This window comes from Cetorhinus maximus, chromosome 1, assembly GCF_964194155.1.
Source record: "Cetorhinus maximus chromosome 1, sCetMax3.hap1.1, whole genome shotgun sequence".
In the NCBI taxonomy this organism is placed as follows: Eukaryota; Metazoa; Chordata; class Chondrichthyes; order Lamniformes; family Cetorhinidae; genus Cetorhinus; species Cetorhinus maximus.
Window position 1 is genome coordinate 36840614 of NC_135879.1, and position 144179 is coordinate 36984792.

Here is a 144179-nt window from a genome sequence, read left to right on the forward strand (position 1 = left end):
ATCATCTGCTATTTGAACCTTTTGCTGTCGTGAGTAATTTGCTTGGATACACTTTGTGAATGCACTTCCTAATCTTGAGAAATGTAATTAGGCACCTTGAAATCTCTTCTTTTCCAAGAAAACAAGTCCAAGCTCATTAACCTTTCCTGATAACTCACATTTCTGATACTTGGAATTATCTGTTATTCATTGATTGCCATTGTGCCCTCTCAAGGGTGGTCATATCCTTTGTTAATTTTGTTTCACATTATATATCCTCTCAGAAATGTGTCTAATTTAAGTTTGTGTATATAAAAAATATAATCTTGGTCTCATCCAAGAGGCGAAACATGGTTCCTTTGAAGTGTTAAATGAAAGCCTAGACATGATGTCATGCTTTTTACAACAGAGACAACCATCTGGGTCTGTGAGGAAACAGTAGCATTCCACAGTAGTTGACAAGTAAACAAAGCTGGAAATTATTGCATGGCCTAAGGTGTTAGCCGACACTGTGCTACCAATAAGCCTTTCTCTTTCATGTTTTCTTAATTTACAGATAAGATGGACAGAACAGAGCCATAAAAGCTGCTGCTGCAGTGGCTAGAAGATAGATGGGTTTAGAAGGAAACTTTAATTCCTTCAGCTATTATAACAGGATTGAAGTTACATTGCCTGGAGTAAAAGGAAAGCTTTTGTGTCTCATAATAATACTTGATAATCAGATATGTCTTTATCTTTTATTCACTGTTACTTATTAACATACACAAAGCAATAAACAACTGTAGTCTGTACACTCGGTCATTTCTAACAAAGTGTTCTAATTTCTGCACACTCAATCCCTGGAGGGTTAGAATGAAAGGGTAATTGTTATAAACTTGAGTATAATGTAGATACCTTTTTGGTTTCAATAGTCTGAATGCATTAATTTTATGTGAGATGACTCACACTGCTATATCTATGCGGACTACACCCCAAATCCAGGGAAGTTATCTGAACTGTGTATTTGTACCTTTTGCATGTGTGCTTCTTCAATCTGTCCAAAGGTAAACCAGGAAAATACTTGGGGTGGAATTTTACGTCCCATGGGCAGGCGCGTGCCCGACCTGATTGGGTATAAAATAGCGCGCGATGATGTTGGGTGAGCGTCCCGACGTCATTGCGTACTCGCGCGATATTTCGGTCGATGGGTGTGAGTCGGTGCCACAGACGTGCCCACCATTGATTAATAGGCCACTTAAGGTCATTAAAAAGCCAATTAACAGCGATTTTTCATTGCTCGTGTGATTTTGCGCATGTCGCACAGGCAAAACAGGCAGGCGGCCAGCCAACATTTTCAAAAACCTCATCCATGGGCATAAAAGGGATGAGCAGCATTGCCAGTGTCAGTAGTGGGTAGTTTGGTACATAGTTTGTTGCTGGTGATTATTGGTACTTGGCAGCTTCATCTCTGTTCGGGGCTTCATTCTAAGCATTTCCAGGCTTTGTTTTAGGACTCCTTGGTGTCTCCAAGGCCCCCGGAGGATTCCGACCATTTGGACCCTTCCAGGTATCAGACAGCCTTCCGTTACCCTGGTAATGGGGATTGTGGTCTCCGCTGGTGGCATCTCCTCTGAGAAGGAAGGGAGGGACAGAAGGGAGAGGATACCAGCTTTTCCTATGGAGCTTCCACGGGAATGACTAGTAGGAGGACAGGCACAGGCAGAAGGGGCGCAGGGCCAGCAGGAAGTCCAAGGCGGAAGAGGCTGCAGAAGGTACCACTATCCTGCCACCAGGGTTTACAGGCAGCAATGCAGCTACCTCATTATGCCTGAGGTGCAATGCTGAAGGAAGCTCTGCCTCTCAAGGGAGGCAATGACCTCCATTTGTCAGATGATTGGGCCTGAGATCGCTCCAACTGTGTGGGTGGACACCCATGCCAGTGGCTCGGAAGGTCACAGTGGCCCTCAACTTCTATGCCTCTGGCTCTCTCCAGGGCTCAGTGGGGAAATCTGTGTGGAGTGTCGCAATCAGCTGTCCATGGTTGCGTCAAGCTGGTGACAGAAGCTTTGTTCAGGTGGGTACTGACCTTTGTTCTTTACTGTTTGGACAAGGCCAGGCAGGCTGAGTGAGCCAGAGGCTTCACAGCGATTGCTGGATTCCCCCGTGTCTAGGGTGCAATCAACTGCACACATGTGGCCATCAAGGTGCCAGTGGGTCAGCCGGGTCCCTTTGTCAACAGGAAGGGATTCCACACCATGAATATGCAAATAGTGTGTGACCAAAGGATGCAGACTCTGCAAGGCTGTGCATCCTGAGACACTCCCAGGTGCCGAGGGCCTTCAGCGCTTCAGCCCGACTGGATGGATGGCTGCTGGGTGACAAGGGCTATCCGTTGAAGAGGTAGCTCATGACACCTCTCTGTCAGCCAAGAATAGAGGCAGAGAAGCGTTACAATAAGCGTCATGCCTCCACAAGGGCGGTGATAGAGAGGACCATCGGTCTTCTCAAGATGTGCTTCCAATGCCTGGACTATTCAAGGGGAGAACTACAATACCCCCCAGAGCTGTGTCACTGATAATGGTTGCATGCTGCACTCTCTACAATCTGGCACTGGCAAGGGGGCACCCACTGGAGGAAGAGGATCTTGAGGTAATTGTACAGGCCACAGGTGATGAATCCAGTAGAGACAGAAGAGGAGCATGGTGAGCAGAACGCTGAGTGTGTTGAGCCAGACCTCCGTATCCTTCAGGGAGGCAGGGACACCATGGACGCCTTGATCCAACGCTCCTTCAGCTAGGCTGCCAAAGATCAGCTTCCACCACATGCCAGGGCTGCTGCCTCCATCCCAGATGCCTGAAAGGATCCTTTTATTTGAACCCAAAGAACACTCAGTGCCTGTGCAATAAAGTTCAGAGCCACTTACATCCAGCATTACATACTGGCGTACCCTGCACCAATAAAATAAAAAGGTGAAGCATACTCAGGCCATGACGGCAAAAACAAAATTGATCTCATTTTGACAACTCCAAACAATTTACATAACCTTCCCTGTTCTTCACTCCCAGACCAGTATAGATAAAGCAAACATAAATGAACATAAAATCACCCATGAGCCGTCCCTCTTGTGCTCATGGTGCCTTTAAATTACGTCTCCGAGTCCTATGTCTTGGTGCCCGCCGCCCCCCTCACTGGCAGTGGCAGTGGAGACAGCCTGCTCACTCTGCTGCCTTGTTGGCCTTGATGACCTTGGCAGTCATCCTCTGGCCAGTGGAGCCAGTGCTGGCCCCGCCTGGGATAGTGCTACAGGTGGCATCTTCCCAGTCATCACAGCCTCATCAGATGTGATGGTCACTGGCAGAAGGCAGCTGCTGCAGTCATCCAGAGCATCCATCACCCTCAGAGAAGCCCGCAGAGATGACAAGCAGCTCGTGTGCCAACGTGAGGTCGCTCTGGACCTCCCTGCTCACCATTGATGGACGGGCACCTAGCTGGGATGCTGGGTACCTCATCCATCTCCCACACCGGCACTGGCCACCTGAAGTCAGTGCCTGTGTGAGGGCTTGCAGGTCCGAGCGCAACCCCAAGAACCCCTGATTCTGTTCCTGGAGCTGCCTCTCCATGAGAGTCTCCACTCTCTCAATGGAGGAGGCAGTGCACTCGGCCATGAGGGTCAATGCAGTGCTCATGCTCTGCATGGACTCCTCCATGATGGAGACCATGGCATGCATACCCTCATGGATCTCCACCAGATCCTCCCGCACATCTTGCTGGACATCCAGCATCTGCCGCCTAATGGTCAACACCAGAGGCTCATCATCTGCCTTCGACTCAGCATCATCCTTGTCCCCAGGAGTCCTCTAACTGCCGGTATCCTGGACACTCTCTGCGTTTGCCTGCACCTCAAACGAGTGTGAAGTGATCTCACCAATGTGCCCAAGATACTAGCCACTGATCTAATGCACACTGAGGTGCTGGTATCTGCGCTGGGGACTGCTTCAGAGAGTGGGTGTGATGCAGGTGCAAGTGAAGCTCGGTGGTCCTCCGGGGTCAGGGGTGGCCCTTTGGGGTCCAGAGAGCAAGTGCTGGCAAATCTAAAAGGGAGAACAAGGATATGTCATTAGTTAAAGTCATCACACTGCATCACGGTGTCATCGTCTTTCAACGATCAATGGGAACTCCGGGTTCGAGGCTCCCATCAATGAAGAGACTATACTAGAATGGTGGTACGATCTGAAACTCTGACCTCTGTGCACTGCACTCTTACCTTCGTCTGGCAGTCCTGCCTCTCCACACTCAGTTGCACATGGAGCGTAACAGCCCTTGAGCTCGAGGGTATCCCAGTTGAACCTGCTGAGTATCAGGAGGCTGGGATGCCCTCCACCTGCCCGTGCCCTCTCTGCTTGGTTATGGGATGTCTTCTCCTGAAAGGACAGAGGAGCATTGATTGGTCCACTCTCTACCTGCAGCACCATTGCAGCCTGGCCAACCCCAGCTAAGGAACACCTTGCAGGGCACTTCCGAGTTCGTGGCCCTTGAGTCGCAAGGCACTCTGCCCAAGCCACCAGGGTTCAACCGCTTGGCCAGTTCCGGCATCGTTGACAGTTGGCACTCAGACTCTAACACCCCTGAGGTCCACGGGGGGGTGGCCACACCTTAACACTTCTGCACACTGACCCATGACAACATGGTACCTACCCTTCCTGAGTGCAGCAGGTCAATGAAGCGCTCTGGGCACTGCACCCATGTGCGCCGCACCACACCACGGCTGCTGACCAGCGCTGCCACCTCCTCCCATGTCTTCTTGGTGAGGTGCAGTGACCACCTCCTCCCATCTCTGGGGATAAGGGTATCCCTCCTGGCAGCCACCTCCTCCAGGAGGGCAGCGAAGCACTTGTCGAAAAAACAGGGTGGGACCGAGTGCCCACCCAGCTTGCCCTCCCGCCTGCCATGTCCAGCTGCACTCGACTCCGCAACTTTGATATTGACCACGCAGGGGAGACGTTCTTCCGACGCAACCTTCCAGGGGCTGCCTGGGCCATTTTTAAACCGGCCCCTGGGTCGCCATTGGACCCGGTGGCCAACAGGCCCCCAACCCACTCAGCCCTTCCCGACCAGTGACAAGCCACGTTTCACACTGGGCGGGCCTTATTTGGCCCACCAGCATGAAATCACAGTCAGGGGCTGATTGCAGCCGGTGGACCGTTTCCTGGCCGCCCACCACGCCAGCCCAATGACCTCAAAATCCCGCACTTGGTAAAATAAGGCCAGCTTTAAGCCATTGTGCAGGATTTTACAGATGGCGGAATTTCCCACCCTGCCTATTGAAGAGTCGGCGGGGAACACTTCACCTCTGATCATAGCAGCCCCAAAGCCATTTAACGCTGCAAGGAGTGTTAATCGGCTAAAGACGTGGCTTCCGCCCCTTACTTTGGCCTCGAGTGGGATTAGGCTTCACCAGCCCCATGTAAAATTCCAATAGGTCAAGAGTGGGTGGGAGGGTGGCAGGGTCTACAGATGCCGCCTTTCTTTCCTGCAGGTGATTGAGAACCAGTGTCACTGAAGACCGTGTATGTCTAGGAAACTGGCTGGTCACATCTGCCAGCTACTGCAGGATTCGGTGCCATGGGGACACGGAGGGCATCCACTGCCAGTGGCCATGAAAGTGATAGTAGCACTCAACCTCTACACATATGGCTCCTTTCAGGGCTCCAGGGTTGGTCTTTGTTGGATATCACAAGCCTCCATCCACAAAGGCATCCATGAGGTCATGAATGCCATCTTTGCGAGGGCACACAGCTTTGTGCATTTTGCCCGGGACCAGGACAGCCAGGATGCAAGAGCGATTGGATTTGCCCAGATCTCAGGTTTCCTACAGGTGCAGAGTGCCATCAACTGCCCTCACATGGCGCTCAGATCTCCATCGCAGCAAGCGGTCAACTATGTCAGCCGCAAGGGCTTCTACTCGCTGAATGTTCAGCTGATGTGCAACCACCACAAACACACCCTGCAGGTCTGCACACAGTTTCCACAGAGTGTCCACGACTCCTACATTCTCAGTTGGTCACAGATTCCTGACACCTTCCAGGGTCCACAGGTGCTGCAGGGATGGCTCCTTGGGGACAAGGGCTACCCATAAAGGACGCGGCTGATGACACCCATGCGGCAGCCCCAGGCTGCAGCAGAGCGACAGTATAATGAGGCTCATACAGCAGCTCGCAACTTGTTGGAGCAGACCATCAGGAGGCTGGAAATGAGGTTCTGGTGCCTGGACCAGTCTGGTGAAGCCCTGCAATATAGTCCGCAGGGGGTGCCACGCATCGTCGTTGCCTGCTGCACCCTTTACAACCTGGTTCTGCAATGGGGAGTGGGGCTGGCTGAGGAGAAGATGGAGGAGCAGGAGGTCTCCTCAGATGAGGAGGACGCTGTCGGGAATGAGGGTGAGGAGGTCCTCAAAGGTAACGATGATGGGGATGAGGCTCTTGCACTGGCCAGAAGAGATAGACACACTCAGGAGGCCCTCATAGCTGTAGATTTGTGGAGGATGATGACGACATGCAAAGCCACCATAGATCCTCACATTGTATCTGTCAATGCTTGACACCATCCTGGCTCATGGCAGCGCACATACCCTCTGTGATAATGTTCCTGTCATGGAGACGCAGTGGAGGACCTAATAGTCGCTCGATTGCAGGGGGATGATGACGACATGCAGTGAGGACACTCTATAGATCTTCACAATGCCTCTGAGAATGTCTGACTCCTCTCTGGCTGAGGGCAGCTCGTTTACACACCATGATCAGGATAATATCATGGAGAGGAGGCCATGAAACTTTAAAAGTATCTGATCATTTGTCAGCCTTCAGCACCTGAGCCTTTCTGGAGCACAGCGTCACTGATCACAGATGTTGAAGAGATGGGGGCCAGCTCCACCTTTAAGGTGCTGAGATCACACAGAGAGAATTTCAGAACTCTGCAACACTTACCCATGACATTCTGGCTGCAATGACAAGCACCATTGAGATGCAGGCATCAGCAATATGTCCAGGGAGTGTGAGGCCAGACCATCGCTTTGGTCTGAAGGCTGCACAAAGCATAGGGAAGAGGCCCTGGACTGAGACACCTGCCTTTATCTTGTGCAGGAACCAAGGTTTCACATCTGAGTGGCGTGAACACTGCTCATCAGGACAAGGAGCCACAGGCAGGGAGACATTGTTGAGAGTTTATTTACAATAGTGAACATTATGTACAAGTGATTAACACCCATGCCCTGGCTGTGCAATTGCATCTTCTTAACATTCATAACCCTGCCACTACGCGTTGGTGCTCCCCGGACATCCACAGCTGAGGTGGAGGCAGCCTCCTGAGTGCTCCTGTCTGTGATGACCTTGGAGGGCTGGACATCCTCTGGAGGGCTGACACCTGAAGGGCCCCGGCCTGCTTTGGGGTCCTGCTGTGTGGCAGTGGACCCTCCTCGGCCTGTGGAGCTGGAGCCGCTTGGGGTCACAGGAAGAGGGGATTCGGATGGGCCAGACTCTCCCGGAGTCGCCTGGATGGATGGCCCCGGGGGTGTGCACCTGCTGACCCTCCATCCTATAGATGCCCAAGAGCTCCTGGCAGGCTCCTTAAGGAGGAGGGATAGCTAGAGGAAGATCGGGCTGCACCACACCCCTGGCGCGTGCATACTTTTGGAGGCCAACTATGGCATCGGTGATGGAGTTGAGACACCGCAGCAGTTCAGGAGTGAAGTCCTGGACCAAGGTCTCCATGGCAGCCGCCATCCTATCAGTGTTGACTTCGGTGCATTGCAATGCCGGCGCTATCACCTCAGCCTGAAGATGGACGGACTCCTCCATCGTGCCTTGCAATCTGAGCAGTGCAGCAGATATCCCTTCCTGATGTTCCCGAGCTTGCCTTTGCAGCTCCAGCAACTGTGACATGACTGAGTCCAGAGGCTTATCATCTGACTTGGGCTCAGCAAATTTCTGGCCTCTAGCAGTCCTCCGAGTGCTGGACACCTGGCAAGTCCCTGCCGCTGCCTGCTGTGGATCAGAAAGTGCGATGTGCTCTCCAGGTTGTGATCCTGAGGCTACTCTAAAGCTAGGTCCCACCGAGGTGTGTGTTGGTGGAAGGTGTGGGTGAGCGCTGAGATGTGTCTTCAGGGAGGGTTTCAGTGGATTCCTCTTCTTAGCTTCCCTTGGGGCTTGATTGGAGGCACTGGGTAGTGGACTGTCTTGGCAGTTTCCCAGATGTGTAAGCGGAAGTAAGGGGAGATAATTAGTGCATGGCAGTAGCCTGTGAAACAGGAGACATCACTCACAGAATGGTTGTCTGATGGATGTTGCACTGCTGGATCCTCACTTGGTAGAGCAGCGCCGACCTCACCATCAGCACAGGAATGGTCTAGGTCATTGCCGGCCAGCTGGATGGCTCTGTTTGCAAAGCCTGTGAGGACCTTGATTTCAGGCATTCCTCCACCAGTGTGTGACTCCTCCCTCTTTTCTGCCAGCTTGTCCTGCATGACTAGAGATGGAGAGAGTGTAAGCAGGATGCCTGCCAAGCCAAATGATAGGTATGCCCGGCATGTGTGGGTGCTGAGTGGTCTCATACACGGGATGGGGACAATGAAGGTGTTTGTGAGAGATTGAATGGTGATGTCCCTTTAACTGGCAATGAGTGAGATCCCTGTGGATGTGTGATGGATTTTGAGTGTGTGAGTTGAGAGTGATGAGAGAAGTAACTTACCCGGGCGGAAGGGAGGAGATCATTCATCCTTTTGCGGCACTGGGTGGCTGTCCTCTTTTGCAGGGTGTTGACGCCGACCACCACTGCCACCACCTCCCAAGCCAGTTTGGTGATGTTGCTGCCCATCCTGCGGACAGAGTGAGGGTACAGGACATCACGGTGAGCCTTCACTCTGTCCAAAAGGCACTCAGGGGCACGTCATTGAATCTGGGGCTGCAACCTTCTTGCCTTTCAAGGCCATGTCTTCTGTGCAGCAGTCGTGGGCTGGAAGCACTGAGATGTGTGCGCGTGGCTGCACTTTACATATGGTGCCCAGCGTGATGAAGTGGCAAGGTGACGGCGTGGTGAGCGAATGAGAGCCCGCCTGCCATGGAAATGGTGTGTTTCCTGGAAATGCATAATTAATGCGGCGGTTTTGGGACAATACGGCATGAAAAGTTGCCATTGTGCCCAGTGGGTAATACATCGTTTTACCCGCCCGCTACCTCACTTAGTGCAGCCCCCTATTTGACATTCATAGATTGTCTTGCTTGTCTGTTTAAAATTTCCTAACATTTCATTACCACTATTAGCTCTAAGAAATAGAACCCCTGCTTTTTGGCCTTCAGTCCAGAGCAAAACTTCCTCTCCCCAGTCTGCTGTCTGTTGTTTCTTCAGCCAGCCTGTCCCAGTTTGCAGTTTCTCTCTTTTTACTTCCCTCTGGTCACAGACAGTGATCACAGGACTTTCCAACATAATAGATGTGACATGTTTTTCAAAACCTGGACAAGCTAAGAAAAGAAATGGCTATTGTTAATCTTTAAGGAAAAAAAATTTGCATTCCTCACATTAATCATCACTTTTTAAACCTTGTGAAGATATACTTTGCCTTAAAAATCCAACATGGAAAAATGGTCTACCAGTCCTGGCACGTAGCAATGCCCATAGATAAAAGAAGGATTTATACATAATTATTTCAACAAGGTGTATAGTGGATGGAGGACACATATTGTCCATTTTATTTTCTTACATCCACAACTTCACACTAGTCTGCATTAAGTTTAATGTGGTGCTTCTCTGGCCATGCAGCTGTTTTAGGCAATTAATTATGTAATTTCTGAACAGCCTCTTTTCAATTTGAGTACCCTCCTAGTCTGGTAGCAGCTGAAAATTTGACTAATTTGTATTCAGTTTCTAAATTCAAATCAATGATGTAACTTCCAAACTAATTACTTTATGTTTACCCACATTGAATTGCATCTGCCACATACTGGCCTAGTTTCCGAAAAGATCTGAGTGCTCTGAATCTGGTTATATTATTCCTCATCATTTGTCCTGCTCCCTATTTTTGTATCACCTTCAAACTTTGGCATTTTATTTACTATATTCTTCTCAAGTTAATAATATAAATTTAAAAAGCAATGAGTAATCCCTTTCCAGTCTGCAAAATTCACATTTATATGGTAATTACTGTTTCCTGTTTCTAAGCCAAATGCTATTTATATCCACTGCCACATTTTTCCTATTCTTTGTTTATTAGTCTCTCATTGCTATTTTGAAATTGTCCAATTCCTTCTCTACCATTACTGAAAATCTGACTTCCACAACTTTGTCTCTTCACCTAAGTACATGTAGACATGAGGAAACAAAGTTTCAATATAACCTGTTGAACCTTTGATTAAGGTCCTAATTTTCATGTATTCTATAATGTAAGGGTTGTTTGATTGCCTACTAGTTAAGACATTGGTTCTGCAGCCAGTGAACAACAGTTCCGAGCCCCAAGGTAGCTTTAACTATCAATTATCTCAGGACGAATCCTGCCAATTCTTGGCAGGCTTATGTTATAAAATGACTTGGAATGGATGAATGTTTCATTCAAGGATTAGGGCAAGCTGAATATTGAATTACGACAAGTAGTAGGCTGTCTATAATAAGGGTAAACTTGGCTATTCATAACTAAGCTACATAGCATAACATTCCATAATTTTGAATGTTGTGTTATCTTCTTCAAACAATGTAACAAATATTTTGTAAAGGTCACACAATCATAAAGCTAAATATGGATGAAGGAGGTCTATACCATGATCATATTGGCTAATGATACAAACTGGGTTTGGGAGCATTGGAGAGGATTGATGTGTAAAATTGCACAATTCAATATCAGAGCAGTAGCCAAGGTGAAATAGTTTTATGTAGTGTGGACGGTTCAAGGATGATGCAGCTCCAAAATATGCATTATTCTTCTTATAGTTGTTTGATAGTACAGAGCTTGAGTATTGCTTCAAAAAAGAGAAAGCTTTTGTCGAAGCTTTTCGTCTTCCACTCATCAGGACAATTTGCAAGAATACCAAATGATAAGGAGCAGTAATTTATATTGTGTATTGCTGAAAAAAGAGACATGTCAAAGCTTTTCAACTTGCACTCATCAGGACACTTCACAAGAATATCAATACTAGGGGAAAGTAACACTTTATACTGTATGAGAAGAATGTGCCGATTGGTTGGCAAGTGGACTCTGATTGGTACAGACATTGCCATGGAGAATGCACCAGTGATGGAGACTGACAATTAACTGCCAAGCATTGTTTGAAATTTAAACCAGGCAGCTTGACCCTGATTGGTCAAGGCATTGCCCTGAGGAATGAGTCAGCGAATGGCTGTGACTTATTTTGTTTACCTGAAACAGGAGCAATGTGTGTATATGCTCTTTCTGCCTGCAAAGCACAGGGCCCTGTGTATTAATATATTTAGCTTCCATTACATGCAAATACACCACACTGCGAGCCTGACTGACAATCTTAAATTGGTTGTCAGCGTAATTCTTAGCACTCTGAGGATTATTTAGCAAATGTTGTCCAATCACGGAATCACATCTAATGTTCGACACTGTGTCTTGAGTTTTGCAAGCATGGGCTGGTTAGGTATGGTCTGTACCTTGCCTGTTGTGAACATCACAAGGGGCATGCTGTTTGATACGATCCGCCAGTCTTTGGGGCATTTTACATGGCAATGCCTCTACCAATCAGAGTCCACTTGCCAACCAATCAGCACCCTCTTCTCAAACAGTATAACTTTTTGTTCCCTTTATATTCAGCATTCTTGCAAATTGTCCTGATGAGTGCAAGACGAAAAGCTTTGACAAAAAAAAAAGGCTTTTTTCAGCAGTACTCATTACTACTCTTTTAACTTGGTTAGTTCTGTGCCACTTGCTTATTCTTCACTGGTAGCATTTTGGTGCTTGCTGCTTTCTCATTAATAATTCTACTATTTAGCAATAATTCATTGGTTGTTTTGTTGCGTATCTCCTCTAGTTACAATCATTCTAATTTGCTGTGAATTCAAGATCACATTTAGGCATAGATGAGGAATGTCATTTTGTGTAATTTAGCCCTTCCATCCAGAATAAAAGGTCAACATTTTACTATCATGTCTACTATGTCAACATTCAAATTCAAATGGGTAGTCAGTTAGGTGAAGGGAGATGGAAAGAGGGTGGGTAAATGAGATTAGAACAATTTGCTCAGCTGGAGGTGAAACATGGGTTGCCTAAGCTGAATGGCTTGTTTACATGTTGTAATTTCCATTTATTATCTGCCTCTTAAATGAGTCTAAGATTGTTATTTTATTATTTTCAACCAAAAATAAACTCCCAGACTGTCTGACTCTGGGTCTGCTATGTAACAAAGGAAGCAATCGAGAGTGAATATCCACAATGAAGTGCTAAAGACCACTATCTACCTTCAATTGCATGTCAATGGCTTTTAGCTGTGTAACTGAAACTTCTTCTTCTGTAATCAAAGACCATAATTTGCCTTCTATTGTGTATCAATGGCCATACATCATGTGATCAAAATGTGACCTCTGATTTTGAAATCCTTTTATCCAAAAACTGAGAGAGAGACTGGTCAGTCTGCAGAACATCAGTAACAACATCGCAGCTGCAAAAAAAGGCTGTCATCTTGCCTTCTCAAGACCTGTGAGGCTTAAAATTTTTTAAAAGCCTCCTCCAACCAGTTTTGAACAGCTCCAAGTTTGCTTGTAAGAAATTGGACCTCTGGTTACAACTGCCATCAGGGCCTGTCTACACGACCTGCAGAACAGTCTTTACTTTGAAGGAAGCCTGTCTTTAAACTGGGTTTGACCGCAGCCATCTGAACTCACCTGAATTTCAATTCCAGAGTGGGAAAAGCTCCCTCTTTTACTGGGTACTCAGATATGTGAACTGCTAACTATTCTGTTTGGTTTCAATATTAGTAGAAGTGCACTACTGTATTTACTTGTATCTTTCTTGGGCATGTGTTGTGTGATGGGTATAACAATGGACCTCTCCTGGGTGTGTGAATAAATAATACTCCATGGTTAAACCCATGAAAGGCTGCTGCTGGTGACTTTTAAACTGATCGCACACTAACAGGGGTTTGGTAACGTACATCAGCCTAATCAAAATTAAACTACACTGATTATGGACAGAAGGAAAAGGAACTTGGAGGTTTTGGTCCATCTCTCTCCCCCATCCATAACACCATTTAAATAGGCCTGTTGGAAACCTGAGACAGCATCAACAAATCTTCGAACCCTGCTAGGTGGGGTCACAGAGAATACAGCGATGGTCAGCTACTTGTGAAAGAAGCTGCTAGTTTGTTGAAGAATTACTAGTAACTTGAAATCAGTTTGTCTCAGTGGTAACATATTTGCCTCTGAGACAGGCATGGGTTTAAGCCACATTGTGGAACCTGGGCACACAATCTAGGTTGATAGTTCAGTGCAGTTCATTATTAAAGCTGTCATCCTACAGGTGAGATCAAGGTGGAAAATTTGGTTCTTGTGGATCCTCTTCAAGCAGCTTTTCAAAGACTATGTTTATTACGAAAAAGCACATAGTGCCACAGACCATTACCCACATGACCCACGTGGGCTTCCATATTGATATAATTGACAAACACCAAGTGGGGTACGCACCTAACAGTCAGCAATTTACCCCTGGGGAATTGACACAAGTTTGCATAGCATCGCTTGGAGGGGCATTACATGAGCCAATTTTTCCTCTCAGATGCCTGCTTGTTCAGGCGGATGTAAAATGATATGGAACTCTTTGAAGCGGAGCAGGCAAGTTATCCAGTTTTACACTCATCCATCATCATCAAAACGGATTATCTAGTTATTTATCCCACTATTGTTTGTGGGATCTTGCTGTGTCAAAATTGGTTGCCACATTGTCTATATAGTAACAGTGCTCTTCAAACGTAATTCATTGGATGTGAAACAACTTGTGATGTCCTTAGGCAGTGACAGGTATCACATAAATTGAAGTTCTTCCTTTATAAGTCAGCTGATTTCGCTGTGGCAGATATTGCTTTTCTGGAACTTTCCAAGCCATGGCCCCAACATGAAGTTCTCCTGTGGGTCTCATTTACAAATTTACTGTACTGAACACTAGGACCTTGCCAGTGTCCAGTACATTCGGGGCACAGGAGATGACAGTCACAGGAATTCAGTGGACAACACCATCTCCTCAGTCGCATTTATTTTCATAAAGCAGGCTCCATCCAGTCCTAGCCACAGTGGGAATTCCCTCCATAACAATCTCTGGGGTGGAGGCCCTGCGTTTCCAGGTTCCACCTCATTTCACACTCATACTTGTGCTTTCATGCCCTTATATATCGACATTCTGTCCCAGACCTCATGAAAACTACAGGATAAGATTTTTAACTAGAAATAATGACACGTAAACTTTTTTTCTAAGCATTAGCTTTTTTATGTTAAATGCTTGGTTGAATCATTTTTAAGTTACAAGGCTATCGTGCTGACTGTAGTTGTTTCTTTAATTCCTTTGTTTCTGCGTGTTTCTGCCATTTGGTTTTGTGAGATTCTTCATAATGGTTTCGTGTATGACTAGTGTATACTTTGGTTTGTGATCAGAGATGTAATGTAGTAGAAGGATGTGCTTCAAAGTGCTGAATAGTCTTTTCTCATCCATGACCGATGTCAAGTCATTGTAAGCTTAAAAAGGGTTTCTGTTTGTTTAATTTTCCTTTGCAATGTTGCTAAGTCCTTGCTCTGTTCTAGCGTTTTGCATTGTAGGCTGACATTTTTGCTTCTCTAGTTGATGTTGCCTGACATGATTCTTCTCTAATTTGTGATATTTGTTCTGGATTTTCTACCGAAAATCTCTAAACTTCCATTCACTTCGAAATCACATGTCATATTAAATCTTCAGCCATTATATTTGCTGATGTACTTTGTGTAGGCAAGGTCACTTTTTAAGTTTAGAGTTTAGTTAGTCCTTAGGTTTTAGAGGGAATAATATTGCGGAGGACATATGAAGCTGATGCTCTAATTTCAATCCTACTGGTTAATACCTGAGGCTCACACTGATTATATTACCTGCTGACAAGAAAATGAGGCTAGAAAATGTTGTTGATGATCGTAACAGATAAACATTGTTTGTGTTCCTATGAATTACCTCTGCCTGCTATTTTAACACAAATATCAACTCATTACTTTAAATGAGTTAATGTATCTGTTTAAATAACATATGGAGGAATGACAATAAAAAGTAAAAAAAAAACACATTTTGTATTGAGACTTTTCCCAATTCGCTTTTGAGCCTCCTGCTAAGAAGTGCCCCAAAGTTGTTTGTTCTCTAGTTTTACTGCTCTTCTCATTGGAAAATATCTTGACTCCACTTGGCACATTTCTCTGCTAATTTAAGAACACAAGAATGTAAGAAATAGGAATAGAGGTAAGTCATTCTGCTCTTGGAGCCTGCTCTGCCATTCAATAAGATCATGGCTGATCTTCTTCTTCAATTCCTCCCACACCATTTCCATATCCCTTGATTCCCTTAACAAAGAACAAAGGAGAAAAGTACAGCACAGGAACAGGCCCTACGGCCCTCCAAGCCTGCGCCGATCACATTGCCTGTCCAATTTTGGTATCCAAAAACCTGTCGACCTCTATCTTGAATATAATCAATGACTGAGCATCCACAGATCTCTGGAGCAGAGAATTACAAATTTCACCATAATTTTAGTCAAAAAATTGCTTTTCACCTCAGTCCTAAATGACCGACCATGAATTCTAAGACTGTGGTCTCCAGCTCCAGACTCCCCAAACTGGGGAAGCGCCCTCCCACACCTACTCTGTCAAGCTGCTTAGGAATTGTATGTGAGATTTTACAAAGCACCACAGTCCCTGCACTGCCCACCCCCCCCAACCCCGGCTAAAAAGTCAGGGGAGCACACCCATAATCCCGATGGCTGCCTCACAGCAATTTAACACTGGGAGCAGTGTTAATTGCATTTAAGGCGAGACTTCGACTCCCATCTTGGGAGGAAGTCCCACCTTAGCCAGCTGTCGGCTAATTGGATTGGCAGCAGCTCTGCAGTCTCAGCAGTGCTAGCCAGGAGTGATGGCCACTGCTGGGATTACAGGACATCCTGCCATGTGGAGGAGTCCAGGTAATTCCGGGATCAGAGGTCGGGTGGATGGTGGGGCGCTCGGTTCAAGAGGATGTCAGGAAGGTTAAAGGAGGGGATGACCTTGAGGGGAGGGTGATTCTGATGGGCCCAGGGGACCCACAAAGGAGGTTAGCCCCCGCATCCCGCCTTGTCCAACACTATCCCGTGCAACTAAAGCTGCTGGGCTTCCTGCATGCTGTGGAGCTCATCCCGTCCTTGATAAGATGCTGGCAGGGGTGGGATGAGGCCCTTAAGTGGCCATTAATTGGCCACAAGGGCCACAGTAGGATTAAGGGGCTGACACCTTCCCTACCCCCACCCCCCATAAAATTTCAGAGAGGTTGGTGGCAGACGGGTAACTGGCGAGAATGCCATCCGCTGGATTTTACATGGCCCCCCAGCCTTCAAATCTGCCAATGGGGGAGCATAAAATCCAGCCCATATTTCAATGAGAGCACCTCTCATTCTTATAAACTCTGGTGAATATAATTGCAGTAAGAATTATTTGCTTTTATACTCCAATTTCTTCATAATAAAGGCTAATATATAATTTACTTTCCTAATTGCATGCTGTAATAAACTTCAGGAACCATCTGCGTGACTAATAGTAAAAATACACTACTTTCTAAAATTCTGTGGTCAAGCACAGTGATGTGCCAATGGACTATGACACTGTGCTGCTCTTAAAAGTTATTTATTAAAATGCTTATGTCATGGTTGTTATATTGCTGTCCACAGATGAGAAGTGCTCTTTCAACACCTCTTGTGTCAGTGAAGCTACTGGTTAAAAGGATAGGGTAAAATGTTGTTCATCTATCCATGGATGTGTCCTTTTTTATGAAGGGTCAGGCCAACCCATGAGAACATAGGAACAGGTGTAGACCATTTAGCTCCTCAAACCTGTCCTGATGCATAGGAGGTGTCAGCTGTGGCTCAGTTCATAGCACCCTCGCCTTTGAATCAGAGGGTTGTGGGTTCATGTCCCACTCCTGGAAACCAAGAACTGTGATTGTACTCGAAAGAGTTGCAATCTGTGACTGTTGATAACTCGAAAGAGTTTCAATGGGGTCATGGTTGATTTGTAGCCTAACCTCTTTGCCACATATCATTTGATTAACAAAAACCTATCAATCTTAGACTTAAAATTAGCAATTGATCTAGCATCAATTGCAAAGAAAATTCCCAAGCTTCTACCATCCTTTGTGTAGAGAAGTGTTTCCTTCATTCATTCCTGGAAGGTCTGGGTGTAATTTTTAGAATACACCCCCTATTCCTAGACTCCCCAACCAGCAGAAATAGTTTCTCTCTATCTATCTTATCAGTTCCCCTTATGTCCTAGAACCAACAAGGGGCAATTAAAGGAGAATGGCTAAGAGCGATGTGGGCCCCTGAAAAACTGATAATGGTAATATTATCAATGAAAATAAGGAAATGGCAGATATGTTGAATTACTTTGTGTCAATATTTATAATAATAATATTATACAAATTAACATACGAACATATGAATTAGGTGCAGGAGTTGGCAATTCAGCCCCTCAACCCTGCTCTGCCATTCAATAAGATCACAACTGATCTGATTGTGGCCTCAACTCCACATTCTGCCTATCCCCAATAACCTTTGACTCCCTTGTTAGCCAAGAATCTATCTACCTCTGCCTTAAAAATATTCATTGACCCTGCCTCCACCACTTTCGGGGGAAGAGAGTTCCAAAGATCCATGACCCTCAGCGAAAACATTTCTTCTTATCTTCACTTTAAGTGCGAGACCCCTTATTTTTAAATTGTGTTCCCTTGTTCACATCTCTCCCACAAGGAGAAACATCTTTCCAGCATCCACCCTGTCAACTCTTTCAAGTACATTCACAGTTCTTGGTTTTCCGGGAGTGGGACATGAACCCACAACCTTCTGATTCAAAGGCGAGGGTGCTATGAACTGAGCCACAGCTGACACCTCATCCACCCTGTCAAGTCCCCTGAGGATCTTATATGTTTCAATAAGATCACCTCTCAATATTCTAAATTCCAATGGATACAGACCCAGCCTGTCCAAACTTTCCTTATACGATAATCCCACCCCCCATCCCAGGTATCAGTCGAGTGAACATTCTCTGAACTGCTTCTAACACATTTATATCCTTTCTTTAAACTGTATACAGTGCTGTAGATATGGTCTCACCAACAACCTGTACAAATGTAGCAAAACATCCCTACTTTTATATTCCATTCCCCTTGCAATAAACAATGACATTCCATTTGCCTTCCTAATCACTTGCCGTACCTGCATACTAACTTTTTCTGGTTCATGTACTAGAACACCCAGATCCCTCTGTACCTACACTCTGAAATCTCTCTCCATTTAAATATATTGCTTTTCTATTCTTACTGCCAAAGCGGACATGTTCATATTTTGCCACATTATTCTCCATCTGCCAAATTTTTACAAATTCACTTAACCTATCTATGTCCCTTTGCAGATTCCTTATGTCTCCTCCCCAGCTTTTTATCATCAGCAAATTTAGAACCATTCATTTGGTCCCTTCATCCAAGTCATTGATAGTAATTGCAAATAGTTGAGGCCCCAGCACTGAATCCCTGTGGCACTCCACTAGTCACATCTTGCCAACCCAAGAAAGATCCATTTATCCCTACTCTCTGCTTTCTGTTAGCTAACCAATCCTCTATACATGCTAATATGTACCCCCTCCACCATGAGTTTTTATTTTGCATAGTAACCTTTGATGTGGCACTGTTTTGCTTGTTACTTCCTCAAAGAAATCCAATAAATTAGTCAAACGATTTCCCTTTCACAAAACCATGTTGACTCAGCTTTATTGAATTGAGATTTTCTAAGTGCCCCGCTATAACCTCCTTAATAAGTGATTCCAGCAATTTTCCTGTTTCAGATGTTAGAAACTATAGAAACCAGGCCTATAGCTTCCTGCTTTCTGTATCCTTCCTTTCTTGAGTCGAGCAGTCACATTCACCATTTTCCAATCTGATGGTGCCATTCCATAATCTAGGGAATTCTGGAAAATTATAGCCAATGCATCTACCATCTCAGCAGCCATTTCCTTTAAGACCCTAAGATGAAGTCCATCAGAACCTGGGGACTTGTCAACTTTTAATTATAATTTTCCTAGTGCCCTTTCACTGGTGATTGTAATTGTTTTAAATTCCTCCCTCTCTTTCACCTTCTAATTCACAATTATTTCTGGGATGTTACTTGTATCCTCTTTAGTGAAGACAGACACAAAATATCTGTTCAATGCATCCTTATTTTCCATTATTAATTTCCCATTCTCACTCTGTAGAGGACCAAATACTCGCTTTACTTGCACTCCTTTTTATATATCTGTTAGAAACTCTTAATACGGGCAGAAAATTATGCTTGGTGTGTGGACGTGCGCCTGACATGCCCAGCGTGAAATAAAGCGCGTTGACATCGGCCGAGCGTGCTGGCATCAATGCACACTCTCATAATAGTTAGGTCAGCGGGCACGCGCCAGAGCCGGAAGCCGACAATTAAAAGGCCTATTCAGGCCATTAATAAACAATTGTCCTGAATTTTTCACGGCCCGTTCATCCTAACGGTTGATGGGCAGGCGAAAAGGCCAAGTGGCGGGATGAGGTTTCCTAAAGCAAATAAAAATAAAATAAAAATTTAGCACTTGAATTAAAAACATGAGGGGACATGTTTTGCGACATTTTTATTTTCATTTTTTTTTTTAAACAGCACTTCATCTCCCTAAGGTAGCTCTGTGCCTCAAGGAGATTGAAGTGCTCTTTTGTGCGCATGCACAAAGTTTGAGCTAGGCCCATTCGCCCTCCTCCCCCTCGCCCACACAGGCAGCGCTGCCACTCGCGTTCCATGCTGGGCGGGCCTTAATTGCCCCACCTGCATAAAACCGCAGTGTGATGCCGATTGCAGGCTGCAGTTGGCTTCCCAACTGCCCCAGCCCACCCCCACCGAGCACCCCTGCCAAGGGCAAAATTCTACCCTATCTGTTTTATATATCTTTTAGTTATTCTTTGCTGTTCTTTATATTCTGTTCAATCTTCTGACCTGCTACTCATCTTTGCAGAATTATGCACTTTTTCTTTCAAATTGTTATTATCTTTAACTTCTTAAGTTAGCCACGAATAGTGTATATCCTTCCCCTAGAGTCTTTCTTTCTCACTGGAATTAACTTTTTTCTGAGTAGTCTGAAATATCTCACTAAATGCCTGCCACTTCATCTCTACTGACCTATCCCTCAACCTAAATTCGCAGTTCAATTTAGCAAGCTCTGTCTTCATGCCCTCATAATTGCCTTTAAGTTTAAAACACTTGGCTTAGATCCACTCCTCTCTCCCTCAAATTGAATGTGAAATGCAATCATATGATGATCTCTGCTACCTAGGGGCATCTTCACTATGAGTCATAATTAATTCTGTCTCATTGTACATTACCAGATCTAGTATAGCCTCCTCGTTCGTTGTTGCTAAAACCTACTGCTCTAAGAAACTGTCCCAAAAACATTCTATGAACTCATCATCCAGGCTAACTTTGCCAATCTGATTTGTCCAATCTATATTTAGATTAAAATCACTCATGATTATCACTGTACTTCTCTCACAAGCCCCCATTATTTCTTCCTGTATACCCTGTCCTACAATGTGGTTACTGTTAGGGGCCTATAAACCACTCCTACAAGTGACTTTCTGCCTTTACTATTTTTCATTCCTACCCAAACTGATTCTATATCTTGATCTCCAGAACTAATGTCATCTCTCTCTATTGTACCAATATCATCCTTAATTAACAGAGCTACTCCTCCACCTTTTTCTAGCTTCCTGTCCTTCCTAAATTTCATGTACCCTTGAATATTCAAGTCCCAGTCTTTGTCATCCTGCAGCCATCTGTAACACAAATCAGGCCAAGAAGGTGTGTTAGGTTCCAACCTTGGTAACTTTCGCTTACCCCTAACTAGGACACCTACATCAAAGGGGTTGGGGCTGAGGAGGGACTACCAAAACAAGGAGTTTATGTGTCATTGGCCTACAGGATGCAAAGTCAGTGTCTGGTACATGGAGGGAAAAAATACATAACAGATTCTATTTTAGCATAAGTGGTCCCCGCCAGGGATAGAAGAAGTAGTTTGTTCTGGGGCAAATTAAGATCTGGATCCTTCAATTTAAGGCAGACAATTTTTAAAGGGATTAGCTGTTGTGTTTTATGCCTTGGAGATATGCAGAGATGATACACTCCAGGTTGTATGTCTGGCAACAGGAATTTTATTCAATGCTTTAAAATGCCTACTTTCATGCTTCCAGAAGCTTGCTTCTGTTTAGTTTCTCTTTCTCATGCACCACACCCAGATTTAACTCATCATGCACAATGAATAGAGAACAGATGCCAGAGACAAAAATTAAACATTGAGCAATTGAACATAACACAGCCCGATTTTGTTTCTGGGAGAAAACGCCATATGGCCATTTAAACTATGCAGTCTTTTCTGGTGAACAAAACTTTACTGAACCCCCCTCAGTAACCAAATGCTCACTTATCAAAGCTCCAGCCCCTCTATCGACACTAACTTTGATGCAATCAGCTGTGTCACCCGGCTAGGAGAGTGGAAAAGAAAGGAGGGAATATCCCTGAAGGTACTGTCTGAGCTGCTGCATCAAAACCCTGTAAATTAAAGAATCAGAGTCAGAAATCTCTATTAGCATCAACCAACTAAACAAAACATTAACTGTAATTGCAAATGTGTAATCAGATCCCAGCCAATCATGTGTGGATAATTACAACTTCATTTCTTATCCGGTGGAGAGTGTATGGCCAGCACCTTCAATAAATTGCTGTCCTAAGCTGTCTGGCAGAGTTAAGCAGAAAGAAGATGGATCTGACAAGAAGAGCATTGTTGATTCACCTGATGCAAATAATTAAAGGCTTAAGTAAGCACCCAAGGCAAATACTAAAATGTGGATCTTGGAGCTATCGGTTGTTCAAGAGCTCCTAATTCTGATTACGGCTAGTTTCAATTGTTTTTCTTACAATATGCACATGCATTTAGAATAATTTTATGTACAAATAAAATTAGCCATAACTCTAACTTATTTTTTTTTAAAAAAGGACCTGCTGAATATTCAAAATCAAAATAATGTATATTAACTCTGATCCACATTACATTGAATTCACAATGTACATGTCTGTGTATGAAGGTTTTTAAATGTCAGGCTAATTAGTATTCAGCTGCATAAAGCAAAGAGCTAACATTTAGACAGTGTCTTATCACATGATCCCAAATTAATTGTTGTTAATTACAGCAGCTAATTTGCACTTATAAAGGTCCCAGAAACATAAAGTGCAACAATTGACTAGCTAATCTGTTCTTACTGCTACTGGTCGAGAGATTAATGTTAACCAGGAAAACTCTCTGCTCTTTTACATACACCTGAACCAACATCTCATCTGGAAAGTACAACAATGCAGCACTGCATCAGTACTAAGCTGTCAGCCTAATTAAGCATTCAAGTTCTGGAGTTGAAATTGATCCCATAACCTTCTGATGTGGTATTTTGTTTTTAGACCCCTGTGAAGTGTCTGGGTTCTCCTCCTGTGACTTATCTTCTCTGGCCTTGGAGATTGACCACGAGTTTCAAGCGGATTTAAGTTTTTTTTTTACCTGATCATGTGATGGTTTTGTTGACACTCCTACATTAGCTGCATTTGTACTTCCCTTGTGGCTTTCACAAATGTGGTTCGCCATAGTGGGTATTGACTTCCCCTTTTCTGTTACTTTGGGTGTGGATTTCTCCCAAATATATCCCATTCCTTTGGGACATTAGTGGCCATAGGTGACTGGCCAGCTTCTGCCACACTATTATGTGGTATTTCAACTGGGTGAGGCATCTCTCTCACAGTCTGGCTGCTGATTTGGGAAGTTTCTCTGTTCCTATTTAAATTCTGATAGAAGTTGTCTGCTAACAAGACCTCTAGTTCAGCCCCTTCATTCTTTTTAAATTCTACGGGCCTTCCCTTGGCCTCTTTAAACTCTACTGGCCTAGATTTGGCTTCTTTAGCTTTTAGGGATTCCATCCTGACCTGCTTTACCTCATTAGGCTTTCTTCTGGCCTCTGGAAAGTCGCCTTGTTTTTGTTCTATTCCCCTAATCCTTATTGAATCTATTATGTGCTGTAGGATGTTAGAAACTTCCTCAGCCCTATACAGCTGAGCAGAATTTTTCTGATTCCCCAGCCTCCAAGGACTGTTTTTGACCATCTGGGCATAGTTCCTGGTACCACCACTAAGTCCTTCCCCAACAATAGGTTCACTTCCTGTATGGGTAAACTCGGAACAACACCACCCATCACTACACCAGTGAGCCAGTTACTCTGCAGGTGAATTTTTACTAGGGGAACATTAAAACATGCACCAGTAAGCCCTTTTACTAGTGCTGTGGTGTTTGTCATGTCTCTGGGAAGCATCTCAGCAGCCTTTGCTTTAAGCAATGTTTGAAAACACCCTAAATCTCTAAAAATAGTTATTTCTCATCTTGGAGCTTGTGATACAAAAGGAGCCATTTTCCCTTTGTGTTAGAAACCTTGGTAGGTATTCTGTCATACCTTTGCCCCATTTGAGTCTGAGCTTGATACTTTCAAGGCTATATATAGACACAGCCCTGACCGTAGTTCACCTTGTTGGTTTCTTGGCGAACCAACAGTTTTATTTGATATGTCCTGGCTTTCTACACTGGAAGCAAGCAGGGCGAGTTCTTGCTCGTTTACTTTCCAAGTTCGTACTTTTTAAAATTGGCAATTGATTTCTCCTGTCTTCCCTACTCTCCTTTCCTCTAGAGTCTATTTCTGTTTCATCTACCTCCTCCCTATCTCTCCCTTGCTGCTAAGAGTTATTAGGTCCAAATTTGTTTTAGTTTAGAGGTTTATGGGTTAATTCATAGTCATCAGCCATGATGGCTGCACCTCTGGCTTTTGAAACCCTTTTTTCCTCTAAGTGAGTTTTGAAACTATGGGAGACAGTTTTTGAACACCTCTTGCAGTACTATTTATCTTAACCCATCAGAGGTGTGTTAATTTTTAGGGCCCAGCTCACCGGTGAACTGTCAGCTATTTATTTCTCTCAAATTCCAGGAAAGTATGTGTGGGCTTTTCTTGGGAGTTCAGGAACTGTTGATGGTATGCTTCCAGTATGAGTTAATCCGCACTGTGGATAGCAGCCTTTGTCTGATCATAACTGGCAGAAATCTCAGCAGACAGATTGGAATAAACCTCATGGGCTTTTCCTACAAGCTGACCTTGTATTAGGAGTGTCCAGAACTCTGCTGGCCATTGTAATTGAGCTGCCAGTTTCTCAAAGGCTGTGACACTATCTTCTTCAAATTTGATGGACGAATTACTTTAGAAAATTGAAGCTTGTCTCTGAGCTAAGTGTATTTAAAATACTACTAGGTAGAGTCAAGTTCTCCCTAGCTGCCTCAATCTGCCTCAACTCCCTATTTTTCTGTGCCTGTGATTCTCTTTCAAGATTTTTCTAGCTGGAAAGCATGTTCCTTCTCTCTTGAAATTTCATTCTCTCTCTTTCATTCTGGGCACCCCTTTCCTCCCTTTCCTTCCTTGCCTGAATCTCCAATTCTAACTTCCACTCTTCCAGGCAAATTTTGGCTAAGGTAACCTGGCCAGTTTCAGGTTCTGTATCTCCTACCTGTTCTGAATCTGGGTTGAGGCCAAGATGCTCAGCCAGCGTTTTTAGTACCTCAGGCTTCCATGCTTTATTATGTATATTAAGTTCTACCTGCTTAGCTAGGGCTTTTAGCTGTTCTATGTTTAGGGGCACTAATTTTGGCCAAGTTAAGTCCTCCTCTTGCACAAATGCTTTTCTGGCGAAAGCAGCCATCTATTCACAAAGCTTACTGCTGTATTCCCTTTTATTGTTTCACAATTTTGGTTATGTCAAACATCCCTTCTACTTCCAATTTTCTTTTTAAAGTCAGATTTGGTTTGTTTGCAATGGATTTATTCAGGTTGCAGCCCCCAATTGTGTCATGGACAGGATCTATGTTTCCTTTTAGTGCCTGTGATGAGTATGTATGTTTGTATGTAAGAGGTGTGTGTTTTCTTACCCTTTGTGCGAGTGTTCCAATTAAATGATTCCAGCAGCAGGTTTTATGTGAGTTTAAAAATAAAGATTATTTATTATCACACACTTGCTCCAAATCTGACGCAATGTTTCACTCACTTGTCTCCCACACACTCTCACCCACATAAAGATTAGATACAGATGAAAGTAATATGCTGTTATCGCTTATAAATATTTCAGTCTCTTTTGTGACAGGCTTGTAAGTTTCTTAAATGCAGTTGATAGTTTATAGCTGAAGTGAAGGTCTTATAAAGCGACAGATTCTTAGCAGGCTGTGAGGTTTCTTGTAGTTGTATTTCTAGGAGGTTGGTTCCCAGGTGAACTTTAACTGCAACATTGGGGAATCCTTCTCTCTGGTGGGGTTTCCCACTTTTAAGGTTTACCTTGGCTGCTTGAGTGGCTCACGGCTGGTTCGATGGCTTTTGGTAGAACTGTCTGTCTGCAAGTAGCTTCTTGCCGGTTTTAAAACCAAGCAACAAAAATGGTTCCCTCGTAATGTGACCTCCGCAAATTCAAAATCATTTTTTCCAAACAATGATGTGTATGTTGATTCTAATCATCCTGTATTGTCATTTGGCACCTTGAGACTCACCCAGTTTAGTTTTGATGAGGGAAATCATCACAATACAATGGAAGAGTGATAAGATCCATTCAGATCTGTCGTTGATGTTCCCTTATGCTCAGGGTGAAATAGTGTTGGGTTGGCTGGAATTCCACAATCCTTTATTCGTTGATCCATCCTTAAACAAAAGGATTTGTGAATTCCCTGGATGGCTGGGAATGTCCATATTTCATTAGGTATTCGCTTGAGAGTCAGGACTGTCTGAAGTTCAAAATGCCAAAGGTGACACGATTTGGAACAGCCATTTTAATAGTCTGTTTGTGTTTAATTTTAAAAGTATTGACTGAAAGTTCATAATGAATTGGAACATGCAAAGTTAATTGGTCAATATTTAAATCAAGAGTTTAGAAAAGCTTCACAAAAGAACTAAATGGAGCTCAAAGGCACTCATAAAATGGAGATATTTCTGTCTCTTTAGAATGAGGTAACATTAAGAAGACAAGGTTGACAAACTCTTGGATTACCAATATAGGAAGCTGCTGCCATAATCCTATCCCTTAAGCTCACTAAAAAGACATTAACTGCAAGTGCACAGAAATTTCTGAAGCTTCCCATAATTGCTTGAAATCACATTGGTTTGAATTTTTAAAATTCATTCATGGGGTGTAGGTGTCGCTGGCTAGGCCAGCATTTATTGGCCATCCCTAATTGCCCTTGTTCAGAGGGCAATTAAGAGTCAACCACATTGTTGTGGGTCTGGAGTCACATATAGGGCAGACCAGGAAAGATTTCCTTACCTAAAGGACATTAGTGAACTGGATGGGTTTTTATGACAATCGGCAATGGTTTTGAGGTCATCATCAGACTTTTAATTCCAGATTTTTATTGAATTCAAGTTTCACCACCTGCCAGAGTATTATCCTGGGTCTCTGGAATACTAGTCCAGTGACAATACCACTATGCCACTGCCCCTCAAAGAGGAAAAATCCATTTTAAAATTCATATGGCCATTGCAATGAATAGGAGACCTCGCTGCCTCAAATCATAAAAGTCTTTGGTCCTAAAATCCTCATATGGACTGTGCTGCTATAAATGTGAGGGAATGGGAAACTTGGGCCACTCCTCACCCTGTTAGTGGATCCAGTAGCAGAGTGGGTCATTTCTGTTAAATTTCCCAGCAGGAGCCCACTCCACAAAAGTTGATGGGCATACCTTGTGCACCCAGTGGGGGGTGTGTGGAGGAGCAAAACTGGATACATACATGAGGAGCTGCTGGCGAGCCTGCCCCTCAGGGATTTCAGCTCTCTAGGTCAATAAAGCCTGTTGTAAGAGGGTTGATGTTAAAAAATTGTCAGTTCCGCCATTTTCAACTTAAAGGCCTCTAAAAGAAAGGAAGAAGGCCAGCTGACGCATTTGTTCCTGGCTTGCTATGGATAATATATTAGATTACTGAGAGAAGTGACTTCAACTTTTCTTGCATTGTATTCAGCCATTCTTCCCTCAAAAATCAAGCTGATACACCAAAAGTCATTCAAATACAGTTGAGATGCTTTGAACCTAAATTGCACTGCACTGCTGAATGTCAAAGACTTGCATTTATATTGTGCCTTTCATGACCATTGGACATCTCAAAGCACTTCACAGCTAATGGAATACTTTTGAAGTGCAGTCACTGTTGTAATATAGGAATCAAACAGCCAATTTTTTCCCACAATCAATAATGTAACAATGACTAGATAATCTGTTTTTGTGATATCGATTGAGGGATAAATATCAGCCGGGACACTGGGTATAATTGCCCTACTCTTTGAAATAGTGCCATGGGATCTTTTCTGTCCACTTGAGAGGGCATCTGGGGCCTTGGCTTAACAGTTCATCCAAAAGGATCTCAGACTGCGCAGCATTCCCTCAGCACTGCACTGGAGCCTTGAATTTTATGCTGAAGTCCTGGAGTGAGACTTAAACCCACAACTTCCGCCTCAGAGTGCTATCAACTCAGCCGCAGCTGAAACCTTTCATGTCATGTCATTATTGTATTGATAATCACTATTCCCATTATAATGGCACCAGTACTAATAACAATTATAGAAATCAATGGGTGTCTGATGTGCCTTCAAAAAAAATCAGGCAACAGCAAAGACGGGCACAGGCTCCAGCCGGAAATTGGCACAGAACCTATTGCTCCTAAGAGAGCTTTTCTTAAGTTTCACACTGAACTATCTGCACTGGCTGGGTTTAGACTGAAAACTTTACACTGGAGTTGACACATGCTATGTTTACAGCTGAATAAAATGGGTCAAATAAATGGTGCTTAAGTAAGCTAAAGAAAATATTAACCTCGGTTTGTTTTCATTTAAGTATGAAAGCACAATCTCAGGGCACTACAAACACAAATCCTGCACCATTGTGCAATCAATTACCTTCAGCTATTTAATCTACAAAACTTCTTTGTTAATGGCATACTTGGAATTAATAATGATGTAACCTTACTTCAGGTAAAGCTTGTTATCATGGCTAGTATATTTGACATGCTAGGACATTTCAGGTTCTCTGTGTGACAGTACCTGGACTGAATGAAAACATTGTTGGTACTGGCAAGAAGGCATAAATATCAACCAGCTGTCACAGTGTAAATGGCTAGTCTGTTTCACTTTAATGAATTAAAGCCCATTGAATTCCATCCAGAACAGCATGTTTAGCCTTGCAGAAGAAAAAAAGCACTGATGTTATTTATTGTCAGCTTGGGGGTGATTTATTTCATAAAGTGTTGATAATAACAAATTAGCCTCTGCTCATTTCTGACCTGCAATAGGTGGCAAGCTGGGAGCATGCTCCAGATGTTGGAGGCTTAAGCCCCAGCTAAAATTGGACATTGGTCCTCAGTAACGTGTTGCTGTTGAGCTGTGGACTGTTACCAGAGACATCCCTACTGAGATAGGCTTAGTGTCATCCCACACATTCAACTACCTTGTGTATCCTGAAATAACTTGAATGTAACCTCTGGGGCCTCAATATTGTTAATAAGCAGTTTATTCAGTGAAAATCTCTATTCGATGTCTTCACCAATGGGACATTGGATGGCCGGGTAAGGGGTAGACTGAAAGGCTGTGATATTAACGGGGATGCAGGCGATTACAGGCAATGAAGCTGACAAGGCTGAGGACATGGAGGCCCTGCCAATACTAGCAGCATTTTAATTTAAACCACATTTAAACAACAGAGATCAGTCTGACACATGGTCAGGTCGACAGCCTGGCTGAAGAGCAGGAATGAAAATCTTGCAGCTGGAGGCCATAGCCTGAGGAATTGTACTTGACAGTTAGTGAAGACTCTGACGGAAACCAAGGTTGGGGGAGGAGAAGGAGGGTGTGGTGTGGTCGGGGGGCGCACTATCAGTACAGGGGAGGAGTGGACATTAGAACTGAAGGAGAAGGGAGGCACTGGTCCCAATCAATGCACGGTTGGGTAGGAGGGTGGTCTTGCCATTACTGGGGGCGGGGGCAAGAGGGCATGGCCCAGCACCAAGAACCACAGCTGTCGGTCCTGGTAGCTTTGGCTGACAGGAGAACTAACGCTATCCCTTAACTCTCCCCCCTCCGGCTCCCCCCTCAACCCCACCCCCACTTGGCCTTCCCCAACTTCAACTTGAAATTGGAAATCAGGTCCCCACTTCCTTCCTGTGGTGCCCCACTCACCTGCTCAAAGAGTAGATTAGGATGGGGACATGGCTAAAATGAAGTAGGATCGGAAGGGGGAAATGTCACTCATTATTTTAACTTCTCCACCGGCCCAGTGCTCGTCAGGCAGGTGTCGTTAAAATTGGTCTCCGGTTACTGTTTTAGACATTTCTGAAATAATCTGATGTTTTGTTTTGCATTTGTGATTGTGCTGTTGGTGAATACACTTGGGTATCCCTTGCATGCTATCTTGAATAATATATAAACAATCTAGAGGTGATACAACTGAGATTTTTAAAACAATTAGGGAATTAGATTCTATCCCATCATATAGGTTACTTAGTATAAACAGGAATGATAGGGTTTGAAGGCATATTTATAAAAACTTTAAGTAAAGGGTTAGGTTAATTATTTGCAAATATTTGTTTCCACATTGTCCCCTGCAGTAGATTATGAAAGCATGCGATGAATATGGATTCCATAGCTCAAAAGGGTGGTGGATCAGCTTTTGTTCTCACTATATATAGATAACTTGGACTTGGGTAGAGGGAATACAATCTCAAAATTTGCTGATTAAACAAAAATAGATTTGGCTAACAATGAAGAAGACTATAAGCGACAGGAAAACATAGACAAAAACAAAGAATGGGCAAGTATTGCATTTAAAGGAAAGGTGTTGAGGTGTGCCAATAACTGAATAGACTTTAGGGTTTCAAACATGTATTTCTCTGTAAGTGTGGGTATAGGTGGCTGAAACCATAAAAAGGCTGATAGCATGTTGAGCTTTATAAACAGGATAGACTAGGAGAGTAAAGCAAGTACGCAAAATTTGTACAAACATTGTTTAAGCCATAGTCAAAAAGTTCTGTGTGCAGCTATGGTAGTGTAATGAACTAGTAATGAAGAGGCCATGACCCCCTCTGAGAATTTTAAATTCAGTCTTAAAAAAAAATTCGAAATAAAAAGCTGGTATCAGTAAAATGGATCATGGAGTTTTAAAAAACACAATTAGTTTGTTCTTTCTGATGAGGCATTAAACTGAGGCCCTACCTGCCCTCTCAAGCAAACATAAAAGATTCCATGGCACTATTTTGAAGAACAGGGGAGTTATCCTGTTGTCCTGGCTAATATTTATTCCTCAAACAACATTTCTATTGCAGATGGATGCCAAAGATTGGCCAGAGAGAAAAAGTTGAGGGAAGAGGCTGAACAAGCAAAAATCTGAAGAGATGCCTTTACCAGATACAGGATGAGTCTAGGCTAGCAATGAAGCCCTCATGGGTTCCGTATTTTAGCCTTTTGTGTTCTCCAGTATAGTCTGCATCCAACAATATTAAATACACATGGAAAGAAAACTAAGATGATATTAATCTGGCATGGTGTTCAGTGCAGAATGTTTATGCTGATAACTATCAATTGTTGACAAGCTGCAAAACTTATCAGCCCTCCCACGTGAACTTAAACAAGTCATGTGTAAAATCTTAATTAAAGTAGTGTATTGCTGAAAAAATACATTTCGTTGAAGCTTTTCATCTTGCACTCATCAGGACAATCGCAGAAATACCAATGTCTGGGGAAGCAACAACTTAATACTGTGTGAAGGTGTTGCTTCCCCTGATATTGGTATTCTTGCAATTATCTGATGAGTGCAAGACAAAAAGCTTCAACAAAATGTCTTTTTTCCGCGACATTCAAGTTCTGTACTACCAAACAACTATATAAATGAATGTAATTCACTTGTATTCATTATCAAAGCTGTTAATACAGTATACTGTAAGAGATTGGATGATTATCTCTGACAGCCTGGATTTATGGGAAGGAGAGCTTGTCAAATCATTGTTCAGATGCTTATCCATGAAATAATAGTCATTGGACAAGGAAAATTCACTGAATATGATCTATTTCAAAGTTGTTAATACCATTGCCGCACTGTAGGATGGCATGGATTTGGCAGCAAATTTCTGATGTTGATTGTATATTGGCTAAACTGGAGAAAACAAAGGCTGGTTGGGAATGGATCTGCATTGACATGGCAAGGAGTCAGTGGGCTGCCACAGGGATCAATGTGGAGCCATTGCCATTTACATTAAATGTAAATCATTTGGACCCTTTGCAATTCTCTACTCCAAAGGGTTGTGGATACACCATCATTGAATATATTTGAGGCTGAGATCGACAGATTTTTGGTGTCTTAGGGAATCAAGTGACATGGGGCATGGGTGGGAAAGTTAAATTGAAGCTCAAGATCAGCCGTGATCATATTAAATAGCTTAGCAGGCTCAAGCCTCATTATGTAATCTTGACTGACAGCCCAGACATCCATCAGACTACTAAAACACCTGAGCCCCAGAAAAACATTGCATGATTAACTTGATTGGCCCTCTGATCACTGCTGTTAGTTTCATATTTTTTTTTAGCTACACAAGGTTAAGCATTTCAAGTGCTTGCAGTTTCAGCTATTGAAATTTTAAAGATTCTTGATGATTGACACTTTTATTGGCCATAATAAAATGAATTTTTGAACATAGTGGAATGAATGTTTTTTTAAAAAGATTTTTTATACATCCTATTATCACTACCATGCGGAATTGTCCCAGATTTGTACTAACTGCAGTAGCGGGTGGTTAAAACGACGTTTTACACATTGGCCATAATGGTGGGTTTTGATGCCATATCATCCCAAACCCACCACATTATTTACGCATTTCTGGGAAGCAAGCCGTTTCCATGGCAGGCGGGCTCTCATTCGCCCACCTGCCACCACCTCACCGCTTCACCACATCAGGCTCCATATTTAAAATCGAGCCAGCCCCACTCCCCGTTGCAGTGCCAGGTTGTAAAGGGCACAACAGACAATGACGGTGCATGATACCCTCTGTGGACTATATTGCCGGGTTCCACCAGACCGGTCCAGGCTCATTTTCAGCTCCACCAAGTTGCAAGTTGCAGCACGAGTCTCATTATACCCTCATTCTGCTGCAGTCTGAGGCCGCTGTACAGATGTCATCAGTCACGTCCTCTGTGGGTAGCCCTTGTCCCCAAAGAGCCATCCCTGCAGCTTCTGTGGAGCCTGGAATACATCAGGGATCTGTGATTCACTGAGAATGTAGGAGTCGTGCACACTCCCTGGATGCATTTGTGGTGTTTGCACACCAGCTGTACATTCAGTGAATGGAATCTCTTGCAGCTGATGTAGTTGACCATGTGTTCTGACAGAGACCTGAGTGCCAGTGCAGTCAATTGCACCCTGCAGCTGTGGGAAACCCGAGGTCCAGAATCACAGAATTTTAACGGCAATGATTGGGGCCATTTGGCCCATCGTGTCTGCACCGGCTCTCCAAATGAGCATGATGACTTAGTGCCATTGCCCTGCCTTTCCCCCATATCCTTGCACATTGTTTCTATTCAAATTATCATATAATGCCCTCTTGAATGCCTCAATTGAATACCTCCACCACACTTCCAGGCAGTGTATTCCAGACCCAAATCACTTGTTTAGTGAAAAAGCTTTTCCTCATGTCACATTTGCTTCTTTTGCAAATCACTTTAAACCTGTGCCCTCTCATTCTTGATCCTTTTATGAGTGGGAACAGCTTCTCCCTATCTACTCTATCCAGCCCCCTCATGATTTTGAACATCTGTATCAAATCTCCTCTTAGCCACCTTCTCTCCAAGGAGAACAGTTCCAACCTCTCCAATCTATCCTCATAGCTGAAGTTTCTCATCCCTGGGGCCATTTTTGTAAACCTCTTCTGCACTCTCTCCAATATGTTCACATCCTTCCTATAATGTGGCGCCCAAAACTGTACACAATATTCCAGCTGAGGTCTAACGCGTGTCTTATATAAATTCAGCATAACCTCCCTGCTCTTGTACTCTATGCACCTATTAATAAAGCCCAGGATACTATATGCTTTATTAACTGCTCTCTCCACCTGTCCTGCCACCTTCAATGACCTATGTGCATATACACCCAAGTCTTTCTGTTCCTGCACCCCCTTCAGAATTTCACCTATTATTTTATATTGTCTGTCCATGTTCTTCCTGCCAAACATCACTTCATACTTCTCCGCATTGAACTTCATCTGCCACCTATCTACCCACTCCACCAACTTGTCTATGTCCTCTTGAAGTTCCATACTGTCCTCCTCACAGTTCACAACTCTCCCAAGCTTTGTATCATCGCAAACTTTGAAACTGTCCCCTGCACACCAAGATCTAGATCATTAATGTATATCAGGAAAAGCAACGGTCCCAATACCAACCCCTGGGCAAATCCAATCACTCTTGCATTGTGGCTGCCGTGATCCCGGGTGAAATACACAATGTTGTGTGCTCTCGTGAAGATGGAATCAGTGATCTCATGGATGTATTTGTGGGAGGAGGCTTGTGATATCCCACAGAGGTCACCAGTGAAGTCCTGCAAGGAGTCACTGGGAAAGAAATTGAGCGCTGTGGTCTCTTTAACGGCCACTGGCAGTGGATGCCCTCCATGTCCCCGTGGCACCAAATCCTGCAGTAGCTGGCAGATGTGACTGACCAGTTCCCTAGACATGCGCAGTCTTTGGCAACTATGGTTCTCGGTCATCTGCAGGAATGAAAGGTGGCGTCTATAGACCCTGAGTGTCGCTAGGCGCCTCCCAGCAACAGCTTGTTGTGGCTCTTCGGCAGCATGTGCGGGAAGCCCAACAGCCCATTCTTCCTGAGGGTGCTGCTTCTCCCTCTGCGCAGCCAGGAGCCTCAGTTGCTCTCTCCCCCGTCATCTTCGCTCTCTGTACGCCACAAGGCATACAGCTAGTTCACCAGGCTCCATGATCCTGATGTACTCCTGCAGAATGAAAGAGAGAGACATGTAGGTTATCATGGGTGTACTACGAGCCTGCCCTGGTTAAATGTGAAGGCCCCTTAACGCATCCCGGAGAGTGCTGGCCACCACTTGGATAGTCAGAGATTAATGCGCTGCATGGCTGCCCGAAACCTCATTCACCTCCGCCCCACTCCACCTGACTGATTGGCGGTAGCTTTGCCCATTGGACTGCATGCTGCGCTCTCAGCTCAGGCACAGGCATTCCCCTAACCTGCACTGCAAGACTGCACTGTTAGCTTGACCCATCGGGGAGACTGATCCAAACTGGGATGCTTACATTGAAATGGGCTGTGAGCACCACTACGACTGCTCCATGGCCAGCTTTAGCAAGGAGATTGTACAACGTGTACAGACATCATCTGTTCTGTAGTCCACTAAAATGTTCATTACTTTGCAGTCTGTGCTTGAAGGGTGAAAAGCTCTGGGACACTTGGTGGCACTTTCATGTCTCTATGTTGCTTGAATGGGCAGAAAAGCTAGAAACCCGACTCCAATCATATCAATGGCTGTGCCTGAACTGTCTCAGTTGCAGAGGAATGGTCACTTTATATCAGGAGTCCCTAATGCGAGGCCGCTTCCCTCGCCCACCTTAACAACCACCCCAAATGCTGGTGGGCTACATTCAAACACAGGACAGCCCTAGCCCCCCACCCAAGTCACCTCAGCTGCAGGGCTGCCCTTGACCCCTTCCCCCAAGTCACCTCAACTACAAGCTGCCCTTGAGCCCCCCCCAACGTTCCTCAAGCTTGAAGCCCAACAGGTGACCCTGGCAAGCGCTGCACAACTCACCTCCGAGTTCCCCTCAAAGTGCAGCCCGCCAAGTGCACGCCTTTTATATGCTGTTGTGAAACACGTCGGTGTGATTTCCCACCGATATGGGCGGACGATCCAGCAGGGGTGACGATTCCGGTGGGCAGGCCTAATAATGATATGCAGATGTATTACAATGAGGTTCCCAACATACGATGGTGGGAAACGTGACCCGCCGTCGGTGGGCTGAGAGGGCGACTGCAAACTGGTTTCATGCCGTCATGAAACCAATCGCACCATATTGTCCGCTCACGCCACCAAACACGCCCGACACCGGCGGGCACAGAAAATCCCGGCCATAGAGTTCATTGGTTCTATACAGCACATAATGTGGGTCAATGGGCATGGAAATGCCACAGCTTGGCATAATGGGTATGTGAGGTCATGGGGGGTGGATGGAGGAGCATAGCTTGGCATAGGAGGCGTGAGGGGTCAGGGGGGTTTGTGGGGGGGTATGAGGTGACATGGATGGGGCATGGGATGTGTGGGGGCCAGATGAGAGAGTCTGAGGGTGAGGGATAAGAGGGCCTTACTATTTTCATTATAACTGGGACTAAGTCCCATAGCACCACGGCGGGTCATTTAAAAGCCCACCCCTGTGGCTGCCTCCAACTTCTTTCCTGGGTCAGCTGGCCCAAGTGCAGCCTGCAACAGCCCCCCAGCAATGAAGGCCCCATCTTTGCGGGCACTTTCTCCTGAGGTGGGCGCACGAAGCCGGGCCTTCTCCACTCCCGCCACCCGCCTCGAAGGTGAAAATCCAGGTCTCAGTTTTCTTTTATTCAAGGTTTAGCTTTGTCACTGTAGCTGCAGTCACAGGTTATCTGCCTTTATCTCAGCTGATAGATAGGCAGGGAGGGGTAGATTTTGGGTACGTGGTTTGGGGGCACCAAGGTAAAGCTGAAATATTGGAATTGGGGCAAATTAATATAAGTGTCGTGGAACTTCATAATGTTCAAACTCAATTCTGAACCTGGCCTAGTCCTGGGGATGGAATATCAGTGAAAAATGTAAGTTTTTTCTAAACCATGTGATTTTTACTTCCTTTGTGGGAGAATGATTCAGAAATTATCAGCATACATTCTCTGTATTTTCTTCAGTTATGCTATTGTAACCATTAGCACTGAAGACTGGATTTCCCTTCACATACCAATGTCACCCATACAATTTTACAAAGGTAGCCACCTAAAGCATATTGCAGTGAAAATTCCTCTCTAAAGGCACATAACAATTAATACATTTTTTAAAAGCTTAACCAGCATACCTTTATGGGCCTGCAGCCCTGGGTTCAACAATTAAAGCAGTACAAAAGTTGTATAAAAGCATTCTCTTGACAGCTGTCAGTTTTTGCCCAGACATGTTACACTAGCAAAAACCTATACAGGAGAGCAATCTGTTGATACGAAGATGTGCACTTAGATCTGCATTTTTGTGCAGAAAATACCTTGATCTGGCTGAACCCTTCCCTCACCCTGATCCATTTTGCTAAGAGAAATAGTGTTTTGAATGCATAGTACCACAGACATATCTCCCTGATGAAACCTGAGCAGTCATTTTGCGAATTCAGGCTTCCAATGCAAAACTCCACCTGCTGATTGCCTGTGTGAAATGCAGATAGTTGGCATGTAAGAAGCACAATCATCGCTACATGCATCCTGAATGATGCAGCTAGTGAGCTTGATGGGATAGCACTGGGTAGGTTACAGTGTACCAGTGAGAAGGAGTAGGCAATGATGCCAGACAAGAAGGATCCTGCTGCTTAGTTGGTCACCTAATTCCTCTACTTTGGGAAATACAGTTGTGCGGTGTTTGATTGTGTGCGTCTGTTGACTGCTTACTGTCTACAATTAGTTAAGCCTGGGTGTGGTCACTTAGAGAGAAAGAGAGACTAAACTGAAGCAGGCTGCTGTAAGCACGAGAGCAGACATTTTAAAGCATTGTGGATAAAGCTCCTGCACATATATAGCTTGAAGTGTATCACCTCTACATAGCTTCAAGGTATAAAGCACAATAACTGGCAACGAGGATAATGGAGAGAAGTTTAAATTTACCAGCTCTTGCACCTTTCCATTTTTTGCTGGGAGATCAGCCCATGGAGTGGGTTCGATGGCTTTCAGTGTTCAAAACCTACTTGCTTGCTATGAGGATGGACAGACGTAGCAGCGGTGCCCAAGAAGGCAATACTCGTGCATTGTCTCAGAGCTGAAGGCCAGTGAGCATTCAAGCAGCTCAGAAACGGCTACATTTGATAAGGCTTTAAGTGCTCTCGAAAAATATTTCAGGCCAAAGAAACGTTTGATGGTCAAATGATTTATATTCCACCAGAGATGTCAGGGAAATGGTGAGTTCATAAAGCAATATGTGGCAGCATCAGGACCAATTAATCAAAAAGACTTCAATTCCATCAATTAGGGAACACTTCCTCATGAAGAATGATGATTTAACCTTGAACAAAGCCATGACCTTGGCAGTCCAAATCGAATCTTCCATGTTAGATTCAACAAGGCTATACAGTAAAGCATCCTTAAGACTCAGGGTCGCAGACACAGCCTGCCGACCAGCTCAAACGCAAGGGTTACCAACAAAGAGAACTCAGGGGGCTCATCAACAAATGCCCCATTATGTTCAGATACCCTCAGATATGTGCCCAAACTGTGGAAATGCTCACCAATTCACATCGCCATGTTCAGCTCGAGGGATAAAGTGTAACCCATGCTTAAAGTGGATTTCGCAAAGGTATGCAGGTCAAAGAAGAAGAGGACTTCATCGCTTTGATACACGGAGGAATCTACTACTGAACGTGATATATATTCATGGATTGTAAAGTACCAGGTCAATTTAAGCAATGTTAAATTGAGATTATATGCATCTTAGTGTTGCTTTTCATTGATGTTGGTATGAAAGTATCTATATTGAGCAACAAACTGTACCACTAGTAATTTTCACATCTTTCTCTCACTCCTGCAAAGGACACTTCAAGCTTATGACAACTCATTATTCCAGTTTTGGGAATGATCACAGTTCCAGTATACGACAAAAACGTTACCCTAGACAGGTTCATGTTCTATGCAACCAAAGGCAGAAGCCTTATGGCGGTGAGCCATTTCGATCAGCTTGGCTTTAAATTTGAAGACCCCACTGGAGAACATATCAACATGATTGATAGTACAGACTATGTACAGTGGTATCCTTCCTTATTTACTGGATTTGGGAAGATTAAGGGATACTGTCATGCTCCTTGCATCAACATGTCAATTCCGCCAGTTTCACAAAATTTGAGACAATTGCCATTTATAATGTGTGCCGAAGTGTCACAGGAACTGAAATCACTAGAGGCAGACAGTATCATTGAGCAAATCAAATAATCACCGTGGATATTGAATCTAGTCATTACACAATGCAAAATTGGTGAACCTAGACAAGCGTCAACCTTAAGGCAGCCAACAAAGCAATCGTTCCAGAGAAGTAAAAACAGAAATTGCTGGAAAATCTCAGTAGATCTGGCAGCAACTGTGGAGAGAGAAACAGAGTTAAGGTTTCGAGTCCGTATGACATTTCTGCACTCTTACAGCTTTTGTTAATCACGAAGGTGTGTTTCAGTACCACAGAATGCTCCATGAGCCAAGTTCAGCACCTAGCACATTCCAGAAGATTGTTTTGTCAGTCTTGTCAGATATTGAGTGGTCACTTAACCCACTTGAGGATGTTGTTGTCCATGGAAGAGACAAAGCAGAACATGGTCAGCAATTATCAACAGTTTTTACTCGACTCACACAACACAATTTGACACTCAACAAGGGCAAATGCACATCTCGCAGGATCCAAAGCTGACTTTCCAGGGTACAGAGTAATAATAGCTGGAGTGACACACGACAATGTCAAAGCCGCTTCCAACCCTGCCTAATGTGAAAGAGTTGGCATCATTCCTCGGTACTACCAACTTTCATCACAAACCCATTCCTATGTAAGCAGAAATCGCAAAGTGACAAGGTAAAGCAAAAGCGTACTTCCACCAGCGAACAGGTGTGAGGGAACCACGAATTGAAGTTGGAAATTGGGTTTGCATAAAACGGCCAAATCATGACCACTGACTTGCATCGTCTCTATCAGGACCAAAGCAATTCAAGCAGTTGCTTGACATCTGTTGGATGACAACACAAAGTAGAACATGAGGCACTCGATAATGAGCAGACCAGGATATTTCGAGGACAGTGATTATGTGGATATGTTTCCTTTACCAGTGAGTAATTGTGAAGTTGAACATCTGCCTCATTGAGCTGATCATGCAGAACCACAACCTCAAATTTGTAGATTTCAGTGTCATCATCAGAGATCTTATATCTCAAAAACTAATTCTGTACTTGGAGGAAATGGACACTCTGAACTCTAAGAAATGACTTGATGTTTATTGTTTAGGATGATTTAATTTAAGATAAGGTCTTTAGTTTTACAAGGGGGAAAAGATGTATTGTTCAATTGTTCGATGTTTGAGTATGTGTGTTTGTGTGACTGCTCACTCATAGAGAAAGAGAGGCAGGCTGCTGTAAGCATGACAGCAGACATTTTAAAACATAATGAATGATGCTCCTGTGCACATATAGCCTGGAGTGTGTCATCTCTGCATATCTCTGAGCCATTAAAACACAACAGTTAACCATTCCAGGGACAGCAGAAATGCAGCCTGTGCTGTCTGACACATTGGCCATTTTAAATACATTTGTGGGCAGCGCATTGACTGATGCTGCAGTTGCTCCCTATTTTCATATGTGAGGAGGCAGAGGCAGAGAAGTTGAAGGAGTAGGTGTGTTAATTGTCAATGGCTGAGTTTTCTCTCTGGTGTAAGTATCCTTGCATGATAACTAAAATTGTCTCACTACTGACCTGGAGCTTACAAATATAAGTCAAGAAAATTAGCAGTAGATTCAGTAAAGGTGATAATCCAAGGACAGCCCTAATTATCAGCCTGTGCCATGTGAAAACAAAAAGTAGTGCAAGCTTTCTAACTTAAGCTACAGATATACCCAACATTTATTTTCTTGTATTGGTGGAGGGAAATATAAGTATATGAAACTCTGATTGTTTGAAAGCCAAACATGAGGCACAAAATTTATGATGCATTTCCTGAGGTGGGGGTGTGGGTGCAAAGGGTTGCTTAAATTCTGCATTTCAATTGATGTATTTTAATTACTTTTAAGGACTTTTATAGTCAAAAGGCAAAGTCACATTTGGATTCTTCTCAAGAAGTACCCATGATGTCTTCATCCTGGCTCTGGTAAATCCAAAACTATATACAGATCAGGCTGCAATGATGCTGCACAGTCAGGGTGCTCCATGATAACTGCCGCAAGAGGCACCTAATGCCATATTTAATTTAATGCATTCTTTGATTTATTAGGTAATGGCTCACTGGATTAAGTAGTATAATTGTAATTAGCCTCTCATTGAAAGCAGAAGCCCCTCTCTGGGGCAATGGAGAGTGACACAGACCTGAACTTTCAGCTCAGAGGGCAGGCTAGATCGGCGGGCTCGGGAGCGGCCAGGAAACAGACCGCTGACCGGGATCGGCCCCCGATCGCTATTTCATGCTGAAAATCTCAGCGCTGCTGGGGCAGAGGCAGTAGGAGGGCAGGCAGTGACATTTCTGTGGGCGCGGGCGAGCGATGAGAGAAAGCTCCCTGGAGGCAAAGAGCTGCCTCAGGGAGCTGCAGACCCGAAAACCATGAAATAAAGTTTTGAAAATCAGGAAAAAATGCCCAAGCATCACAATCAGGCAACTGAACAAATAGATGAGAAAAATGCTGAATACAGATTTTTATTTTTATTTTATTTAATAACGGAAACCTCATCCTGACCTGGGATGAGATTTGATGAAAAATGCAAAGTCCGCCTGGCTGATTCGCCCGTCTGCCAACCATAAGGATGGACTGACCACGAAAAATTGGAGACAATTTAAACGGATTTAAATATCTTCAGACTAACACTTCAGCTTCTGTGTTGCAGTCATGAGTCTGGGCTAATAATAATGCTCATTGGGTGTGGGTTGGATTTTGACAGTGAAGTGTTACCAGTAATTACGAGATTGGTTACTGGACTGAACTGCGGGTAAATCAATAAACATCAGGAAATGACACGAGGCTGGGTGTGACCAGCTTTCTGCTAAAACCTCAATGAAGTGGTAGAGGGAATCTTCCAACTGCTAATTTCAGAACAGTACATCCCCAGAAATTTGCCCAGCTGAAATAAGTAGTCTGCAGTGTCTATCAGGTGTACAATTAGTTATGAACTAGCTAGTGCCATTATCATTATTACAGGGTTATAGCACAAAACCTCAAACAATGTCTTCCCATTTCTTGGCATTGAGCCTAAGCAAACAACCTGAAACAGCACTGGTTATGAAATCCTCAGCAGTCAAGGGCCAGACCTGAGATTTATTTTGGCAACTTAGTTAAGTCAAACAAATGTTTGGAAATTAACACAGAAAGTAGTGTGGCTTCACTAACTGTAGTAGAGCCAGCCTGACGATACATTTGTATTAAAGCTCAGCTTTCTATGAAAATACCCATGCATCAACTGAAAGGAAGACAGAGAAGCAATTTTAAGACTGTAGTTTTTGGCAACAACTTATGTTTTAAGCAGGCACAATCTGGCTGAATGTTTGTTTTGAAAATAAACATGATGTAGAGTTTCATAAGAATTCATTCCAAAGTAATGGATTTTTTCCGAGGTTTAAGGAGCTGAGCATTTCTAATCCATGTTTGCACACCTGTCGATTGACATGAGTGTTTTTATGCATTGGCATTCATTTCTGAACTTTTGAAGAGACAGTATCTCCTTTTGTTAGTCTATATTGGCTTAATTCCAAAGCTAGACGCTATCATAACTTCACAACAAACCTTTTAACACACTCCGATTTAAAGAAAATCCAGGGAGGCTACTGTCAGTTGGCCAGTTATTAATCCTGATCCCTGGAAGATTGAATATAGACAACTGCAGGATAGATCTCAGCCACAACTCAGGACTGGTCTTAACTGTAAGACTTCCTCTTATTAAAAAAAACGTACCACGTAACAATTTGAAATCTAACACTTTCCCTGCTGAGTGCTTTTAAGATTAAAAAGGCAAGGCAAGATGAAGAGATCAAAAGAAAAACCTTTGCTGGAAATCTGAAATAAAAAGCAGGAGCTTCTGGGAATACAGAGCAGATGCATCAGCATCTGAGATTGGTCTTGAGTGAGCTCCTTCATCAGAGATGAAGACTGCAATGAATGCACACTTGAAAGCTAACCTTAGAACTGTGCATCCTGAGGTAGCTATTCTCAGCTAGACAAATGGTAGGAGCACCATAATTGATTCAGTTAACCTGGGTTATGAAAGGAGAGGCTTCCTGCCCTTGATGTTACTCTTGCTGGAAATGAGCAGAAATGGATATCAAAGGCTGCATCAGGCTTGGTTGGGTGATGATATTCATTGATTTGACTTTCCACAAGACCTCACCCAAATTTCCTAATTAATTTCAGCGGAAGATCCATAGAATCACTGAAAAAAAAACACTGTTTTCACCATTTCTTCAGGTTTCTCATGGATCTTCTGCAAAAGTTACAGTGGGCAATTGGGAGAACCATGGCAAAACTTCAACCCCTTAAGTTCGCATGTAAAGAATGGCCAATCTGTTGCTGTATTGAAAATTCAGAGACTATGAAACTGTAGCCCAAGACGTCAACATCCTTCAAAGAACATGGAGTGAAGTCTGAAAGAAAGAGAAGAAAAGGTCTAAATTTAGCATCCAAAAGAAATGATCGAACTATTGTTGCCATAGGTTCCTCTCACATTGGTATTTAGTTTACAGCCTCTCTATATTACTTCAGAAGTGCCCTATGATTGTGAAATATGTAATGTGATTAGATAGAAGATGATATTATAAGGGTAAATTTCTTTAGGGCTCCTCCTGCTCCACTCAACTTCTGCTAAAGTTATGGCACTGGAGTGGGAGTAAATGCAACTCCATGGCAGAAGTACATTCACCAAGCCCACACTCTCAGCAGATGGCTGTGCTCAAAGAGGGTTTGGGTTACAGAATCAGCACTACATGTGGGAGCCTGAGTGCAGTTCCCTATGAGGAGCATAAAATCAGTGAACTTACTCTATAATACAATGACATGTTACAGGGCATTGTGAGTGATTTACTGACTTTAATTGTTTCTCATCCCCATTTCTGGCGTTAATGTTGGCCGGAATTCCCCACTCCTGTTGGCAACGGGTGACATGGTGAATGGGGTGGGGGGTGTGGGGGGGAGGTGGAGAATTCCATGGAAGGAGCAGAAATCAGTTTCACACTAGTGTGCGATCACAGTGGGATCATCCGATGGTGTCTGCCATGGGGGATCGTGAATCCGGCTGGATGCCAGCATGAACCAAATATTGGGATGCACAGTAAGGCCCGACCGGAATCGTCCCCCCATGCCTGATTTACTGAGATACCAGCGGGAAAACACGTCGGCCCAGAATGCAGAAGTTGGGACTTACCTTTAGGGCCTTGCTCAGATCGTGGACATCCGAGAAGGTGAAGATGCTGGAGCCCTGCAGTTACTGGACCCTGGAGGAATATGTGCATCACATGCTGGGCAGATCCTCATACACATAGCTCCGCCGCGAAGCAGCTCATGGAAGATGGGAGGTCTCCATGGAGCAGCCTCAACTTCACTGAGGCTTCAGAACTTCACGCACTTCGCCATGGGCTCACACCATCTCCCATGGTCTCCTTTGGTGCTTTGGACCTGCATTAGAGCTTCATAGGCTTCACCATGGGCTGCCATGAATGATGGGGGAAGAGGTGTGGGGAAAGGAAGGTTTAGGTCTGAGTGGGAGAGGAAGGTGTATCAGTGGGGGGGTGAGGTTGGAAGGTGGGGGATAACAAAGGTGTCGGGGGGTGGAGGGAGGTTGTGGGAGGAGACAAAGGTGTCAGGGTGGAGTGAATTTGGGGTGGGGCAAAGGAGGTGCCGGCGGGCGTAGTGTTTTGGGGGAGGAGGGGCGAAGGTGTCAGGAGTGGTGAAATTGGGGGTGAAGGAGGGTGTCGGGGGGGGTGGGGTAGGGGGGGAAGGGGGCTGGGTGGGGTAGAGTGTGGGGGGAGGAGGGAGTATGAGAGAGGAGGGTGGAAAGGGGGAGAATGGTGCAAGTGGGCAGGTAGGTGTAAGGTGGGGAGGAAGGTACCAGGAAGGGAGTTCAGAGGGGAAAAGGTCTTGAGGGGAGGAGGGAATTTGGAGGGGGAAGGTATACAGGGGGGAGGAGGGGGTAAGAGTGGAGGAAGGAGTAATGGTGGAGGAAGAAGTAAGGGGGAGGACATTGATGTCCAGGTGCACTTACAAGGGTAAGGCTTCTAGTGTCAATGACCGCCTCCTGGGAAATGAACTTAGAGTGGGTGCGGTAGGGTGGAACAGTGGGTGTGTGATGGGGCAGAGGGAGCTGCTAGGTGTGGGGGTGGTGAGGGCGCGTCGGTACCGGTAGAAGTGGAGGCGTGGGCGGTTGGTGACGGCACGGAGGCAAATACAGGTACTGGGGGTGGGAAGGAGCAGGTCGGGGGGTTAATGTGGATAGGGGTGGGATTCTCAGGCAGGTAGAGAATGTGTCCGTTCACCCATACATCTTGGAACGAAAAGGGGTCGGGCTGTAGGGTAACGGTGGGCAGGTGGAAAGTGATGCCAGGCGGATGGACTGTAATGGGGAAAAGTACATGGGTGATTGGGGGAGGGGGAAGGACAGGGGAACTAATCAAAAACTTAATGACTACCATGCTGTACAAATCGGAAGTGAGCGGAGCCTCATGTTGGATGGGAACAGCTCCTGCATGGCAGTGCGATCAGTGGGTGGGCAGTGATGCAGGTCAGCTCAGACAGACAACTGAAAGAGAACCCCAGCAAGCAGCATTGAAAATGGGGCACTGGGGCATTGAGATGAGTGTGATGGAGGAAGGCTCCGCGTGTGTGGGAGAGGCTTGCACGAGGCTCTGAAAGGCCCTGCCAGATGCACACTTCTCCTTCCAGAATCATTCATGGTCTGCCTGCGTGCAGCTGAACTGCTGGTGGGGTGTGGGTGGTTGTGAGTGGGATGCAGGGGGATGACTCACAAAGCCCGTAAATAAAGCTGAAATACAACATAGCACATTATTCAGTGAAAGTTTATTCAGATTATAATCTGATAAAATGTGTTCACCCGTGCATCCACTTGTGATCAGAAATTATTAACTTTTCTAGGCCTAACACTTCTTCTAGGTGCTGCCCTGACATCTGCAGCAAGGGTGGAGACAGCCTGTGCAATGGTTGGCTCCTGTTGCCTCTGATGACTTTGATGGGCAACACCTGGAGAGCCAAAGCCTTGAGGACCCGCAACTTGCTTTGGCTGTCCTCCTGTGGGCCAGCTGCTCCCTCTGCGGTCACAGAGGATGAGGTTGACGGAATCACAGGAAAAGGGGACTCGGAGGGAGTGGACAGCCTCTGAGATTCCTGAGTGGATGACCCAGGGGTGTCCAGCTGTCGCTCCCCTCCCTTCGGGCACCCGAGGGCCCCAGCCTGACTCCTTAAGGGGAAGGATCACCTGGAGGGACATCGAGGTGCCCCATTTCCCTCTCGCGTTGCCATTGCAGGAACTCACCCATGGCTCCAGCGATGAATTGTAGGTCTGCGCACATCTCCGCTTCCTGACGGACCAGGGTCTCTATGGCATCTGCCATCCTTCCCATTGAGACCTCCATATGTGCACATGTGAGCACCACTTTATCAGAGACCATTCCTCTGAGCCGTGTGCCACTCTGTTGAGGGCTTCCAACAGCTCTGCATGATATTGCTCCGCCTTCTGCTCTCCACGATGAGTTGGAAGGCCGAATCCAGAGACTTGTCATCTGACCCAGACCTCACAGATCCCTTTTCCCCAGCAGTCGTCTGAGTGTCGGGCAGCTCAGCTGAACCTGCGTCCTCCTGCTGCGGACACATGTCTGTGTGGTGACCACCAGATTGTAAACTCGATCGTGCCCTAGATCTAGGTCTAACGGAGGTGTGTGCCTCTGCGCTGGTGGAGGGTGTGGGTAAGTGCTGTGACGGGTCTACCAGGCTGCTTATTTCCAGCTCTTCAATGGAGGAGGTGTCCTCTTGGCTGGGGATGAGGACCTGGATGGATCTGAGAAACTGGCTGGCTGAGGGCGTCGGTCACTTGGCAGAGCTCCTTGTGAACCAAAGTAGAGATAATTAGTGCATGGCAGCAGAGTCAAAAGCAGGAGCGAGAGAGGGATGATGCAGGATCCTCACATGAATGTTTGCTACCGACTTCACCGTCACCGCAGGCACAGTCCACGTCCTCACCAGTCAGCACAATGGCACACTCCTCAAAGCGAGCCACTCCACCCCTGGTCTGGGATCTCTCCTTGCTGTTGTGAGCCAGGCTCTCCTGCATGAAAACAGATGAAGTGAGTGTGAGCAGGATGCATGGCACTGCATGGAATGTTTGTATGGTCAGCGGAGCCATAGATGGGATGAGAACATGAGCTCCAGAGGATATGAGCCTGATGGAGATGTGAGGGTGTGTGTGAGAGTTAGTGGTGCTGTCCCTTTAGGCGTGAGATCCCTGTGGGTGTGTGATGGGTTTGTGAGTGCGTGAGCTGAGAGTGATGGGAAGAATGACTCACCCTGGCAGAACCGATGAGAGCATTCATCCTCTTCCTGCACTGGATGGCTGACTTCCTCTGTGCTCCGCTGGTGCTGATCGCCGCTGCCACCGCCTCCCAGGCTGGATTGTTGACTCCTGCGACCAGAGTGGGGTTGAGGAGCTCACGGCAGGCTTCCGCTGTGTCCGGCAGACAACCCAGAGAGGCATCACTAAACTTGAGGGCTGCAGTCACATTTACTTTCAGGGCCATAGGTCACCTGGAGCAGTCCTGGTCTGTAGACATGAAGTAGGCTGCGCTCTGGTGCGCTTTAAATATGGCGCCTGGAGCACTGAAGTCACAGCATGGCGGGCAAATCTGAGCACGGCCACCAATGATCCGGTGTGTTTTCTGTGAATGCATTATTAATGAGGCGGGCCACGGTGGAAGGGGGCAATACGGCATTAAAATCCACCATTGCAGCCGGCAGGTAAAACATCATTTTTCACGCCTTCTACTGTGCTTAGTGCAAATCTGAGACAATTCCGCCCATTGTGTTGTATAGTATTCAATGCGTTAACCCATTCAAGTGAAGTTTCCAATTTCGGGAAAAAAAGGATCCATTTAAGCATCAGGAGCCAGAGGGCTTTCATTCAGACACATTAACCAGTACACTACTATCATCGAGGGCGATTCCAATCCTTTTGTTTTTTAAAATGCGCACCATTATTTCTGGGAGAGATGGCCCACTCAGATCAAACTTGTCCTATGCACCACAGATCGTGTTTCAAAATCAGTTTCCAATAACTTCACTTACAGCATCGTGAAATAACCGCTCCCGTTGTCTGACAAATAGGTTAGGCAACATTGGTTGACTTTAGTTTTCTATGCTAGTTTATAAAGTTGTGACCAGTTCAAGAACTTTTACATTGGTAAATTTAAGGAAACTGCTTCCTGAGTCATTAAAGTTTCAAATGACAAATTCCGTCACCCCTTCCCCAGCGTTGCAGGTTGAAACCAAATTCATTTCATCTGAGATCAGATTTTATACTCTGTTCAGCAGTCTAAAACCATCACCATTTAGCTATCTCATATTTCCATTGTGAAACAAGATTAATCTCCCCTCAGGTAGTAAACCATCCAGAGTTTAGATCTTAACTGTCATTTGGGCCATCATTCAAGTGGCTCCAGTCTGAATATAGTCAGATATTTACTACCAAGGGCCGTATTTTCTTCTGTGCATTAAATATTATGAAAGAGTATGTAAAAGGTGTGCAAAACTGGTGGCAAGCAGTCACGGGCTATTTATCCTTTTCATGTCAGTCGCCTGAGAAATGTTCTCAATTTAAAGTGGGCCAGTGAAAATTACTGAAAAGAAAATAACAGCATCTTGCCAGCTAACAACAATAACTTGCATTAACTTGTGTCTTTAGTGCAGTAAAATGTCCCAAGGTGCTTCACGGAAGTGTGATCAGAAAAACATAGCTGACACCAAGCCAAAGAAGAAGGCGTTAGGAAAGGTGAGCTGGAGCTTGGTTTTAAACATAGGTTTGAAGGAGCATTTTAAAGAAGGAGAGAGAAATGGAGGCTGGGTAGGGAGATGTTTTGGGAAGGAATTCTAAAGCTTAGAGCTTAGACAACTGAGGTAGCATTGCTACCGTGCTAAATAGGATAGATTCAGAACAGATCTAGCAGTTCAAAGCTGGGCATCCATGAGGCGTTGTGGACCAAGCAGCAGAATTGTATTCCATAACAATTTGTCACCTCATGGCCAGGCATATCCCTCACTCTACCATGATGATCAAACCCAACCTCGTTCAATGTAGAGTGTCAAAGAGCCTGCCAGGAGCAGCACCAGGCATATTTAAAAATTTGTGGTTGAATTTCAGCAATCGTTCACACTTGTTTGTCCAGTTTCTGGTGTATTGTGCTGCCTGGTGGAAACCCCTGTCTTTTGTGTTGCATCAGAAGTTCTGGCTTAATTTAGGAATATTTAGGTCGATTGCTCACCAGGGCACAGAGCCATGATGTAGCACACTCAAACTTTCCAAGTGCTTAATGTTGGTCTCATGGCAGTAATCAGTGCACCACTGTATCTTAGGAAATGCACTAATGTGGGTAGCTGAGTCATATGCTCAGTGGGAAAGGCAATATTATTGCTGACCATACTGACAAATACATCAGTCATCTTTTTGACGCATGTGCGAACAGTGCAGTATCTGGCATTTAAATGCTGCTTGTGAATGAGTCGCATGCATAATGACAGATGTACTGTTGATCTTGCCAACAACTGGCAGTGCCATGCCTACATTACAAGTGTTCTTGCTGTAGACAACAAAGTTCAGTCCTGCAGGCTGATGGACTTACCCTGTGTAAGTGGCAAGTAGATCTGCAGCATTCCTCCTTTCATCTTATAACGTCTCGACTACACAAATGTGGTGCCCTAAAAGCAAACATGCCTTAAGGAGTGTGGAGAAAGAAAAGACAGCTAAAATGAACAACATTTAAGGAGTATGGAAAAAAAAACTTTCACAAAAAGGCACCACACTATAAACCACTGTAAACTTCACAAAAATAAACTTGCAAAGAGTTTATTACATGCACTACTCCAAATGGGACAACAAAGAAAAAGAAACAAACCTAGCAATGATGTGAAAGAATTATGTATCGTATTCCAGATAAACATATAAATTGTGTGTGGTGCTCATTTAATTGCATTTGTCTTAATGCTTCTGAATCAGGAACTGGGCACAAGCACTTCAGTTCAGACAGGGAATTGCAGCTTGGAAAATAAACTAGTTCCCCACTCCTTCTGCTTCGTTTGTGTCCTTGCTTTCCCAGCACACATGGCTGTGGAGCTGGCCCTCCAAAAATGTCCAATCTCTAGGCATCACCTGGGCTCAGGCCACTGCAACTGTGAGTAATCTCTAATCTGGGTGAACTTTGGCTCACAGTACTGATTTCCTAAAAGGTATACTCAATGTGTGGCCTCAATGTAGAAGCATTTTGGTGGATAGGAAAATCAACCAACCAAGTATACGGAAAAGCAATAGCATTTGTCCTGCTATTTCTTTCATCTTTCCTCTTAAGGATAGAGTTACATATGGGCAAGGCAGAGATGTTGGAAGTCCTGCTTTCAGAAAAGTAATTTGGAATCCATGATCCAATAAAGGACATTGTATAAAAGCCCAGCAGCCCAATCAGCTGAACCAAGATCCAGGAAGTTAAAAGATCTACTTCTAAAGTTTAGGCAAGGGTCCAATAAACTGGATAAGATAGCAGTCCAGTTTCTCAAAATCCTGGACTAGGAATATGCTTCTCCATGCGCTTGTCTAATTCAATACTTGTGCTCAATGGGATTGTCTCAACAGGGGTAATCTTACAAACTTGCATTCGTTCCACAGAGCTTCTTCCAAACCATGGTACAAACCATGAGTGAAATAAATAAGGATGTCTTCCTTAACCTGGGTGGGAGCACTTGAAGAGAAGAAGAGTTTAGGATGCCACAACAAATAATTAGATGACTCAATCTTCGAGTGCAACATCATTAAATAGAAATCTATACAATTAAAAGCGTAACAGGGCACACATGACAGAATAAAGCATTAAAAATTTCCAGTCCTAAATTAGACAAATTAGAATATACATTAAACAGACTCCTCTATTCCCTTGTTATACAGAAAGAAACTAAATCATGCACCCATTTTGTTCTGAAACATTTGTTTTATATGATAGGCACCATCATACTGTCATTCAACTCGAAACATTAACAGTTTCTCTCTCTACAGATGCTGGCTGACCTGCTGAGTTTTTCCTGCAATTCCAGTTTTAATATCATTGACCCTCTTTGCTCAAATCTGAACACTGGATAACTGTCTGTGGAAGAAGAATCAGTCAAGCCATGAGTTGGAACCACATCATTTCACATAGAAGACCAAACATGAAGCTGTTAAACTACAAACATCTACCAAAGCTGACTCCCTGCAATATCTTGGGGGTTGATCATGGAAGCTGACTGTGAGCACCCTGGTAGATCATCATTTCTGTACTTATAATAAAATTGAATGTAATTAAAATCATTACCTAAGGCGAGACACTGGAGATGATAACCCTCGTGAGCCCCTTCTCGAAGGCCTGGTGCACTGCCAGGTCGGTCTTCAGGAAGAAAGCAGTCTTCCTGAACATTTAACAATGGTGGAGGGGTCAACAACCCTGGCCATGGCTTTAACGCATGCTTCAATTGTAATGTTGGGGTGGGTACTGCTCTTTATCCCTTACTTTTTGGCCATGAGACTAAATGGAGACAGGGCTGCAGGAGCATCAGGAGTTATTTTTTATTCATTCAGGGGATATGGGCATTGTTGGCTAGGCCAGAATTTATTTCCCATTCCTAATTGCCCTTGAGAAGGTGGTGGTGAGCTGGCTTCTTGAACTGCTGCAGTGCCTGTGGTGTAGGTACACCTGCAGTGCTGTTAGGAAGGGAGTTACAGGATTTTAACCCAGCGACAATGAAGGAACAGCAATATATTTCTAAGTCAGGATAGTGAATGGCTTGGAGGGGAACTACAAGGTGGTGGTGTTCTCATGTGTCTGTTGCCCCTGTCCTTCTAGATGGTAGAGGTCATAAGTTTGGAAGGTGCTGCCTAAGGAGCCTTGCTAAGGTCCTATAGTGCATCTTGTAGATGGTACACACTGCTGCCAGTGTTCATCGGTGGTGGAGGGAGTGAATGTTTCTGGGAGGGGTGCCAATCAAATGGGCTGCTTTGTCCTGGATGGTGTCAAGCTTCTTGAGTGCTGTTGGAGCTGCACTCATCCAGGCAAGTGGGGTGTATTCCAGCACACTCCTAACTGTGCCTTGTAGATGGTGGACAGGCTTTGGGGAATCAGGAAATGTATTACTCGCCATAGGATTCCTAGCCTTTCTGAACTGCTCTTTTAACCACAGTATTCATATGACCAGTTCAGTTTCTGGTCAATGGTAACCCCAGAATGTTGATAGTGGGGAATTCAGTAATGGTAATACCATTGAATGTCAAGAAACGATGGTTAGATTTGCTCTTGTTGGAGATGATTATTGCCTGACACTTGTGTGGCGTGAATGTTACTTGCCTCTTGTCAGCCCAAGCCTGGATATTGTCCAGGTCTTGCTGCATTTGGACATGGACTGTTTCAGTATCTGAGGAATTGCAAATGGTGCTGAACATTGTGCAATCATCAGAGAACATCCCCACTTCTGACCTTATGATGGAAAGAAGATCATTGATGAAGCAGCTGAAGATGGTTGGGCCGAGGACACTACCCTGAGGGACTCCTGCAGTGATGTCCTGGAACTGAGATGACTGACCTCCAACAACCACAACCATTTTCCTTTGTGCTAGGTATGAATCCAACCATCGGAGTTTTCCCCCTGATTCCCATTGACTCCAGTTTTACTAGGACTCCTTGATGCCAAACTCAGCCAAATGCTGCCTTGATGTCAAGGATTGTCACTTTCACCTCACCTCTGGAGTTCAGCTCTTTTGTCCATGTTCGAACCAAGGCTGTAATGAGGTCAGGAGCTGAGTGGCCCAAAATGAATGTCAGTGAGCAGGTTATTGCTAAGCAAAGGCCGCTTGGTAGCACTGTTGATGATCCCTTCCATCATTTTACTGATGATCGAGAGTCAACTGATGGAGCGGTAATTGGATGGGTTGAATTTGTCCTGCTTTTTGTGTACAGGACATACCTGGGTAATTTTCCACATAGCTGGGTAGATGGCAGTGTTGTAACTGTACTGGAACAGCTTGGCAAGGGGCGCGGCAAGTTATGGAGCACAAGTCTTTGGTACTATTGCCGGAATATTGTCAGGTCCTATAGCATTTGCAGTATCCAGTGCCTTCAGCTGTTTCTTGATATCACATGCAGTGAATTAAATTGGTTGAAGACTGGCATCTGTGATGCTGGGGACCTCTGGAGGAAGCCAAGATGGATCATCCACTCGGCACTTCTGGCTGAAGGTTGTTGCGAATACTTCAGCTTTATCTTTAGCACTGCTGTGCTGGGCTCCTCCATCATTGAGGATGGGGATATTTGTGGAGTCTCCTCCTCCAGTGTGTTTAATTATCCACTACCATTCATGACTAGATGTGACACGACTGCAAAACTTCGATCTGATCCATTGGCTGTGGAATCGCTTAGCTCTGTCTATCACTTGGTGCTTATGCTGTTTGGCACACAAGTAGTCCTGTGTTATAGCTTCACCAGGTTGACACCTCATTTTTAGGTATGCCTGGTGCTGCTCCTAGCATGCCCTCCTGCACTCTTCATTGAACCAGGGTTGATCCCCTGACTTGGTGGAAATAGCAGAGAGGGAGATATGCCAGGCCATGAGGTTATAGATTGTGTTTGAGTACAATTCTGCTGCTGCTGATGGCCCACAGCATCTCATGGATGCCCAGTCTTGAGTTGCTAGATCTGTTTGAAATCTACCCCATTTAGCGCGGTGATAGTGCCACACAACACGATAGAGGGTATTCTCAATGTGAAGATGGGACTTCGTCACCACAAGGACTGTGCGGTGGTCACTCCTACTGATACTGTCATGGACAGATGCATCTGCTGCAGGAAGGTTGATGAGGTTGAGGTCAAGCATATTTTTCCCTCTTGTTGGTTCCTTCACCACCTGCCGCAGACCCAGTCCAGCAACTATATCTATTAGAACTTAGCCAGCTCGGTCTGTGTTGGTACTACCGAGCCACTCTTGGTGATGGACATTGAAGTCCCCCACACAGAGTACATTCTGTGCCCTTTCCACCCTCAGTGTTTCCTCCAAGTGGTGTTCAACATGAAGAAGTACTAATTTATCATGTCAGGAGAGGCGGTACGTGGTATTCAGCAGCAGGTTTCCTTGCCCATGTTTGACCTGATGCCATGAGGCTTCATGGGGTCCGGAGTCAATGTTGAGGACTCTTAGGGCAACTCCTTCCCGACTGTATACCACTGTGCCATCACCTCTGCTGGGTCTGTTCTGCTGATAGGACAGGACATACCTAGGGATGATGGTGGTGGTGTCTGGGACATTTTCTGTAAGGTATGATTCTGTGAGGATGACTATGCCAGGCTGGTGTTTGACTAGTCTGTGAGACAGCTCTCCCAATTTTGGCTCAAGCCCCCTGATGCTAATAAGGAGGACTTTGCAGGGTCGACAGGGCTGGGTTTGCCATTGTCATTTCCAGTGCCAAGGTCGATTTTGGGTGGTACGTCTGGTTTCATTCCTTGGATGTCCTGGAACTGAGGTGATTGACCTCCAACAACCACAACCATCTTCCTTTGTGTGAGGTATGACTCCAACCACTGGAGAGTTTTCCCTCTGATTCCCATTGACTCCAGTTTTGCTAGGGCTCCTTGATGCCACGCTCAGTCAAGTGTTGCCTTGATGTCAGGGGCAGCTACTCCCACGTAGTTCCGCCACTGGCAAAGATGGAGTCACCACTGGAATTTAGCGAGCCACACCAACTCCACGTTGTGGTTTGAGGACAGCTCAGGCTGCACCAAGGAAAAAGGAAAGGCCATCCCTCCCTTTGAAATGGGATCGGGGAGTGGCTTCCTGCCCTCCGTGCAGTCTGAGGTTAACAATAACAACTGGCAGGAGACCAAAGGTCAAAAAAAATCTCTTGACACAAATAAAGAAAGAGAGGGAGACACAGAGAAGAGAGAGAGAGAGAGAGAAGGGAAGAAGAAGAAAGATTATTCAGTGAGTGGATGCTCGAGGGGTGCACTCTCTAGGTGGTAAAAGTCTCTACTGGTGCCCTTCCTGATGGGAGAAGGAGATGACTTCAGTCAGGACAGTTGGAGCTGCCCAGGAACAGTTCTCTCATAGGTTTTAACAATGAGGTTAAAGAAAATCTTCATCTAGGTAACTCAAGCTGTCCCAGCCTACCCAATAAGGAAGGGCAGAGTTTATTAATATACACAGCCTAGGCAATTTGCAGCAGCGCACGTACACCTCCCTCAACTCCTCACAATCATCCAGCTTGCCTTCTTTCCTCCATCCACCTGCAGCGACATTCCTTAGCAGAAAAGTGCACCAAGCATCTCTCTCTCTCTCTCGCCTCCTGCTCCAAGCAGCAGCGGTGCCTGACACTGCCTTCTGGCAATTTGCAATCTGCTGTGCTCCTGTCTAGAGGGCCTGTTGGTGTATAAAGATAATCCTGGAACTTCCACAGTTAGTTTTTAAATCAACATTCACTTTGCGTAAAGATGCACACCATAAGCATTCAGCTAGGGGTCCAAAGTGAATCCCCAGTTAATGGCCAGCACCTGCCCACAATTAATATACATTTAACATGGTGTGGTGCTATGTTATCTCACCACTCAGGGAGTCTGAGTTGCTGTGGCACCATGCACTTTTACATGCATGTTGTAGTCTGCAGCTATGGCTAGTGATGGTTGAGGCTCCAACATTCTTTCCATCACATGACCGACCAATAATCTCCCCTGCTCTTACTGCCTGCCATTGGCGTGTGTTGGAAGGATTTTCAGGTAGAGACTCAACCTGTTTGGCTACATTATGAACGCACCTTCCTTGGCCATCAAATCCTGGGAGGGACTCATACCCACAGCTACTGGTTCAGAGTCAGGGGCACTACCCACTGTACCACAAGGCCTCCAAGGTTAACACAGTGTATTGAATGAACAGTCAGTAGTATGTTTCTCTTTTAATTGAAACTTTATCATTCAGTTTCTAAGAATATTGCTCGGGATTTTCTGGTCCTGCCTGCCACAGGACCAGAAATTCTTGCCAGAAGTCAACAGACCTTTGGCTGGTCCGTCAGATTTTCTGCCCACTCATTGTTTTCTCAAATGGAATTTTGGCATGTATATTCCTAAAAGGCTTAAAAGTTTATTGTGTCATGTATAAGATTATTCTGATAAAGCATTTCACTTTATGTATCCTTACAATGACTGATGTGAATCATAGCTTTTCATTGTAACAGTGAAATAGTTGCATGTCACATTTAAATAGATTCTGATCAGAAATTTATTGTTCCTATATCTCAGCATCCAGCTAGATCGCCTATAAAATCTAATGTGTCCACCTGTAGGGTCAATGTACAAAGCACAGAGAAACACATACATAATGGAAGCTGCTTGAATTTCCTTTATAAGTTACATGTTGACAATTTTGAAAGTCCAGGCCCAACACGAGGAAATTCCACCCCTCAGATTACTTTGCAACTGTGACTCTTTTTTTAAGCCATGGAGTTCCTTAGCTATTTCAGATGGCTTACCCTCCTGACTGATATTTGAACTTATTCTTGAGCTGTGATTATCCATGCATGTGCAATGTCTCTCAAATGTGATTGCACCTGAATATCCATAACAATAACTTAAAGAGGGAAATGAAGGGAATGTCTGTTGAATAGTCAATATTTTGAACCACCAGTAACGAATTTTACATGTTATAAAATGCTTTACATGAGTAAAATCAAAATAGTCCCATGTCATTGGTGGTGGTGAGTTTTTAAAATTTACTGGTACTATAAATACCCTTATAGCCGAGGGTCATGTCGGTCAAACTCTGCCTTTCTAATTCACAGATGTTCATTGTTGGGACTATAATCCTCATCGGTTACAGTTCCATTCACCAGTTAGTACCAGCATGTTTAAAACTGAAACACCTCAGAACTCTTTCCAATTTTGCATGGTTTGTTTCAACAGCTGGGTAAGTTGCCTCTAAGCAACAATATAAATTTTGAATACTCACTTAGAGTTTGCTGTAAGCCTGAGGACATCTTGTTTGTGGGATGTACAGTGTTACAAACAAGGGAGAGAGGCAAACTGAACTCCAAGGCTTCAAAGCTTGCCTCTGGTGTCGGGAAATTTGGACAGTTAGCAGGTAGAGAGGTTTTCCATAGTAGCTTCTGCCTATCTGATCTCTCTCTCTTTCTGAGCCTGTAACTCCATTTCCAATTTTTGGAGCTGCAAATCCCTTTCCTTTTCTTGAGCTTCCCTTTCTCTCACCTTTTCTCTATCATGGAGCTCTAGCTTTATTTTAAACTTGTCCAGCTTTATCGTGGCTACAAGAAATTGATCGGCTTCAGGCTCTAACTCCTCGTCTACCTATTCTGGTTGTGGACTGAGGTCCAAATACTTGACCAGGATCTTGAGTAACTCAGCTCTTTTTATCTTACTAGGTAGTTTTAATTGTACCTCCCTAGCTACAGCTTTCAACTGTTCTTTGCTTAGGGTTGCTAGCTGGAAGCGGGAGTTGCCGAACTCCTTCAAAGTTGGTGACGACTCAGCAAGGTGAGGTCGGTACACTGACACTTGGTCTGCTGTACAGGTGATGGCAGGAATATTCCAGAGAACCAGGCTTCAAAGAGGTTTAGACTTGAGGTAGGCTTTGTTGTCAGCCTGGAGTCCTGCTTTGGTGTTGACAGGCTAGATGTTAACAGCAGACTGCCCTGAGAGTCCAGGAATGTAACATTAAAGCTTTCCAAAAGCCAAAGGAGCTTGGGTCATGTGGTGCTACCCACTGATGAGTCAGTTTCAGGTTAACAATCAGTTTCTATGTCTCAGGTCAAAATCCAATGTTCACCTTAGGAGATAGGTGGTGGCTATTAGTGCCCCTGCAGGTATAATGAGTTTTGAAGGTTCCCTCTTTGTTAAATGTCCAGGCTTGGGAGATGGACTGCCGGCTCCTCCCTTGTTTCATTGATTGTGATGGGTTCCTACAATGATGCGTGAGATTCCTCAAGGATGAGTGTTGAGTTTTGTCCTGTAATTATTGTTGGATGTTTCCAGAAATGTAACCAACTTGCAAATCATGTGACCTGCAGCAGCCATGACTTTTGTTCCAGCAAAGTCCATTTTTAAACAAGCAGAAAGTAAGGCTTGATTCAAACAGTTTATGATCTCGTTCATGCCTTATGGACATGACAACAGTGTGACAATGGTTTTTCTAAAATAGGAGAAAACATCTTTTTCAACTTCTCACTGATTCACATAAATGCACCAATAATGTAATGAGAATGACGTATGAGTGAACCGGTTGGTGTGAAAATCATTTATTTGATTAGGCTGACAGCAAGGATAAAAAACACATGATGGTAATGTCCAATTTTCATGTGAATTACATCTTCATTAAAACAAACCACTATTGCAGAGCAGATATTTCCAATGTGAGATATTTATTTATTTTAGTTCAGGGGATTAAATTATCTGCCTACCTGTTAGGGTGAATCTCCATTTATAACTATAATAAAAACAGAAAATGCTAGAAATACTCAGCAGGTCTGGCTGCACCTGTGGAAGGAGAAACAGGCCTTTCATCAGAACTGGGAAATCTCAGAAATGTTACAGACTTTGAGCAAGTGAAAATGGGGAAGGTGAAAAAAGAACAAATGGAGAGGTCTGTGATAGGGTGGAATAGGAGAGATTAAATGACAAAAGAGTTGGTGTGGCAGGGCCAAATTGATACAAGTAAAGAAAAAAAAAGATGTATCTAAAGGAGATATGCATGGCAAGATCCTGAATAGCTGCTGTCCAAAAGCAAAACAAGAGGAAATACTGGAGGAAAAAAATAGCAAAGAAAAGTGAAACAAAATTGGGGAGAGGCTATGATTTAAAATCGTTGAACTCAATGTTGAGTCCAGGAGACTGTAAAGTTCCCAGTCAAAAGATAAGGTCCTGATCTTCAAGCTTGTGTTGAGCTTTATTGGACCACAGAGGCTGTGGACAGAAAGGCCAGAGTGGGAGTAAGGCGGAGAATTGAAATAACAGGTAACTTGGGGTCATGCTAACAAACTGAAGGGATGTGTTCCACACAGTGATCATCCAGCCTATATCTCCAATGTCAAGGAGACCACATTGTGAGCAGCAAATACAATATACTAAATTGAAGAAGTTCAAATAAATTGTTGTTTCACTTGAGCGAAGTTCAGTTCGGGACCTTGGACTTTGAGAAGAGAGGAAGTAAAACGGCAGGTGTTGCATCTCCTGAGCTTGCATGGAAAGGTGTCATTGGAAGGTCATGTTTGACAAATTTGATCAAATCTTTTGAGGAGGTAACCAGGAGTGTTGATGAGGGTAATGCATTTGATGTGGTCCACATGAGCTTTAGCAAGGCTTTTGATAAGGTCCCTCATGGTAGACTGGTCAAGAAAGTAAGAGCCCATGGGATCCAAGGCAAAGTGGCACATTGGACCCAAAATTGGCTGAGAGGCAGGAAGCAGAGGGTGATGGTAGAGGGATGTTTCTGTGACTGGAAGTCTGTTTCCAGTGAGGTTCTGCAGGGCCCAGTGATGGGGCCCTTGCTATTTGTGGTGCACATAAATGATTTGGACTTAAATGTAAGGGGTATGATCAAGAAGTTCGTGGATGACATGAAAATTGGTAGGGTGGTAAATAGCGAGGAGGACAGCCATAAACTGCAGGACGATATCAATAGACTGGTCAGGTGGGCAGAACAGTGGCAAATGGAATTCAACCCTGAAAAGTGTGAGGTAATGCACTTGGGGAGGGCTAACGAGGCAAGGGATTACACTATGAATGATAGGACCCTGGAAAGTACTGAAGATCAGGGGGACCTTGGTGTGCATATCCACAGATCCCTGCAGGTAGCAGGGCAGGTAGATAAGGTGGTTAAGAAGGCATATGGGATACTTGCCTTTATTAGCCAAGGCATCGAATACAAGAGCAAGGAGGTTATGCTGGAACTGTATAAAACACTGGTTAGGCCACAAGTGGAGTACTGTGTGCAGTTCTGGTCACCACATTATAGGAAGGATGTGATTGCACTGGAGAGGGTGCAAAGGAGATTTATCAGGATGCTGCCTGGGCTGGAGGGTCTGAACTACGAGGAAAGGTTGGATAGGCTGAGATTATTTTCCTTGGAGCAACGAAGGTTGAGAGGAGGCCTGATGGAGGAGTATAAGTTTATGAGAAGCATAGATAGGGTGGATAGGAAGGCACATTTTCCATTGCAGAGGGGTCAATAACCAGGGGGCATAGATTTAAGGTAAGAGGTAGAAGGTTAAGAGGGGAGTTGAGGAGAAATTTTTTTCCCAGAGTGTTGTGGGAGCCTGGAACTCACTGCCTGAAAGGGTGGTTGAGTCAGAAATTCCTGTAACATGTAAGAAATATTTAGATATTCACTTGTGTCGCTATAGCCTCCAGGGCTATGGGCCAAGCGCTGGAAAATGGGATTTGTGTAATCAGATCTTTGTTGACTGGTGTGGACACGATGGGCTGAATGGCCTCATTCTGTGCTGTAAATATCTATGAGTCTATGAAAGGGAGGTGTCCACATTCCCAATGGACAAATGCCTGCAACACCATGCTGCTTATGCTTGAGACAAAATCCTCCAATGCCTGTGCAAGAATGCACATTTCCATTGGAATGCCAAAAAATATACTTCACATTCTTTGATGGCCCCCTGTGGTTCACCATCTGTGTCCAGCAGTTCCCTGAAGTTTATGACATTCCTTTGCTATCCCTGTCAGCACCATCTGCTGTTGCTCACTTGAAGTGTGTGAGTCACCCAGTGAAATCCCAACTGCCTTCCTTACTGGTCTTATTGAATTGTGAGTATCTGAGCTGATGCATGGTCTGCATGAGTCCTGTGATGATACATCCTCAGGGCATGACTTCCTCAGAGAAGTCTCACCATCCTTCTGTCCACCTCCTGTGGGACATTTGAAGGTCCTGAGGGAGATTAAAGACATAAATTAGAACTGTCATTGTAAGAATGTTTTCTGTGATCATTCTGCATATGATCATATTGCACTCACTGTTGACAACAAGTCAGCATGAATGAATGCTGGATGCCCCAAGTGGTTGTCTGATATTTATTCTATCACAGTAACGGGGAAGCCCACACCTCCAGCAGCCAAGCATGTCACAACTTCAGTGATGTTCAGCACCTTCCTCTCTGCAGCTCTTAGTAGTAAGATGGCTGGAGGAGCACGTCCAGTTCTCTCCATCTTCTGCAAGGAGGGAAAGTAGAGACCTATGAGTCAGAATAATGGCATGTGTTGATGGATGGATGAAGGGTATATGTTGAAGTTGACTACAAGGGATGTTGCATAATGATGAAGGTGAGTGTAATGGTGGAGGGACAGATGGAGATGTGAAGTGCACAGACAGAGAAGGATAGGTGCACCTGCAAGTTAAGTTGGCGTGAGGAGTGATATGCCTTTCTAGGCTTGCGAAGTGAGAATGGTGGTGGGGCGGGGAGGCGTGGGAGGTTCGTGTGATACTTGCATCAGGTTGTAGTTGAATGTGCCATTATAATCACTTTTACTGCCCTGCTTAGGTCATAAGACCACCTCTGGCACTGTAACTAGGAGAGTGACATCATGTTCCTGCTGCTGACCTCCTCTGTTACCTCCAGCCACGTCTTCTTGCTTTCACTGGCAGGCTTCTTCCTCCAGTCAGTAGTGAACAGCCTAACCCTACCAGCTCTTCCAGCCCCCAGCATTATATCCAGGGAGGCATCACTAAAACGAGATGTAGTTCTTGAAAGCGTGCATGCCATTCTGTCAATTTGTTACATTCTACTCCCAACTGCAGAATCCATAAAATTTCAGGTTTGCGACATCCCTTTAAATACTGGAATTGAAATCAACACATGCAGGTCATCACCACGTCCCGCTCAAACCAGATGGTCTGCAAATAGGTAAATAATAATGTTAAAGAGCAATTGGGTTAAAAGTAACCACTGACAGACACACTGCACTTACTTTGAGGTTTCCCATGGGCAGAATTTTACATTCGGCGTGCGGGCGTGTGTCCCACATGCCAGGATGTAAAATGAAGCGCAATAACATCGGGCGAGCATCGCACGGTCATCGCAAAGTTGCGCGATATTTGGTTTGGCGGGTGTGCGCCAGAGTCAGCTGCGTGCCTGCCGATAATTGATGGGCCATTAACCAGGTAATTAACCTGAATTTTCTCTGCCCATCCAACCTTACAGTTGGCGGGCAGCCGAAAAGGCCGAGTGACCTTTACGAGTGGGATGAGGTTTCCTGAAGCTATTACAAATGAAATAAAAAGTTTCATTTGAACTTAAAAACATGTCTCATCTCATGTGACACAGCCACATGAGAGGATGTGTTTCACTGAATTTTTCTGCTCTTTATTAATTTTTCCATAAAGCGCTTCAATCTCCCTGAGGCAGCTCCGTGACTCAGGGAGATTGAAGTGTCCTTTCGCACGCATGCGCAAACTGCGCGTTAAGCCCGGCTCTCCCTCCTCCCCCCGCTCAGCGCTGCTGTTCGCGACCCACGCAGGGAGGGCCTTAATTGGCCCGCCTGCGTGAAATCGTGGTGCAGAGCCAATCACGGGCGGCGGGCGGCTCCACGACTGCCCCTGCCTGCTCCAACCAAGCCCGCCCGACGAATGGAAAATCCTGGCCCATGTGCTATGGGATTTCCCAGCACATCACCAAGTTACAATCCAGCTCACTATGACAGAACAAGTCTCTGTTAGTGGATGTAGCAGCCAGCCCATCAACAAGCAACTCAATGCAATTAGGATGGAATTGCATCTTCTTGAACTTGAGATACCAACCCAATTGTGTCAATCTTATCTGTCCACAACCTTAACCAACTGGTACCTAATTTTGGACTGGTGATAAGACTGAGTCAAAGTTAAAAAACCATCTAGAGCCAGGAATGTTATCAATCCACACCACTGCAATTGAACTGCTTGTGGCTGATATCAATTCTTCATTTATTTTTCGATTTTACAACCCTAACATGGTACAATTCCAAGAATGCAGAGAAACTTTAAAAAAAAATTTACTTTCCATCATGTTGCTTCTTTTACCAGTCACTAGTGGTAGCTTCTTTAACATTAGTCTAGTGCAGGTAACTTGTAACTTGTTCTTAGTATGCAGATTGAAAATGATGATCGCAATAGTAGACATCAATAGAGTTTTCAATAAACTCCCAATGTCCCTTGCAAGTACATTTAATGGATAATAGATCCTACGTGAAAAGGTTTGCAAGTCAAGAATTGTATTACTGATAATGCATGGACATATAGCAAAAGGAAACATTTTGGGGAGTTCCAAATTTAATAACCAGTAAGGTCGTCGTAGAACCAATTTATTAGTCTAATGAGAAGATGGAAGGTTTATAATGATGCCACCCAACCTACCTCATCAACTACTCAGGATTTTATAATTAATTTAATTAATGTTGTGGCAAACTTTCAGACAAATAAATTATCTAAATTTTCCTTCTAAGTATTATCCATTTTCAGACAGATATGGACATTTGAACAGTGCAGAATGGGGTAGTAATGTCTACGCAAGTCTTCTCCCAACAAACTGCAGACTACCTATTTAAAAAGTCTGGCCTTTATGTATTAATGGCCTCCTAGAACCTACCTCTTGCTTTTAAAATAGGTTAGTGGTGGGTGTGACCTTCCCATTTCCCCTAACTTCTGCTCTAACCCCAATCCAAATTAAAACTGCAACTATCTCTCACTCAGTAAGATGGAGACCAGTAGCATGGCAAACAACATTTTTATACCTTACTAAGATAAAAGCAAAATACTGGGGATGCTGGAAACCTGAAACAAAAGCAAAAACAAAAAAAGCTGGAAAAACTCAGCAGGTCTGACAGCATCTGTGGAGAGGAAGACGGAGTTAACGTTTCGAGTCCGTAGTTCTGATGAAGAGTCATACAGACTCGAAACGTTAACTCTGTCTTCCTCTCCACAGATGCTGTCAGACCTGCTGAGTTTTTCCAGCTATTTTTGTTTTTGTTTTTGTTTTTATATCTTACCCCTGTTATAAGGCACTCTTTACCGATAATAGAAACACATCCTATTTTCTCCTCCTGTAGGCTCTTCCTAGGATGAAATAGAACCAGTGAGCGGCAGTTAGCAACAGAGAATGTGAATGAATCAAGCGGTCCACCTGTCCCAAGTATCTTTACAGATCTAAGTACCCTGGGAATTAAACCTGAATCTTCCATGTCTCTATGATTCAGTGATACAGGTAATAATTACCTAATATTAGGAGAAACAATTTCCATGAAGTTCAGTGCTCTCCCACTTGAAGTCAATGGAAACCCCAGGGAAAAAGTGCAGGTGGCCATGTATGCTCTTTTTCCATGGTTTCTGCTGATTTTCTGTCAATGTAAAGCTTAGCGATCAGGAAACCCCATGGAAATTACTGGTGCCTAGATTTTGTAAGTTAGCAGCAATATGGAGCAATTTCCTAGTTTGCCCAGGGACTGAATTTACCCAGCCCTATGGCGGTGGGCTAAGGGGTGAAAGGACTGGGAATATAGCAAGGATAGGGCCTGCTGGCAGCAATGGCTGCCCCATGGCTACAGCACCACCACTTCAAGGTGACCACTCCATCCCCCATCAATCACTGAGGCCTGTCTGCCTGGACAAAATTCTTTACAACAAATCCATCTGTTTTCAAGGACGCCTTGGCATTGAGGCACCCACTCCTTCTCACTGTAACAGTGGCACTGCCGAGTTGCCAGCCCTTTGATTGGGTTGGGAGTTCTGGGAGGCGGACCACAGTCCTCAATTGGGCTGCAGTCCCAGCGGCAGCCTGTTAATTGGCTGACACCACCAAAATGTTGCGCCAGGGTCCTGCCACCAGCCTCTGGGGAGTCAGCTCCTGCTTTTGGTCCCCGTGGCTGGACATCTGTGGTACTGACAAAATTCAGCCCCAAGCTTTCACTTTGGGCCTTGTAAAGGTTATACAGGAACAGTGCTTGAAGGGCTGGAAGATCTGTGTTCAGAATACAGATTTCAGATGACTTTCCCTAAATTGTAATTCATAACTTTGAATCATCGGTTCCTGCTCAGTTACCCTCATGTAGTACATTTAGCAGAATGTTATGTCATGTGCCTTCATGGCATTTCTTTACACTATAGCAAATGATCTCAGCAGAAACAAAATATTTCAAAGTATTTTGTACAAAGCCATCTTATCATCATACCCCTGGAAAACAAGAGTTAGTCGTCTAGCAGATGCACAATACTTTTCTCACATGGCTGACATCACCTCTATCTCAAATTTGTTTCGGATTTTCTCTTTGCTTCGTTGACTTTGCTTCTGCCAAGTTCAACTCAACATTCTTCCTGACTTATGCTGATTGTTTTATATTTTCTAGAATTTCATCATCTTACATCTTGATTTTTGATGTTGGAAAGATGGTATTTCTATATAAGCTGTAGGCTCTCTTCTCTCAGCCTCAACATTACTTCGGATGTGCTGATAATATTCATTTTCTTCTTGTCTTTATGACAAAGTGGCCTTATCACTGCTGAGCTACGTTCCTATTCCTGATTGCTATTCAGCAACATTTGTTGAGGACATTGGTGCGTGTGAGGGTGGAACTTGGCTCAGCTATGATGTTATTATGAGGAATAGCCTTCTGACATTCTTTATCTTGGTGCACATATGATCAGCCACTTGGGTGAGATACTGGAGGGCAGCTGCCTTGTTTAAAACAGGACTCTCTGCAGGCACAAGCCATGCCATTTTTGCTCCACTTATGAAACACAGCAGAGCATTTTATCAACTTGGCCCATGCATTTATAAGGACGATGCCTGAACAAACATTGGGATCCTGAAGCACGATTTTGCCTTTTCTATGCGGGAGGTCTTTGCAGTGTAACCAGGGTCCGGGAGAGGAGGGTGCAGATGGTGCTAATCACTGAGACGCGTGCCTCTAGCGGGGCCCGGACCCGTTGGCCAAGCAACCTGTCAACTGGCATGCTGTTTTAAAACAGCCAATCCAGCGTGTAGAGCACCCCGAGTGACAGGCTAATCAGCCAATGACTGCTGTTGCTCTTCACTCGTTGGCTAAGTAGGAGGTGCCAGTTTTCCCAGTCCCGCCTTTCTTACTTGATGTGGGGGACTCCTTTGGGAACTGTGCTAATGAAACTTTCTTGACTCCAGACCTCAGTGGGGCATAAGATCAGGGAAGGCAGAGCACTGAAATGCCTCACCTGTATGCCCTTAAAGCCCTTCCTGATCTTCTCCCGCTCCCTGGTGTGTGGCCCTGAGCCAGGGCCCTCCCACATATCTAGTCAGAGCAACACTCACATCCGGAGAGACAATACAAATCGATAACACTGTTTTTCTCGAAAAAGAATCTGTTTCTCATGGTCTGTAAGTGGCAAAACATTGTTTTAAAAAATGTATATCATTCTTGCTGCCTTTCATTAGAAACAAAAAATTAATATCGTCAGACACCGGAGTTAAATTTGTAGAAGTTTCATCGCCTTGGGATGCACGTGGGCTTGGATTATTCTGGCCCTATTACAGGTTCGTTAGTCCTATTTCCACACAACTCGCCCATCTCCCCCGCCCCCCGCAGTTTCTGCCGGTGTTATACGGCCTCCCCTATAGTCTGGTTTTGATGCACATTCTGATTTATTGTGAAATTATGAAAGGACAACTGTTGTCACCACACTCCCCCCCACCCAACCGGCATTGTCGCTGTTGATTTACCCTTATAACAGAACACTGATTACCCACCCTCCTGCTTATTATAAGGCTAAGTCAGGATTCACTTCACAACGGCAACTATAACAGTAAAACGATCTAAGATGCTTCGCAGTGGTATAGATCAGACAATAATTGATACTGAGCCAAAGGAAGGAGATATTAGGACAGGCGACTAGAAGCTTGGTCAAAGAGGTAAGTTTGGAGGAGTGTCTTAAAGGAGGATATAGGAGGAAAGGCAGTAGGGCTTAGGGAGGGAATTTCAGAGCATAGTGTCGAAGATGAAGGGTGGGATTTTCCAGCCCCGACAGGAGGAGTACATCAGGATCATGGAGCCTGGTGAACTAGCTATACGCCTGATGGCCTACAGAGAGTGAAGATGTCGAAGGAGAGAGAAACTTAGGCTCCTGGCATGCCAGAAGCAGAAGCAGCAACCTCAGGAAGAAGGGACGGCCGAAGCTCCAGCACATGCCACCCAAGACCACAGCGAGCTGTCGCAGGCTGGCGTCTAGTGACACCCAAGGTCTGTAGACGCTGCCTTTCATTCCAGCGGATAACCAAGAACCAGTGTTGCTGAAGACTGAGCATGTCTAGGGAACTGGTCAGTCACATTTGCCAGCTACTGCAGGATGTGGCGCCATGGGGACATGGAGGGCATCCACTGCTAGTGGCCATGAAAGTGACCGTGATGCTCAATTTCTATGCCAGTGACTCCTTTCAGGTGACCTCTGTGGGATCTCACAAACCTCCACCCACAAATGCATCCATGAGGTCACGGATGCCATCTTTGCAAAGGTACACAACTTTGTGCATTTCGCCTGGGACTAGAACAGCCAGGGTGCAAGAGTGATTGGATTCGCCCAGATCTCGAGTTTCCCAAAGGTGTAGGGTGTGATCAACTGCACTCACATTGCGCTCAGATCTCCGCGCAACACCCGATGGATTACATCAACCACAAGTGGATCCATTCACTGAATGTGCAGCTGGTGTGCCACCACCAGAAATGCATCCTGCAAGTCTGCGCACGGTTTCCAGGGATTGTGCACGACTCCTACATCCTCAGTCGGTCACAGATCTCTGGAGTCTTCCAGAGTCCACAGAAGCTGCAGGGTTGGCTCCTCAGGGACAAGGGCTACCCACAGAGGCCATGGCTGATGACACCCATGCGGTGGCCTCGGACTGCAGCAGAAGGACGGTATAACGAGGGTCATGCTGCAACTTGTAACTTGGTGGAGCAAACCATCAGGATGCTGAAAATGAGGTTCCAGTGCCTGGTCCGGTCTGTTAGAGCCCTGCAATACAGTCCGCAGAGAGTATCATGCATTGTCGTCGTCTGCTGCGCCCTTTACAACCTGGAGCTCCAACGGGGAGATGGGCTGGCTGGGCAGGAGATGGAGGAGCTGAACGTCTCATCTGATGAGGAGGGCCCCGATGGGGATGAGTGTGAGGGGGTCCTCACAGGCGGTGATGATGGGGATGAGGCCCTCGCACGGAGGCAGGTGCGCTTGGGAGGACCCCATAGCTACTAGATTTGTGGAGGATGATGCCGACATGCAGTGAGGTGACCCCATTGCTAATCACATCGCATCTGTGAATGTTTGACTCCAGTCTGGCTTATGGCAGCGCACATACCCTCTGAGATAATGCTCCTGTCATGGAGACGCAGTGGAGGCCTTAATAGTCATTCAATTGCAGGATGATGATGACGTGCAGTGAGGACACTCCATAAACCTTTACATAGCCTCTGAGAATGTCTGACCCTTCTCTGGCCGAGGGCAGCTCGCTTGTGCTCAGGGTTATTTCATAGAAACGCAGTCATGAAACTTTAGAAGCATTTGATCCTTTGGCCGCCTTCAGCACCTGAGCCCTTCAGGAGCCGGAGCACAGCATCAGTGGTCACAGATGCTGAAGAGATGGGGCCCAGCCCCACCTTAAAGGTGCTGAGAGCACACAGAGAGAATGATGGAACTCTGTGACGCCTGCCCACAATATTCTGGCAGCAATGACAAGTCGAGGTGCAGCCATCAGTAATGTGTCCAGGGAGTGTGAGGCCGGACCATCACTTTGTCTAAAAGCTGCACAGAGCAGAGGGAAGAGGCCCTGGACTGAGACACCTGCCTTTATCTTGTGTAGAAAGGTTTCACATCTGAGTGACACAAACACTGCTCATCAGAACAAGGGGCCACAGGCAGGGAGACATTCTTGGGAGTTTATTGACAATAGTGAACAGTATGTGCCAGTGCTTAACATCCATGCCCAGGCTGTGCAACTAATTCTCCTTAACTTTCCTAACCCTGCCGCTACGTCTTGGTGCTCCCTAGACATCCACAGCAGAGGTGGAGGCAACCCACATGACTGTGATGCCCTGTCTGTGATGACTTTGACAGGCATCATTTGGAGGGCCAAGACTTGGAGGGCCCCGGCCTGCAATCTGGGATGTGCTGTGTGGCAGTGGCACCCTCTTCGGCTGTGGAGCTGGAGCTGCTGAGGTCACAGGAAGAGGGGAGTCGGATAGGCCGGATGAGTCACCTGGATGGATGGGCGTGAACTGTACACCTGTTAAACCCCCTCCCTATGGGTGCCCAGGGGCCCCAGGCTGACTCACTATGGAGCGGGGGCAGCTGGAGTGAGATTGAGCTGCCCACACCCCTCTTATGTACACACTGTTGGAGGGCAACTATGACATCAACGATGGATTTGAGCCCACACAGCAGTGCAGGAGCGAAGTCCTGGACCAAGGTCTCCATGGCGACTGCCATCATACCAGTGTTGACCTCGGTCTGTTGGCATGCCCGCGCTATCACCTCAGCCTGAAGGTGGATGCACTCCTCCATCATGCCTTGCAATCTGAGGAGTACAGCAAACATCCCTTCCTGATGTTCCCTAGCTTGCCTTTGCAGCTCCAGCAACTGCGACATGACCGAGTCCACAAGCTTGCCATCTGAATCAGACTCAGCAAAGTTCTGGTCTCCAGCAGTCCTCCAAGTGCCAGAAAGCTGGGAAGTCCCTGCCTCCACCTGCTGTGGATCGGAAGTTGCAATGTTCTCACCAGATTGTGATCCCGGGGCTATTCCAAAGCTAGGTCCCACCGAGGTGCATGTCTTTACACTGGTGAAGGGTGTGGGTGAGCGCTGTGATGGGACATCAAGGGAGGTGTCTTCAGATTCCTCTTCAGAGGTTTCTTTGGAGCTTCATTAGAGGCCCTGGGGTTGTGGACTCCGTGGGCTGTTTCCCAGATGTGCCTCCGGAAACATGGAGAGATAATTGGTGCATGGCAGTGGCCTGTGAAACAGGACACATCACTCACAGCATGGTTGTCTGATGGATGTTGCACTGCTGGACCCTCACTTGGAAGGGCACCGCCAACCTCACCATCAGCACGGGAATGGTCCAGATCCTCACTGGCCAACTGGATAGCTCTGTTGATTTCGGGCATTCCTCCACGGTCTGCGGCCTCTCCCTCTTATTGTGTGCCAGTTTGTCCTGCATGAATACAGATGGAGAGAGTGTAAGCAGGATGTCTACCAGGCCAGATGATAAGTATAAAAACAAAAAGCTAAAAGCTACTGCGGATGCTGGAAATCCAAAACAAAATAAAAACAGAATTACCTGGAAAAACTCAGCAAGTCTGGCAGCATCGGCGGAGAAGAAATCAGTCAACGTTTTGAGCCCTCATGGCCCTTCGGCAGAACTGCAGCATAGTTTCAACAAGGGAGAAATATAAATTGGTTTAAGGTGGGTGTGGGGGGGCGGGGCGGGAAGAGACACATTGAGGGTCACACCACACCCTCAATGTGTCTCTTCCCGCCCCCCCCCCCCCCACCCACCTTAAACCAATTTATATTTCTCCCCAGATGATAAGTATGCCTGGCATGTGTGGGTGGTGAGTGGTCCCATGGATGGGATGAGGACAATGAAGGTGTGTGTGAGAGAGTGAATGGTGATGTCCCTTAAACTGGCAATGAGTGAGGGCCGTGTGGATATGTGATAGGTTTGCGAGTGTGTGAGCTGAGAGTGATGAGAAGATTGACTTACCCTGGCAGAATGGAGGAGATCATTCATCCTCTTGCGGCACTGGATGACCGTGCTTTTTTGAAGGGCATTGGCACTGACCACTGCGGCCATCACCTCCCATCAGCTGTTGCTGCCCATCCTGCAGCCAGAGCGGGGGTAGAGGACATCCCGGCGGGCCTCCATGGCATCCAAAAGGTGCCCAAGGGATGTGTCGCTGAACTTGGGGGCTGCAGTCTTCTTCAATTTCAGAGCCACATCTTCCGTGCAGCAGTCGTGGGCTGGAAGCACTGAGATGTGGGCTTGCGGCTGGACTTTAACTATGGCGCCTGGCATGATGCAGTGGCAGGGTGATGACAGGTGGACGAACGAGAGCTGGCCCACCATGGAAATGGCATGCTTCTCAGGAGTGCATAAATAATGTGGCAGGTTTGGGACGATGCGGCATGAAAACCCACCATCGTGGCTGAAGGGTAAAACATTGTTCTACTCGCCTGCTACTGCATTTAGTGCAAATCTGAGACAATTCTGCCCCGTGTTTATTTTCAATACCTGCACATTTTGATCATTTTGAATCATTTTAAATTTCATACTCATCCCTAGGAATAAGCTGTTGCCACTCATGAGACACATGTTATGGCAGAGCAGATGGTAAATGCTGAGTTGTTCAAATCCCAGAGAGAAACTTGAAACAAATGCCACAACTTGTTTTGCAATTTGTATAAATTTCAAGATGCAAGCCTTGAATTTAGTAGTAATAAGACCACCAAGTCTAATAGATTTTTATGAAACTAGATTAAGCATTTATTAATAAGAGAAATGATTTTAAACACAGATGAATGTCTACTAATTACTACTATAATAACTTCTAAATCGCCTACTTAATCTGACTCCCAGTTACACTTTTGTTTAGGCAACAGTAAGACACATAGATTTTAAAAGACCCAGGCAAAGTGAGACATAATACCCTGGACCAGTTGAATTCAAAGTGAGTTTTCTTAACTTCAGCTCTTTGAAGACAGCAGCTTGAGACATAGGTGCTGAAGGATTTTCACACTCGTTAGATCCTAAAATGCCTACCCTTACACACAATCTTTCCTCCTTTATACATATTTTCCCTTTGGATGCAAATACCCATTATTTCACTATGTCTTTGCGCTTTAGCTCCCTGATCATAAAAAAATGATCAGAGTACTAATTTTACCAGTAACCTTTGGGAAAAATAAACACACTGGGCAGAATTTTGACGTCGGCGTGCAGGGGTTGGCCCAAAATGCTGACGTGCAAAATGACGCGTGATGATGTCAGGCATGCGTCCTGACATCACCACACACCATCACAATACTTCGGTGGGTGGGCACGCTATGAGGTCCGAGGTGCACCCGCCATTAATTAACGGGCCACTTAAGACCCTTGAGGCATTAACACACTGCGATTTTTCAGAGCCTGTGCAATTTTCAGATCGTCGCATGGGCACAACGGGCAGGCGGGTAGGTTACATTTTTTAAAACCTCATCCACGGGCGGGATAAGAGGGGTGAGTGGGGCTCGCAAATGCTAGTTGTTAGTCATTTACTTTAGAAACTTACTGCTACTTGCTTGTGTGAACAGGAGAACTTCAAATTTCTTCAGAGCTGCTTTGACAGGAATAACAGTCTTCAGGTCAGGGCTCTGGAGTAAACATCATTCTTGGGGCCTTGCAGGTTTCAGGCAGCCTTCCCTTACCCTGGGAATGGGAGTTGTGCTCTCCACTGGAGGCACCTCCTCTGAGGAGGAAGAGAGAGCCAGAAGGGGTAGGAGGCCAGGAGTCTATACTCAGCCTCCAAGCGAGCCACCTTTAGGAGGACAGGCACAGGCACAAGGGGCACAGGGCCAACAGGGCTGCAGAAGACACCACTATCCTGCTGCCAGGGTTTACAGGCAGCGATGCAGCTACCTCAATATGTCTGAGGTGCAGTGCTGAACGAGGCCACGTCTCTCAAGGGAGACAGTGACCTCCATCTGTCAGATGATAGGCCCTGAGATCAGCTCCAACTGTGTGGATGGACACCCCATGCCAGTGGCGTTGAAGGTCACGGCTGCCCTCAACTTCTATGCCTCTGGCACTTTTCAGGGAATGATGGGTGATCTTTGTGGAGTCTGCCAGTCAGCTGTCCACAGTTGTGTCAGGCTGGTGACAGACGCTCTGTTCAGGCTTGCATTGACTTTCATTCTCTACTGCTGTGATGAGGCTGGCCAGGCTGAGCGAGCCAGAGGCTTTGCAGTGATTGCTGGGTTCCCCCGTGTCCAGAGTGCAATTGACTGTACACATGTGGCCATCAAGGTGCCAGTGGGTGCCTTTGTCAACAGGAAGGGCTTCCACTCCATGAATGTGCAGATAGTGTGTGATCACAGGATGCAGATTCTGCAAGTCTGTGCAAGGTACCCAGGCAGCTCCCATGATGCTTACATCCTCAGACACTCCCAGGTGCCGGGGCTCTTCAGTGCTCCAGCCCGACTGGATGGTTGGCTGCTGGGTGACAAGGGCTATCCACTCAAAAGGTGGCTCATGACGCCTCTCCGCCATCCAAGAACAGAGGCCGAGCAGCGGTACAATAGGAGCCACGCCTCCACAAGGGCTGTGGTAAGAGAACCATCGGTCTCCTCAAGATGCGCTTCCGATGCCTGGACCATTCAGGGGGCGGACTCCAATACCCCCCAGATAGTATGTCACTGATATTGGTTGCATGCTGCGCTCTCCATAATCTGGCACTGGAATGGAGGGACGCAGTGGAGGAAGAAGATGTAGATGCTGATGCTCTGGCTGCACACGATGAATCCAATAGTGAGTCTGAGGACAAGCACACTCAGGAGAACACTGGGGGGATAGACGCTGATCCGGGCAACCTCCAGGGAGGCAGGGTCACCCTGGAGGATTTGATTCAACGATCCTTCAGCTAGCCCACCACAGATGGACCTCCAACACATGCCAGGGCTGCAGGCTCCATACTCGATACCTGAGAGCAACATCTGCCTGGATAGGAACATTAACTATGTGCCTTGTCAATAAAGCTCAATGACAAACAAGCCACTCATAACATCATGGGTTCCCGTCCACCTGCAGAAGTAATGAACACCCTGAGCCTCGCTGAGAACTAAAACATTTAATGATTTCATACTACAAAACAGAAATGAAAGTGCATTAAAAGGTGTTGAGCTGTACACCATATATATCCTGCAAAGAGCCCCCAGCTATGTTATGGCACAGCCGATGGTAAATGCTGAGTTGTCCAAATCCCAGGGAGAAACTTGAAACAATTGCTACAACTTGTTTTGCAATTTGTATAAATTTCAAGATGCGTGCCTTGAAGTCAGTAGCACTAAGAACACCAAGCCTAATAGGTTTTTACAAAACTAGATTAAACATTTATTAACAAGAGAAATGATTTTAAACACATAAATATGTCTACAAATTACTACTATAATTACTTCTAAATCGCCTAATCAATCTGACTCCCAGTTACACTTTTGTTAAGGCAACAGTAAGACACATAGATTTTAAAAGACCCAGGCAAGGTGACACACAATATCCTGAACCAGTCGAATTCAAAGTGAGTTTTCTTAATTTCAGCTCTTTGAAGACAGCAGCTTAAGGCATAGATGATGAAGGCTTTTCACACTTGTTAGACCCTAAGTTACACACAGCTTTTGCTCCTTTATACATATTTACTCTTTTGAATGCAAATACCCATTGTTTCACTGTCTTTGGACGTTACTTCCCTGATCATAAAAAAGTTATCATAGTACTAATTTTACCAGTAATCTTTGGGAAAAATAAACACACCGTTTCTTAACTTCACCTGGGTAGGTGTATCCCTGTTTTGCAAATTCCCTCTTTTTGAAAACAATCTAGTCTGGTTCATTTCTAAATGCAAATGTCTTTTTACCTTACATTCTAAACTTCCCCCATGTTTACCATGTTTACGTCAAAGTGTTCAGACCATCTGCCTTTAATCCAATTAAGTCTCTCACACACACAGACACACATAGACACAGGTACCACTATATTACAATAAATTCCAATAACATTATAATATCTTCCTGCCACATGGGGGCCTAAATTCAAAAGGGTTGCACTCATTTTGCAGGTGTAAAATAGGGGCAGTGGTGACTAGTTTAGCAGTGGGATGGTGTGTGCCCAAACTGCACGGGCATTCGGGCCCATGTTAAATCCACCAAGCCAACCTTTGAGATGTATCTGGTAGCTGCCTCGAACATGTATGCCTGGCAACCACCTACAACAGGTGCAAGGCGCATATGCAAATGAAGTGCCTAACATCTGTTTTTGGTCCCGTTGGCTGAAATTGGTTAGCAATACATGCTGCAGGAGCTATAGGCCTGCTCTGCTTATATTCTTCAGAGAATATAATTGCCAATGAAAGGTAATATTTTTAGTAAAAAAGATCAAATCATTGCTGAGGAGTCAGGAGAGGAATGCTGTTCTGAAATAAAAACAGAACGTGCTGGAAAAACTCAGCAGGCCTGGCAGTACCTGTGGAGAGAGAAACAGAGTTAATGTTTTTTATTCAATATGACTCTTCTAAACTGGAGGAGTATTGATCCCCTGACTCCACTGCCCTTAACATTTCCAATCCCCACCAAACAACAAATTGGCACTCCAACCCCCAGTGCTGACACCCCCCCACCCCCCAGACTCCCGCAACCACCACCACACGGCCACCTACCCGTCCTGCGAGTAAAGATGAGGCAAGCAGCCCAGTATTGTTATTAAAATATGCAATGTGCCTGTAGAAGTGCAGCAAGAATAGCAGTTTGAGGACTCATTTTAGTCTGGCCTTGAACAGAACCTTTCATCCCATGGGAGGGCGTGCTCCCGACCCGAACGGGAATAAAATAGTGCGTGATGACATCGGGTGAGCGTCCCGACGTCATTGCGCACTTGCGCGGTATTTCGCTTGGTGTGCGCACGTGGGCGCTGGAGCGGCTTCCGCCATTAATTAAGCGGCCACTTAAGGCCTGTAACAGTCCAATTGACTGTGATTTTTCCTTGCTCGTGTAATTTTCTGCTCGTTGCACGGGCAAAACGGGCAGGCGGTCAGGCGACATTTTCACAAACCTCAACCAAGGGCGGGATAAAAAGGGTCAGCAGCATTGCCAGTGTGAGTAGTGAGGAGTTTTGGAGATAATTTGCAGCTGGTTGCTTATGGATACTTGTCAGCTTCATCTCTGTTCGGGGCTTCATTCTTAGCAGTTCCAGGGTTCATTTCAAGGCTCATTGCTGTCTGCCAAGTCCCCAGAGGATTCAGACAGTGTGGACCCTTCCAGGTATCAGACAGCCTTCAATAACCCTGGTAATGGGAATTGTGGTCTCTGCTTGAGGCACCTCCTCTGAGGCAGGAGAGAGGGGCAGAAGAGAGAGGCAGGAGAGAGGGGCAGAAGAGAGAGGAGGCCATGTGTCCCAATGCAGCTTCCAGGGGAGGGACCTGTGGGAGGAAAGACAACAAGACAAGATGCACAGGGCCAGCAGGTAGACCAAGGCAGAAGGGGCTGCAGAAGATGCTGCTATCCTGCTGCCAGGGTTTACAGGCAGCGATGTAGCTACCTCAATATGTCCGAGGTACAATGCCGAAGGAGGTTCCGCCTCTCAAGGGAGAGCGTGACCTCCATTTGTCAGATGATTGGGCCTGAGATCAGCTCCGATTGTGTGGGTGGACGCCCCATGCCAGGGACTCTGAAGGTCACAGTGGCCCTTAACTTCTAGGCCTTCGGCTTTTTCCAGGGCTCAGTGGGGGATCTGTGTGGAGTCTCCTAATCAGCTGCCCACAGTCGCGTCAAACTGGTGACAGAAGCTCTCTTTAGGCGGATAATGACCTTCATTCTTTACCCTATGGACAAGGCCAGGCAGGCTGAGCAAACCAGAGGCTTTGCAGCGATTGTTGGGTTCCCCCATGTCCAGGGTGCTATAGACTGCACACATGTGGCCATCAAGGCACCAGCGGGTAGGCCGGGTGCCTTCATCAACAGGAAGGGATTCCACTCCATGAACGTGCAGATAGTGTGTGACCACAGGATGCAGATTCTGCAAGTCTGTGCAAGGTACCCTGGCAACTCCCATGATGCTTACATCCTGAGACACTCTCAGGTGCTGAGGCTCTTCAGTGCTCCAGCCCGACTGGATGGATGGCTTTTGCGTGACATGGGCTATTTGTTGAAGAGGTGGCTCATGATACCTCTCTGCTACCCAAGAACAGAGGCAGAGAAGTATTACAATACGAGTCAAGCCTCCACAAGGGCAGTGGTAGAGAGGACCATAGGTCTTCTCAAGATGTTCTTCTGGTGCCTAGGCCTTTCAGGGAGTGCACTACAATACCCCCCCAGAGCCCCAGAGCGGGTGTCACTGATCAAGTTTGCATGCCGCGCTCTCCACAATCTGGCACTGGCAAGGGGGGCCCACTGGAGGAAGAGGCACTTGAGGCAGCTGCACAGGCCACAGATGATGAGTCCAGTAGTGAGTCCGAAGAGGAACATGGTGAGGGGAGCGCTGAGGGCATGGAGCCAGACCTCGGTAACCTGCAGGGAGGCAGGGACGCCAAGAACACCTTGAACCAACGCTCCTTCAGCTAGGTTACCAAAGATCAACTTCAAACACATGCCAGGGCTGCTGCCTCCATCCCGGATGTCTGAAAGGACCCTTTCGCTTGAACATAAAAAGCATTCAGTGCCTATGCAATAAAGTTCAGAGCGACCTACGTTCAGCATTACATACTGGCGTACCCTGCACCAATAAAATAAAAAGGTGAAGCATACTCAGGCAGGAAGGCAAAAACACAACTTATGTCATTCTGACAAATCAATAATCTTAACAGAAACATTTCTGGTATTCAACAGCAGACCAGTATACATAAAGTTAACAAAAATGAACATAAAATCACCTGTGACCTGTCCCTCTTGTGCTCATGGTGCCTTTAGCTTACGAGAATGCTACATCTCGGTGCACCCGCTCGCTTACACCGGCATTGGAGACAGCTTGCTGACTGTGCTGTCTTGTTGGCCTTGATGGTTATTCTCTGGCCATTGGAGCCTGTGCTGGCCCTGCCTGGGAGGGAGCGGCCAGTGCCATGGCTGGCATCTCCCCAGTCATTGTAGCCTCATCAGGTCACTGGCAGAAGGGCGGAGGAGCTGCTGCCATCATCCAGATCGCTCTGGGAGGAGCCCGCAGAGATGACAGGCAGCTTGTGCACCAACGTGAGGTCGCTCTGGACCTCCCTGCTCACCATTGATCGACAGGAACCTAGCTGGGATACTGGGTGCCTCATCCATCTCCCACACTGACACTGACCACCTGAGGTCAATGCTGCTGTGAGGGCTTGCAGGTCCGAGCACATCCCCAGGAACCCCTCATTCTGTCCCTGTAGCTACCTCTCCATGAGAGTCACCACTCTCTCAATGGAGGAGGCAGTGTGATCAGCCATGACGGTCAACACAGTGCTCATGCTCCGCATGGCCTTCTCCACAACGGAGACTATGGCACCCATACCCTCTTGGATCTCCGCCAGATCCTCCCACACACCCCACTGGACATCCAGTACCTGCTGCCTAATGGATGACTCCAGAGGCTCATCATCAGCCTTTGACTGAGCATCGTCGTGGTCTCCAGCAGTCCTCCGACTGCCGGCGCTCTGGGCACTCTCTGCCTCTGCCTGCTCCTCAAGCAAATGTGAAGTGTCCTCACCAACTTGCACCGAGAAGCTAGCCGCCGAACTAATGCCCACCGAGGTGCTGGCATCGGCACTGGTGCCTGGTTCAGAGACCAGGTGTGATGGAGGTGCTTAGGGAGCATGGTGGTCCTCCGGCGTCAGGGGGTAGCTCCTGGAGGTCCTGCGCTTGGCTGCTTGGTGGCAGATCTAAGGAGAAGAAGAACATGTCATTAGTTTAAGGCATGACACTGTCACTGTGTATTCTAGTCACCCTGGTGACACAATGGAGATCTGCATCATGGTGCCACCGTCTCTCAATGATCAATGAGGAATCCAGCCTGGAGGCTCCCATCAATGATGAGACTACACAAGAATGTTTGCAGCATCTGAAACTCTCACCTCAGTGCACGACACTCTACCTTCGTCTGACACCCCAGCCTCACTGCGGCCAGTTGACCGAGATGCATGGCACCTCTCGAGCTCTAAGGCCCCCTGCACATATTGGGAGATGATGAGGAAGTGTGGGTCCTCTGCCAGTCCGCGGCCGCTCAATATTGTTATGGGATGTCTTCTCCCAAAAGGACAGAGGAGTATTGATTAGTCCACTCTCTACCTGCAGCACCATTGCAGCCTGGCCAACCCCAGCTGAGGAACACCTCACAGGGCAATTCTGAGTCGTGGCCCTCGAGCAGCAAGGGACTCAGTCCAAGCAGCCAGGGCTCAACCCCTTGGCCAGCTCCGACATCATTGACAGTTGGCACTCAGACCCTAACACCCCTGAGGTCCACGGGGGGACAGCCAGACCTTAACACATCTGTACACTGACCCATGCCAACATGATACTCACCCTTCCTGAGCGCAGCAGGTCATTGAAGCACTTCTGGCACTGCACCCAGGTACCCCGCGCCATGTCACGGCTGCTGATCACCGGTGCCGCCTCCTCCCATGCCCTCTTGGTGAGGTGCAGTGGCCTCCTCCTCCCATCCCTAGGGACAAGGGTGTCCCTGCTGGTAGCCAGCTCCTCGAGGAGGATGGTGAGGCACTCATCAGAGAAGCGGAGGGCCGAATACCCCACCAAAAGCTTCCATACCTGCAGCTGTGCAGGTGCAGGCTCAGTCATCACAGCAGTGGGCAGGACAGTGAGGGCTGGAGGGTTGGGGTAGTGCTAGTCCTCACGTCCTTTCTCCATCTTCCCTCTCATGGCCCACCTACACTTCCCTGATACCCAAGACCTGGAGAGCACTTTGGTGCGCTTCAGCGAGCCATTGAGCTGCCCAGATGCTTCTTTTCCCCATCTTGTTTAACATGACAGACTGAGTATGCAGACCATTAGTGACGAGTGACTGTGAGGGCAATAAGATGAGGGTGATTGTGAGTGTTGAATGTCCAGATGGGGATGTGAGGAGGTACCTTGGGATGGGGGAATGATTGGAGCTGCAAGGTGTGTTGGTCTGAAGGGTGCTGTGCAGGAGAATTCTGGGGAAGTCAGAGTTGGCGGACAGGGTGGTTGGCACCTTGAGGGGGGGATTCCACTCACCTTTGCAGCTCTTATGTGGACATTAAGACGGTTGCTGCACTATACCTATGTTCTCCAGCCCACACTCCATTTGCTGATGCCTGAGAGAAATCCAGCCTGTTTAGTCTGTGTGACTGACCTCTTCATTCCATCGACAGGAAAAAACACATCTCTTATGACTCCTATCCCCTCCAGTATCAACTCCAGAAAAGAGTCAGAGAACCAAGGAGCAGCATTCTTTAGCTTGCTTCCATCCTTACTCTTCCTGCAGCCTGCTGAGACAATGTTGAATAAAGATTCTGATGGCCGTCAGGGTGCCTTTAAAAAGAGGTCCTTTCAATGACAGGTGTGAGTTGACATTATGCCCACACTCTGTGATTGGCCAGGAAACATAGAGCAGGATGCTAATGCTGTGACTGAGTTAAATAACCATGGCAAAGCCCGCTGCAGCAACAATTAGGTTCCTGATCTGCTGCCAGCGGCCCCATTGTGACCAGATCAGTTCGAATAATATTCCACCAATCATCATAGGTCCCTGTCACAAACTTCGTTTGCAACCACCAACTACAAACCTCTCACTGACAACTGTCCGAGGCTGAACAGGACTGTATGCTATTGTAGTAGAATGATCTGGTACCTAAAGGGTTAACATGACACTGAGTACAGCACCACCCACACAGTGATGTAAAAACGCACATGACCTAGAGCTCAGGTCGGTCTGGAGATGAGCAGCAATGTGTAAGGACCTAGTATGGAGTCCTCTCCATACCTAATGTAAATATGTACATAGTTAAAAATTGTTAATGAGACTTTCTTGTAACTTATACAAGACTGCTTCATGGTGTCCAAGCAGTACCCTTCAAGTGTATCATGGTACCAGCGGTAGTGTCTGTCATGTTGGCAGTGGTGGGATGCATCATGGGGACAGCAAGGGTTAAAAAATCCACATCCTCACTACAATGCTGAAGAACTAAAGAAAAGGGCACCTTCAATGCTTTCTGTACTGAAGCAACCTCACTCCAGAAGCCAAGACGCTGAGGAAACTCAACAGAGAAGCTCCAGAGGTATGAGAGCCTGGAAGCAGGAAAAAGGTAGACATTTAAACTCAGGCAGAAGATTCCATTGAACTCCTGTGGAAGCTCAGCTTCAAAAAAGCAGAGCCAGCAGCCTGCAGGGTAAGACAAAATCCTTTTAGATTTCCAGGCTAGCCAGTCCTGTGAATCTCTCTTTAATCACATCAGGCAGAAACATTGTTGTAAAGTTCAGTCGCTAGCCTGAACACCGACTCGGCATCTTCCCCTTGTGGTGCCTGGGTTCGGAATGGGGCACAAAAAAAAACAAGAAGAGAGACAACATTTTGTCATGAAGTCGATTATCTTGTGATTCCTCAGCCTCCTGGCCAGCAGGAATTCCATCCTCCCGACCCGTTCCCAGGCTGCAGCATGCTGTCACGGAGCAAAAAGTCACCCAGCAGCCCTCCGACCCTGCAGCCATTTTGGGTTCTCTTTCTTCATCAAAGTGCCACAACCATTTTGAAATTCTCACCGAAACCTGGGAAACACGCGAAAATCCCTCCTTCATCAATAACCAGTGACGTCATCTTGAAACCCTCTTCTTCTTAAACCTACACCTACAGTTTAAGAATTTTAAATATGGGTCACAATTCTTTGCTTCTGCCTCCAATGAGCTTCACCCATGGCCCAGATCAGCCACAGATATGGAAAGTTTGCACAAAAATTTCTTTAAGGGACACCATTTCTCCAGACCTCAGCACAAAGGCTGCAAGCCTGCTAGCCAGAGGCTTCTTTAACCTTGACAAGGCCATCCAGCTAAATAGATTGTTGAACAAGGCATGACCATCCTACGGGGAGTCAACACTTCATGGGGCTGAAGCCACACCTCAGTCCACCATATCAAGCAGCAGAAGCACAGGGACCACCCAAGTCAGAGTAAGCTACCCCTGAACTACCCTGCCGTATGACCTTGCCAGCGCTGCAGTGGGAAGCACCCTCGCAGGAAAGACCATGTCCTGAGAGTGCTGCCCAGTGCTTCCACTGTCATAAGCAGGGACATTTCAGTAAGCTTTGCAAGTCGAGACCCCTCCACCACGCAGACAACCTGAAAGCCATCCACGAGGCCGAGGCCAGTGAGCCACAAGCCACACAGCCTCTCTTCTTGGGCAACATCAGATGATGCGGCTGTTCAATCTGGGATGCAGACATCATGGTGAATGGCCATCTAACCAACTTTAAGTTAGATTCAGGTGCCGGTGTGACAGTCCTCTCCGATGAGGAACCATGGCTCCAAGCCCTTTGGATCTGAACGACGGACACCCCACCTTATGGCACAGGGGGAGTCCAATTCCCTGTCTCTGGCATGATACAGAATCACGGAGCTGATGCATGTCATGCGAAATCAGCCCTTCTCTCTCCTCAGCAGGGATGCCTGCATAGTTCTCGATCTTCTCCAGCCAGCAAAAGAGGTGAAGACAACCACGGTCCCCACCCAGCCAGAATGGCATCCTCCTGAAGGTTCATCCATAAAACAGCATTCAAATGTTGACTTCATTTGTAACCTCCCTTCTCTTTTCAGGGAGCAGGTCTGTTCTTTTCCATCCCAGGTCCCCGAACCTACCCAAGGACCCGATCAACCTATCGCACATGAGGCTACTACAACACCCATGGTGGAAGTGACGCCAGGGCCAGAACGACCTTCAGAGGAGCCTCTACCTCCAGCAGCGATGGTATACACACCAACTAGCGCACAAACCCAACAACCTCCAGCCAGCATGCTGAAACCACAGCATCTACTGCAACCAGGCAGCAGCCTTACCCAACGTACACAACTAAGCAAAGGTGAGCTACCTACACAGTCTTCTTCTAGCACAAAAAGGCTCTCCCTAAATCCCAAAGAGATTCTAGACACCTGAAAAGGTGAAAGAAGAAGAAAAAAATCACCGACAACCTGAGGAATACCAGTTTCATCTGCCCAGAAAGAAATGATCACGACTAACCACAACCAATCACTGCCAAACCATCCAGACTGACCAGGCATGGGGCACCATTGTCAATAGAAGAAGTGAATGAAGCCATGCCTACATCCCAGTACGACCTCCAAACCACTGCCAAGAGCAAGAACCTCTAGGGCCCACCACACTCCCAACCGGACAGCAAACACAACATGGCAGGGATACAAGACCTCCAGACTGCCCGAATCTCTGATGTCAAAGACTTGACGGGGGTAGTTGGGATAGTACGAAATTGTTAATGCATTCTGTTAATGTTAATGTTGTAAATGTTTAGAATGAAATAGCATAAGGTTAGAATAGTTTATAGTTGTAACATTAAAGTTAATACACAAGACTTATAGTAATGTAAGACTTGAAGCAAACTGCAAGTAAACTCATGTCCGTCTCTATCCAGGGAATAAAGACTTAGGGAGTGGTGTAGTAGAAGGATCTGGTACCTAAAGGGTTAACATGAGACTGAGTACAGTATCACCCACACAGTGATGTAAGGAGGCATATGACCCAGAGACTAGGTCCAGTCTAGAGATGAGTAACAATGTGTAAGGACCTAATATGGAGTCCTCTCCATACCTACTGTAAATATGTACATAGTTAAGTATTGTTAATAAAGACTTTCTTGTAGCTTATACAAGACTACTTCACTGTATCCAAGCAATACCTTTCAAGAGTAGCAACAACAGAATATATCATGGTACCAGCATTAGGATCCATCAGCTACCTTGGTGTTGTATTTGACCACGATGAGCTGCCACATCTCATATCCATGATATAGGACTGTCCTCTTTCCACTTTAGCAACACCACTCAATTTCACCCCTTCCTCAGCTCATCTGCTGTTTAAACCTTCATCCATGTCTTGTTACCTCTAAACATAACTATTCAAATAGACTGCTAGTTGGCCTCCCACATCCTACCCCTCCCATAAACGTGAAGTCATCCAAAATCCTTCTGCCTGTGTCCTAACTCTCCCAAATCCCATTCACCTATCACCCTTCTAGTCTAAAATTCTCACCCTTACTTTCAAATCTCTCCATAGCCTACCCTCTTCCAAATGCTGTAACCTCCTCCAGCATTACAACTCTCTGAAATATCTGTGCTCCTCTAATTCTGTCCTTTTGAACATCCTCAATTTTAGCTTTCCACCATTGGTGGCCATGCCTTCAGCTGCCCATGCCCTAAACTCTTGAATTCCCTCCCAAAACATTTCTGCTTCTCAAGCTCCTTTTCCTCTTTTCAGGCACTCCTTAAAAATCTACCTCTTTGACCAAACCTTTGCTCATCTGCTCTAACAGCCTTATGTGGCTCAGTTTGATAACACTCATGTGAAGTGCCTTGAGATATTTTGCTACGTTAAAGACACTATATAAATACAATTTGTTTTTGAACTATAACACAGAGTTAAATGTTGTAAATATGTCTTGTGCTCTGAAATTTAGTCAAATGCAAAGCAGAAAAATGCGGGGAAATTCGCACTCGGGTGATATTATGAAGGTTAGACAGAAGGATTTCTCCTAATGACCTAATACATTACTGAATTGGCTGATGCGTTGGGTAATCTGCCTCCCCACCACCACCACTGCCCCAGCCCCACCCTCGTCCCCGCCTCACCACTCAACTCATCCATCTTTGGCTTCCTACAGTGCTCCAACCAAGCCCAGTGCAAATATTATGGCCTGTAGGGCAGATGCTCCAAGTTTATATTTCAGTGGAGATCCTTATCAATGAGAGCGTATATTTAAAAATCAGGTATGGGCTGCACTTGATTTGCCAACCATTTAAATTAATTTTCATTTTACACTTTGTTCTCTTTCACTTTATGTTGGTTTATCATCCTATCTGATGGATTTTCACTGAAATGATCTTTGTATCCATTCCAGTACTTTTTCATCTCTCTACAGCTTAAAAAAAATATGCATTAAACTCATATCTGCACAAGTTGGAAGAGAAAAATGTAATTTGCATAAACCTTTTGGCATTTACAACAAATGGCAGAGGGCTGGGGGTGGGGGAAGGAATCTCATACAAAATTAAATGAAGCAGCTTGACTGGCCAGTTTGAATAAGTGTTTACTGAAGCATACCATCAAAATGACTTTTAAATTCACAGTGTTATGACCAGGTAGGAAGGGTTGAACTGGTTCCCCTCTATTCAGCCTCCTGGTTGGTCACAACAAAGGCTTAAGTTTTTTTTTCACGAGGATATGCCTTTTTCCAAATCAGAATATATTTAACTATTTATACAGCGGGCAATAAAGAGCCAATCAAATAAGGTTTTCTTGAGTTAAAGAAAGGGCAAATTTATTAACTACCAAACCTGAGGAAAAATAATAAAAACGTGATGTCAAACATGCGGTCCTCATGCAGTCGTTCAGATCTACACACCCACACACACACACGCGCACACACACAGACTCAGGTATCAGAGATGAGGGAAGTTGGAGTCCAATAAAAAAAAGTTAAAAGAATACACAGTTAAGTGTCCTTCGATTGTCCTGGGGGCATTGATCTTTAAACGTTGCAGTTGGGTTTGGATTAGCTGGTTTTGTGGGTGCGGTCAGATGTCAAAGATGTTGTAATTATTATGAGATCTCGCTTCACTGGTAGTTTTCTAGTAAGGTTGCCTTCCGAGTAATACACTTGTTCCGAAAGAGAGACAGGGAGAGAGAGAGAGAGAGAGAGAGAGAGAGCTTTCAGCCTGTTTCTTCTGCTGAAGTCTTTCTTGCAATCTCCCCGTGGCAGCTGCAGCCTGGCCGGTTATACTTCACCCATTGTGTATTTCTAAGGCATTTTGAGTGAGTCTGTCTGTGACAGCCATTGTTTCAATATCCAGCACTTTGCATTTTAATGTCTCTGCCTTCAACAGTGATGAGTTTCAAAGCGTCTCTGAAGGTTTGTTTGTTTTTCACCTTCACCTTGGAAGGTGGCCTTGCATTTTTAAGTAGTTTGTTCCATCTCAATTCAAAAAACAAGATTTCCAGTCAGTTGAAAGTTGAAAAGTCATATTTTCAAAATTAAAGGGGCATAGCCTCGTCACACAGGTTTCTAGAGGATATATCTGTACTAATGCAAAGAAAGAAGGGTCTAGTTTTGGCTTCAATGGTCATAACATCCCACCTGATATAATGTTGTTTCCCCATAGGAATGATGATTGATGGTAATGACCGGCTGCTCCTCATGTTATGATCTGGAAAGAGTACCAGAGCAAATGAGCACTTGAATTGCTATTAATACATTGAAAAATTTATGAACATAATTCATAAATAGCTAAAATCTTACCTTCAACAGAAAATCAGAGTATGAATTCAGCTGTTCAAATTACAGTGATCATTTGTAATTTTAAAAAATGTTTTTGCAAAACACTGCACCATTTCAAAAGCTACCTGGCTATGAATTAAGATTTACAAACATACAAAATTGATAGGCAGGAAAAGATCTGCTGCATGGTCACATCAAAATGGCAGAGCCTATGCTCATTGGAGTTTAGAAGAATGAGAGGTGATCTTATTGAAATATGTAAGGTCCTGAGGGGACTTGACAGGGTGGGTGCTGAAAGAATGTTTCCCCTTGTGGGAGAGACTAGGACTAGGGGACACAGTTTAAGAATAAGGAGTCTCCCATTTAAAATGGATATGAGGAGAATTTCTTTTCTCTCAGAGGGTTGTGAGCCTTTGGAACTCTCTTCCCCAGACAGCGATGAAGGCAGGGTCATTAAATATTTTTAAGGCAGAGGTAGATAAGATTCTTAACTAACTAGGAGGTCAAAAGATATTAAGGGTAGGCGGAATGTGGAGTTGAGGCCACAGTCAGATCAGCCGTGGTCTTATTGAATGGTGGAGCGGGCTTGATGGGCAAAGTGGCTTATTCCTGCTCCTAATTTGTATGTATGTATGAATTATGACTGAATACTTCCCCCCTTCCCCAACCAATAACAAGTGCCCTGCACCCACTCCCACTGGCTGTCATGTAATCTCCTGGGAGATACAAAAAAAACAGAAGACAAACAGAAAATTTAAGGGAAAAATACTCTTATTGCAGTCTGACCAGCCTAGTGTCAAAATGGTATGCTTTGATTTATACTGAATAGTCCTATTAATACAGTCCACACCCTGTTATACTGTATTCAGCCTAAAGTTTTTCTACACTGGTCATGAACCTTCAGTGATCTGTGCACAGTAACATCTAGATCTTTCTTACTTTCAATCTCTTTCTGTATTGTTCCTGCAAATGAATTAGGTATGCTGTGGCGCTCTTACCAACATACATGAAACAACATTGATCTAAATTAAATGCCATTTGCCATTGGTGTGGCCCACTGACATAACACTTGCAGAGATTTTAGTGTCATTTGCAAGCTTACTGACCATACTTCTAATACCATTGTCCAGATCAATAATATAGACGCTATATTTAAATAGACCTTTTATTGCTCCACAAGCAAATAACCACGATGGATATATGATAACCTTTGGCCAGTATGGCCTTCAGCCTACAAAAATGTAAAGTTCCACAGACTCTCTGTCACTAGCAGTGTGTTGCTGATGATTTTCAGCTATTAAGACACTGAGCACATCTGATAAATTAAGAATTCATTTTGTGATCTGCTTTGATACTTTCACCACCAAAACTGGTTTATCATACTGGTGTTACTTCCTGTGTGTGAACTATGTATGGCAATCATCAACTCATTGTATGGTGGTATGCTTGGGATTCAAGTAGGTATACAAGACTGTGACACCATAGCACAATAATAATAAAACTGTTTCTAGCCTATATACTTAACTTCTTGTGTATTTACATATGTTATTAGTAATGTTGAATCAAGGAAAGTTTTAGCATAGAAGGATGCCATTTCTATTTGTGATATATTACCTGTGCCACTATTAGCTTCACATTGAGATGAGCCAAAAGGCTCCTTCCCATAGCCTTTTTCTTCAATTGCTTAATTACTTTTTACATTTTGCGATTATCTCAACTTCAAATGCAATTTGTAATGATGCATTCCATAACCTATAAAGAGTTCCTTTTTAACTTCCCTCTTTATGCCTCTGAAACTAATCCTAAATTTATGCTCTGTATTATTGATTCACCAACCAATGAAAGGAATCTTTCACTTTAACCTCCTCAGATCCTAAGAAAACTTTTGTTTGACACTCTCTAATCTTCTCTGCTCCACTGAATACAGTCTTAGTTTTTCAGGTCTCTCATCTTACCAATATTCTCTCATTCCTGGAACAATTGATTGAATCCAATTGCACCATTTCCATGGCTTCACTATGTAGTACGCAAAATTGCACAGTCCTCCAACTGTGGTTTAACCAATGCCTCGAATAGATTCATTACTATTTCCTTGCTTTTCTATTCAATGCCCCTGTATACAAATACAAGAATCCCAATGGCCCTCTTTATGGCTTTTCCACTTGTGATTCTGCTTTTAAATATCTGTGCAGTGAGGTATTTCTGTTTCTCTACTCTAATGAGACTTTAATCCTTTAGGCTGTATTTCTACAATCGATCTTTCCCCAAAATTTACTGCCTCACATTTACCCACTGGACTGCCTTTTCTTAAAATCTACCATTCCCCTAATCTGTCTTTCATCCAAAATTTCATGGATTCTTGGTCACAGTTTTTGCAAATTTTGATTTTATTTTCTCTGTGTCTGTGTCCAAATTACATATATTTATTCTATCTATATGAAGTGCAAGAGAGGTCCCAACATAGATTTCTGGGACTTTACTAGTGACAAGCTATAAATACTTGCTCAATACATGCATGATCTGTTGATTTTCAACTCATATCACATTGGAGATTTACATTCAGCACTTTAACTTGTCTAAAATAAATCTACTTCAGTCTCAAGCTCAACTGAGTGGAGGCAGTAGCAGTTTGTATATTAAGATTCTGATTAAAGTAGATACATTTATATTGGGTTATGTTGCAACTATGCTGATGTTTTAAATGTGCAGCATACGTTTATCGGTAGCGGCAGAGACACTTCTTTAAGAGGTGTGTTTCAGTTAGATAGACAGGGGTGTACATTTGGTGCAAGGGTTATTAGAGGCCAGTGAATATTTAGCAAACACAGTAATTAAAAACTTATACTGACTACATGTCTTACTGCAAATACAAACAAGTCATGCCCAATTGTGGATTCAAAGGGCAAAAGGTTTGACTAAAATGTTTCCGAGTTGTTTGCATATGAAATCCTGCAGAGCAACTATTGACAGCCCTTTGGAGTTTGTTAATTAAATGGACAAGGGACTCCTCTATAGAAAACAGGCAGGAGGTTGCTGACTTGGGGCCCCTTTCACAAAACTCAGAACATCTGGGTGGATTAATTCTGTCAGACCAATCAGGGTACTGCTGACAGATTAGGACTATGCATCATATTGAAATGCCATTCCACAGCTGCTTGCGACATTAATTTCCCTGTAGACCTTTCCAATTAGCTGGACTATTTGAGTGTGGACCACATGCTTGCACACGTGTACACTGAATTAGAGGGAATAAAATGTTACCACCTGCTCTGTGCTCCCACTTCTAAGACGTTTTCAGGTGTTTAACTCTTTGATTCTGGACTTAAGTAAAATTTGCAATATTTCCATAGCTGTAAAATTTATTGATTCCAAATCTATAAAACAAAGTTAGTTTTTGCTCCATCTTCAGTTTGTAAATTCATTTATCCCACCTCCTTAAATTCTCCTACAATAGAAAGAACTATGTTGGTACGACTCGAATTGGAGTGGGACTCAATCATTTAGCATCTTACTATACATAGTGGAAGTACTTCTGTTAAACAGCTAGGCTGAGATTAGGGACTTGCTGCATGAAGAAGTGGAAGAAAATAGTTAGTACACTATTGGCTTTAGAATAGTTCTATCGGGCTGCTCAGATGAACACATTCTATTATATGAAATATAGTTCTTACTATCCTCGTCTTAATGTAACATTCTACGTTGCCTCTTGTCAATGTCCCATATTCAACTTTAATCATCTTTTTGTGATGTCAGCAGTGTCAATATTTTCAATGGTTGAATATATGTCTGATTTGAATGTTTATTCCAAATCCTCTTTGTAGTCTGTACAAATATTTAAGATTAGTTGTAGGAAACCTTGAAGCAAAAGTTTCAGCCAAAATATTTCCAAAAAATGGAGGAGGAAATGCTGGGAAGTGTACATGTATGGACATCATTTGATATAGGAACGTGGGAACATACAACAGGAATAGGCCATTTAATTCCTCGAGCCTGTTCTGCCATTCAGTGAGATGGTGGTTGATTTGTGAACTTACTCTATAGACCCAGCTTTGCCCCATATTCCTCAATACTTTTGGTTAAGCTAAAATATGTTAATCTCAAATCCATAATTAACAATTGATCTAATATCAATTGCTATTTGCAGAGGAGAGTTCCAAACTTCTCCCACCCTTCCCATGTGGAAGTGATTCCTAATTTCACTCCTGAAAGGTCTGGCTCTAATTTTTAGATTATGCCCCTAGGCCTAGGAGGGAATCTTTTGCCCTCCCTCATGGCAAGCTTGGTGCCAGGGGGCATTTAATCAGGTGGGAGGGTGGTGGGTGGGGACCCCGCCATCTTTCTGCCTCCACCCTGATTAAGTCTGTGGTGGGAAGGCCTGTGGATGGCCTTCCTGTTCTGCCGTCATTTGAGGGCATTAAGTGGCCAATTAATGCCCTTTTAATGCCTCATGGCACCTGAACTGGTGCTCACCCAGCAGTGGGTGGGAGGCTTGCCCTGTGTTGGGTGGCTTGTGGGCCCCTGGCCCCTTCGTTCAAAGGCACACAGCGCTTGGTTGAGAGACCCAGCATAGGGAAAGGGAAGAGCCACTGAGAGCCACCTCCCTGCCCTTGCTGCTGACCCCCTCCCTTCCTTCCCTGCGACCCCCAACCCTCAACTCACCCAACCAGCCATACTCACCTGTGGCCTGGGCCAGAATTTTCCCGTTGGCGCGTGGGGACAGGCCCCGCACGCCTGTGCATAAAATGACGCACAGTGACATCGGGCGAACGTCCTGACGTCATCACGATATTTCGTTGGGCGGGCGCGCAATGCTATCCGATGCACGCCCGCCATTAATTAACGGGTCACTTAAGGCCCTTGAGGCGCCAATCGACAGAGATTTTTCGGCGCCCGTGTGATCTTTGGGTTGGTGCACGGGCACAACGGGCAGGTGGGTAGGACACATTTGCATAAACCTCATCCACGGGCGGATAAGAGGGCTCAGTGGGGTCGCAAGTGTGCTCTGTCAAATATTGTTTTTTCAAAGTTGCTGATACTTGCCTGGCCTGGACTTCAGGTCAGCACTCTGCAGTGAGGAATCTTTTCTGGGCCTGCAGGTTTCAGGAAGCCTTTCCATAGCCTGGAAATGATAGCTGAACTCTCCACTGGAGGCACCTCCTCTGAGGAGGAAGGGAGGGGTAGCAGGGGAGGAGGCCAGGTTTGCACATTCAGACTCCAGGGGAGCCACCTTTGGAAGTACAGGCGCAGGCACAAGGGGTACAGGGCCAAGAGGTAGTCCAAGGTGAAAGGGGCCGCAGAAGATGCCAATATCCTGCTGCCAGGGTATACAGGTGATGAAGCAGCTATCTCAGTATGTCTAAGGTGCAGTGCCGAAGGAGGCTCCGTCTCTCAAGGGGGACAGTCACCTCCATCTGTCAGATGATTGGGCCTGAGATCTCCGTGAACTGTGTGGGTGGACACCCCATGTCAGTGGTTCTAAAGGCCACAGTTGCCCTCAACTTCTATGCCTCTGGCTCCTTCCAGGGGTCGGTGGGTGATCTTTGCGGTGTCTCCCAATCAGCTGACCATACTTGTGTCAAACAGGTTACAGACGCACTGTTCAGAAGGGCATTGACCTTCATCCATTACCATTAGGACCAGGCAAGCCAGACACAACGAGCCAGAGGCTTCGCGACCATTGCTGGCTTCCCCCGCGTCCAGGGTGCAATAGACTGCACGCGTGTGGCCATCAAGGCACCAGCAGGTGAGCCCGGTGCCTTCGTCAACAGGAAGGGCTTCCACTCCATGAACGTGCAGATAGTGTGTGATCACAGGATGCTGATTCTTCAAGTCTGTGCAAGGTACCCAGGCAGCTCCCATGATGCCTACATCCTCAGACTCTCCCAGGTGCCGGGGCTGTTCAGTGCTCCAGCCCGGCTGGATGGATGGCTGCTGGGTGACAAGGGCTATCCCCTCAGAAGGTGGCTCATGACGCCTCTCTGCCATCCAAGAACAGAAGCTGAGCAGCGGTACAATAGGAGCCACGCCTCCACAAGGGCTGTGGTGGAGAGAACCATCGGTCTTCTCAAGATGCGCTTCCGATGCCTGAACCGCTCAGGGGGCGCACTCCAGTACCCCCCAGATTGTGTATCGCTGATGGTGGTTGCATGCTGTGCTCTCCACAATCTTGCGCTGGAAAGGGGGGATGCTGTGGACGATGAAGATGTAGACGCAGTTTCTGCTGCTGCACACAATGAGTCCAGCAGTGAGTCTGAGGATAAACACGCACAGGGAAATGCTGAAGGGGTAGACGCTGACCCGGGCATACTCCAGGGAGGCAGGGACACCTGGGAGGCTTTAATCCAACGAACCTTCAGCTAGCACACCACATATGGACCACCAGGACAAGCCTGGGCTGTAGGCTCCATACTCGATATCTAAGTGCAAAATCTGCCTGGTTAGGAACATTAACTAAGGGCCTTATTAATAAAGCTGAATGTCCCACAAATCACTCATAACATTATTGGAAACCATCCACCTGCAGAAGAAAAGAGGCAACCTCGGCCATGATGGCATGTCCGAATTTAATATTCCAATCAAAGAAATTTAAGAAAACAAAATGACAAAGGTGTTAAAAATCACACCAACTCATAAAGGCCTCATTGCAACCCGACACAAAAGCACCAGTGATAAACTATTGGTGTGCCCAAGGTGCCTTATGTTTACGTTTTCGGGTGCCACCTCTTGGTGCTGACCCCTTGCTGGGAGTGGCATCTGAGACAGCCTGCTGATTCTGTTGTCCTGTTGGCCTTGATGACCTTGGCTGTCGTTCTCTGGTCAGTGGAGCCTGTGCTGGCCCCGCCTGGGAGGGAGCTGCCAGTTCCACAGCTGGCATCTCCCCAGTCATCGCAGCCTCACCAGAGGCAACGGTCACTGGGAGAGGGGCAGAGGAGCTGCCGCCCTCATCTGGAGCGCCCTGAGAGGAGCTCGCAGAGACCACAGGCAGCTGCTGCACCGACATGAGGTCACTTTGGGCCTCCCTGCTCACCGTGGATGGATGGGCACTGAGCTGGGAAACTTGGTGCCCAGACCATCTCCCATACTGGCAATGACCAGCTGAAGTCAGTGCTGATGTGAGGGCTTGCTGGTCCGAGCGCATCCCCAGGAAGCCCTAACTGGTCTCCTGGAGGAGCCTCTCCACAACAGTCACCACTCTCTCCATGGAGGACGCCTGGCACTCGGCCATGAGGCACATTGCATCGGCGATGGTTTTGCATAGACTCCTCCACCACGGAGATCAAGCCAAGTATAGCCTCATGTATCTCCCCCAGATGCTCCCGCACACCCAGCTGCATTTCCACTGTTTGCTGCGTCACAGACGACTCCAGAGGCACATCATCAGGCACCGACTGAGCATGTGCCTGGTCCCCTGCAGTCCTCCGACTGCTGACACCGTGGGCACTCTCTGTCTCTGCCAGCTCCTCCAGCGACTGTGAAGTGCCCTCATCGCTGTTCCCCGGGACGCTAGCCAATGTTCGAATTTCTACCAAGGTGCTCGTATCTGCACTGGTGCCTGCCTGGCAGAGATGGTGTGACACTGGTGAGTCCATGTCTTCAGGGCCCTCAGGTGCGTAACCCTGCTGCTCCTCCTCCCGGCTATGCTCTGCTGATGCTGAAAGGAAGAACAGGGACATTGGATCAGTTTACATGGAGACAATGTCAATGTGCATCCCTGTCCCCCGGATCATTACGCGCTCATCCTTCCATAAGCAATGGTCAAGCCATGTTGCAAACTTCAAACACTGAACATTCAGCACTGCCATGGCTGCTGGGAGAACAATGGTGACCTCACTGCCAGACAAACATACCTGCCCGTGGCACCCCAGTCTCACCCGACACTGGTGGACCTGGGCACATGGCACCTTTCTAAATCTAGGGCCTCCTGCTTGAAGCGGCTGAGAATTGCTAACTGTGCCGGCCCGCCGCCAGTCCTCACCCGCTCGGTGACATTATGTGCATTCTTTCTCCTGAAAAGGAGAGAAGTCCATTGATTAGTGCTAATTGTACCTGGATTCTCTTCGTGGACGGCCCACCCCAACCAGAGTGGGACATTGCAGGGCTCCGGTGCCTCCTCATCCTGCTGCTGCCGAACACTCACACAAAGGTGCCAGGCCTGTCACCGCTCTCCAACCCCCTTGGCCAAATGCTGCCTACATCACATTAGACACCACACAGTCTAACCTTCCATAGCAAGGAGGCGCAAGCACATGGAGTGCAGAGGGCAGCAGATCGATCGGTGCCAATGCCACCTTGAAGCTCCCCTCCCAGCATGTCATCACCCTGACTTTGACATGTCCTGGAGTTCCAGCACTGCGCCTAGGTACAGCTCCTCCAGGTTGCCCCCAAAACAGTAATGTGGGTCACAGTGTACCACTTGCTGCGGAGGCAGAACCCATCTCTTCACCACCCTCTCAGGGTGACCTCGGTATGGGCAATATCTGCTGGCCCACCCACCCAGCGAAGGACACATGCCGTCAATGATTCAATGCAGTCACTACACTCAAACTTAGTGGTGGGGGTGTGGGGGGCACCAGGGGGGAGCCTACCTGCTGGGTTAAGTGACCAATGCCAACATGGTACTCACCCTTCCTGAGCGCAACAGGTCGTTGAAACGCTTGTGACACTGGATCCACGTGCGTTGCACCATGTCGTGGGAGCTCACGATCTCCACCACCCCCTCCCATCCTGGGGTACCAGGACCTCCCGCCATGCTGCCACCTCCTCGAGGAGGGCAGCAAGGCAATCATCAGAAAAACGAGGGGCACAGTGCCCCCCTGCCCTACCCTCCTGCCTGGCCTGCTCAGCAGCAGCGCTCTGGGGAGCCCTTCCACTGGCCATGATTCACAGCCTTTGAAAGGCTGCAATAACTTTTTAAACAGGCCGCCGGGTTGGCATTGGACCTGGCGGCCATTGCAGTCCCGCTGCCGCCCGCTCACTTCCACTGTCCTTCGGAGCTGCGATTCACGCTGGGCGGGCCTTAATTAGCCCGCCTGCTTAAAATGGCGGTGCGGACCCGATCACAGGCAGCAATCAGGTCCACGCCCGCCTGTGCCCACACCGCCTGCCCGACTGGCAGAAAATTCTCCCCTGGGATCCAGTGATGATCCCAGGTCTCACGTGCGTGTTGTACCATCAACAGCCAGCAACTTCCTAGCAGCACTGCTGTTCAATAGAAATGCCAGCCTCTGATTGGCTAGCAGGTCTTGGTGGGAGGGACATCTGCCCCTGGGATCCTTGACCAAGGGGAAAGGCCCGCCACTGGCCTGTCAAGTGCCTGAGTGGCACATGACGCAGTGGGAAAGAGGCGACACAGGGATTTTGCCAGCTCTCCAGCTGACAGCTGAGACCCCCATTGTCTCCACAGGATTCCAGCCCCAGTATCCCAACAAGTGGAAACAGCTTCTCTCTACCTAGCTCATCTGTTTCCTTAACATCAGGTAAAACAACTTTGCACTCCCCTCAAGGACAATGACCCAGACTTTTGCCAAGTCAGAACAATTTGGGAGTTCTTTGAAAATGGCGGGCAGGATCTAATTCCAGGGTTCCTGTCCCCATTCCGTTGTGAGCAATGTTTGCCAGTGCAGAATAAGGATGCGGGGCAATTAGCTCACACACAGTATTCCTGTCCTTGCTGGTTCCATTGTTTAAATGGCAGTTTAAACCATTCCCCCAGCCCGCAATTTTAGTGGAGCTGGGCCCCTTCCAAAAGTATATGTGATCACGGCCTCTGATAGGAGACATGAACAATGGGGTGTCCTGAGTCTCAAACAGTTACCTGCTCTGGAATTCTTTCATTGACACGCCTTGCAAAAAAACAATCAGTTGCAATAGTCACTGAAGTGGCATGGGTGATGGGTGAGGGCTTGAGGGGCTGACATCCATCATTAAAACCAGGCTGATATCCCAATAAATGGAGGCAAGCATTGTAGTCTGCCAGGCTGGCCAACTGCCTATCCCCATTTCCCCCTCATGCTTGCTTCTGGAGGTGGCAGGCCCAACATCATCTTGCCTCTGCCTCCCCCACTCAGAAATATAGTGGGTAGGGGCTGTTTTAAAAGAGGGTTGGGATGTTTCTTGACTCAACCATCCTGCCTCCTCCACAAAAATCTAACCCAATATATCCTTCCTAAAGTGTGATGCCCAGATATGCTCACCATACTTCAGGTGTGGCCTTGCCAGGATTTTGCATAAGGGTAACATGGCTTCTACCCTCTTGTATTTCGGTCTCCTAGATATAAAAGCGAGCATTTTATCAACCTTTTCAATTATTTTCTCTACCTACTCATGGCATTTTATTGATCTGTGGACCTGGACCTCTACTGTTTCTAGCTTTTAATCATTTAGAAAATACCCCATTCTATTCTGCTTAAATTCAAAATGAATAACCTCATGTTTTCCTCCCTGGAAATTCATTTGCCACAGTTCTTCCCCTTCACATAATCTATCAACATCTCTTGGCAATTTTATGCTTCTATCTACACTGCTTATGTTCATTTGTTGTCACCCATGGCCTTAGTCGGGCCTTTGGCATCGTCTTGCTTCTCTGACTTTCTTCAAGCCTTCCTCAATCCATGTCTCAATGTTATCCATCCATTCAATTTTTCTTTCTCTTCTGTTTTTACCCCGAATTTCTCCTTCAATTGTTGCCAGGATAAGGCAGCAGAGTCTTAATTTCAATGACTATACATTTATTTTATTCGTTGATGGGATGTGGGTGTCATTGGCGAGGCCAGCATCTATTGCCCATCCCTAATTGCCCTTGAGAAGGTGGTAGTGAGCTGCCTTCTTGAACTGCTGCAGTCCATGTGATGGAGGTATACCCACAGTGCTGTTAGGGAGGGAGTCCCAGCATTTTGACCCAGCGACAGTGAAGGAACAGCGATATATTTCCAAGTGAGGATGGTGAGTGGTTTGGAGGGGAACTTCCAGGTGATGGTGCTCCCATGTGTCTGCTGCCCTTGTCCTTCCAAATGGTAGTGGTCCTGGGTTTGGAAGGTGCTGTTGAAGGAGGCTTGGTGAGTTCCTGCAGTGCATCTTGTAGATGGTACACACTGCTGCTACTGTGCATCGGTAGTGGACGGAGTGAATGTTTGTGGATGGGGTGCCAATCAAGTGGGATGCTTTGTCTTGGATGGTGTCAAGCTTCTTGAGTGTTGTTGGAGCTGCACCTATCCAGGCAAGTGGGCAGTATTCCATCACATTCCTGACTTGTATCTTGTAGATGGTCGACAGGCTTTGGGGAGTCAGGAGGTGAGTTACTCGCCACAGGCAGCCTCTGACCTGCTCTTGTAGCCACAGTAGTTATATGGCTAGCCCAGTTCAGTTTTTGGTCAATGGTAACACCCAGGATGTTGATAGTGGGAGTTTCACCGATGGTAATGCCATTGAATGTCAAGGGGCAATGGTTAGATTCTCTCTTGTTGGAGATAGCTATTGCCTGGCACTTATGTGACACAAATGTTACTTGCCATTTGTCAGCCCAAGCCTGGATATTGTTCAGGTCTTGCTGCATTTGGACATGGACTACTCCAATATCTAAGGTGACATGACAGGTTCTGAACATTGTGCAATCACCAGCCAACATCCTCACTTCTGACCCGATGATGGAAGAAAGATCATTGATGAAACAGCTGAAGAAGGTTGGGTGATGGGCGCTACTCTGAGGAACTTCTGCGGTGATGTCCTGGAACTGAGATGATTGATCTCCAGCAACCACAACCATCTTCCTTTGTGCTAGGTATGACTCCAACCAGCAGAGAGCTTTTCCCCTGATTCCCATTGACTTCAGTTTTGCTAGGGCTCCTTGATGCCACGCTCGGTCAAATGCTGCCTTGATGTCAAAGGCAGTCATTCTCACCTCACCTCTGGAGTTCTGCTCTTTTGTCCATATTTGAACCAAGGCTGTAATAAGGTCAGGAGCTGGGTGATCCTGGCGGAACACAAATTGAGCATCAAGGAGCAGGTTATTTCTAAGCAAGTGCTACTTGATAGCACTGTTGATGATCCCTTCCATCACTTTACTGATGATCGAGAATAGACTAATGGGGCAATAAGTGGTTGGGTTGGATTTGTCCTGCTTTTTGAGTACAGGACATACATGGTCAATTTTCCACATAGCCGAGTAGATATCAGTACAGATACCAATACTGGAACAGCTTGGCTACAGTGGCGGCAAGTTCTGGAGCACAAGTCTTTGGTATTATTGTCGGAATATTGTTAGGGCCCATAGCATTTGCATTATCCAGTGTTTCTTGATATCACGTGGAGTGATTCAAATTGGTTGAAGACTGACATCTGCGATGCTGGGGACCTCGGGAGGAGGCTGAGATGGATCGTCCACTTGGCACTTCTGGCTGGACTTTGCTGCCAATGCTTCAGCCTGATCTTTTGCACTGATGTGCTGGGCTTCTCAATCATTGGGAATGGGGATATTTGTGGAGCCTCCTCCTCCAATGAGTTGTTTAGTTGTCAACCACCATTCACAACTGGTCATGGCAGGACTGCAGAACTTAGGTCTGATCTGTTGGTTGTGGAATCGCTTAGCTCCATCTATTGCATGCTGCGTACGCTGTTTGGCATGCAGGTAGCCCTGTGCAGTAGCTTCACAAGATTGACAACTCATTTTTAGCTATGCCTGGTGCTGCTATCTTTCTCTGTCTAACTGTTACCTAGCAATCTTTTGATTCCTGAATTCTTGGACTAACCCATTCATTTATCTTTCTCTCCATCCAGCTGATTCTGAGCATACTCAGCCAGACCCACATTTCAAAATCCTCCTCTCATCCTCTTTCTTCAAAATCCTACTCTCACATCCGTGGAGTGCAATACTGCATACTGATTATTATATTAGATGTTTTCTCAGCTTTAGGCTAATGCTGTTGGATTTCCGGACTGTTATGGCACAGCATATGGTAAATACTGAGCTGCTCAAATCCCAAAGGGAAACTTGAAACACCTGTCACAACTGTTTTGCAATTTGTATTTTATTACGAGACGCTTGCCTTGAATTCAGTGGTAATAAGTCCACTGAGTCTTAGAGGTTTTTTTTTACAAAACTAAATTAAACATTTATTAATAGAAGAAAACATTTTAAGCACATACATAGGTCTACAATTGCTACTCTAATAACTCTTAAATCCCCTAATTAATCTGGCTCCCAATTACACCTTGATTAAAAACAATTGCATTTCAACAGACCCAGGCAAAGCACACAATACCCTGGACAGTGATATTCACGGTGAATTTTCTAAACTTTGGTTCCAATAGACAGCAGCTTGATGCCTAGAGGCTGGAGGCTTTTTACACTTGTGTTAGATCTTAGAATTCCTTCTCCTTACATATAGCCTCATTTCCTTTATACATGTTTCTCCCTTTTTTAATGTAAATTCCATTGTTCCAATATGTTTTTGCACCTTTACTCTTCTCATAATATAAATCTTTCATTGTACTCATATTATCAGTAACCTTTGGGAAAAACAAAGAAGCGTAGCTTCTTCTGGCTTGGTGTAACATCTTACCATCTCTTTGAAATTCAAACTAACCTATTTATCTAAAGATGCAAATGTTCCTCACACCTCACATTCTAAAACTTCAGCCATGTTTACGTACTTAGCATTTCAAACCTAGCTTCCCTTTTGATAACTCAAAATCTCCAGACCAGCTGCCTCCAATTCAATTAAATCCACCCCCCCCCCCACCCGCACCAACACACACACACACACACACAAATGCACACACACACACACACACAATGAAATAAAATAGCAATGGAGGAATTCTGCCAAATGTGAAAAGTCAATGGTTCAAAGGCAAAGGATAAACAGTGGAGTCTTGAAATGGTGGCTGGGTTATATGGTTGGTCTCTCAGCACTGATCCATGAAAAAATCGATGACTCTGGCACTGCGTTCCAGGCGGACTCAAGGAATAGTCGAGGGTACTCGACTCCAGCATGTAAAGCTTCTCAGGAGCCGCTTACATTCACCTTTGGCTGTGGACTGGTGCTGAACTGCAAAAAGGCTGCTGTCGTCCTTCTCAAGCAGCTGGCCCTTCTCATCTCAAAGCAAAACCAGAACCCATTTTTTTAAAACACAGTTCCAGACAGTTTTTTTGCAGAGCAATGTAAACCATGTGAACCCCTTTTGTACACAGTCCACTATGGTCAAGAGGTTTATATCCTTTTTTTATCAACTGTTTTATTACGATTTCCTGTAAAAGGATGCTTTTTCCAGGAATAGCAATTAAAGCCCCGCATTAACCCTTTAAGGGACAGTGTCTTTTAAACATAAATGCTTCCAGAATGTCCTTAGTCCTTGAAGATGAACCATTTTCTGTGATTAAAGTGCTCATGACATAAATCATTGGTCACGCCTCTTACAATAGAAATCTAACCTGGATTTCATTCTTGGATCTAACTTTTTGGGTTTATTGTATCAAATTCAAAGTGTTTGAACTAGTCTCTGTCTCAGCGATTTTGACGTTTCCATTGCTATTTAGGGCAATAACATTGGCCTTTGCCTCATTTATGTTCAATCCAAAAGACTCACTGTGTCTTTTGAATAGGCCTGCTATAGCCTCTATCTCTTCCTTTGTTCTGGCTATGAGTATGCTGTCATCTGCATACCCCAGATTTCATATGCTATGACCTTCTGTGATGCAGCCACATCTCACTGGTAACTCTTCCCACACCATCTTCATTATCTTCCCTGCCACAGTATTAAACACCATGGGTGACAGAAGACACCCCTGCCTGACTCCCTCCTTGAACTGGAATTGGTTTGTATGCCCATCACCAACTCTGATGACCCCTGAAGCAATTTTGTATAACTCTTGTATTAGCCACACAAGATGTTTGGGTACCCCAAAGTCTATAAATTTCTTCCATAAAGCATCATGCTGGACAGGTCCAAAAGCTATTGCGTAGACTATGGGCAGAACCATCCCAGAATTGCACTAAGTGTGGTAGCGGGTGTGAAAAAAAGCATTTTACCCACCGGCCGCAATGGTGGATTTTTGCGCCGTATGATCCACTTCCAGCCTCATAAATTATGCAGAATAGAAACGGAAACCATGCCATCCTGCTGGCAGGCAGCGTCTGAATCACCCGCCACTCCATTACCTCACCATTTCCTCACTCCAGGTGCCATACTCAAACTGCAGACCTGCACACAGTTCTCAATGCTTGCAGCCCAGGACTGCCCCACTGAAGACATGGCCCTGAAAGCCAATAAGAGTTCAGTAGGATATCCTGGGGTTCAGGGTCACAGATACCTAAATAGGCAGTCGATTAGTCATAGGTAATATTAAGATGGTTTATTAAGTTTATTAAGAAACAACAGTTTAGATGTGATGCATTAACTAATTAGACAGAAAAAGTATATGACCTGTGACAGTTGCAGTTTACTGGTTCCAGACAGCAGACAAGTAGTTGGTACAGAATGTGTTGATCTCACCATCCTCCTCCTCCTCCTGCTCCTCTGGTCCATCTTCCATCTGAAGAAGGCAGCAGCTCAATGGCTCTACCACCTCACCAGAGCCTTAGTCCCCTACCACCAGTATGATATCTATATATATCCACCTAGTTTTGGTGGGCTGGTAGCTTACTCAGTGTCAATCATGTAACTAACTATTCTGACCAATGGATACAGGACAGGTACTCAAAACGTCAGAGTGGTTCTCACCCCACCTTGTGTGTCACCCTACTCGAGGTCAGCATTTTAGTTTACATCTTGCTGAGGGTCATATCCTGGTCCTTTCTAAACATTGCATAGATAAGGAGGTGCACAATACGCCATTCTAACAGCTTAGAAATATCAACATGGCAGCCTGAACGAAGACTGTTTCGAGGTCCAAGTGTTTTAAAATCCTCTCTCCAGAGAGAGAATCAAGGCTGTTTACTTAATCCCATAAAATGCAGAAAATACCCGCTTATTAAAGACCCCAATTTTTTACACATCATTGGAATGCCTTTTGGAGGCTAGCCACGATGTCCTCCACACCCGCTCTGGTCACAGGAGGTCCAGCAAACTCACCACTCCAGCTTGGGAGGCGGTGGCGGTGGTGGTCAGTGCCAATGCTGCACTGAAGTGGTTGGGCATCCAGTGCAGAAGGAGGATGAATGACCTCATTCGTGCCACCAGGGTAAAGCAACCATCTCACCACTCCTTCTCTCACACACACACTCACATCTCCATCTGGACTCATCTCCTCTGGAGACTGCCTCCTCAGCCCTCACCATCTTGAGGCCACTTGCACAGATCAACATGTGCCCTCACACACACACCCTGGGATACCCTGCTTCCCCCAGTACAGCCCTCGCCCTGCAGTCTCTTCCTCTGCTTGAGGCCACTTCTCCCCTTTCCTCAAGCAAGCCCTAGTGCTGCAACCATTGAAAAGCCTTACGGCTGGTCTGGTAGGTAGAGACATGCCCGTGAGTCCCCATAAAAGTTATGTGGTACTGCCTGTGAAGCCTGGCGCTGATGACTGTGAGTGCTGCCCGAAGCAAGGTAGGCAAACAAACCTTGAAGTCCCATGTACAGTGCAGCTCGCCAGGTTCATGTCGCTTATGTACAGTTGTGAAACATTGACGTGCAATTACTCTGATGTGCCCAGATGATCCAGTGTGGAAGGATGATTCTGGCAAGCAGAGCTTATAATGAGATGCTAAAGTATTGAAATTAGGTTCCTGATCTGCAGCGGTGGGAAACACTGCCCGCCATTGACGAGTGGAGTGGTTACTCGCAAACTGGTTTCAGGATGGCATAAAACTGATTTTTGGCCTTCTCGCCATATGGGTTGGAAAATTCCACCCTATGAATGAAAGCTAGGCTTTCTGCTTATTTTCACAATTCTCCAAGAGACTTCTGAGCTCAAGTATTGTGTCAATTGTACCCTTTCTAGCAACAGAGCCAAACTGCCGCTCTGCCACTACTCAGGTCGCATGGGGGTGACTCTGCCTGATGACATCAGAGAACCATAGAACCATAAAAAAGTTACTGCACAGAAGGAGGCCATTCGGCCCATCTTGTCCATGCCAGCCCAAGGACACCCAGGTGTCCTTTCTAATCCCACTTTCCTGCACCCAGCCCATAGCCCTGCATCTTACAGCACTTTAGGTGCAGATCCAGGTATTTTTTAAAAGAGTTTAAAGTTTTTGCCTCTACCACCAACTTGGGCAGCGAATTCCAGACACCCACTACCCTCTGCATAAAAAAGTTCTTCCTCATGTCCCCCCAACACCTTCTGCCACTTATCTTGAATCTATGTCTCCTGGTTCTAGAATTCTGCATCAAGGGAAACAATTTTATCCTGTCCACTCTATCTATTCCCCTCATAATTTTGTACACCTCAATCAAGTCACCTCTCAGCCTTCTTTGTTCTAAGGAAAATAACCCCAACCTATCCAATCTCTCCTAGTAGCTACACTTTTCTAACCCTGGCAATATTATTGTGAACCTCCCCTACACTCTCTCTAGAGCTATTACGTCCTTCCTGTAATGTGGTGACCAGAACTGCACACAATACCCCAGTTGTGGCCTCAGCAGTGTTTTATACAATTCCAACATTATATCCTTACTTTTATATTCTATACCTCTGCCAATGAAGGAGAGCATTCCATATGCCTTCTTTACAGCCTTGTCTACTTGAACTGCTGCTTTCAGGGACCTGTGTACATGTACGCCAAGATCTCTCACTTCATCTACCCCTCTTAGTATATTCCTATTTATTTTGTAATCCCTGTAACTGTTTGACCTCCCTAAATGTATGACCTCACACTTCTCTATGTTAAAATCCATCTGCCACTTTACTGCCCACTCCACCAACCCATCTATATCATTTTGGAGATTATGGCTATCCTCTACACTATCCACTACTCGGCCAATCTTTGTGTCATCTGCAAATTTCCCAATCGTGCCTCCCACATTCACGTCCAAATCGTTAATATATAACACAAACAGCAAGGATCCCAACGCCGAGCCCTGTGGAACAGCACTTGAGACAACTTTCCATTCGCAAGGGCATCCATCGACCATTACCCTTTGTTTCCTGTTACAAAGCCAACCTTTTATCCAGTTTGCCACATTACCCCGAATCCCATGGGCTTTTACTTTCCTGACCAATCTGCCATGTGGGACCTTGTCAAATGCCTTGCTAAAATCCATGTACACAACATCCACTGCACTACCTTCATCAACCCTTCTTGTCACTTCCTCAAAGAATTCAATCAAATTTGTGAGGCAAGACCTTCCTTTAACAAATCCATGCTGACCATCCATGACTAGTTCATGCCTTTCCACATGACAGTTAATCCTATCTCTAGGATTGATTCTACTAATTTGCTCACCACCGATGTAAGACTAACTGGTCTATAATTGTTTGGCACTTCCTTTGATCCCTTTTTAAACAATGGAACTACGTTTGCATTTCTCCAGTCCTCGGGTACCTCCCCTGTACCAGGTAGTACTTTAGATTCATGACAGCTGAGACCTAGCATACAATGTTTTGAGCAGTCCTGTGTGCCTGCTATCTTGAGCATTGTGACCATCTCAGATATAGTCCACTTGCAAGGCCATTCACTTGTTGTCCATATCTCATCAATAATGTCTTTCATTGCATCTACTACTCTTTCACCTTGCTCTCTTAATTCTCCCGCCAGTATCTGATCTTCTTCTTCTGTCTTTCCACTCTTGATGTTCTTTATAGCTTTTCTTATCTCACCTTTCAGTACCTCAGGTTCTAATTCTTATTCTTTTAACTTCTAATCTTTGTTGTTTATCTTTTCAGGTTCTTCTTCAGTCAGTTTCCTGCAATAATTTTCCTATCTCAGTCTGATCTTGTCCTTATCATATAACAAGTTTCTGTTTTGTCCTGGATTCTCATTCCTGGCATACACACTTCTCTCCAGCTATGACCTTGACTCATGAATATACTTTCTTGGTGTTACCATTCTTGAAAGCTTCCTCTGCTTCTTTAGCTCTTGCACTCAGCCTGTTGTTTTTGGCTTTTATACAGGTTTTCCTCACATTAGCGCACAGTTTGAAGTGTTCTCTCTTTGCTTTGTACACCACTGGTCTTTGCATCACCTTTTGTCTGTTCGGTCTAAACATTCGACTGTCATTCATGGCTATTTTGCATTTTGTTGTTTCAGGCAATGTTCACCTAATGCAGTCAATAGCACTACTGATAATAATGGCCATCTCTTTTCTTTGTCCTGCATCTGTCCTTTTACTTTTGTTTCAAATTCCATTGAGTTTCTCCTGATGAATTCCAGTTTTCTCCTGGGTCTTTCTTTCCCTGTTCTTTAACTTATGACACCAACTTCTTTCTTTGATCTTTGCCCATATCAGTTGATGGTCAGAACTGCAATCAGCACTAGCTAAGGCTCTAGTATCTAGCCCTTCTCTTCTATCTCTTCTATTGACTATGATATAATCAATTTGATTCTTGTGACATTTACCAGGGGAAGTCCATGTATAGCACTAACCATGCCTATGATAGAAACATGTATTCAGAGCATGCAACTTGTCTTCTAACCAATCAAGGGGCATTAACCCTTTTTCATTTTTTGCATCATACTGGCCACAAGCTCCATGTTGTGTATTTGCTCCCAACTTTGCACTAATGATCTCCATACCTACCAGATACTCTTTCTTTGGACATTCATTAATAGTCTCTTGGATCTTTTGGCAATACACTGTAGAAACTGTGTCATCGTCCATCTCAATTGTTGGGAGATAGACCTGTATGATGTCAAAAGATTTGGGCTTAGCATCTACTCTCATCATTATTACCCTGTCACTGACTGGCTTCACTTCTGTGACAGCATTATCAACGCCCAGTGACACCAAGAAACCCATTCCATGGTGACGCTTTTCTCCTCTGCTACAGTAGAAAGTCCAGCGCTCTGACTTCTTCTGGCCACTTCCTGTCCATCTGACCACAGAAGGACACAGCAGGTCAATCCTCAGTCTTTGTGCCTCCATGTGCACTTGCTTTAGCTTTCCTGTATCTGCCAGTATCCTAACATTCCAGGTTGCCAGATTCAGTTCACTGTGACGTTCATAAACACGTGGTTGAACAGAGACACAATCAGGTTGATCAGAAACATTGCGCTCTAATGAGTTTAACCATGCCTCATCATACTGTCCCTCTCCCACATTATCAAATGTATCCTTCCTCCCAGTCATACCTAGGTGTCGCACAGTCCGGGGTACCACATCTGTCAGCTTCCTTGACATTAACTGATGTGATCCTCTCTTGCAAGTTAATTATAAGCTGATACTCTGGGAGTTGCCAGTCCGCTCCAGAAGGTGTTTTTAAAGTGACACCCTCACCAGGTGGCCGTTGGCTAGCCTGAAAACCCATCCACCTCTTGACAGGTCTAGATTTACATCCTGTAAGGTCCCCAGGTATCTTCCTTACTAGGCAAGCCTGGAGGGGAACCGGGTTAGTTACTGACCATCCGACCATAAGACAGGTTGTACTGGACTACATGGTGCCAGAGATAGGGAATCCATTTTACCTGACCTGACCTGACACTGCTTACCATGCCACCTATTTTCTGTCATTGGCAAAATCAGATATGTTGCTTTCTATTCCTTCAGTTAAGTCATTAATAAGGCTCCAACACAAATCCTTTTGGAGAACCCCGAGTCACAACCTGTCAATTGGAGTGCCTTTTCATTATCCCTTTTTTCTGTCTCCTGCTGCTCAGTCAATTTCCTAACCAGGTCAATAATTAGCCTACAATTCCATGGGGAGATTTACTGCTCCCCCGGAGGCAGGCTGGGATGTGACAGGGTCCATCTAACTGGATAGGAAGGTGCAGGGTGGATATCCTGTTGACTTCCTGACACCCCAAGTGAGTCCAGGGCAGGAAGGGCCATGACAGCCTTCCCACCTGGAGGCCAATTAAGGCATTTAAGTGGCCACTTAAGGGCCTTATCCCACTGGCACTGGCATTCTACCATTGGGTTGGGGGGCGGGGGGGGGGGGGGGGGGGCGGGGGGGAGGAGGGGTGCGGCAGTGGGGGTGTGGGGGCTATGCCATGTAAGCAACCCAGCAGGTAAACCCTAAACCCTGACGAGTATGCCTGTGGTTTGGGATTGGAGAATCCTTCCTACTTGGGCAGCCTGTGCCGAATGGGGAGACATGCCAGTGGCAAGGTCCACCCATTGGGAAGACCCCCTAATGCCCTTTAAACTGAGCTTCCCGTCTCACCGGGGCCTCTCAGACTGGTCCTTGCGATCCCACCTCACCTACCTTTACTGTAGACCTCCAGCGATGATCCTGCTCCTAGAAACCAACGTTCCCGGTTACACTGCCTGAACTAGAGACCTCTACTTGGCCTCTGCTTGGCCAGCAGCTCTCGGGGCTGGGACATCCAGTCTGAAGACTCCAAGGTCCCCATTGCTAACCAATTAAGTGCCTGACTGGCATTAAATTGGTTTGGGGGCAGGGCAGAAATGGCCACGGCAGAGTGGCCACCAACTCTCCAGCCAGTTGACAGGCCCACTGCTGTGGCCATTAAATTTCAACTTTAGCCAACTGTCTTTTATGAGTGGCTTTATCAACTGCCTACTGGAAGTCCATATAAACAACATACATAGACATACCCCTGTTCACTGTTTTAATCACTAGCTGCAAAAATACAGTCAGGTTCTATCCTGGCTCTCTATGATCACCTGATAATTTTCAAAGTGTTCAGTCACTCCTTCCTTAATTATAGGCTCTAGTAATTTCCTAACAACAGGTACTAGGCTAACTGGTCTGTAATTCCCTGGTTTTCCTCTGTCGCCTTTCCTAAACTGTGGAATGATTTGATGATGGAATCAATTACAGCTCCGCTTTATGTCCTGGTTGAATAACCTGGTGCCACTCACCCTCTAGATTCACCCATGAAGGATGAGGACCTAGGAAAACTTCAGTGCACTCCTGGAATTGTACTCCAGCATGATTCGGTGCCACGAGAAGGAAAGTGGAAAAAGAGATCATCTGATGGGAACAAAACATCAACAAAGGATGGATAGGGAAGACAATAGAAATAAGCTTATCAGCCTAGACAATTGGTTAGATTCAGGATTTCCAGCAATCAAAATAGAGAAACAAAGTGCAAGGCTCATAATGTGGCCTCCTCTCCTTTCCCCTCCTGTGCTCACCTCGCCATCCCCCCATCTCCCCCACCCCTCCCGCCAACACCCCACCCACAAACAAAATGACCCTGATGATGTACCTCATATTCCATATACTGAGATGGGGTACTTCTGGTAAGCTTAATCACGATTCCTATTGTCACTGACCCTGTTCAGATATCCAATACATAATTTGCAAGTTAACTTGATATGGATGACATCATTTTATAGATAGGATTTTCACAAAAAAATTATAATACTCCTTATCCTATTGTACCTGCATTATATAAATTTGAATGGAAGATTGAGTTTCAAGCCCATTTGACGCGTCTATATAAAACCAGCTTTCCTGATAATAACCTTGCAAAACATCTGGAAAGGTAGAAGTGATGTAGATGATTCATCAATAGCCCAGGATAAAATGCCTCTTCTAGTTTTTAAAAATTATTCAAGGTTATTATGGGATGAGAGTGTTGATGGCTAAGCTGGCAAATATTACCCATTCCTAATTACCCTTGTTCGGGGGGCATTTAAGTGCCAACCACATTGCTGTGGGTCTGGACCAGGTAAGGATGGCAGATTTCCTTCCCTAAGGGGCATTAATGAAACAGATGGGTTTTTACAACAATCAATAATGGTTTCATGGTCATCATTAGACTTTTAATTACAGTTTTTTTAAATTGAACTCACATTCCACCATCTGCCATGGTGGGTATTGAACCTGGGTCTCTAGCTTACCAGTCCGGTGACAATACTACCTCCTCTAGTGCAATCACTATGATTGCTTAGGAAAAAGATGAAACAGCTCTAAACCAATCGGTGAAAAGTTATGCTTTTGGGAAACACATCAGGAATAGGGAATATAATCACCAAAGGCCCATTTCTGAAAAGGCACACATCATTCATGTGCTGAACTATAAAAAGAAGGATGCATTTGTTGGAGGTCGAACCCCTGACCAGTCACCCTACAGCAGGAATCCTGATTCAGTTAATGATGTTTAACCATTTGCAGATCTAAAGTCACTGGAAATGAAAATTGAGAGAAATGTAAACCGAGCCACTGTTTCTCTATCACTCATTTTACACATAGTCAAAGTTATACCCATTGACACCCAGCATCTATCCACCTCTCTTCCTCTTCCCACTGAGAATACATTTAGCAGGAGCTTATGGGTAGGAAGTAGAAGGTACACATTATGTACTTTCACTAAAGGGGAAGCATTGGAATAAAACACACTGAACACACCTGCATTATATACGTTAGTTTTAATAAAAGTTAGGAAGACTGGTTCTTTCCATAGAGGCAGGTTAACGTAATTAACGAGGGATTTTGTGGCACTCATGGGTCCTCCATATAAGTTAATGGGCCATGTATTCTTAGTGAAGCTTGAAAAGAGCACACGTTGGTGATAGGGTTACAGCTTTTCTGACCCATGCTTGCTTTGAGAGGGCTCCACATTGTAGAAATGCAGGAATGGTGAATTTACCCTTTAATTTTTGGCTCTGTCTACTGTTGTTACTCAAGGATAGTTCAGGTGGGAGAGTGACTTTTTTGGGCCAACTAACAACCGCATCGATACCTATCACCAGGCCCTCCTCCCTTAGCATTAGCATTTACCCTTTTTAAGATCACTGAAACCAAGTACAAACGCTAGCTCCAAAAACACCAGTACTATCAGAAGATGAAGAAACCCATTGGAACAGATAATGGAGCATGCTTTGTGATGAAATATGTGATATAATAGCCAACATATTATTGTGCCAAAGCAAAACCTTCCCCCAATATCAGTTCACATCCTTTGTCCATTTCCTTAACTTGAGTGAAACAAATTACTTTATCAGGCACTTGCGTAATGTGTTGACTGAAAACTGACTACAATTAAGAAACAAGTAATTGAGGTTTGGAATTCAACCTAACAGACTGTCATTAGTACTTCAGGGATCAAGCACTGGAGCCAGCAGGTAATCTAGAAACCTTTTACTTACAGTCATTGTTGTGCAGCTTCTCAACAAAATCCTTATGAACATCAGAAACAGGAGTACGCCATTTGGCCCTCCGAGGCTGCTCCACCATTCAACAAGATCATGACTGATTTTCTACCTCAACTCCCATTCCCACACTATCTGCATATCCTTTAATCCCCCTAGCACCAAACATCTATCAACTTCTGTCTTGAATATACTCAAAGACTGAGCATACACAGCTCTCTGGGGTAAAGAATTCTGAAGATTCACAACCATTTGACAGAAGAAATTTCTCCTTATCTCAGTCGTAAATGGCCCGCCCTTATTTTGAGGCTGTGGCTCCGTGTTCTAGATTTGCCAGCCAGAGGAAATATTTTTTCAGCAGTAACCCTGTCAGGCCCATAAAAAGCTACATATGTTTCAATTAGATCGCCTGTCGTAAACTCCAGGGAATATAGGTCTAGTCTACTCACTCCCTCCATAGGACAATCGCCTCGTCCCAGGAACCAAAACGTTGCACTCTCTCTAGGGCAGGAATATGCTTCCTTAGGTAAGGAGACCAAACCTGCACACAGGACTCTAGATGTAACCTCACCAATGCCTAATTGTCTCTTTTTTCAGCAAAACTTAAGTTCTGTACTACCAAACAACTTTATGTATTAATTCTTGAAATGTTAGTCATGGCTTGCCACATCTTTTAAGGTAGTTTGCTTTGATTAGATTTAAGATCCCAGTTTTGGACTTAGCAAAATCACTTTAAACTCAATATAACATTTTACGTTTTCCCTGAGGCCCATTCAAAATAGCTTGTTCCCTAGTTGATTCCTCGACTCACTGATTTAGAAAACTATCTTGTTTAAATTCCACACAGTTATTGCAATAACTATATGAAGATTAAAATCTCCCATGACTGCTATATCACCCTTATTACATGAACCTCTAATTGCCTGATTTATACTCTGCCCTACACACAACTAATGTTTGGAGGCCAAGAAGCAACTCCAACCGATGCTTTCTGCCATTTGTTGTTTCTTAGCTCCACCCAAACTGACTCTGCTTCACGATTTTCTGAGCTAAGGTTCTTTTCTCTATTATCTTAATCCCATCCTTTCTAAACAGGGCCACCTCTCTTCTTTTTCCATTTTGCCAATCTCTTTCTAAGTATCCTGGAATATTTAGTTCTCAACCTCAATCATTTTTCAACCATGTCTCCGTAACGGCTATTAAATCAAACCTATTAATTTCTATCTGTTGTTACAATCAGGTGAGGAGGGGTCAAAGGGCTCCCCTCTTTTCCCTCTCCTCATCTGACCTCACCAGGTTTTTTTTAAAAAGGATATGCTTGCCAATTAAGGGAGTGTTTAAATGTCTAAGTGCTGTGACCATAAAATACATGATCAGACAGGTTTTCTTGAGTTTTTGAAAGGAAAAGAGGATAATTTTTATCATACATAACCTGGTGTAAGTAAAATAATTTTTAAAATGCTCTGACTTACACACACCCCCTCACCCCCACCCCCCCCCAACACACACACACAATCACAACAAAGTGGGGAGGGTACATTAAGTAATTTAAAGTCCAGTAAAATTAAAGGGATATATGACTCTTGAAGTTTGGTGATTTGGTGGCTTCAGGCTGCATTTGGCAATCCTGCTTCTTTCACATGGTGGTCCTGCTGTTTTCAGCATCGATGTGGTTTAAAGTTGTCGATGGACTATTTATCTGTTCTTCTGGATCGTGCTGGTGCTGGAAGGGGCAGGTGGGCATGAGTGGTCCCGAGATTTACAGATGCCTCCCTGGAGGCCTTCACTGAGGCTTTGGCCGAGGGGTGGCAGGTTTTGTTCCTGGATTCCAGCCGAAGCCCCCCACCCCAACCTGGACACCCCCAGGAGACCAAAAGTGCATGGCTGGAGTGACAGAGTGAACAGTTCCGGCATACCAGGAAGACGTGGGTCTAGTGCCAAAGTGACCTCGCAAGAACTGGGAAGGTGAGTGACAGGGTCTGTACAGAACAGCATGCACATGAGCTGAGCAGATGGTGTGCTCAAAGTGTTCCCTAAGACTGAGCCCATTTGCAGCATTGAAATGCCAATCACCCTTATATTTGGGGTGCAATAGAGAAGTAGGTATCACTGAGGACTGCAATAACTCATGCCAATGTCAAGCTGTGGGAGTTGGGGTGGTGCAGCCTATCCATGCATCCTGCGCTCATAACACCAAGGAGATAGCGTGCACAGGAGGTGGTGTGCTGGACCTACACCAGCTCACGGCCAGGGAGGAGGCGGTGCCGAATGTTGCTGTGGTACTATCAGAGCTGGCCATCAGCAATGGTGAAACTAGAAGCTGAGAAGAGCAGGGTCATTTGCTTGCTCTATCCTCAGGTGAAGGAGATGGAAGAAATTCCTGCCCAATCCATGCTGTGTTTCGTTGACCACTGTCACATATGCAGTTGGTCATGCTGACCCACCTGCTGAATTGTCCAAGCCTGGGTTGCACAAAGGGAGGCACCGCAAACCTTGCCACAGTGTCAGATCCTACCCTCGCCCCAACCACTAGCTCGGTGGGGCCACAATATAGATGAGGGCAGGGAGCACTGGGTGAGCATCACATTACCAGAACAGGAGGGGACAGCGACGCAGAGGCAGCTGTGTGTAGCCCCCATCAGAGGACAGAGGACAGCCTCAGTCATGCTGTGCAGGGCGAAGATCCTGGACCTTGGGTGTCATACACAAGGAGGATCATTCTCGATCATCAGAGGCAGTTGAGATCCCCATTGTTGCAGATCCCTGAGACATTGCAAAGCCACGGGCAGTTCATGAAGAAGTCCACGTAGCACATGAGCGCAGTCATGGCTGAGGGATTTGAGTGTTTGAGTGCCTCCATTGAGAGATTGGCCATGGAGAGCCAAATGCAGCACCACTCTGAGTGGGTACTGGAGCAGTGTGCTGACATACACGGGAAGAATTCAACTCTCGGTAGCACTAACTGCTCAGTGTTGCTGATGGCACAGAGATGCATGAAATGGATGCTCGGTGCTTCGCAGCCGGAGGCCTTGCCCAGCTTTGAAAGCCCCCGTGAAAAGGCTGAGTATCTGAAGAGGCTGATGAGGGGCCACCCCTCAGGGGGTACTGGCATCATCTCTTGTCTCCTCGGCCCCTCCAACTGAAACCATCCCTGCCGCTAGGCCCCATGACAGAGGCTGCCCCTGCAATGGTGCAGGCACAGCAGCCTGTGGAGAAACTCCCAAGGGCACCGCCAAGACAAGGGTGGAATTCATGGGCATCTCAGCTGGTTGCAGGTACAATAGAACAAGCTAAATCTGCCTTATCTTCAGCCACAGCGGGTGCCCATGACCGCAAGGTGCCACACAGTTAGCTGTACTCGATAGTTCACCTGGTGAAGTTATTTCTATTCCTTTTCTCGCGACTTCTATTGTTACAATAATATTATTTGATGATATTGATCAGTCTTCTGTACGTTAATAGATTGTGTTGGGGACTGAAAAGAAGGCTGTGGGGAAAGGTGGGGGTGGGTGCCAAAGTGCTGGGCATGACCTTGTAGGGTGTGCCAAGACTGTGATGTGGGGCAATGGTGGTGGTAGAGACCCGAGTGTCAAGTATTTTGAGTGGCAAAGGAATTATTCAGATATGTATGCTTGCTGGATAATTTATCTCTCTAATGGTTAGTTTTGCCATCATCTGCTATAGGACTGGGAGCCCCTCAGCTGAAGTATTGTTCAATCAGCACATGCCCTTGCAGCCATGCCAGCCTGCCAATCTCCATTAGGCTTAGGTCAGCAGAGGCATCATCCCTCCAATGCGTGGGTGCCGGGCTCTTCTCCAGCACCCCTTCATCCTCCTCTTCCTCCTCCTTATCCCCTCCGAGGAAGACCTGTGTATCAGGCCCTCCTCTCATCTAGCTCCAGTCCTCTTTGTATAAACATGTTGCATGGAGCATGCAGATGACCACCAAATGGGACGCTCTGGCTGGTTCACACTGGAGGGCACCACTCGATCAGTCAAGACACTGGATGCTAATGCTTTGCTCAATGCAGGTATGTGTTAGGAGATGGCTCTGGTTATAGAGCCTTTTTGCCTACATGTCTGGGTACCAGGCAGGCACCAGAAGCCACCTCTTCAGGGGATAACTTATCCCGCAGCAGCTAACCATGGAGTCTGGATGTTGACCTGAAGAGGTGCAGCACCTGGAACTCGCCCAAGACGTTCAAACTGAGCATAGAGCTGCAAGGTGTGTATCCTCAGGTTACAGACTAGCTGGAAATTCAGTGGGTGGAAGCCTTTGCTGTTCAGGAACCTGGCTGGCTGGTCTGTTGGTGCCTTGATGGCTATGTGGTGCAATCGATGAACGTGGACCGGGGGAATCCATCAATGGTGGCAAATCCCAATGCTCTCTGCAGTTGCACTGGTGCAGCTGTCTCAGAGTGTATTCCCCTGCTCTCCAGAATAGGGTATTGGTGACCTGCCAGATGGTATGATAAACTGCTGACTGCAAAATGCCACTCAGCTCTGCAGATGATCCCTGGAACAATCCAGATGCATAAAAGTTTACGGCAATGGTCATCTTAATGGCTGCAGGTCAGAGGCCATGAGGCCTCAGCTCATTGAGGACCGCAGGGCAAATGTCCGAGACCATCTGGGTGGATAGGCGCAGTCTCCTAGAGCACTGGTAATCCATCATTTGCAGATTTTTGTGATTTTGGGTGCAGACTGGGTGCTACGCTCGGAGTGTGCACTTGATCAGGTGGTCACAAAGAAACCCTCAAATTTAGCCCCCTCATTCATTCAAAAAGAGAAGACAGATTGCCAGCACTACTCATGCTCTTCATTGGCAGCTCACCTATGTGAGGTATTGTGGGCAGCACACCTGGTGACTTGGGTAGTGCCTTCTTCTCCTTGCCACCCCTCTCTGTGCTTCTCTGGCCTCCTCTTGATTCCTGCTGAGGCCCCTGCACGACTCAGCATAATGTCAGAGTAGGCTGTTCCCTTTGCCAGCCACTGAGCTGGCCCAGGGAGGCCTTTTAATTAGCTTAACAGGCACTTAGCTGGAGGAGTGGCATGTTCCAGATACCCCTACCTCTCTCCCTCCCATTGAAAATCGCATCACGTTCTGGAGGTGATGGAGCCGGTGGTTGCCTTTTGGGAACGCAATTTTCAGATTGTGCACAAGTCTGCTCTCACCCCCAGGGCAATTACAAATCCAGTCTATAGCTCACTGTGCTTGGTTCACCATGGGCGGAATTTTGCCCTTGTCAGGCCGGGCCCAGGAGCGGCCGAGAAGCCAAATGCTGCCTGCGATCGGGCCCTGACATGGATTTCATGCTGGCTGGCCAATTAATGGCTAGCCGGTGTGAAAGGCATGCCGCAGTGCTCAGCGCTGTCGGGGTGGGTGCGGGAGGAGGGCGAGCGCGGATGTTCACGCACGCACACGGGTGCGCGCAATGAAAACTCCCTGAGGCAAGGAGCTGCCTCAGGGAGCTGAAGATTTATAAACTCAAAAATTAAAAACTTAAGCAATGTTAAAAACATGACCCCTCATGTGACTCTGTTATGTATGAAATTTAAAATTTTTATTTTATTTTTATTTGCTGTTGGAAACCTCATCCCGCTTGTGGATGAGGTTTCCTAAAAAAAAATGCAAAGACCGCTTGGCCTTTTCGCCTGCCTGCCAACAATAAGGTTGGACTGGCAGTGAAAAATTTCATTTAATTATTTTTAAAAATTCATTCACGGGATGTGGGCTTTGCTGGCTGGGCTAGCATTTATTGCCCATTCCTAGTTGCCCTTGAGAAGGTGGTGATGAGCTGTCTTCTTGACTGCTGCAGTCCATGTGATGTAGGTACACCCACAGTGCTGTTAGGAAGGGAGTTCCTATTTAAGTTATTGCTTTAATGGCCTTAATAGGCTTGTTAATTGTCGGCGGGTGTGCTGCTGACTCCCGAGTGTGCCCACTGGCTGAAATATTGTAGGAGTGCACGATGAGGTCGGGAGGCTCACCTGACATCATCGCGCATCATTTTACGCTCGTTTGGGTCAGGCGCGCACCCGCCCAACGGACATAATATTCTGCCCCATGTGTACCACCACCAAAGACGTACCAGTCAACTCAAAGGCTGTGTGGCAGGAACTGTCAGCATTGCAGCGCAACGACAGCTTTAGGTGCAATTTTGTGTGCAGAAGGGGTGTTATCCTCGGAGTATCCACTCGATCAGGTGGTCACAAAGAAGCCCTCAAATTTGGCCCCCTCCTTCATTCGAAAAGAGTAGGAAGGCTTCCAGCACTACTCATGCTCTTCATTGGCAGATCACCTATGTGGGGCATCCATTTCACGCACTGCTGATGTTATTCAAAGTGAAGGTGCCCTTTACCTGCAGACAACCGACCATGAAGATTCTCCACAATGGCAGGCACATCAGAGGCTTTAAGGATCTCCCAAGTTTTTTGACTTTGCATTGAAGGCTTTGGTGGAGAAGGTTGGCAGGAAGAGGGACATCTTCTATCCACTAGGCACCAGGAAGATATCCAAGAAAGCTGGCTGGCACAAAGGGCAGAGCTAACAGAGAATAACTGCCAGAAGCATCATCACAAGTCATACATGAGGTTCAATCCCCCGAGCTCAATATTCAATTTTATTTTAAACATTTCAATTCCGTTTATTTTCTCTTCCATCAGATGTTCAGTGCTTTCATCTTTAATTAAGATTTCCAAAATTTTTCCTGCATAGATGAGGAATACACTGGCTATAATTATCTGGGTTAGCTCTGCTCAGTTAAATGGATGACTAATCCAGAGATTACCACCCTTGATGTGCTGCTTTTGTGGAAATTCATTTTGTGGAACTTTAGGCCTTTATTGTCCTAAATTGTTGGCTCCAACATGAGCTGTTAACTGTCTAGTCTCCTTATTCTTCCATAACCTTTTCTATTCTTTCAAAAATGTCTCTTATCCTTGTAACTGCGAGGCAACAGAGTATCCCGAGCACTTGGTCTGGATTGTCCAGCCCTCTACCAATCAAGTCTTCTGCTATAGCCCCCAACACTTATAGCAGATGTGTTGCCGACTATAAGTGGTGGGTAATAATGCTGATACTTCTAAATTTAAAATCATAGAATGGTTACAGCGCAGAAGGAGGCCATTTGGCCTGTCATGTCCATGCTGGTTCTCTGCAAGAGTAATTCAGCTAGTCCCACTCCCCTGCCCTTTCCCTCTAGCCCTATAAATGTCTCCCTTCAGATGCTTATCCAATTCCTTTCAAAAGCCACAACTGAACCTCCTTCCACCACACCCTCAGGCGTTGCATTCGTAGCCTAACCACAACTTAACTACTGGCTGCACGGAAAAGGTTTTACCTCATGCCACCATTGGTTCTTTTGTCAGTCACCTAAACCAGCATCCACTGGCTCTCGACTACCGCGAGCGAAAATATTTTTTCTCAATTTGCTCTATCCAAACCCTACATGATTGTGTAAACTTGATCAAATCTCCCCTTAACCTTCTCTTTAAGAAGAACAACCCCAACTTCTCCAATCCTTCCGTGTAACTGAAATCCTTCATCTCTCAAATCATTTTTGTAAATCTTTTCCTACCCTCTTCACATCCTTCCCAAAGTAGAATGCCCAAAATTGGACACAATTGAGGCCAAAACAGTGTTTAATAAAGATTCATCATAACTTCCTTGCTTATGTACCCTATGTCTATATTTATAATATACAGGTTCACATAAGCAATTGCCATTTATTGCAAAGGGAATGGAATATAAAAGTAGGGAAGTTTTGCTACAGTCAGAGGAGTAAATGTCATGTGAGGAAAACGTTTTTCATCCAGAGGGTGGTTGGAATCTGAACAAACTTCCTAAAAGGGTGGTGGAGGCAAGCTCAATTGAGTTATTCAAAAGGGATTTGGATTGCTACCTGAAAAGAGAGAATGTGCAAGGTTACGGGGATAAGGCAGGGGAGTGGAATGCTCTTTCAGAGAGCCAGTGCAGACTCGATGGGCCAAATGGTCTCCTACCACACTGCAAAGATACTGTGATACCGTGAGTTGCACAGGATGTTAGTGAGACCACATCTGGAGTACTGTGCAGCTATGGGCTCCTTATTTAAGAAACAATATAATTGCATTAGAAGCAGTGCAGAGGAGGTTAACTCAGCTGATTCCTGGGATGAAAGGGTTGTCTTATGAGGAAAGGCAGATTGGCATTTATCCATTGGCACTTATAAGAATGAATGGCGATCTTATTGAAACGTATGAAATTCTGAGGGGACTTGACAAGGTTGGTGCTGAAAGGATTTTCCCCTTATAGGAGAGACTAGAATGAGAGGACATAGATTGAAAATAAGGAGTCTCCCATTTATGACAGAGATGAGATTTTTTTTCTCTCAGAGGGTCATGAATCTGTGGAATTCTCTTCCCCAGAGAGAGGTGGAGGCAGGTTCACTGAATATTTTTAAAGTTGAGTTAAGGAAGTCAAAGGGTATACTGGGTGGATAGGACAGTGGTTAGTACAATCAGATCAGCCAGGATCTTATCAAATGGATAAGGGACTGAATGGCCTACTCCTGCTCCAAATTCATATGCTTTTTTAACCACTTTCTCAACCTGCCAGGTCACCTTCAATGATTTGAGTACATATACCCACAAGTCTCTCAGCTCCTGCACTCCCTTTAGAATTGCACCCTTTATTTTGTATTGCCTCCACTTATTCCTACCAAAATGTTTCATTTCACACTTCTCTGCATTAAACTTTATCTTCCATATGTACACCCATTCCAATAGCCTGTCCTCTTGAAGTTTATCACTTTCCTACTCAGAATTCACAATATTTCTGAGTTTTGAGTCATCTGCAGATTTTGAAATTTTATTCTGTATGTTTAAGTTTAGGTCATTAATATATATCAAGAAAAGTAGCGGTCCTAGTACTGACCACCAGGGAACCCCACTACACACTTATCTCAAGCCAAAATAAAATGTCCACCATTATTCTGTGTTTATTGTACCATTGTCCCTTTTATTCCATGTGCTTCAACTTTGCTGGCAAACCTTTTATGTGGCACTTCCTTTTGGAAGTCCATGTACACCACATCAACTTTCTCTGTTACCTCATCTAAAAACTCAATCAGGTTAGTTAAACACGATTTATTTTTTTTAAAAAAGCATGCTGGCTTTCTATAAATAATCCACACTTTGTCCAAGTGACTGTTTATTTTGTTAAACCAACTGACCTATATTTGCTTAGTTTATGCTTACACCCTTTCGTGAACAAGGGTGTAACATATGTAATTCTCCAGCCCTATGGAACCACTCTTGAATCTAAGGAAAATTGGAAGATTATGACCAATGCCTCCACAATTTCCTCAGCATCCTCAAATGCATTCCATCTGGTCCTGGTGACTTATCAACTTTAAGTTCAGCCAGCCTTTCTAATACCTCCTCTTTATCAAATTTTAACCATTCAGTGTCTCAACTACCTCATCTCTCACTATCACTTTGGTGACATCTCCTTTGGTAATACCTCAGCATGCCCTCTTCCTCCATACCCCTTTTGGTCCTTAATCTCACCACCCCGCGTCTTACTATGCTCTTATTATTTATATCGAACCATAGAAAAGTTACAGCGCAGAAAGAGGCCACTCAGCCCATCGTGTCTGCACCACCCATAAAAAGAGAAAAAAGAAGCTAGCCACTCATTTTGAATTTTACTTTCCAGCACCTGGTCTGTAGTCTTGCAGGTTACAGTACTTCAGGTGCAGGCCCAGGCAGCTTTTAAATGAGTTGAGTGTTTCAGCCTCAACCACCAATTTAGGCCGTGAATTCCAGATGCCCAAAACCCTCTGGGTGAAAAGGTTTTCATCATGCCCCCTCTAATCCTTCTACCAATCACCTTAAATCTATGCCCCCTGGTAATTGCCTCCTCATCTAGGGGAAAAAGGTCTTTCCTGTCTTGGAACTCCTTCCACCCCTACACTCCTTCCTCTCCCTGGACTCCTTCCCCTCTCCAGCCTCCTTCCAAACCCCCAGTCTCCCCCCAACCCCGGACTCCTTCCTCCCCCCAAACTCCTTCCCCCTCCTGACTCCTTCCTGCCCCAAGACTCCTTCCTCCCCCGAGACTCCTTCCCCCCTCCTGACTCCTTCCTCCCCCGAGACTCCTTCCCCTCTATTGACTCCTTCCTCCTCCTGGACTCCTTCCTCCCCTGAGACTCCTTCCTCCTCCTGGACTCCTTCCTCCTCCTGGACTCCTTCCCCTCTCCTGACTCCTTGCTCCCCAAGGACTCCTTCCTCCTCCCCCGGACTCCTTCCTCCCCCTGACTCCTTTCCCTCTCCGAACTCCTTCCCTTACACCTTCCTTCCCCCTTACACCTATCTCCCCAGTTGCAGTCTTCTCCCCTGTTACCCCTCTTCCCCCACCCATACTCTCTGCCCCCTCCCAGCATCACCCACCCCCTGACACATTTGCTCCCCCCTCCCAACTTTACCCCACTGACACCTTCATTCCTCCCCCAACCTCACCCCCCAACACCTTTGTTTCCCTCCTCCCAACTTCACTGCACCACCCCTCCCCCCGCCACCCCCCCACCAATACACCTCCCTCTCCCAGTCGATCCTAGACCTTCCTCTCCCACCCCCCCGGTACATCTTCCTCTCCCAAACCCAGCTGGACCTTCCTCTCCACCCCCTCAACAATCATTCATTGTGACAGACCTTCAATGGTGACTTTCCACCTTCCGTGAGCCGCTTTGCGGCGAAGCCATGTCCATGAGAATCCACCCAACATGCCATGGACGTTTGTTCCTCCATGGTCCCATTGCTGTCAGGCTCCAGCAACTTCTGCACCTCGGATATTCAAAAGTGAGCAAGGCCCTGACGGTAAGTCCCCACTTCTGCATGTCACACTTGTCATGTCAAGACATGTCCTGAACCAGCGTGTTTTCCCGATGATGTGGGCAGATGATACAGCATGGGGGGAGGGGGGCGGTGGGGGTATGATTCTGGCGGGCTGGGCTTATAACAATATGCAGATGTATTACAGTGAGGTTCTCGACACCTGACAGCAGGAAATGCAGCCCGCCATTGACGGGCGGAGCAGACGATTGCAAACTGGTTTCACGATGTTGTGAAACCAATTTTTGGCCTTCTTGCCATATTACCTGCTCACGCCGCCAAACACGCCCGATGCCAGTGGGCATGGAAAATTCCACCCTTAGATGTTATCAGCAATCAGTGGCAAGTTCCTGCACCTTGCATTCAATTCTTATCAAATAAAGATTGCAATTTGCCTCATGGGTGTTGAATTAGAGTAGTACATTATCCTCTTTGAATAAATAATTGGGCCCATCAGCTTTCCCAATAATTAATGCAAACAACACAAAATGGGAGAAATTACAAAGATGACAATATCAGATAAAGCATAATACTGATATGCTTATTTGACTGAGCTTTCATTTTTTAAAATAAAGTAGTTTCTTACAGTCTGTATTTTATAAGGACTAACAGTGTATCTCCAGAACTGCAAAGCAAGACATATTCTTGATGTACGCAGCATATTTTAAAGTACAGACTGCAATAAAAGCCAAGTTGGAGACCATGGAATGTGGATATCTGAAAGTGAAACTGCAGCCTCTAGTTTAAAAAAATGAAACAAAGATGAAGCTATAAAAAATTACTTTACTTTCCTCAACAAAGAGACAGAGCAGGAAACTAAGAGAGGTTAAAAATGACAAAAAGGCAGTGCAGGAGAAAATGAATGGAAAAGAAAGACAAAAAACAAGAGAGCCCCAACATGCTGGTTCTCCAAAGCTAATATCAATTACAGATGGTTCATTTTGGCGAGCTCCCATTTTCCTCATTTTGACCAGCAAGGGAGAAATAAAACTACTTGGAACCTTTATGTTCAAAGCATGACTTCACACTAACCGATATACATTACAAACCTTCGTGAACCAAAACATGCCATTCGTTATGGTTCGAGATTTCTCAAAGACTTTTCTTCTCTGCAAATGGCTTGATGACAGACTGTGTGTCTTATAATTTGAAACCTGTGTCTTTTGTTCTCTGCCACACTAGGTTTAGTGGAGCCCAGGGCTGACAAGTAACCCCAACCATGTTAAATTGCTTACTGAGAGCGTGTAGGATGCCTACTATAGGTCTCCTGTCAATCAACTTTATAAGGGCTAAACTACTGACCAGGTTTATTTAGAATTAAAATGATTCTTGGAACAGAAACATGAGCAAAATACATATAAGTCATCAATAAGTTTAAAAAAAACATACAAATTGTGCTCTTTTTCTCAAAACAGTAATCATCAATTTTCTATTGGTGAACTTTTGAAGAGACATAATCTTTACTTTATGGCTTTTGATGTGGTTTAGGTCTGAATATATTTATAATTTTATATTATATATATATTATAATAAAATATCCATGGATATCACATTTTGGGATTTATTTTTCCACAGAAAGAACTGAGTTATGTTTAAGGCTCATTCTTTAAACAAACATGACATAGGTCTAAAACAAGGTCTCCAAATCATTGAATGTGTGCATTGAAACTAGATGGACCAATTTGATGAATTCACAACTGATACAATAAAGCTGAATTATCTCAGGCCCATTAGCCCAGGATAAACCCTCTCTAGAAAAGCACCGAGATGTCCTCTTTAAATTTGCACACCAAAAGGAGTATTGACAGGCCTATTGATGAATCACTAGCAGAAAGGAAGTCACCATCATAGCTCATCAAAGGGACAAAGGGACACCTGGCCAATCAAGTTCAAAAACAAGGAACTGTAAGATGTAGGCCTGAGGTTTGCAGGAAGTCAATTTCTGCAAATAGAATTAGTCTGAAAGAAAGGTAATGCCAAAAACCAATAAGACAGCCCACACGTGTGCAGGGTAAGTGTTTTATTATTTTATTATGTCTTTCCTAGGTTTCCAAAGAGAAAGTGAAGTTGATCAAATACTACTACATGATAAAGCAACTTGCATTTGCATAGTGCCTTTAACATTTAACCCTAATGTGCTCTAGAAGCTTTTTCAAACACTATTTGATACTGAGCCACATAAAGAGATATTAAAGAGATATTAGGACAGGAGACTCTAGTTGTGGTCCTAGGCAGCACACTTTAGGAAGGATGTATTGGCCTTTGAGGGAGTGTAGGTGAGTGAGAAGGATGAGAAAGGGTAGATGGTGGTGGTGGGGGGGGGGGGGGGGGGGGTGTTGTTGAGGTGGCGTTGGCAGCGGGTTGGGAACGCAAGTGTATCAGCAGCGGGCTCCACCATGGCTGTTAACTCAGCCACAGCATTGTGTTATGACGCGGCAGATGATGTGTGCCAGGCGTGTCAAATCCACGAGGGAAATTTGATCACATGATCACAGCGGTTTTGCAATTTGTGTTTATTTTGAGATGCGTGCCCTGAATTCAGAAGTAATGAGTCCACCAAGTCTTCAGAGGTTTTTTTAGAAAACTAAATTAAACATTTATTACCAAAAGAAAAGATTTCAAGCACATACATAGGTCTACAAATTACTACTATAATAACTCCTAAAACCCCTAATTAATCTGACTTCCAGTTACACACCTGTTGAGGCAACAGTAAAAGAAAATAGATTTTAAACAGATCCAGGCAAGTCAACACAATACTCTGGACAATAGAATTCAAAGTGGCTTTTCCGAGCTTCCGGTTTCTGTAGACATCAGGCTTAATGCACAAATACTGGAGGCTTCTTGCACTTCTGGTAGATTTTACAATGCCTTCCCAGACACATAGCTTCAACCTCCTTTATGTTTCTCCCTTTTAATGTAAATTCTATTGTTCCCATATGTCTTTGGAACTTTACCTTTCTTCATAATATAAATCTTTTCATGATGCTAAAATGGTCAGTAACCTCTGGGAAAAATAAACATGCTGCTTGGCCTTGCTTCTCTGGCTAGGTGTAAACATCCTACCATCCCTTTGAAATTCAAAGAGTCTGGTTTATCTAAAAATGCAAATTCTCCTCAACTCACATTCTAAAACTTCAGCCATGTTTACGTATTTAGCATTTCAAACCTAGCTTCTTTTGATGAGTCAAAGCCTCCAGGCCAGCTGTCTCCAATTCAATTAAATCCCACACACACACACACAGAGAAACTACCCAAACACCACTATTAACCTACTTTTACAATAAATCACTATAATATTATGGGAATTATTATACTTTCATGACAATTGGCATCCTGACTCTGGGTTTCCTGACCAATCACAGAGTGTGGGCACGATGACCAACCAATATACCTGCCAGTGGAAGGATTTTTATTTAAAGGGACCCTGGCTAGGGTCAAAATGGATGCAACCCACGTTGGTTCTGTAGCTTCAGGAAGGAAAAAGGTGGAAGCAAAACATAGGAAGGCTGGCTCATGATTCCCTAACTCTTTCTTGGAGATGATGCTGAAGGCTGTGAAAGTCCACAAAGAAATGCTGTTGCCAGTGAATGGGAGGAAAAGGCTAGCCTTGTAGAACATGCAGGCATGACTGGAAGTCAAAGAATCAATAAGCATCAGCAGTGTGGTCCACAAGACCTGAAGACAGTGTCGCAAGAGGTAAAATAACCTCACGAGGTTCGGAAAAGTGAACGATGTCCCACTTTCAGGTGCCAGCTCCCACACTCTAATTTCCCCAGCATTCTCCTATACAGCACTCCTCAGGTCAACAACTCTTGCAGCTCCACTCTTTCCTCCCTCTCGGAGCACCTCCTCACATCCACATCTGAGCAACCATCATTCACAATCACCCTTACTTTAATGTTATGTCACGTCATCCTGCACATTTGCCCTCCACCATTTTAACCTTCCAGCTTCTGTAAACATGCCATTTATCTCTACTTTCTCTCCTTGCAGAAAATGAGAACACACAACTCCGGGGAGAGGTAGAGAACTGTGCTGGCCCATAAATCATAGTTACTCTTTGCTGTTTCTGCAGAGGAGGAGGCTTTGGAGATCGGCATGGTGGCAGAGTTGATAGGCTTTGACAATGGAGACATGGGGTCTCCCACATACCTGTTGACAGAATTAGATAGCACATTGCCACCTGGCATATAACAATCATGCTGAATTGCAGTCAGCACTAGCTGAAATGTGAATACCTGTACAATGTTGAATTTGAAACCCTTCCCTATGTCAATTTGAATTCATGTCTTTCATCTCCCATGGAGCCTTCAAGGGTGACATAGGAGCTGGGTCTGGACAACGCCAAGGTGACCTCAGAGAAGGGCACATGCTTCAAGAAAGCATTATCGTGTTACTCATGCATACTCTCCACCAGTGTAGAAACACAGATCTTGGTGGGGTCTCCAATATAGATAACTAGGTTGTCACATGGTGAGGGACACATCACATGTGAGCAGAGGCAGATGCTGGAGACAGAAAAGGCAGTGGAGAGCCCCTGTCAGAGTGCGCAGAAAACTCCAAACTCTGCTCAGCTGGACACAGACGCTCTCCCACGGAGTCATCCGTGATAAAGACATTTCTAGAGTAGCAACAGGTAATGTGTGTGCTCCTGTCAGCATTTCCAAAAGCAGAATGCAGCCTTGGAGAGAGATTGGAGAAGTCCATCTCTACCATGAGTGCCATGGTGTCTTAGGCATTTGCACTGATGTCCACCTCCATTGAAACAGTGGCTACCTACATGGAGAATCAGACACAGCATGTATTGAATGCAAGCTGATCTTCACAAAGCCCTGGCCTCCGTCTTCCATGTGAAACAGGTTGGAGGAAAGCCTGTCCTTGGCTGTTCAATGCCTCACTGAAGTACAGGAGAACGCTCACCAGCTCCTAACCAGCATGGAAAAGCAGGGGTACCATGAGAGGGAAAACGGAGAAAGAACACATGGAAATGAGAACTCCGTTCAAGGTGCTCCCACTTAGCTGTTAGAACAGGAGAACCAGCAGTCTCCCTCCAGCTCTACTAGAATCACAAATATATCACCACGTAGCAAAAGAGAATAGTGTCAATGTTATGATATATGTGATTATTTCAATGAATAAACACTTTATTTGAAGTCTCCATTGTCCTGTCATCTCCATTGTTGCCTCCCAAATTCCAAACGGACATTAGCCTACAGTGAATAGTATGAGCAGAATCACAGAAACTTTACAGTGCTGAAGGAGGCCATTTGGCCCATCTAGTCTGCACTGGCTCTCTGAAAGATCATTCTACCTAGTCTCACTCCCCTGCCTTATCCCCGTAAACTTACACATTCTTTCTTTTCAGTTAGCAATCCAACTCGCTTTTGAATACCTCATTCGAACCTGCCTCTACCACCCTTTCAGGAAGTTTGTTCCAGACTCCAACCACCCTCTGGGTGAAAAAACTTTTCCTCATTTCTCATTTACACCTTTTGCCAATTATTTTGAAACTGTGCCCTCTAGTTCTTGATGTTCTCTTGAGTGGGGACAGTTTCCCACTATTTACCCTGCCCATACCCCTCAGGATCTTGAATACCTCTATCAAGTCTCCTCTCAGCTTTCTTTTCTCCAAGGAAAACAGTCCTAACCTCTCCAATCTATCCTTACAGCTACAGTTCTTCATCCTGGGAATAATTCTTGTGAATCTCCTCTGAATTTTCTCCAATGCCTTCACATCCTTCCTCAGGTATGGCGTCCAGAACTGAACACAATACTCCAGATGAGGCCTAACTTTGTCTTATGCAAGTTCAACATGACCTCCTTACTACTGTACTCAATGTCCCTATTAATAAATCCTAAGATACTATATGTTTTATTAACTGCTCTCTCAGCATGCTTTACCATCTTCAATGACTTATGTACATATACACTGAGGACCCTCTGTTCCAGCACCTCCTTTAGAGTTTCTTCCTTTATTTTATACTGTCTCACCATATTCTTCCTGCCAAAATGAAACATCTCACGCTTCTCTGCATTGAACCAGAGTGGAAGATAACCAAAGGGTGTGAATACGATGGAGGGAATTTTGACAATAGGATTGATTTGAGTTGTTGGGAGGGAGACAGAGGGTTCAGCATTAGAGTAACATACAGCTTCACACACTCAGGCTATCTGAAACATGCCTGCATGAGCCCATCGTGGGTTCCCAGCCACGTAGTGGCTGCAGGCACTTTGGACACACTAGGCTCCTCCTCCTCCTCCTCCAAAAATGCAGAACAACTATCACCTTCCTCTTCCAGCAGCTCCATTCCTCTCTGCAGTGTGAGTTTCTGCAGAGCATAGCAGACCACTGCCATCCCGGAGATCCTTGGTGCTACAAACTGCAAGATGCCCCGGATCTGTCCAGGCACCTGAATCGTATCTTTAGCAACCTAATGGCTTTCTTAATGATCGTCTTTGTTGTCATATGGCTCTTGTACCTATCCTCTGCATCAGTGGTAGGGCTCCTCACGGCTGTCTTCAGACAGTTCTTCATAAGACAGCGCTTGTCTCCAAGGAGCCACTTTGTGTGGAGGTTTGAAAACCTGTGGCAGTTTGAATGTCATAGAATGAAGGGGTCACGGCAGCTTCCAGGATATCCTGCAAGGACATGCTTAATAACCTTGCAGACATACGAACGGAACATTGATGAAGTGGAATCCCTTCCAATAGCTATTCACACCTGGCTAATCTGAAGATGCCTTGATTGCCATGCGTGACCAGTCAGTAACTCCCTGCACCTGTGGAAATCCAGGCCCTCAGCAAAAGTGAGAGCTATCTGTGCCTGACTGGTCCAATCCATGGAAAGGTAGGCATATGTGGCAGCCTTGGCAAACATGGAGTCGATCAACTGGGAGATACAGTTGTGGGCAGCAGGTCGTGAAGTCCTGCAGATGTTACCAGCAGATCCTGGAAGGAGCTGGAGGTGCAGGAATTCAGGGCTGTGGTGACCTTGACGGCCACTGGCAATGTGTGCCCACCTGTCCCTCTTAGAAGGAGGTCTTGTTCTATCATGGCAAGGAATATGATCCTCTGACTGTGTACAAATGCAAGATAACTGCAGATACTGGAAATCTGACATGAAAACAGAAAATGCTGGAAATCAGCATGTCAGGCAGCATTTGTGAAGAAAGAAACAGGGTTAACACATGGAATTTAATGCCTCCCCACCCCAACTGGAGGCGGGTTCGAAGGCAGGGGTCCATGTGATCGGGCGTGATGGCACAGGCTGGAGATCTCACTATGTTCCTGACTCCTCCAATTAAATCCAGGATGGGAAGGGTCAAGGCAATCTTTCCACCCAAGGACTAATTCAGGTCCTTAAGTAGCCACTTAAGGTGCACTTAATGGCCTCATCAGAACACCAATCTGGAGATCCTTGCCTAGATGGCCTAACACCAAGAACACCTTGGAGGGTAGTTCTGGAGCCTGTTAGCATTGTGGGAGGTTTGCTAGTGCTGTTGGGGAGGGTTTAAACTAGATTGGCAGGGGGATGGGGACCTGAGGGGAAATTCAGAGAGCAGAGGAGAAAAACTGGCAGTGGGAAGTAGTGAAGTATCAACTGATAATGAGGATATATCAGAGAGTAGTATCAAGGTAGTTGGATACTTGGAGAGTTTGATAGAATTACAGTAGGCAATGGTAAATCATTAGATGGGGTCAGAATAAGGGGGAAAGTAAAAAATAGCCTAAATCAGGGCTCATGCACGTAATGTTAATGTATGTGAATGCACGGAGTGTGGTTAGTAAGATTGGTGAAGTGCAGGCACAGGTTGACAAATGGAATTATGATATTATTGCTATAACAGAGACCTGGCTCAAAGAAGAGCAGGACTGCGTGTTAAATTTGTTTATGGACTAATACAATAAACTACAGCATTCAATGTTATTGCACCTTTCCCAATTAAATATTCCTGTGTTTATCTCAGTCTTGCCCCTTCTTGCACTCTTTTAACTCTCCTACTCCATTCTCAGTCTTGCCCCTTCTCGCATTCTTTTAACTCCCGGCTCCACTCTCAGCCTCGACCCTTCTTGCACTCTTTTATCTCCTGGCTCTGCTTTCAATCTCAACCCTTCTTCTGCTCTTTTAACTGTCTCCGCTCTCAGTCTCACTCTCTTTCGCACTCTTTTAACTCCCCACTCTGCTCGTGTGTGAATTTATGGAAGGGGGCTTACCACCTCTGTTAGGCCCCATCTCTAAATTGGCTACAAGGTGTTTAAGAGAAAGAGGAAAGGAAGAAAAGGCAGTTGGGGTGTGGTGATATTGATCAAAGATGGCATTATAGTACTGGAGAGAGAGGATGTTGCCGAGGGTCAAGGACAGAATCTCTGTGGCTAGAGGTAAGAATTGGAAAAGGTGCAATAACTTTGATTGGTGTAGTGTACAGACCACCAACTAGTGGAAGGGATGTGGAGAAACAAATTTGCAAAGAAATTAAAGAGAGGTGCAAGAATTATAGAGCAATCATAATGGGGCACTTCAATAATCCAAATAGGAATAGTACAAAAGGACAAGAGGGGCGAGAGTTCCTGGAATGTGTTCAAGATAATTTTCTGCAGCTGTATGTTTCCAGTTCAATGAGAGGACATGCACTTTTGGACCTGGTTCTGGGGAATGAATTGGCCCAAGTGGATCAAATATCACTGGGGACAGCGACCATTGTATCATAAGGTTTAGGTTAATAATGGAAAAGGGCAGAGAACAATCCAGAGCAGGGATAATTAATTGGGGAAAACCTAACCTCAATGGGATGACAATGCATCTGAGTCAAGTAAGTTGGAATCGAATGTTGGCAGAAAAGGCAGTGGCTGAACAATGGGCCACCTTCAAAGATAAAGTATTGCAGGCAATGTCAAAGTATATTCCCTTGAAGGGGAAAGATAGAACAAATAAATCCAGAGTGCCCTGGATGACGAGAGAGATAGAGGTAAAGATGAAAAGGGAGAAGTGCACTTACAAAAAGGAATAAATGAGCATATAACAGATGTCAGGTAGAACAGACAATGGAAAATCAGGCTGAATATAGAAGGACCAGAGGAGACGTGAAGAAACTGGTAAGAAAAGCAAGGAAAGAGCATGAAAAGAGGCTGGCTGCTAACATAAAAGGGAATCCCAGGGTCTTCTGTAAGCATGCAAATAATAAAAGGGTGGTAAAAGAAAGAGTAGGGCCAATTAGGGATCGAAAATTAGACTTGCATGTGGAGGTGGAGAAATAGCGGAGGTGTTAAACAACTACTTTGCATCTGTCTTTACAAAGGAAGAACTTGCTCCCCAGGCCGAGGTGAGAGAGGAGGTAACTGGTACACTAGAAAAACGTACAATCGAGAGGAAGGAGGTGTTGGAAAGGCTATCTTTACTTAAAATAGCTAAGGTACCAGGACTGGATGAGATGTGCCCAAGGGTACTGAGGGAAGTGAGAGTGGAAATTGCAGAGGCACGAGTGATAATCTTCCAGTCTTCCTTAGACACAGGGGAGATGCCAGAGGACTCGAGAACTGAGAATGTTACATCCCTGTTCAAAAAGGGATGCAAGGATAAAGCTGGCAACTACAGACCAGTCAGTTTAACCTCAGTGGTTGGGAAACTTCTGGAAACTATTGTACGGGATAAAATCAATAATCACTTAGACAAGTGCAAGATAATTAAGGAAAGCCAGCATGGATTCATCAAGGGAAAATCATGTTTAACTAACTTGCTGGAGTTTTGAGGTGGTAATAGAGAAGGTTGATAAAGGAAACGTTGATATGGTATATATGGATTTTCAAAAGGCATTTGATACAGTGCCACACAACAGCCTTGTGAGCCAAATTCTAGGTCATGGAATAAAAGGGAAAGTAGGCACTTGGATAAGAAATTGGCTGAGTGACAGGAAACAAACAGTCGTGATATGCTTGTTTTTCAGATTGGTGGAATGTTTGTAGTGGAGATCCTCAGGGGTCAGTTTTGGGACCCTTGTTCTTCCTGACATATATTAATGACCTAGACTGTGGTGCGCAGGGCATGATTTCAAAATTGGCAGATGATACGAAGATTGGAAATGTTGTCAACTCTGATGGGGATAATCTTGAACTTCAAAAGGACTTGGACATGTTGGTGGATTGGGCAGACAATTGACAATTGATGTTCAATGCAGAGAAGTGTGAGGTGATTCGTCTTGGCAGGAAAGATATGGTGAAACAGTATAAAATAAAGGGAGAGCCTCTAAAGGAGGTGCAGGAACAGAGGGACCTCAATGTATATGTACATAGGTCATTGAAGATGGCAGGGCAGGTCGAGAGAGCAGTTAATAAAGCATATATTATCTTAGGCTTTATTAATAGGGCATTGAAAGCAAGAGTAAGGAAGTCATGTTGAACTCATATAAGCCACTAGTTAGGCCTCATCTGGAGTACTGCATCCAGTTCTGGGTGCCATACTTGTGGAAGGATGTGAAGGCATTGGAGAGGGTACACAGGAGGTTTACAAAAATGATTTCAAGGATAAAGGACTGTAGCAATGAGGATAGATTGGAAAGATTGGGACTCTTTTTCTTGGAGAAAAGAAGGCTGAAAGGAGACTTGATAGAGGTATTCAAGATCCTAAGTGTGTGGGCAGGGTAATAGTGAGAAACTGTTACCACTCAAGAGAGCATAAAGAACTAAGGGGCACAGATTCAAAATAATTGTCAAAAGGAGTAAATATGATGTGAGGAAAATTTTTTTCACCCAGTGGGTGGTTGGAGTCTTGATCAAACTTCCTGAAAGGGTGGTGGAGGCAGGTTCAATTGAGGTATTTAAAAGGGAATTGGATTGCTACCTGAAAAGAGAGAATGTGCAAGGTTATGGGGATAAGGCAGGAGAGTGGGACTAGGTGGAATGCTCTTTCAGAGAGCCAGTGCAGACTCAATAGGCCGAATGGCCTCCAACGATATTGTGATACCATTGTTACACGATGGGGCCTCACACTTGTTTTCAGCAGCTGCCCCAGAAATCTGAAAAATCACCCGAATGTGGAGTTGGACATCTTTCAGGTGTTTCTGGGAGACAGTGTCACCAGAAGTTGGTGCTTTTGTGCACATTTTTAACCTAGAATATGGCTGCAAACAAGACATATTTCTCCTCGAGAGATTGAGGCTGGGTTATGCCTTTGTGCAAGCAACTATTGAAAGAAGCCAAGGCATCGATATAATCTGCAGTCTTTGCTGAAGCCAAGGAGAGTCAAAGAACAAATGTTCCTGCAGGAAGCCAATGAACTGTATGATGACTATCACAATATTAAAGGCAGTGTCCAGGAATGATGCACATGAGTAATGTTCAGTTCACCAGGACAATTAGCTGGATGAGCACTCCTCCCCTTTGTCATTTTATTTACTATCATCTTTACATTCTTCTGAAAATAAAAGCATCACACCTAAACTCAATGTAAAGAGACCATGGCCTAGAAATTGTTTTGCACTAGCCCATGGCACACCCAATATTGGGCTTTGGGCCTCATTCGTATCAGACCATCGAGCTGTCAGACCACTGATCAGGCTGCATGTAGAATATAAATTTCAGGGAAGTCCAATTTTTCAAACAGACCTTGAAACATGCACAAGTTGTCATATTTGTATATGTAAAGAACCCAATGCCCATTTCAGGTGTGGGCCCTGGATGCCATTTTCCTACTTTACCAATATTGCAGATGACATACTCGAAGGATGCCACCTGCAGTAAGCACCTTCCAGCCATATTGAATGTTAAGGTGCGGATTTTGAGACTGAAAAATGAGCAGAGCACCATTGAATATCTAGGCCTGCATTTATTAACAGTTTCTGTGAGAATACTGCTAAGCTTATTTAAACCTTCAGCACCATCTCCATCACATGATCTGATGGTAACAGCTTAAAATATAATCTAGAACTAAGCTTCAAAAGGAAATAAAAAGGGGAATCTGTGTCCTCTTTAATGTTCTCATTTAGCACATCCTTCCTTAAAGTCGATAAAAAAGCTCACTTGGAACTCAGCCAAAGAATGCTCTCAGCTCTGACTGCGCTCTGCTGAGATGATACTCAGGGTTTAATTCATTCAACTATTTTCCTATGTTTGTTCTTTTTTTATTAATTAAAAAGTAGTTTTAATATGAAACAAAGCTAACCACTTCTCCTCTCATCTACCTGCAAAGGAAAATATAGCCCAGACTTGACCACAAATCACTGGAAATGAAGATGAGAGAAAAAGGGATGGGAACCTGTTCTAACTGGACCTCACCCCAAATTTACCTTCCCCAACTCTGACTTTGGTCCAGTTATGGTTCCGGAGCCACAGATAAGCAGCACAACAATATCTATTGAAACAAGATGTTCAGTCATAAAAGCTCAGGGCAGATTTCCCGTAGTTTCAAAAATGCCTTAATAAAAATGGTCGTAGTTTTGCAGAGTTGGTGCAATTTTGTGCAATACCACATTCAATACTGAAACAAAATCCATTCAAGAAGCTTCACTTATCATTATTCTTTAAATTGCAACTAAATAGACACCTAACTAGTCTAAGTGGCAAAAAAAATTGAGCTGTCCAACGTGCAGTTATTCAATGAAAGGTTCGAATATCCCAATTTTGCTACAAGCCTGTTCTTTTGTTCAGAATTTCACCAGAAAAGAAAGGCAATGGCTGAGTCATTAATTTCACAGGCAAGGCACCAGATATAGCTTCCCTAGCCTTACCTCAACCCTTATCTACGGAGCCTTTGGGGGCACATTCAGATCTTAAATACGAACATACAAATTAGGAGAAGGTGCAGGCCACTCGGCCCCTCGAGCCTGTTCTGCCATTCAATAAGATCAAGGCTGATCTGAAAGTAACTTTAACCCCACATTCCTGCCTACGTCCAATAACCTTTCACCCCCTTGATAATCAAGAATCTATCTAGCTCTGCCTTAAAAATATTCAAAGACTCTGCTTCCACCGCTTTTTGAGGAAGAGAGTTCCAAAGACTCACAACCCTCTGAGAGAAAAAAATTCTCCTCATCTCTGTCTTAAATGAGCAACCCCTTATTTTTAAACAGTGACCCCTAGTTCTAGATTCTTCCACAAGAAGAAACATCCTCTCCACATTCACCCTGTCAAGACCCCTCAGGATCTTAAAGGTTTCAATTAAGTCGCCTCTTACTCTTCTAAATTCCAGTGGATACAAGCCTAACCTGTCCATCCTTTCCTCATAAGACAACCTGCCCATTCCTGGTATTAGTCTAGTAAACCTTCTCTGAACAGATGTGGTCTCACCAATGCCCTGGAAAACTGAAGCATAACCTCCCTACTTTTGTATTCAATTCCCCTCACAATAAATGATAACATTCTATTAGCTTTCCTAATTTCCAGCTGTACCTGCATACTAACTTTTTTGATTCATGCACTAGGATACCCAGATCCCCCTGAATCTCAGAGCTCTGCAATCTCTCATGATTTAGATAATAAGCTTCTGTTTTATTCTTCCTGCCAAAATGAACGATTTCACATTTGCCCACATTATACTCCATTTGCCAGATCTTTGCCCACTTGCTTAACCTATCTATGTCACTTTGTAGCCTCCTTGTGTTCTTTTCACAATTTACTTTCCTACCTATCTTTGTGTCGTCAAAGAATTTAGCAACCATTCCATTGGTCCCTTCATCCAAGTCATTTATATAAATCATAAAACATTGAGGCCCCAGCACTGATCTCTATGGCGAACCACTCATCACATCCTGCCAACCAGAAAAAGACCCATTTATGCCAACTCTCTGCTTCCTGTTAGCTAGCCAATCTTCCATCCATGCCAATAGGTTACTCCCTACACCATGAACTTTTATTTTCTGCAATGACCTTTGATGTGGCACTTTATCAAGTGCCGTCTGGAAATGAAGGAAGCTTCTGGAAGAGTGTGTGTTTGGCGGTATCTTCTCAATACCATGAACCTTTCACCATGGCAGAACTGTAAAGCCATAATTCTTCTCCTCCACCTCCTTAATCCCCAAGGGGTTATTCTCACCCAATCTTAATTACTAGCCTCCTTTCCAGATCCATCTCAACAGCAAGCAGCAAAGGAGGAGGAGGTTGATGTTGATGGTGGTGGTGAAGAGGGGGATGAGGATCATACCACCCAGGAGTAGCTGCTGCAATATGCTGCCATCATTCAAGACAACATACAGATTGTTCCCTCTTGAATACTGTGCCAGTGGAATGATGTGGGCAACCCCAAGCTTCCCAAGTGCAACTTAACTCAAGGCAAGGATCACTTCAGTCCCATAAGGTGCCTGAGATGACAACGATGTTCTTTAATCCAGAGGCTTGGGTGGCAGGTAGAAGGGGCAGTAGAATTGATGGCAAAAGGCACATGTGAGCACACAGGAGAAGCATGATGTTAGGGAAGAGCAGGGTGATTGTGCACACTTTCCAATTACTGTATTATAATAGACTACATGGCAATGGTGCTTTGTTATTCATGGAGATTTCAATCATAATCTCCATGAATGACAAATAATCATGGGTGATTTTAATATGCATATAGACTGGACTAATCAAATTGGCAAGGGTAGCCTTGAGGGTGAGTTCATCAAGTGTATTAGAGATTGTATTTTGGAACAATATGTTGTGGAACCAACCAGGGAGCAGGCTATTCTGGATTTGGTTTTGTGTAATGAGATGGGATTAATTAATGATCTCATAGTAAAGGATCCTCTAGGGAAGAGTGATCATAGCATGCTAGAATTTCAAGTTCAGTTTGAGAGCAAGAAACTTGAGTCCCACACTAGTGTTCTGGTGTTAAACAAAGGTAACTACATAGGTATGAGGGCAGATTTGGCCCTAGTGGACTGGGCAGGAAGACTATAAGGTAGGACAGTTGATGAACAGTGGCAGATATTTAAGGAGATATTCAATTCCTCCCAAGTAAAATATATCCCAATGAGGAAGAAAGATGGTAAGTGGGGGAAAAAGCATCCATGGCTAAGCAAGGAAGTTAAAGATAACAAAAACTGAGTCATACCAAATTGCAACGGTCAGTGGCAGGCTGGAAGATTGGGAAACTTTTAAAGATCAACAAAGGGTTACTAAAAAAATTATAAAAAGAGCAAAGGTAAATTATGAAAGGAAACTAGCTCAAAATGTAAAAACTGATAGTAAAAGCTTCTACAAGTATATAAAAGGAAAGAGAGTAGCTAAAATGAATGTTGGTCCCTTGGAGGACAAGACTGGGGAGTTAATAGTGGGGAATGCAGAAATGGCAGAGATGTTAATCAATATTTTGCCTCAGTTTTCACAGTGGAGGACACTAGTACCACCCCAATAGTAACAGGTAGTGCAGAGGATATAGAGGAGGAACTTAGAACAATCACCATCACTAGAGAAAACTATTGGGATTAAAGGGTGACAAGTCCCCAGGACCTGATAGCCTACATCCCAGGGTCTTAAAGGAAGTGGCAGCAGAGATAGTGGATGCATTGGCTATAATATTCCAAAATTCCCTGGATTCTGGAAAGGTTCCAGTGTATTGGAAAAATGCTAATACAATGCCCTTATTCAAAAAGGGGGGAGGCAGAAAGTAGGAAACTATAGACCAGTTAGTTTAACGTCTGTCGGGAAATTGTTGGAATCCATTATTAAGGAAGTAGTAATGGGGCATTTGGAAAGTCAAAATGCAATCCATCAGAGTCAGCATGGTTTTATGAAGAGTAAATCATGTTTGACTAATTTGCTAGAGTTCTTTGAAGATGTGACAAGCAAAGTGGATAATGGGGATCCTGTAGATGTAGTATAGCTGGACTTCCAGAAGGCCTTTGATAAGGTACCGCACAAAAGATTAATACACAAGATAAGATCACATGGAGTTAGGGGTAATATATTAGCTTGGATAGAGGATTGGCTAACCAACAGAAAGCAGAGAGTTGGGATAAATGGGTCTTTTTCTGGATGGCAAGCTGTAACAAGTGGGGTGCCACACGCTTTGGTCCTTGGGCCCCAACTATTTACAATCTATATTCATAAATTGGATTCGGGGATAGAAAGTACTATAGCTAAATTTGCAGATGACACCAAAATAGGTGGGAAAGTAAGTTGCAATGAAGAAATAAGAAATTTACAAGTGGATATGGACAGGTTAGATGAATGGGCCAAAATTTGGCAGATGGAGTTTAACGTGGATAAGTGTGAGGTTATCCATTTTGGTTGGAAGAATAAAAAGGCGACTTATTATTTAAATGGAGAGAAACTTCAGAATGTTTGAGTGCAGAGGGATCTGGGTGTCCTTGTGCATGAATCGCTGAAAGCTAGTATGCAGGTACAGCAGGTACTAAGGAAGGCAAATGGAATTTTGGCATTTATTGCTAAAGGAATAGAGTATAAAAATAGGGAAATGTTGTTGCAACTATACAAGGCATTGGTGAGACCGCACCTGGAGCACTGTGCACAGTTTTGGTCCCCTTACTTGAGGAAGGATGTAGTTGCACTGGAGGCGATTCAGAGGAGGTTCACTAGATTGATTCCAGAGATGCGGGGCTTGTCTTATGAGGAGAGATTGAGCAGTTTAGGCCTATACTCGCTAGAGTTTAGAAGGATGAGAGGAGATCTAATTGAGGTATATAAGATGCTAAAGGGGATAGACAAAGTAGATGTGGAGTGGATGGTTCCCCTTCTGGGGCATTCTAGAAGGAGAGGTCATAGTTTTAGGCTAAGGGGTGGTAGATTTAAATCAGAGATGAGGAGGAATTACTTTTCTCAAAGGGTCGTGAATCTGTGGAATTCACTACCTCAGAGTACAGTGGAAGCCGAGACGCTGAATCAATTTAAGGAGGAGATAGACAGATTTTTAATTAGTAATGGGTCAAAAGGTTATGGGGAGTTGAGGCCAAAATGAGATCGGCCATGATCGTATTGAATGGCAGGGCAGGCTTGAGGGGCTGAATTGCCTACTCCTGCTCCTAGTTCTTATATTCTTATACAGGAAAGGGTGCAGTCATTTTGGACTGACTTATTCGCTTAGATGATGATTACAATTCTGTAGAGGCAAAGAGGGGGAGTACATTGTTATTTGTTAGGATGGGTAGTGTTTGAGTGAATAGCCCTTTCTTTGCAAGTCAGAAAGGAGGAACTCAGGCTGTGGTGTCAAATTTGGATTACATTACATAAAACGACTTCAGCAATGATCTGTGTTCTGATGCCCTATGCAGCTGTCACTGGGTACTCTTCTGAGAATCAGTCTCCTCCATATAGTTTCGGTTCCAACTGAGCAAGGACTTTATTGTCTGCCATTGGAAAGTCCAGCCCTTCCCCACATGTGAAACTCTGTAGACTAACTATTCTTAACATCTGATCTGGCTTATCATGGTTCCCCTCCTGACTTGAACAGGCAATGTGCAACTTGAATGTGCATTTTCAACATCTCGACAAAACTCTCAATCACCAGCCTGGTAGTTGTGTGTAACACATTGTGCCACACAACTGCTGCTGCCAGAACTTTCAAATTCAGGCCTTCACCATGCAGGCGGAGATAGGCTTTGTTGCACAGATCTATTTGGTTCTCTTCCCTGAAGAGACCAGGGAGAACCGAATTATAAAGGTACCATGGCAACTTCCTACATAGAACAATTTGGAAATTGAAAAAGTGGGAGATCTGGTTCAGTGGGTGTTCTGTTGGTCCCCTCATGTTGGTGCCATCAATGGCACCCTGAATCTTGGGGACGCCAGCAACCTCAGAAAACTCCATGACATTATCTCACTGCTGCCTTGCTGTAATACCTAAAATGATGAATTTTTCTGCCCTCCTGTAAAAGGTGACCTGATGGGTGAATGCCCTGTGCTGCTGCCTTGCTGATGTTTCAGTGATTCCCCCATGACTTCCTGAGGTGATCCTTTGTTGCAGAAGCTGAGAGTGCTGATCACAGCTGCTGAGAGAGCAGTGTAGGCCGAAGGGTGTGATGTGAGTTCTTCCTGCAGCAATTTCAAATTCCCAATTGTCCCTTTGCTGAAGTGTTCTCTACTTAAGTTAACATGTGACCTACATTGGTAATAAATACTGTGGGGAAGATAACACCTGGTGAATACATCATCCTTAAATGGTGCCCAACTCTCCTCAGCTCCAAGCAACTCAAATCTGCTACTTTATTGGTACTCACTGTCAGGCTGTTTAAAATAAGGCTCAAAAAGTACGAGGTAAATTGGAAGATGTGCTTTAATGGAGAAAATTGAGTGGAAATAACTGATACCCCTAATAAAATTTCCTGCACTATTATTTTTATACTGCTAATGCACTAAAAATGACCATCAGTTGCATTTCTAAGGGAAGGTCATTGGGCTGGATTTCCACCTTCGAGGCAATAGCGAGAGTTGGGAAATTTTCCGGCTCCACTCACCCGCCACGGGAGAAAGTGCCAGCGAACGTGGGATTTTCATTCCGGGGTGGAGGGGGTGGGGTGGGTGCTAACAGAAGTCTGCCACCCTGGAAAGAGTTTAGAGGCAGCCACAAGGGCTGCCGGGTGCCAGGACGGGCAGTTTAAAAGACCTGCTTCAGTGCACTGGGATTTCTTTTTTCCCAGTTGTAATAATGACAGCAAATCAATGCATAGCCCTCCAGCCATCACTCCTCACACCCCCCTCACCCCCACACACAACCCATACCCCATCAATGCCAACTCATGCCACATCAACCCACCCTCCATGGCTCCTCATAACTTCCATGCCAAGCTATGCCCCTCTGCCCACAGCCCCATGGTCCTTCATACCCTCCATGCCAAGAGTTCAGTGTTGTGCTTGAAAGAGAGAAACATCAAACAGCGACTAATATTCTAGATTTAGGTAAGGCTGACTTCAATGCAATAAGCCATAGACTATCCGCAATAACCTGGGGAAATCTGTTAATGGGTAAATTGACAGAAGATCAGTGGGAGGCATCCAAAAAGACAAAACAACTTAACATGATACAGAACCAGTTTATACACCAGAGTTCTGCTTGCCAAAAAAAAAAATCAACGATAAACCAAAAAGCCAACCAACCTATTGCTCAAAATACCTTCCCTCCAGCTAGTTTCAGCAGTCACATTAGAAACCAGTATCTGGGCCAGAACCTGCTTCTCTCTGTGTTATGAAACCATTAACAGGACAAATGAAGGCAACTGTGGCATTAATGGTATCAAAGTAACAATGTGCAGTAAAACATAAACTCCGCATCATATATCAAATAAAAATATTGAATAATATCTGAGAGATAACTGATAGAAAAAATAATCAAATTAACTATCCAGAAGAGATTACAATATATAATACAGTAACAGTGCAACTTACACTACATGATAAAGCACTATCCTTTGCTGCAGTGCCCACTCTTTTCCTCAAACAATGGAATATGCCGATCTAGCCCCAACCTCCAAGAGTTCTGCTCTCAACCCCAATAATGTCTTTGGTCTTCATTTCAACAACAGGACAGTGGGATGAGCCAACTAGCTAGAAGAGGCCCTAGTAAGTTTTAATACTTTACTTATTGTGGAACTTCTTATGGGCCAGATGTCCCTCAGTCTCCCCAATCCTAGCACTCATCTGACTTTTGTTGAAAGGAAACCCCAGCTTGTCTCTGTGAGAGAATCTCCTCCACACACAGACTGTGACAAGCATTCCTACAGATCTCCACCTGTTGTAGCCTGCCAGCAGATTCCCATTGGCCAGGTAGTTAATCTGGCCAGGTATCAGGAAGGAATCTGCAAATATTTATTCAAAGGGTGTCCTACCATTTACATCAGCAGGACCTCCATGTCCTCAGTTTTGCCAGTTTTGTCACCTGCTATAAGGCTCTCCTGCACCCTTTCTCCCACCCTCACCGCCATAAAAATTGAAGCCAGTATTTCTATCCTCAACCTCAAGAACAACTTGGTTTCTGGTGATGGCTTCACTAACATCTCCATTTAGCCCAGAATCCTAACTTCTCATTGCTAGTTTCCTCATAGTAGAAAATGAACCCCATGCACGTTGGGCATTGCCTGACTTGTAATAGATTTGGGGCAGAACCATGGGCTGGCAGTGAATTTCTGTTCTCCAACCGTAGCTCCCCGACCATAGGGCCTCTTTCAATGGGTAACATATGCTGGAATTCTCCTCCCCATGTGGCTATACCCGCAGACTCTCCCCGGTGTTGCTTATCTCTGAGCTTCTGGTTGTCCCTCAGTGCTTCTTGCCTGGAGACAACTAACAATTGGCAAAAATTTACAGGTTGGTATAAATTGGCAATCTAACTCAGAAGGAGCAAAAGAATGGTCGATGAGAGAATCAGAACTGTCATTTTGTAAGTGGGGTGAAGGCACAACATTCGTAGAGAATAGGGGGCCTTTGCTTTGAATCTGGACATAATGTATGTTGCTGTCATTATACCCAAATTGTTATATTTTTAAAATCATGTATTAACCAGCACTATTATCTTTCTCCTTCACATTTCATCAACATTTTAATGACTTGTTCTCTCCCTCACAATTTCAAGACTGGTGTTTTGAATTAGCAGTCCAAACCTTTTCATTCTTTCATGGGAGTTACAAGGCCAGCATTGCCCATTAAGATAAAAGCAAAATGCTGCAGATGCTGGAAATCTGAAATAAAAACAGAAAATGTTGGAAGAACTCAGCAGGTCTGGCAGCGTCTGTGGAGAGAGAAACAGAGTTAACAGAGCTCTGAAGAAGAGTTGGATTCGAAATGTTAAATCTGATTCTCTCTCCACAGATGCTGCCAGACCTGCCAAGTTCTTCCAACATTTTCTGTTTGTATATGTTGCCCATCCCTAATTGCTCTTGAGAAGGTGGTGGCGAACCACTTTCTTGAACTGCTGCAGTCGATATGGTGTAGGTACACCCACAGTGCTGTTAGGGAAGCAGTTCAAGGATCTTGACCCAGTAACAGTGAAGGAACAGTGATATAGTCCCAAGTCAGAATAGTGTTTTTTTATTTATTCTTTCACGGGATTTGGGAGTTACTGGCAAAGCCATTGTTTGTTGTTCATCCCTAATTGCCCTTAAGCTGAGTGGCTTGCTCGGCCATTTCAAAGGGCAATTAAGAGTTAACCGCACTGCTGTGGATCTGGAGTCACATGTAGGCCAGACTAGGTAGGAAGGCAGATTTCCTTCCCTAAAGGGCATCAGTGAACCAGATGGGTTTTTATGACAATCGATGATTGTTTCATGGTCACCATTACGGAGATAAAGTTTTACTTTCAGATTTATTAATTGAATTTAAATTCCACCAGCTGTTGTGGAATTTGAACCTATGTCATCAGAGCATTAGCTTGGGCCTCTGGATTACTAGTCCAGTGGCATTACCACTACAATACCAAGTATGTGTAACTTGGAGGAGAGGTTGTGGATCATGGTGTTCCCATGTATCTGCTGCCCTTGTCCTTCTAGGGGGTAGATGTTGCAGGCTGGAAGATATTGTCGGAGGAGAATTGGCGAGTTCTGCAATGCATCTTGTATATGGTGCACACTGCTGCCACTGTGCATTGGTGACTATCTAAGCTGTGCGCCTGCTTTGCTCCACAACAGTCTATGAAATAGAACACAATTATTACAGTTGCGCACATCCTTAGCGACAGCAAGTCTCCGCCTTAAATAATAAATGAAAAATATCCTCTCACGCAAAGCACTCCCCCAACCATCTGGATTAGGGTCTTTCCAGAATTGTATAAGAATATTTTATAACCTGGCACAGGAATTTTCAGATGGCGGGATTTCCCATGCAGCCACCCAAAGAGTTGGCAGGAAATGCATCTCCGCTGATCACAGCAGCTTCACAGCCAGTTAACACTGTACATGGGCTAATGTCTCATTTGGGGAGGTAAACCTGTTTGGTAGACTTGGCTTCAAACTTGAAGACCATACCAGAGCACACATTAACATGATCGATGATGCAGACTATACATGCCAGTACCCTTCCTTATTTACAGGATTAGGGGAGATTAAGGGGTACTGTCATACTCCTCACTTTGACACGTTAATTCCATCAGTTTAGCAAAACATGAGATAGTTGCCATTTGCAATCCATGTTGAAGTGTCACAGGAGCTGAAACGACTTGAAGCAGATGGTATCACTGAGCGAATTGGCTCATTGTCATGTTAACGCACGATACAAAAATGACGATTTTAGACTATGCGTTGATCTTAAGGCAGTCAAGGAAGCAATCATACCATTTCCTATGATCCAAGAACTATTGGCATCATTTCATGACACCACAGTTTTCACTAAACTCGACACATAGCGGAGCTACCTCCGGATACCACGAGTGCAGCAAAGCCGATATCTTACAGCTTTTGTTACTCACAAAGGTGTGTTTCAGAACCACAGAATGCTGCATGGGCTAACTTCAGCACCTGGCACATTCCAGAAGATTGTTTCTTCAGTCTTGTCAGAAGTTAAAGATTTGCTCAACCTACTTGATAATATCCTTGTCCATGGAAGGGATAAAACAGAATACAATCAGCAATTATCAGTGGTGCTCACTTGATTCACAAAACACAATTTGATGTTCAATAAGGACAAATGCACATTTGACACATCTGGGATTGACTTTCTAGAGTGACAGCAGCTGGAGTAATGCCAATGCACAATGTCAAAGCCTCATGGCCAGCAGGCCCCTCACGCCGACATGTAAAAGAACACGTGGTGACATCGGGCGTGCATCCTAACGTATTATTCCAATCTTTCGTTCAGCAGGCGTGCACCGGAGGCGGCTGCGTGCCCACCGAACTGTCAAAGGCCTGTTAAGGCCATTAACAAACCAATTAAACAAATTGACAGGCCTGTCCGTCCAACCTTAAGGTTGACGGGCAGGCGAAGAGCCCAAGTAGCCTTTGCATTTTTCATGAAACCTCATCCACAGGCGGGATGAGATTTCATGAAGGATTTATTAAATTAATAAATGTTTTTCGAACATTTCATAAACATGTCCCAGTTCATGTGATGCTGTCACATGAGGGGACATGTGTAAATGAATTTTCACTTTCTTTATTTTGAAGTTTCATTTTGAACTTAATCTCCCTGAGGCACGGAGCTGCCTCAGGGAGATTTCTGCGCTCTTTTGCGCGCATGCACCCGCAAGCCCGCTCCTGACTGGTCCACCTGATAGGCAGAAAATTCTGCCCCATGTGTTTCTGACCCCATCTAATGTGAAAGTGTTGGCATTGTTCCTTGGTACTACCAGCTTTTATCACAAATTCATTGCTAAGGGGTAGAGGATCTTCGAAAACTACTACGCAGAGATGCACAATGGGAATGGACAATTGCACAGAAAACAGATAGCACCTCTGCCAGTCCCTCTTGCATTTCAACCCACATGTGGAAATGAATGTCACAACAG